This window comes from Muscardinus avellanarius, assembly GCF_963383645.1.
Source record: "Muscardinus avellanarius genome assembly, chromosome: 10".
In the NCBI taxonomy this organism is placed as follows: domain Eukaryota; kingdom Metazoa; phylum Chordata; class Mammalia; order Rodentia; family Gliridae; genus Muscardinus; species Muscardinus avellanarius.
In genome coordinates this window covers 38,953,513-39,097,691 of record NC_137796.1, presented here as the reverse complement: position 1 = coordinate 39,097,691, position 144,179 = coordinate 38,953,513, and the positions used below count along the sequence as shown (strand labels likewise).

Genomic DNA, 144,179 nt, shown 5'->3' with positions numbered 1-144,179 from the left:
TTAATACATTTTGAAGCCCTTTCCCAATACTGGTACACAAAGGATCTCATCAAGTAGCTGACCCTGCCTGCAAACTGAGATCCTCCTGTCTCAGCCTCCCAAATGCTGGGATTATAAGTGTGTTCCATACCTGGCTTGTGCCTGTTTTTTTTTTTTCTATCATAATGTCTTCCAAGTTCATCTGTATTGTCATTTATGACAAAATTTTCTTATTTTTAATGGTTTTATAGTATTCCACTGGTTCTCATGCATACTGCATTTTTAGCCATTCATTAATTAATGCTTGTTTAGGTTGATTTTATACCTTGGCTATTGTGAGTAAGGTTGCAGTGAACATAAGCGTATAATCTGTTACGGATTGAGAGAATATGGTGGTGGAAACTGTTCCCCGGGAATCCCTGCTAGGGTCACGGACACACTTTCCCCCAACCCATAACAAAACCCAAAATTGACCCCAAACAGAAGAAAAAAACCATGGATTCTTGTCCTAAGCTAAGAATAAATATGCATAGCTTGGACCGTTGCTGAAGATTTAAAGAAGTTTATTAAAAGATGGAAATACAGAGAACAGGAACAGCTCCATACCAGACTGGCATGGAGGGGTGACTCAAAATGAATACACCAAAGGGCTTACACGTGGACCGGACTTCTTATACTCATGACCTCCATCTTGTTTACATAATTCTGATGTAGTGAATGTCCCTGTAAGGTACCTCCCCTTAACCCTGTAAGGTGTGGCAAGGCAGCTCCTTTCCTGAAGGGCAAGTTCAAACCTTGCCCTATCCTCCCTAGATCATCATGTTCTAAAGGCCTAGTTCTCCTCTTCTATTGACTGGTTAATTGCTTTGAGCTAGGTTAATTTATATTGGAATAGCTGCCTGTTTTAGGCAGAAATCAAGTCTTTTCTTTACCCATGTCTGCCGCCATTTTGACGCAACTATTTTAAAATATACCAATTATTTTCTTTTGAAATATATTAATAATCAGAGCTTTCCCAAATCTTCCTAGGCCATTCCCATTTCTTTGGTATATATACCCATACATGGGATGATTGGATTATGTGAAAATTCTGTTTTTAGTTTTTTGAGAAATAGACACATTGTACTCCATTGTGGCTATATCAATTTATATTTCAGCCAACAGCATACAAGGGTTTCCTTTTCTCCACATCCTCTACCAACCGTTTTTTAGCTATTGTCATTTATTTATTTACTTATTTTTATGGTACTGGGGATTGAACCTAGGGAGGTTCTACCTTTGAGATATACTTTCAACACTGTTTTTTTTTTAATTTTTTTTTTCTTTTTGGTGGTACTGGGGTTTCTGGAAGCCCTTCTACCTCCGGGCTACACTCCCAGACCTATTTTTTATTTTTGGAAACAGGGTCTCTTAAGCCAGCACGGCTGGGTTCAAACCTGCGCGATCCTCCTGTCTCCCTCCGCCTCCCAAGCACGGAGATTACAAGTGTGCACCACCACGCCCGGCCTTTTTTTTAATTTTTGAAACAGGGTCTCACTAAATTACTGAGGGCTTTGCTGAAATGTTGAGGTTGGGATTACAGGAATGTACCAGTTTAGTTTTTGTCCTTTCTTTCTCTCTTTCTTTCTCCCTTTCTTTCTTTTCTTTTCTTCTTTCTTTCTTTCTTTCTTTCTTTCTTTCTTTCTTTCTTTCTTTCTTTCTTTCTGCTGATGATTGAACTCAAGGGAAACCTATCTCAGAGCTACACTTCTAGCCAGGGTCTCCCTAAATTGCTGAGAACCTTGCTAAGGTGCTAAGGCTAGAATCAAACCTGAAATTTTCCTGTCTCAGCCTTTCAAAGTACTGGGATTACAGGCATGTCCCACTATGCATGGATTTTTTTGTCTTTTGGTAATTTCCTTTCTAAGTAGTGTGAAGTGATATCTCATTATGTTTTGGGTTTCTGGGGTTTTTTGTTTGTTTGTTTGCTTTGAGGTCCTTGGGATTGAACCCAGGATCTTGTGTTTGCTAGTAAGTGCTCAACCATCAAACTATACCCCTGGCCCCTCATTGTGGTTTAATTTGCATTTCTCAAGAAGAAATGTACTAGTATTGGGGAATGGCTTCAAAATGCATTTGAAAATAGCTCTGGTATTAGCCAGAGCTTGAGGGTGGGCAGGCACTCAGACAGGAAAAGGACCCTGCAGAGTTCCTGGCACCAAGGAGAACAACAGAGATAGCCCCAGGGCCCTTTTTCATTGTAAAGATAAGCTAAAATTTCCCAAGGATGTGGAAGGATGCTATAAGCCTTCAAGAGATCCCAGACTCTGATAATCAATTAACACAGTTTGGGATGGAACAAAAGGCTTGGGGTCTGTATGGGAGACAGGGCAGGCCTACAGGAAGGAATCCCCACATCAGAAGACCTGCTCCAGAGAAGGGGCAGATCTAGTCGGGTCAGAAGATTAATTGGTAGAGCAAGATGAAGGACCATATATCTATAAAACTATTCTATATCCAAAAGACTTCAGTGACTTCAGGTCACCCCACTATGTCATGGCATAGTGCTTTAAGTTTTGTCCTATCTTTCTATCTTTGTAATAATAAAATCACTTAAGCTAACAGTAAAAAGAGTTTGGGCTATTCTTTTCTAAGATAGCTCAGAGCAAGAACTATTACAGTTTTACCATAACAGTCTCATTGTAACAAGAAATATTAATTAGGCAGTTGGGTTTATAAGAATAGTATTGGAAGGAAAAGAGTCTAGACTGGAAACACAACTTTTAGGCTCCCTTTTTATAGTAATGGTGCTTAAAGAAATAATATGATAGTATTTTTGAGGGGTAGTGGTGGTACTAGGGATTGAATCCAGGGGCATTCTACCATCTACACCCCAGCCCAGCCCTTTTTATTTCTTATTTTGAAACAAACAGGGTCTTACTATGTTATTGAGAATATTTTCATGTTGCTGAGGCTGGCCTCACACCTGCAATCCTCCTGTCTCAGCCTCAACCTCAGCTCCCACATACTGGTGAGCTGATGTTAGATGAATTAAGTTTCTATTTCAGAAATCCCCCATGAGCTAAGCATCCATTTTCTGAGAGGTCGTGGTCTGACCAGATAAGTCACCATCCCCCTCGAGCCGGACCTGGTAAGTTACCAGGAGGACTTGCCCTCTCCTGGTTCACCTTGGCCAATCAGTGGAAAGGATATTCCCCACTGACCCTAGCCCAATCACCTGGTCACACGAACCCCCTGTGGGACCCCAGCCAATTATTTCAAAAGGCATTTCTCCTAGCCTGTTAGCCCCCAACACGTAACCCCGAGCTGGTTTATAACCCTGACCCCAGCCCAAGCTCTCTCTCCTTTGCTCTTCTTTTTCTCCCCGTCTGCTTCTCTCTCTTTCTTTCTTTCTTTCTTTCTTTCTTTCTTTCTTTCTTTCTTTCTTTCTTTCTTTCTTTCTTTCTCTTTCCTTTGTCTCTTCCATCCATGTCAGACCCCCTTCCCCAATAAATCTGTTGACTACAAGGCAGTCTCTGGTGTGGTCAAACTTAATTTTACTCTTCAGTGGTGCCATGACATCGATGGGACTCCCTGCCTTGTGGTGACCCCAGGCAGGGCCCCATCGGGACTGGAGGACTAAAGACCCATTAAGCCCCTTTGGCCAGGGTCTTTCCTTTAAATCCACTCCTCAGCAGCACTCAACATTAACCTCTATTTGATAAATTTCTCCTACCCTCCTGGGATCCTAAACTCATGAGATCTGTCTGGTGGGACTTGACCATGGATAGTCCTGCAACCCATTTCAAGGATCTCCATGAGGAGGAATGTACCCCACTTAGATTTTCAAGGTCACAGTGGTCCTTGTGGAGCCCCATCTTGTTCCATTTCAGAGATTTGGCCCTGGTAGTTGAAGTGCTCTCCCTTTTCCCTTTCTCCTACCCCTCTCTCTCTCACTCCCCCAGGGGGAAAAATCCTGGTGCTGGGTAACCCACAAATTCCAGTCTCTTGAGACCTCTCTCTGCCTCTTGAATTCTGGTGAAGATTGGATTTAGTGAGCTGAATACTTGGTGGTGGTTATCTTGAGAAGGACGCTTCTCCAGATATTTCACCACACACCCTGCCCTCATGGGAGGTGTTTCTTCTATTCTAGCCGATTCTCCACTAAGGTGTCTTTTAAGCCATCTGGCCTGCCTACATATCCCTTAGAGAACCAAAAAAGTGGCCCCAGAAGGGTCCCTGGATTCCTCCCTGCTGAGGGGTCTCTTGAAACTTCTGTGAGCGATTAAAAAAATGGACAGAGATTCCCTATATACAAGCCTTTTATCTTCTCTGATCTAATCCCACCACTGCAGTTCTGCAATCACCAGTGGCTCCTCCTTTCCCCTCCCTTCCAACCTCTGTACTGGCTACTCAAGTTACTCCACCCCTCCTTTATCACCCGCTTACGCTACCCCCCAGACATTTGTACTGCCTGCGGCTAAATACCCTTTGGCACCTTCCCTTATTCTTCTTCCCAAAACCCAAGACTAGCCTGCAGTCAGCCCTGCGAGTGCTTCCAGCTTCCAGGTTCACTCCCATTTAGGGGCGCTAGCTCACTTTATCACTCCAACCCCGAGGCCAGTGGGGCCGCCTGCACATTTGCTACTCTCCTGGGGCCTTTCTTGCTCCTACCTTTCCCTTGCCCCAGCTTAAGAGCCTAGACAGCACAACTGACATACTTCCTCCCCGTGCCCCCAGCAAGTCTGCTAGCTACATAGCTCCTTCTCCTCTTCAGGCCATGCATAATTGCAAATGGACACTTTGTTAAGAAGGTTCTTCTCTTGCAGACCAGAGGCCAATACATCCTCCTCCCAAATGCATAAGACCCTCATAGTGCTTACAATACAGCTCCTAGCCCTTGGTCTACCTTTGTCCCATTGTCATGCAAGAAATAGCCAGAGAGAATTCAGCTGCCCATTTCCCAATATAAATATGAAAACCTCTGGAATGTGGGCACTGTGAAGTGTGGCTGTAAGGCCTCCTGGAGAAGGTGGAAAACAAAGAACTCCAGCAGTGATGGAAAGAGACCCTAACCAACTCCCTGCCCCCAGCCCAGAAACCTACCTGCCAGGCCCCTATCAAGACCACCAATGAGGATTTTCAAGCATTCTTTCCTCTCCACTCTTGCCCCCTGTTCTGTATTGCTTTCTCTGTCAAGTCCTCCTTGACACAAAACTTCCCAAGGAAAGACAAGGTCTCTGTCTCCCAAAACCTCCTCTGTTCTGAATATCCATTGGCACTTTCATATCCCTTATCACCCTCAATCCTCAGGTAAAGTTGGAAGGACGCCCAGTTCCAAATGACAGCTCACATCCAAATATTATTGGGTGATGCCTGCCCACCAGAAGGACCCGGCCAGGCCACAGGGCCCTGAGCCCCTGTGCGGGGGTCGAGCAGGCACGTATGCCCCGGGAAGGTTTGGGCTGGGCTGGGCTGGGCCACAGGGCCCTGGGTCCCGGGCAGGGGCGCTGGCAGCCTGGCCTACCCCCGGGAAGTCATGGTGTCCAGCAGGAGGCTAAGCCCAAGTTCCGGGAGTCCTGGTACCAAACAGGAGACCTAACCGTGGGTACAGAGGAACCCAGCTCAGCTGTGCTACACCAGGCTGTGGTGTACTTAGAACAGCAGAATCTGCTCTGTGCGGTGAGACTGTGGAACTCCGCTTTTGGAAGCGAGGAAAGAAAAAAAATAATTCATTGCTACCGAGTGCCTGATAGCCACAAATTCCTCAAACCACACATACTGTCTTCTCTTATTTAAAAAAAAAAAAAAAGGAAAATAAAAATATTGGAGAGGTGTTAAGTTGGCCACAGCGGCAGCCAGGATACTGGAAATGCAGACAAAACATATCCAACTGAACTGGAACTTTTGGAAAAATTCTCCACGAAAGAGGGCTGCTTCTCCTCTACATCCTTAAGAATCCTGGACATCACCTGTAAGGAGAGAGTTTAGCGGAGACCTAGGAGGAAGGCGGTGTGGGCAGCAGTGGCCGTGATGGCGGTGGAAGCTTGTATATGGGAGAGGCAGAGATCAGATCCAACCCATGCTGATCTTCTGAAGAAATTACCCAAAAGGTGTAATGCTACCATCGTGCATGCTTAGAAACACTGGACAACATGCAGTGTGGGAAAATAGCTTGGGAAAGGTTTGAAATGGTGGATGCAGCACCAATGGCAGTGGCCAGTACTCAGGGGAGGCAGAGATCTGATGCAATACACCTGGAACTTTTGAAGAAATAACCCCAGAGGCAGAATGCTACCACCATGCACCCTCGGGAACGTGGGACAACCTGCTGGGTGAAGAGGGTGCTTGGATCGGAGCCTGCTGAGGGGTGAGGCCAGTGACGGGGACAGCAAAGCCGGGATTGGAGCCTGCTGTGAGGCAAGGCCGGTGCTGGGGCCTCTGAGGCGGAGTCTGGAGCATGCTGAGGGGTTAGGCCAGTGCTTGGGCCAGCGAGGTCGGGATTTGAGCCTGCCATGAGGCTACGCCGGTGCAGGGGCCTCTAAGGCTGGGATAGAAGCCTGCCGAAGAGTTAGGTTGGTGCCAGGGTCAGCAAGGCCAGGATTGGAGCCTGCCATGAGGCAAGGCCGGTGCTGGGGACTCTGAGGCCTGGATCGGAGCCTGTAGAGGGGTTAGGCCGGTTCTGGGGCCAGTGAGGCCAGGATCGGAGTCTGCCACGAGGCAAGGCCAGTGCTGGGGCCTCTGAGGCTGGGATCGGAGCCTACCGAGGGGAAAGGCCGGTGCTGGGGCAAGTGAGCCTGGGATTGGAGCCTGCCATGAGGCAAGGCCGGTGCTGGGGCCTCTGAGGCCAGAATAGGAGCCTGCCGAGGGGTTAGACTGGTGCCAGAGTCAGCGAGGCTGGGATCGGAGCCTGCTGTGAGGCAAGGCCACTACTGAGGCCTCCGAGGCTGGGATCGAAGCCTGCCAAGGAGCTAGGCCGGTGCCAGGGCCAGTGAGGTTAGGATCAGAACCTGCCATGAGGCAAGGCTGGTGCTGGGGCCTTCGAGGTCTGGATTGGAGCCTGCTGATGGATTAGGCCAGTGCTGGGGCCAGCGAGGCCAGGATTGAATCCTGCCACAAGGCAAGGCCGGTGCTGGGGGCCTCTGAGGCTGGAATTGGAGCCTGCTGAGGGGTAAGGCCAGTGTTGGGGCCAGTGAGGCCAGGATCGGAGCCTGCCATGAGGCAAGGCTGGTGCTAGGCCTCCGAGGTCTGGATTGGAGCATGCCGAGGGGTTAGGCTTGTGCCAGGGCCAGTGATGCCGGGATCGGAGCCTGCGTTGAGGCAAGGCCGGTGCTAGGGCCTCCGAGGCCTGGATCGGAGCCTGCCGGGGTCAGTGAGGCTGGGATCGGAGCCATCCATGAGGCAAGGCCACTGCTGGGGCCTCCAAGGCTGAGATTGGAGCCAGCCAAGGGGTTAGGCTGGTGCCGGGCCAGCGAGACCAGGATCGGAGCCTGCCATGAGGCAAGGCCGGTGCTTGGGCCCCTGAGGCCAGGATAGGAGCCTGCCAAGGGGTTAGGCCAGTGCCAGGGTCAGCAAGGCCAGGATTGGAGCCTGCCATGAGGCAAGGTCGTTGCTGGGGCCTCCAAGGCCGGGATCAGAGCCAGCGAGGGGTTAAGCTGGTGTGGGTGCCAGCGAGGCCAGGATCGGGGCCGCCCATGAGGCAGAGCTGGTTCTTGAGCCAGTGAGGTCGGGATCAGAGTCCTCCCAGTGGCCAGACCTCTACTGGGGACATCAAGAGTGGAATGAGAACTCGCAATGCAGCATGCACAGAGTAATATCACAGCAAGTAAAAACCATATGCTTCCCCTAACTAGCAAAATCTAGGAAGAAAGGGGTAATAGGAGGAGGTTGAGTTGTAGAATGGTCCCTATAGAGAAGCACTTAAGGTGACCAATCAGAGGGGATGAGATGGGGAAGGATGGAACCTCTTTAAAACTCATGAGGCATATAAGTAAATGTATCAAAGATAATCACCAATCAAGCATGGGATCGAGGGAGGGTAAGGGATGGGGATTAGATAAGGACTAATTGGATGATGTGTGTTTGTATATCCTCTCAAATCTTGTATTCCAATGTCATGTATGATTATAATGCACCAATAAAAAATTTAAAAAAATAATAAAAAAATGTTATTGGGTAAAGTTACTCCCTCTTGCGCTGTTTTGACTATAAATTCTTCCCAAAAAAGCCTTCTTTGCTGTCCTCTTTTGAGGTCATGTTCGGGCATCCAGCCTGTACCAGTATTGGGAATGGCCTAGGAAGATTTGAGAAAGCTCTGATTATTAATAGATAAATTTCAAAAATAATTGTGTCAAAATGGTAGCTGACCTGGGGAAAGAAAGACTTGGTTTCAGTTTCAGTCAGGAAGCAAACAGCTATTGAAACTTAAATTAACCTAGCTAAAGGTAATTAGCAAGTATATAGGAGAGGGGAACTAGGACTTCCTCATCATTCTAAAGACAGGTTTACATAATAATTGGATAATCTAGCTAGGATGGGAGGAGGGGTTGACCTTCGTGAAAGGAGACACCTTGCCTGGGAAGGAACCTTGCAGAGACGTTTACTACATCAAAATTATGTAAATAAGATGGAGGTCGTTGGTATAAAAGTTCTGGTCCATGTGTTGTATCTTTGGTGGGGCATTCACTCAACCCCCCTCCCCATGCCATTCTGGCATGGGGCTACAACTATCTTCTGTATTTCTATCTTTTTAATAAACTTCTTTAAATCTTCAGCAGGAGTCCAGGCTAATGTGTATTTATCCTTAGCTCAGGACAAGAACCCACGGTTTTTCTGTTTTTTTGTGTGTTTTGAGGGAAATTGTGTCCGAAACCCTAACAGGGGTCATTGGGGACAGTTTCCCCAAAACCGTAACATAAACCGTAACATCAGCATCAAAACCATAACACAGCCCTCCTACCTGGAATTGCCCCAGTGAAAGGGCCCTTGCCAAAAGATCTCATCTCCCCACTTCATACCTTTATAAGGCACCAACTCTAGAAATCTCAGGACATACTGCTTCCTGACCCAAATAGGCTTGCCTCCCAGTTTCTGTTAACACCTGGATCTTGGGTCTATTTTTCTTCCTCTCAGGACTCAAGAAAGGTTTCTTTTGCTCCAAAGTAGACAGGCCTTCTCCAAGTGGTGTTGTGTACCCCCACCACTGCTAAGCTGTGTGAACTCTCTGGAACCCTAATGTCCTGGATTCACATCTTCAGACTTAAGCCTGCTGAGAGTGACAATACAGACACCCCTAAATATTCTGCACTCTGCTCCTCTCACTTTACCTGTACACCCTCTCTCGAAAATTCCCTTAAATTCCACTTCTCCCACACTTGCGCCTCTTCTTACATCCCAGAAGAAACATGATTCTATCTTTTTTTGGCCACTTTTTCCTGCCCTTTCTACCTCAACTACGTTGCTCAGTATCCAGTTTTACTATACCTCCTTGCCAGTATGTTTTTGAAGTCTGGAAATTAGATAATAGGGGAAGAGAAATCCACCTTCTTGATTGTAAATCATGTCCATTTGATAATTTCCCAAATATTCTCCTCACATTTGATGCAGTCTCCATATGTGCTCATCAGTGCCTGCCATAATCTAAAACCAAATGGATAAAACTTGCAAAGACTCTGGAGGATGGTAGGAATGCCCACATTGGAAATGCAGGTCCCACTGGTCCTACCAATTATGGGAACAACTAAAACCTGGGGAATTACACCAACCCAGTTACAGTAAAAAAAAAAAAAAAAAAAAAAAAAAAAAAAAAGCGGTGAAAGTAACCTAACTTTTGAAATTAACAACCCTGAACAATCAACAGCATACAAAAGTCATTACAGCAACAAAACCTAAACATCCAACAACTATGCGACAACATAAAACATCCAAATTTATGGATAAAAATCATTGAAGAAGGGATAGAAGTACAGACCAAGGGTATTCGTAATATCTTCAGAGAAATAATATCAGAGAATTTTCCAAACATGGAAAGAGACTTGGACTTACACATTCAGGAGACATACAGAATGCTGTTAAGATCAAAGAAGGACCCCCCGCCCCATGCCATGTAATAATCAAAATGACCAACATAGAGGCCAAGGAAAGAATCTTAAAAGCAGTGAGAACAAAAGAACGGGTGACATATAGGGGTAAGACAATAAAAATTATCCCAGACTATACAACCCAAGTCATGAAGACCAGGAGAGACTGGTATGATGTGATCCAGATCCTGAAAGAAAACAACTTCCAACCAAAATTGGTATATCCAGCAAAGTTATTATTCAAAAGTGACAGAAATGAAAGTGTTTCAAGATAAGCAGAACCTCAAAAAATTCATGAATACAAAGCCATCTCTGGAGAAAATACTTAAAAAAAAAAACAATAAAGGAGAAAAAGGAAACAAATTTCAGAACCAGAGAAGAGATGAAGTTGATCAGCGAGACTTCTAAGTAAAGAAGAAATAACATTATACCAAACAGAAGATAGAATACAAAATGACAGGAAACAAAAATCATGTTTCATTTATAACTCTGAATGTCAAAGGACTTAACTCACCAATCAAAAGACACAGGTTGGCAATGTGGATTTAAAAAAAAAAAACCACCCCAAATATATGCTGTTTGCAAGAAACTCACCTTACAGCCAAAGACTTTCATAGACTGAAAGTGAAAGGATGGAAAAAAAGATATAGCATGCTAATGGAGACCAAAAACGGGCAGGGGTAGCAATGCTGATAACCAACAAAACAGACTTTAAGCTAAAACACATCAGAAAAGACAAAGCAGGGCACTTCCTTTTATTAAAAGGAACAGTTCACCAAGAAGATATAATGATAGTAAATGTTTATGCCCCAAATGTGGGTGCAGCCCCATTCATAAAATAAACCCTCCTGAACATCAGATCTCAAATAGACCCAAATACAATAATATTGGGAGACTTCAACACACCTCTCACACCACTAGATCAATCTTCAGCATAAAAGATGAGTAAAGACTCTTCAGAACTAAAGAAAACTATAAACCAAATTGACCTAATAGACAAATGCAGAGTATTTCAACCAAGAACAGCAGAATATACATTCTTCTTAGCAGCCCATGGAACCTTCTCCAAAATAGATCACATCCTGGGCCACAAAGCAAGCACCAGCAAATTCAAAAGATGTAATATAATTCCCTGCATCTTCTCAGACCACAATGGAATGAAAGTAGAAATCAACAACAGGAAGATCAAAAGATCAAAAACTATTTAAACACATGGAGATTGAGTGATACACTATTGAATGATGAGTGGATAAGATCATAAATAAGAGGAGGAATAAATTTCTGGAATTAAGTGAAAATAGAGAAACAACTCACCAAAATTTATGGGACGCTTTGAAGGCAGTGTTAAGAGGAAAGTTTATAGCACTAATTGCCCCCATAAGAAGAACAGAGAGTCACCAAGTAAACAAGCTAGTGATAAATCTCAAGGACCTAGAAAGGCTGCAACAGTGTAATCCCAAAGCCAGCTGAAGGCAGAAAATTATTAAAATCAGAGCAGAAATAAATGAAAAAGAGAACAAAAAAAATCCAAAGAATCAACAAAACAAAAAGTCGGTTCTTTGAAAAGATTAATAAGATTGACAAACCCCTGGCCAACCTAACCAAAAGAAAGAGAGAATCAACTCAAATTATTAAAATCAGAAATGAAAAAGGAGACATCACCACAGACAGTGGAGAAATTCAAAGAATTATCTGAAACTTTTGAAAATTTATACTCCAAAAGACTGGAAAACATGGAAGAAATAGATAATTTCTAAGCACATATAACCTACTTAAATTGAACCAAGAGGATATAGCAAGCCTAAACCAACCAATAGCAAGCAAAGAAATAGAAACAGTAATAAAAATTCTGCCATCAAAGAAAAGCCCAGGCCTCGATGGGTTTCCAGCTGAATTCTACAAAACCTTCAGTGAATAACTAGTTCCAATACTTCACAAATTGTTCTGGGAAATTGAAAGCGATGTAATTCTCCCAAATTCCTTCTACAAGGCCAGTATCACATTAATCTCCAAACCAAATAAAGATACCTCAAGAAAGGAAAATTACAGACCAATATCCTTGATGAACATAAATGCAAAAATTCTAAACAAAAGACTAGCTATATGCATTCAAAACCATATCAAGAGAATTGTACACCATGGCCAAGTTGTTTTCATTCCAGAAAAGCAAGGCTGGTTCAACATACACAAATCAATACATGTTATTCACCACATGATCATATCAATAGATATTAAAAAAGCATTTGACAAGATCCAACACCCATTATATTAAAAACTGCAGAAAATTGGGATAGAAGGAATATATTTCAACATCATTAAGGCAATATACAATAAACTCAAAGCCAACATCATATTGAATGGGGAAAAAATGGCAAGAATTTTCTCTAAAATCAGAAACAAAACAAGGATGCCCACTATCACCACTCCTTTTCAATATAGTCCTGAGACTCTTGCCACAGTAATAAGACAAGAGAGGGAAATTCAAATAGGAATTCAAATAGGAGGAGAGGAATTAAAATTATCCTTATTTGCAGATGACATGATCCTTTATCTAGAAGACCCAAAGAACTCAACCAAAAGACTACTGGAGATAATTAACCAATTCAGCAAAGTTGCAAGACACAAAAACAGTCTAAAGAAATCAGTAGCTTTTCTATATGCCAACAATGAATCCACAATGAAAGAAATAAAACAATTCCATTCACTGTAACCTCAAAACCAATAAAATACCTAGGAATAAAACTAACCGAAGATATAAAAGACCTCTACACTGAAAACTATAAAACATTAAAGAAAGAAATTGAAGAAGACCTTGGAAGATGGAAAGATCTCCCTCGCTCATGGATAAGCAGAATTAATATAATCAAAATGGCTATTCTGCCAAATGTGACCTATAGATTCAATGCAATTCCTATCAAAATACCAATGACATTCTTCATAGACCTAGAAAAGTCAGTCATGAATTTTATATGGAGAAAGAAAAGACCCAGAATAGCCAAAGCAATCCTCAGCAATAAGAACCATGCAAGAGTCATCACAGTCCCTGACTTCAAATTATACTATACAGCAATAGTAGTAAAAATAGCATGATACTGGCACAATAGGCATACAGACCAGTGGAACAGATTAGAAGATACAGAAACAAACCCACACACCTATAGTCAATTAATTTTTGACAAAGGGGCCAAACTCATACGCTGAAGAAAAGACAGCCTTTTCAACAAGTAGTGCTTGGAGAAGTGGCTATCCATTTGTAGAAATATAAAACTAAAACCTTACCCCTTACTGTGCACAGGAATCAACTCAATATGGATCAAAGACATGGAAATTAGACCAGAGACTGAAATTATAAGGGGAGGGCATAGGTTCAACACTCCAGCATATAGGCACAGGCAGTAACTTTCTCAACAATATCTCCAAAGCACTGAAAATTAAAGCAAGAGTTAATAAGTGGGATGGCATCAAACTAAAAAGTTTCTTCTCATCAAAGGAAACTATCAGCTGGGCGTGGTGGCGCACGCTTGTAATCCCCGTGCTTGGGAGACTGAGACAGGAGGATTGCATGGGTTTGAAGCCAGCCTCAGCTACTTAGTAAGGCTCTCAGCAACTTAGTGAGACCCTGTTTCCAAAAGTATAAAATAGGTCTGGGAGTATAACCCGGAGGTAGAAAGCTCCTGGGTTCCACCCTCAGTACCACCAAAAAAAAAAAAAAAAAAAAAAAAAGGAAACCGTCAAGAACCTAAAGAGCAAATCTACAGAATGGGAGAAGGTCTTTACCAGCCACCACTTTGATAGAGGACTAATATCCAGAATATATAAAGAGCTCAAAAGACTCTACACTAGCAAAACAAATAACCCAATCAAGAAATGGGCAACTGAATTGAATAGACACTTCACAAAAAAAGAGATACAAATGGCCAATAGATACATGAAAAGATGTTCAACATCATTAGCCATTAGGGAGATGCAAATCAAAACTATGCTGAGATTCCATCTAACCCCAATCAGAGTGGCAAGCATAAAGAAATCAAATAACAAATGCTGGCGAAGATGTGGGGAAAGAGGAACTCTTTTACACTGTTGGTGGGCGTGCAAACTAGTTCAGCTGTTATGAAATCAGTGTTGAGATTCCTCAGAAAACTGGGAATGGATCTACCATATGATCTGGCTGTACCACTCCTGGGTATCTTTACAAAGAGGTTGAAATCAGAGAACTACAGTAACATATGCATACCCTTGTTCATAGCAGTACAATTTGTAATAGCCAAAATATGGACCCAACCTATGTCTCCATTAACAGATGAATGGATTGCAAAGTAATGGGAAATACACACAATGGAATTCTACTCAGCTATAAAGAAGAACAAAATCATGTCATTTGCAAGAAGATGGAAAGACTTAGAGAACATTGTGTTAAGTAAGACCAGTCAGCACAGAAAGAGTAATGACATATGTTTTCTTCTAATATGTCCAAACTAGGGAGTATTAGAAATACCAAAGGGACTCCAGATAATGGAGGGAAAACCTCAGCATAGCTGAAATGGAAGAGTAGGAGATGAAGAAGGCTAAGGTCAATTAATGGAGGAGCTACATTCGAATATGTGTAAAAGTATGAATGCTGCATTGTTGGGAGGGGTGAAGTGGAAGTGGGGGTGGGAGAGGGCACCAAGCACAGTCTAAATGTGTGCCATTTTCAGTACGATCCACATAAAAATAAAAAAATTTTAACTTATCACTTTCAAAATAATAAAAAAATAACAACCTTACTACCTGGCAGAGCCACATTGTGGCTGTGGGATTTGATAATCACAATTACTTTCATGGCTGAGGAAAAATTGAAATAAAAAAATCCAAGATTCTTGCACAACCAAGGCTCTGGAAACCCTCAGTGTCACTAGACAATAGACAGTGGCTTATCTCAAACAATTAAATCTCACCTTTTTCTTCTCATGGGACACAATTCCCTCCCTCTCCCTATCCTTATTGGCCAACTTCTCAAATATCAGTACTTTAATCTATTTCCTATGTGAGCTGCTCCACAGGTCCTTGCTAATTTCCATCCCAGTGATGCCCTTTAACGTTATGTCCACCCCAACCTGTTCAAAGAGACCTTTACTCAGGTCCTTCCTCCCCCCAATTCCCTTTTTTCTCAGCCTAACTTCCTGCTGGGCCAGGAACAGTTCCTTATGCCCATCTTTGACCTGATGGATCCCACTAAATGGGAGTTCAATTACTCTTCCACAGGCATGCTTTTCCTACATTCCTCTCAAGTCTTCCCTTGTCTTGGGCCCACCACAATGGGACCCTGTTATTCAGTTACCCTGATTGCCCTCCTGACCTCATATACTGAGGCTGAGGTCACTGACTGACCTGCTCACCTCCCCCATGGCTGACAACTTCTTCCCTGGACCTAACTGCGACTTATCCAAGGCACATATGATTGGGCAGTCAACCTAGCTGTCCTTGTAGGTGTTAGTTTAGTTATAGCAGTTATAGCTTTGGAACTGGCAGCAGGGGGATTGGCACATGCTCTTATTCAGGCACAATCCTTTGGACAGGAACTTTTAGATCTCAATGAAAATCTTACTACCACAGCCAAGGCCTCTGTGCAGTACATCCAGGCACTCTAACAACAACTTTCCTCTTTAGCTGAGGTCATACTCAGAATAGGAGAGCCCTTGACCTGCTTATTACTGGAAAAGGGGGCACTTGCCTTTTCATAGGAGGGGAATATTGCTATTATGTTAATCAATCTGGTCGGGTGGAATATAACCTATACTACTTGTACAGTGTTTTAGTACAAGACCTAAAGGATAAAAGGACCTCATGGCACCAAGAGGCTTCCTGGTGAATATGGGAGGGGATGGCTCCATGGTTACTACCACTCTTGGGCCCCTTCCTCACCCTAGGCCTGATCCTAATAATAGCCCCCCTGTATTATCCGATTCTTCCAAGACTGAATTACCCAGATATTTTTTCTTGGTGGTACTGGGGTTCCTGGAAGCCCTTCTACCTCCCGGCTACACTCCCAGACCCATTTTGTATTTTTATTTGGAAACAGGGTCTCTTAAGCCAGCCAGGCTGGCTTCAAACCAGCGTGATCCTCCTGTCTCTGCCTCCCAAGTACGGAGATTACAAGCATGTGCCACCACGCCCTGCTGAATTACCCAGATTTCTAATCAAATGTTCAACCAGCTTCTTCTCAGGGATTATCAGCTGCTCCTGACAATGACACTAGAAGACTGTTCATTTGGAGAAGTGGTCACCTCTGTATAAAGTCTTGAGATCCATGAGCAGACACTGACTCACTGCCTCATCGACCCACCCATCTTTGGCCTTGCCCACTTTTACCTCTTAACTCGGGTTGGGATACAGCATTCATGAGTCCTGTATTAACTTATTTTGAACAGTGCTCTAACCCCTGAATTTTGGGGTTTTACATCCCCCTGATTGTTGTCTTCTCTGTTGGGTTAAGTCCTGTTAGTCCACAGGACTGGATGAGAACATAGCTTCTCCTACTGTCAGTTTGTTACATCTCCATTTGTCTCCTTTTCTTGGCATCTTTTGTTGGATGTGATCATTTCTTTTCACTTCCCTTATAGATGCTGACAGATGCTACCTTTGACATGCCGGGGCTTACTGTTCCTATACAGACTTCAACAGGACAGCTGGCTGATTTCCCTTGTTGGCTCCTTTTCTTAATTTACCCCTTTTGAGATTTTTGCCTTTGGCGCCTGGGTCCTTGGACTTTTAGTCGCTTTCTTCCTGCTAACTCCCCCCTAAATCCCCCACGTCGCCCCATCCAGCTCAAAGCAGCCAAACCGATCAACAATGTCCCTTATCCACAACCAAAAGAAAAAGGGAGGAATTTTAGATGAATTTTCTATTTCAGAAATCCCCCATGAGCTAAGCATCCATTTCCTGAGAGGTCCTGGTCTGACCAGATAAGTCACCATCCCCCTCCAGCCAGACCTGGTCAGTTACCAGGAGGATTTGCCCTCCTCTCCTGGTTCACCTTGGCCAATCAGTGAAAAGGACATTCCCTGCTGACCCCGGCCCAATCACCTGTCCATACTACTCCCCCCGTGGGACTCAGCCAATTATTTCAAAAGGCATTTCTCCTAGCCTATTAGCCCCCAACATGTAACCCCACCCAGCCGGTTTATAACCCTGACACCGTGGCCCACACTCTCTCTTTTGCTTTTTTTTTTTTTTTTTGGTGGTACTGGGGATGGAACCCACAGGCTTTCTACCTCCAGGCTACACTCCCAGACCTATTTTATATTTTATTTGGAAACAGGGTCTCACTAAGTTTCTGAGAGCCTCACTAAGTAGCTGAGGCTGGCTTCGAAACTGTGCAATCCTCCTGTCTCAGCCTCCTAAGCACAGGGATTATAAACGTGCACCACCATGCCTGGCTTTTTCTCTTCTTCCTTTCTCTCCCCCTCTGCTTCTCTCTGTTTCTCTCTCTCTCCCTCCCTCCCTCTCTGTTTCTCTCTCTCTCTCTCTCTCTCTCTCTCTCTCTCTCTCTCTCTCTCTCTCTTCCTCTCTCTTTCTTCCTCTCTCTTCCATCCTTGTCAGCCCCCCCCTTGGGGGGGAATGGAGAGGCCACTCTCTTGGCTACAAGGCAGTCTCTGGTGTGGTCAAACTTAATTTTGCCGTTCAACAGGTGTGCACCCCATGTTCAGCTATAGTTTACGCATGCTTGGCTATAGTTTACTCTTTGCACAGCAGAATTAGAATGCCTGGTAGAACTTTTTTTTTTCTTTTTCTTTCTGTGGTACTGGGAATTGAACCCAGGGACATTCTATCTCAAAGTTACATCCCCAACCCTTCTAATTAATTAATTAATTAATTAATTTTTATGTATTTATATATTTTTTGTGGTACTGGGAGTGGAACCCAGGGGCTTTTTTTTTTTTTTTTTTACCTCCGGGCTATACTCCCAGACCTATTTTTATATTTTATTTGGAAACAGGGTCTCACTGAGTTGCTGAGAGCCTCACTAAGTAGCTGAGGCTGGCTTTGAACCTGTGCGATCCTCCTGTCTCAGCCTCTTTTAAGTTCTGGCATTAGAAGCATGAGCCACCATACCTGGCTTAGATTTTCCACTTTTTAACCTTTAAGAAAGTGCTTCTATAACTAACCTTAGAGTCTAAATTTTTTTTTACAGTTTTAACTGCTTCCATAGGATACATTTCTAGAATATTGGTTATATATTTATTTTTATCAATTTTACATAAGGAAATAATGTTGTTCTAGCATATAGTAAATTATTTATTTATTATTTTCTGGTAAAAGGGATTGAACCCAGGGGTATTCTACCTCTGAGATATACTCCCAGGCTTGCTTGCTTGCTTATTTATTTATTTATTTATTTATTTATTTATTTATTTATTGGTGGTACTGAGATTCCTGGAAACCCTTCTCTGGACTACACTACCAGACCTATTTTATTTTATATATTTTTTATTTGGAAACAGGGTCTCTTAAGCCAGCGTAGCTGGCTTTGAACCTGCATAATCCTCCTGTCTCCGCCTCCCAAGCACGGAGATTACAAGCGTGCGCTACCACGCCTGGTGCACTCCCAGCCCTATTTGATTTTTATTTTGAAACAGGGTCTTGCTAGGTTAATGAGAGGCTCACTACATGCCCTGGGTTCCATCCCTAGCAACACACACACACACACACACACACACACACACACACACACACACCAACAACAACAGCAGCAAATCCCATGCCATAAACATGAAAACAGTCATCCAAAATCTGCAGTGGCATTTTGATTTCCCGATCTTTCTCTTAGATCATATGCTAAGAGGGTTCAACACTGTTTGGTCAGAAAAATAAAAGCACATCCAAGGAAAGAAAAAAATGAATAGAATACAGAAAGAACATCTAGTTTTGACTTACTCATCAAAATGATCACAATCTAGGGTTTAGTTCAGGCAGTCTCTTTAGAGAATTTACATCAAAATGTAATATCAAAGACACACAAAATAAAATGTCAGTGAATCAATGATCAAGGAAACAAATTAGGAAGCTCAATTTGGGGGTTAGGAAAATAGCAGGGGAGAGAGGAAGGTAGACACATTGGGCTAGGATGGCAATAGTAAAAATGAAAAGAAAATTGTGAATTGTGCTGCTGTGAACATGGGTATGCATATGTTAGTGTAGTTCTATGATTTCAACCCCTTTGGAAAGATACCCAGGAGTGGTATAGCCGGATCATATGGTGGATCCCTTCCTAGTTTTATGAGGAATCTCCACACTGATCTCCATAGATGTTGAACTAGTTTGTACTCACACTAACAGTGTAAAAAAGTTCCTATTTCCTCACATTCTCGCCAGTATTTGCTGTTATTTGATTTCTTTATGCTTGCCACTCAAATTAGGGTTAGATGAAATCTCAGTGTGTTTTTTTTTGTTTGTTTGTTTGTTTGCTTGTTTGTTTGTTTGTTTTGTGGATCTGGGGATGGAACCCAGGGGCATTTGACCTCCAAGCTACATCCCCTGCCCTATTTTTTTATTCTTTATTTTGAAACAGGGTCTCACTAAGTTGCAGAGGGCCTCACTAAGTAGCTGAGTCTGTCTGCGAACTGTGACCCTCTGGTCTCAGCCTCCCAAATGCTGGGATTGCAAGCATGTGCCACCATGCCCGGCTCTCAGTGTAGTTTTGATTTGCATCTCCCTGATGGCTAGTGATGTTGAACATCTTTTCATGTATCTATTGGCCATTTATATCTCTTCTTTTGTGAAGTGTCTATACAAGTCAGTTACCCATTTCTTGATTGGGTTATTTGTTTTACTACTGTAGAGTCTTTTGAGTTCTTTGTATATTCTGTATATTCTCTATCAGAGGGGTGGCTGATGTCCATCAACAGATGAATGAATTATAAAATTATGGCAATACACACAATGGAATTCTATTTAGCAATAAAGAAGAACAAAATCCTGTCATTCGTAAGAAGACAGAAAGACCTGGAGAACATTGTTAAGTGAGATTAGCCAAGCACAGAAAGAGAAGGGATATATGTTTTCTCCAATATGCTCGAGCTAGGAGTATTAAGAATACCAGAGGGAGTCCAGATCATGGAGGGGAAACCTCAGCAAAGCCAGGAAGGAAGGGTAGGGGAGGAAAAAGGCTGAGGTTTATTAATGGAAAAGCTACATTCCACTATGTCTATACATGAGAATATATCATTGTTAACCTGGACACTCAGTATTGGGAGGGAGGGAAAAGAGGAAGCGGGATGAAGGGAAGAGGGTACCACGTACTGTGTGAATATATGCCATTGTCAACACGATCCACATTATGATGTGAGACTATAGTGCACCAATGAAAAAATAAAGTGGAAAGGAGAGCAGGGCACAGTGGTTCATGCCCATAATCCCAACATTTGGGAAGCTGAGGTAGTAGGATTGCAGGTTTGAGGTCAGCCCCAGCAATTTAGTGAGACTCTCAGCAACCTGTTTCAAAATAAAAAGGAGTGGGGGTGTGACTTTGAGGTAGAATGCCCCTGGGTTCAATCCCCAGTACCAAAAAATAAATTAATTAAAATGGAGAGAAGTGGATGGATTTGGGATGTGTTTTAGAAATAAACCTCAAAAGCTAGGTGTGGTGGCACATGCCTATAATCACAGTACATGGGAGGCTGATACAGGAGGATGGCAGGTTCAAGGACTGTCTCAGCAATTCAGCAACTTAGCGAGACCCTGTTTGGGGAAAAAAAAAAAAAGGCTGGGGATAAAACTTGGAGGCAGAATGCCCTGGGATTCAAGTAAACAAAAAAGTGAAGGCTAGAGATGTGATGGATACATGACACTTATGGCTGTTTCCAAGCATTTCTTTCCCATACGTCCCTAAAAGCATGAAGTTCTTATTCTCAAGTCACTGGACTATTATTTACTACCCCTCACATTTCAATATCTGAGTACCTAAAGCCACTCCTCTCTATTTTTCTAAAAAATTTAGCTTCTGCCTCACTCTCTCACTCCATTTCTTTTTTAATTATCCCCCCCCCCTTGGCTTATTCATTTGTCCTTCTCTTCTTTCTCTCTCTCAGCCCCCCTTCCTGGTATTGGAGATTGAACCAGTGTGACTAAGTAATACCATAGCCTTTCTATTTATTTACTTATTTTTGATTTCTACTCTAACTGTTCATGTTTATTTATTTTTGATTTCTACTCTAACTGTTCAAAGTCATATGTTCACAATCATATGACTTTGTCAATGCAAAACCCTCCTTAATCCCACTATCTGACCACTTAATTCTTTTTTTTTTTCTTTTTGTGGTTCTGGGGGTGGAACCCAGGGGTATTCTAACTCTGACCTACACCCCTTGCCCAATTTTTTATTCTTTATTTTGAAACAGAGGCCGGGCATGGTGGCACATGCTTGTAATCTCCAAGAGACAGGAGGATTGCGCAGGTTCAAAGCCAGCCTCAGCTACTTAGTGAGGCTCTCAGCAACTTAGTGAGACCCTGTTTCCAAATAAGAAATATAAAATAGGTCTGGGAGTGTAGTCCAGAGGTAGAAGGCTTTTGGGTTCTATCCCCAGTACCACCATAAATAAATAAATAAATAAATAAATAAATAAATAAATAAATAAATGTTTTAAAAAAACGAAACAGGGTCTCACTGAGTAGCTGAGGCTGTCTGCGAACTGTTATCCTCCTGTCTCAGCCTCCCAAATGCTGGGATTACAAAGCATGTGCCACCACGCCCAGTTCTGACCACATAATTTTTATCTTTCCACCTCTTCTAATACTTCCAGCAATCTTGGGCTACATCAAGACTGGATTTATCAAAGTAGAGGTCATTTATGAGAATGCAACAAAGATGTAGAGAGAGTGTGCTTGTGAAAGAAGGTAATATTTGACAGTGGGATATTAGTGAAAAAGTGGTTCTGATGGATTATGTGTCCTGGAACTATAGGACTTGCTGATGAATTTGATCTATGTTTCAGTCAGCATTCTCATGGCTGTGACCCTCATTGAAGACAACTTAGAAGAAGGAAAATTTTTGTTCATATTTTTGAAGGTTTCAGAGGTTCAGTTCATTTACCTGATTAGACAAGGTAAAATCTGCAGAGCTCGGGGTATTGTGTGGGGAACAGAGAGAGAGCATGCGGAAGAAGATTGCAAGCAAGGTTGCCTGGAGGGGGTTCCAGGAACATGCACAGTTCCTAAGGCCATGCCAGCAGTGACCTCCTTCAGCCACACTACATCCACCTACATCACAACCCCCCAAAATGGATTCATCCACTGTTGAGATTAGAACCCTTATAATTTAATCACATCACCTCTGGACATTTATACATGAGCTCTTCAGGGGAACATTCTATATCTGAACTGTAACAATGTGTGTGTTAGAAGTAGAAAATCAAGATGACCTCAGGATTTTTGACATGAGGAACTAAACCAGTGATTAATTAATAGAGATGAAAAAGACTCAGAGAGGAGCATATTTGATGGTTGTGTGAATCTAGAATTCTATTTTGGCAAAGTTAAGTTTGAAATCAAATCACTGAGTGCAGATAAGGTTTTGGACCTAGTCACTTGGAACTTTGTAAAGAGGTCAGGGCGGGGAGAGTTTTGTAGTAGTAATACTATGGTGGCATTCAAAACCTGGGAACTGGTTGAAGACACCCTCCTATAGAGGGAAAACAGCCACTTGCTGAGAAGGCTATAGGGTACCATTTGAACAAGAAGGCAAAAGAAATGTTCAGAGATATTGAAGCTACTGGAATTTTGATGGACCACAAGTTCTAGGGGGCACTAAGAAAGAATTTTGAGCTTATGATAAGTTTGGACCCAGTCCATAGAAACTTTAATTTTTGCTAGTATTAGCTAATATTGCTCTGAAACAGTTTCAAATCTGGTATGATCTGTCTAAAATCCTAAGGATGATTTATTACAGATATTTAATTATATTAAAATACATCAGACATTTTTCCAACTCTGACCTAATCAAAAGTACCAGTGCTTTTTCTTTAAACTTCTGTATCTGAAGAAATGGCCTTTTTCTTTAAATGAAAACTGAAAACAAGTATCTTGACTTGACCGACCTTAGAAAAATGTCATTAAGCCTGGTGTGGTGGCGCACGCTTGTAATTCCCGCGTTTGGGAGGCGAAGACAGGAGGATTGCGCAGGTTCGAAGCCAGCTGTGCTGGCTTAAGAGACCCTATTTCCAATTATAAAAAAGTATAAAATAGGTCTGGGAGTGTAGCCTAGAGGTAGAAGGGCTTCCAGGAACCCCAGTACCACCAAAAAAAAAAAAAAATGTCACTAAGTTTTATTTATCTCAACTTGACCTCAATTTAGGCCCTTGAATCTATGAATCTAGACATTTTGCTTACAGAAAGAATTAAGATGCTACAAATTATTTTTATTAATATATTTATGTGATTCAAAAGTCTAAACTATATAAAAATCACACAAAAATTTTGCTCCCATTCTTATCTTATTCACCCACTTTATCTCACCCCAATCCCTGTATTTATTTATTTATTTATTTATTATTTATCTATTTATTCATTTATTGTAGGTCTGAGATGGAACCCAGGGGCATTCGATCTCTGAGCTACACTCCCTGCCCTATTTTTTATTCTTTACTTTGAAACAGGGTCTCACTAAGTTGCAAAGGGCCTCACTAAGTAGCTGAGGCTGTCCGTGAACCGCGATCCTCTGGTCTCAGCCTCCTGAATGCTGGAATTACAAGTGTGTGCCACCATGCCTGGCTAAATCCCTGTATTTATTACTTATCCTTCTGTTGTTTCTTTTTACAAGTTCAAGCAAATAAAATTTATATTTTTATCCTCAACACAAAAAGTAACATGCTGTTATACACGCTGTGTGCCTTCTTTGTTTTCACTTGAATATTTCCTGAAAATCTTTCCACATTAGTACACAGTTTTGTTTTTTTTCTTTTGGTACTGGAGATTGAACCCAGAGGCAATGTACCTCCAAGTTGTACCTCTAGACCTATTTTATTTTTTATTTTGAAACAGGGTCTCACTGATTGTTGAGGCTGGCCAAATACCTGTGATCCTCCTACCTCAGGCCTCCCAAGTATTGTGATAGCTTCCCAAGTACTGGTATTATAAGCATATGTCACCATGTCTGTCCCAGCCCTATTTTTTTTTTTTTTTAATATTGTGAAACAGTCTCACTAAATTGCTGAGGGCTTCACTAGTTTCTGAGGCTGGACTCAAAACTGTGATCCTCCTTTCTCAGCCTCACAAGTATTGAAAGGCCTGAGCCACCACATTTGGTTCCCACAGACAATTGTATGTTTGTTTTGTTACAATGTGTAGCTAAGTTACTGGGAGTCTCACTATGTTGCTGAGGCTGGCCTTGAACTTGAATCTTCTTGTCTCAGCTTCCCATTTAGGGGAATTACAGGCATGTGCTATACTACCCTGCTTCCTCATTAAAAAAAATACATTGTGAGGATGTACCATGATTTATTTAATTAGTTCTTTATTGATGTACACTTGGTCTGTATTCTGATCATTATGATATGCATCTATGCCAGTTATAAAAATCTTTTAGAAGTTATACTTCTTCTTTTTGTGGGTCTGGGGATGGAACCCAGGGGCATTCGACCTCTGAGCTACACCCCCTGCCCTATTTGTTACTTTTTATTTTGAAACAGGGCCTCACTAAGTTGCAGAGGGCCTCACTAAATAGCTGAAGCTGTACGAAAACTGCGATCCTCTGGTCTCAGCTCCCAATTGCTGGGATTACAAGCGTGAACAACCACCACACCTGGCAAGAAGTTATTTTTAATGTCTAGAAAATATTTAGGGGACATTCTACAAAACTGAACCAAATTCTGAATTAATTAATTAATTTTGCAGTACTGGGGCTGGAACACAGGAGCATTCTACCTCCAAGCTATACACCAGCCCTAGTTTTTATTCTTTATTTTGAAACAGGATCTCACTGAGTTTTAAAGGTCCTCACTAAGTAGCTGAGGCTGTCAGCAAACTGCGAGCCTCCTGTCTCAGCCTCCCAAATGCTGGGATTACAAGCGTGCGCCACCATTCCTGGCTTCTGAATTTATTTTTAATAGTTTAATTTTTTTTTTGCAGAACTGAGGACTGAACCCTATCCCTATTTATTATTATTACTATTATTATTGTTATTTTTTGTGGTATTGGGGATTGAACCCAGGGCATTCTACCTCTGAGCTATACCCCTGGCCCTATTTTTATTTATTTATTTATTTATTTATTTATTTATTTATTTATTTATTGTGGTACTGGGGCTTGAACCCAGGGGCATTATACCACTGAGCAACACCACCAGCCCTGTTTTTTATTTTTTATTTTGAAACATGGCCTCACTAAGTTGCAGAGGGCCTCACTAAGTAGCTGAGGCTTGCCTCAAACCTATGATCCTTCTATCTCAGCCTCTCAAGTATTGGGATTGCAAGTGTGTGCCACCACACCCAGCTTTTATTTTTTATTTTGAAACAGGTTCTCACCAAGTTTTGGAGGGCCTCATTAAGTAGCTGAGGCTGATCACGAATCTGCAATCCTCCTGTCTCAGACTCCCAAGGACTGAAATTAAAAGCATGTGCCACCATGCCGGCTTAATAGTTTTATTTTTAAAGGAAGTTGCTTTATTGTTATTTTTTGCAGGACTGTGGATGTAACCCAGGGGCATTCTACATCTGAGCTATGCCCCCTGCCCTATTTTTTTCGTTGTTGTTCTTTATTTTGAAACAGGGTCTCATTCTGGGCATGGTGGCACACGCTTGTAATCCTCGTGCTTGGGAGGCTGAGACAGGAGGATCACACAGGTTCGAAGGCAGCCTCAGCTACTTAGGCTCTCAGCAACTTAGTGAGACCCTGTTTCCAAATAAAATATAAAATAGGTCTGGGAGTATAGCCCGGAGGTAGAAAGCCTTTGGGTTCCACACCCAGTACCACCACCAAAAAAAAAAAAAAAAAAAAAGAAAAAAAAGAAACAGGGTCTCACTAAGTTACAGAGGGCCTCATTAAGTAGTTGATGCTATCCGCAAACCACGATCCTCTGGTCTCAGCCTCTTAAATGCTGGGATTACAAGCTTGTGCCACCATGCCCGGCTAGGAAGTTGCTTTAACCAAAAGAAAATTTCAGTGTGCATTTATGCCTACCAAGTTTTTTTTTACCCCATTATTATGTATAAATACAATGCACCAATAAAAAAAATCTAAAAAAAGAAAATTTCAGATTTTGTTTAGAAAAAAAAAATCCAGCCAGACCTGGTGGCACATGCTTTTAATCTCAGTTTTTGGGAGTTGAGACAGTAGGATTACAGGTTTGCGGCCAGCCTTGGCTACTTAGTGAGGTCTCTGCAATTTAGTGAAACCCTGTTTCTTTTTTTTTTTCCTAAGTTTTTCTAGCTACAAGTTTATTCAGCACAAAGCAATCCCCACCAACTTCACTGAGGTTACTGACCCCATCCTTGACCAAATCCACCTCTCAACTGGAATTCAGTTGCTAACCCAATCTCAACCTCCACTTTTTTTTTTTTTTTTTTTTTTTTGCAGTACTGGGAATGGAACCCAGGGACATTCTAACTCAGAGCTACACCCTCAGCCCGATTGTGTGTGTGTGTGTGTGTGTGTGTGTGTGTGTGTGTGTGTGTGTGTGATACTGGGGGTGAAACCCAGGAGGTTTTCTACTTCCGGGCTATCCTCCCAAACCAATTTTTATATTTTATTTGGAAACAGGGTCTCACTAAGTTGCTGAGAGCCTCACTCAGTAGCTGAGGCTGGCTTCAAACCTGTGCAATCCTCCTGTCTCAGCCTCCCAAGCGCAGGGATTACAAGCATGTGCCACCACACCCGGCTCTAGCCCAATGTTTTATTCTTTATTTTGAAACAGGGTCTTAGTGAGTTGCAAAGGGCCACACTAAGTAAGGCGATCCTCAAACCGAGATCCTCCTGTCTCAGCCTCCTAAATACTGGGATTAAAAGTGTCCACCACCATGCCAGGCTAACCTCTAACCTCGGCTTTCCTGTGAGCACCAGGGGGCACAGTAGTCTGTAGCTGTCGCTGTTGGCTCCCCTTTTGTAAGTCTTGCACATCGCTTGCCCTCCAGACCTTTGGGCAGAAGCCTGCCAGTTGGGCCAGCTGCAGCACAGGTGGCAGGCAAGATCTCCAGAGCCAGGTGGAGGTAATCAGGAAGGTACTGGATGCCCTTGGATGCCCTCGTTGGCTAGGTACAGTAGAAATGTTTCCAGGCAAACTGTTCTTTATGTAGCCATGAGACTTGAGAGTCTGCATGGCTTTCATGATGTAAAGGTTGGGCACGTTCTTGTTTGCCAGCTCCGGATTCTTGAGCATGTGGACCTCCTTCTTGGCTACCACCACTCCCTCCTTAAAAAGGAGTTCACAGATAGCGACCCTGTTCTTGGATATCAACTTGACAGAGGCATCAGGGTCTGAGGCCAAGGCTGGAAAGGAAGGGGCATGCGTAGTATGGTGTCTCTTCCAGGCTACAGTGAAAGTCTACTAAAAAAATATATATATAGATATAGATATAGATATCTATCTATCTATATCTATATATATATATAGTTGCGGGGGTAGCTCGGAGGTAGAATGTCCCTGGGTTCAGTCATCAGTTCTGGATGGGGGGGGGAATTTGTGTCAGCAAACCAAAGATAATCCATCTGGGTTTTTTTTTTTTTGTTTTTGGTGCTGGGGACTGAACACAGAGGCATTCTGCCTCCAAGCTACACCCCAGCCCTTTTTATTTTTTCATTTGAAATAAAGTATTGCTGAGAGTCTTGCTAAATTACTGAGTCTGGCCTTGAACCTGCAGTCCTTCTGTATCAGCTTATCAAACACTGGTGTGTGCCACAAATCCATTCAAGTAGTCTGTGTGTGTGTGTGTGTGTGTGTGTGTGTGTGTGTGTGTGTGTACTGAAGATTGAACTCAGGAGCATTCTACCTCCAAGGTAAAGGTCTAAGAAGAGGATCTAGAGCTGGGCGTGGTGGTACACACTTGTAATCCCAATACTTGGGAGGCTGAGACAGAAGGATTATGCAGGTTCAAAGCCAGACACAGCTATTTAGTGAGACCCTGTTTTCAAATAAAATATAAAATAGGTCTGGGAGTGTAGCCCAGAGGTAGAAGGCCCCTGGGTTTCATCCCAGTATCACACACACACACACACACACACACACACACACACACACACACTAATAAATAGGGCTGGAGGTGTAGCTTGGAGATAGAATGCCCCTGGGTTCCAGCCCCAGTACTGAAAAAAAAAAAGAAAGGATCTACAGAGTTCTCAGAAGGGGGGAATAGGACTCAGGACCAATGGTGTCCTTGACCTACTGACAAAATTTTAGCAGAGGCACAAACATTGATTTAGGAAAGCAATGAATACACACTCAAGGGAGAATACAGGCCATCTCCAGAGAGAAATGTATTTTGGGGATTCCAGCTGTTTGTTCTTCTCCCTCTCTCTCTCTCTCTCTCTCTCTCTCTCTCTCTCTCTCTAAGTTGCAGAGGCCTCACTAAATACTTAAGTTGCAGAGGCCTCACTAAGTACCTGAGGCTGGCTGTGAACCTGCAATCCTCCTGTCTCAGCCTCCCAAATACTGGGATTACAAGCATGTGCCACCATGCCCAGCTTTTTTTCGTGTGTGTGGTACTGGGGACTGAACCCAGGTCATTCTACCTCTGAGCTACACCCCAGCCCTATTTTTTATTCTTTATTTTGAAACGGGGTCTCACTAAGTTGTGGAAGGCCTCACTAAACAAAGGCTAGCTGCAAACCTGTGATCATCTTCCTGTTTCAGCCTCCCAAGTACTGGGATTACAAGCCTGCACCACCACACCTGTCTCCAGCATTACTCTTAAAGGAAGCTTGATGAGGTATGGATATGGTAAGATGTGTGGGGAGCCTGACATAACGGTGCACACCTGTAATCCTGTAGTACTGAGGAAGCTGAGACAGAAGGATTGCAGGTTCATGGTCAACCACAGGAACTTAGGGAGGCTTAACTTAGTAAGACCCTATTTCCAAATAAAATAACATAGGGCTGGGGGGTTGTAGCTCAGAGGTAGAATGCCTCTGGGTACTGAGGATTGAATCCAGGGGTGTTCTACCTCCAAGCCACCCCCCCATCCTTTTTTTTTTTTTGGTGTTACTGGGGATGGAACCCAGGGGCTTTCTACCTCTGGGCTATACTCCCAGACCTATTTTATATTTTATTTGGAAACAGGCTCTTACTAAGTTGCTGAGAGCCTCACTAAGTAGCTGAGGCTGGCTTTGAACCGGTGTGATCCTCCTGTCTCAGCCTCCCAAGTGTGGGGATTACAAGCGTGCGCCACCATGCCTGGCTATCCTTTTTGTTTTGAAACAGGGTCTTGCTAGCTCACTTTTTGAGGCTGATCTCAAATCTGTGATCCAAGCACTGAGGTTACAGGTATGCACCACCACACCCGGCATCGTGCATTTTTCTATATCACTTTATTTTATTTTACTATTTTCTTTTTTGATACTGGAAATGGAACCCAGGGGCATTCTGCCTCTGAGCTACATCCCCAACCCTTTTTATTTATTTATTTTTAATTTTGAAACAGGGTCTCACTAAGTTGCTGAGGCTGGCCTTGAACCTGTGATCTTTTCATGTCAACCTCCTAAATACTGGGATTACACATGTGCCACCACACCCAACTTCGGTTTGTTTTAAAATATTTTTGTTTGTGAATCACAAAAAGGGTTTTGGGGGTAATGGGGGTTGAGCCTAGGAGCATATTACCTGTGAGTTACACCTTCCTGCCCTTTTTAATTTTTAATTTTGGAACAGGTCCTTATTAAGTTGCTAAGGGTCTTTCTAAGTTGTTGAAAGCACCTGCATTTCTACAAAATTTATTAAGCACTTCTATTTCAGACACTATGCTGGGGACTAGAGATACAGTCTTGAATAAAGCAGCAAATACAGCCTACCATAGTAGCACACACTTGTAACCCCAGTACTTGGGAGGCTGAGACAGGAGGATTGCAGGTTTGCAACCAGCCTCAGCTACTTATTGAGGCCATCACAATTTAGTGAGACTCTGTTTAAAAGTAAAAAGAATAAAATAGGGCTGGGGGTATACTCAGGAGGTAGAATGCCCCTGGGCTCAATCCCAGTACCACACATACACACAAGAAAGCAGGATATACTTGCTCTCATAGATTTTGTAATCCAATTAGAGTTGGCAGAAGACACAAGAAATAAGGAGTATCATATAGTGCAAAATGTAAGAAAAATATAAAGCAAAGAATGGAGCTGGGGAGTGTTGGTGAGATGTGTGCTGGAGAGCGAGAGATACTGTTTTTTAAACTGGAAAAATCTCATTAGAAAGAAAATAGAAGCCAGATATGGAGACACAAATTCTGCAATCACAGTACTTGGGAGGTTGAGACAGGAGGATCTCAGGTTTGAGATCAGCCTCAGCAACCTAGCAAGACCCTTCTCAACATAAAAAATAAAAAGGACTGGGGCATAGCTCAGAAGTAGAATGCCCCTGGGTTCAGTCCCCAGTAACCCCAGCCCCCACCTTTCCCCTCTGGAAAAAAAAAAAGAGAGAGAGAGAAAAGTGAGTAAAATGGCCATGCTACTTTTTGATGGAAAACCTTCGAGGCAGTGAGAATAGCAGGTGCAAAGTCCCTGAGGTAGAAATGTATTTTGTGGCTTTGTTCTCCATGAAATCAATTTTTTTCTGGCAGTCTTATTTATTTATTATTTATTTATTTATTTATCAGTACTGGGCATGGAACCCAGGGGCATTCTACTTCCGAGCTATATTCCCAGTCCTATTTTTTATTCTTTATTTTGAAATAGGGTCTCTCTGAGTTGCAAAGGGCCTTACAAAGTAGTAGCTGAGGCTGTTTACAAATCACGATCTTCCCCAAATGCTGGGATTACAAGCGTGTGCCACCACACCTGGCTTCTGACAGTCTTTCTTTTTGATTATTTATTTATTTATTTATTTATTTATTTATTTATTATTTTGGTGGTACTGGGGTTCCCGAAAACCCTTCTACCTCCGGGTTACACTCCCAAACCTATTTTATATTTTTATTTGGAAAACAGGGTCTCTTAAGCCAGCAAGGCTGGCTTCGAAACTGCACAATCCTCCTGTCTCTGCCTCCCAAGCACGGGGATTACAAGTGTGTTCCACCACGCTGGGCTTTTGTTTGGTATTTAAAAAAAATTTTTTTTGAGGGGGGAAGCCAGGCATGGTGGCACATGCTTGTAATCCCAGAATTTGGGAGGCTGAGACAGGAGGATCGCGGTTCGCTGACAGCCTCAGCTACTACTTAGGCCCTTTGCAACTCAGTGAGACCTTGTTTCCAAATAAAAATAAAAAACTAGGGCTGGGGGTGTAGCTTGGAGGTAGAATGTCCCTGGGTTCCATCCCCAGTACCACAAAAAGAAAAAATTTTTTATTGGTGCATTGTAGTCATACATCTTAATGGAATACAAGATGGTGGAAGCATAAATACACACATCACCCAAGTAGCCCTTACCCAATTCCTGCTCCATTCCCTCCCCCTCCCTACTTCTCATGTTTGACTTTGATATGATTGTTAATGTACATCTTGAACATTAGAGAATTCCCCTGTCCCCCCTCCCATCCCCTCAGTTAGGTCGCCTTACTTGCTCATCTATAGTATCTCCTTCTTCATTTAGAGTTCCTCCTATGACCCATTTCTCCCTAGCTTTTGCATATTAGGGAGAATATCCGATTTCTTATTTTTTGTGACTGACTAATCTTAGCATAATGTTCTCCAGTTCCATCCATTTCCTTGTAAATGATGTAATTGTGTTTTTCTTTATGGCTGAGTAAAATTCCATTGTGTACATATCCCATAGTTTTGTAATCCATTCATCTGTTGATGGGCATCTTGACTGGTCCCATAGTTTGGCAATTGTGAATTATGCAGCTATGAACATAGATACACATGCATTAGTTTGGTTTCCATTCTTTTGGGTAGATACCCAGAAGTGGTATTGCTGGATCATATGGTAGGTTTGTTTGTTCCCATTCTTCTGAGGATTCTCCATATAGTTTTCCAAAGTGGTTGCACTACTTTGCAATCCCACCAACAATGTTTTAGAGTTTCCATTTCTCCACATCCTTGCCAGCATTTGTTGTTTGTATTTTGAATGATTGCCATTCTAGTTGGAGTTATGTGAAATCTCAGGGTAATTTTAATTTGCATCTCTCTGATTGCTAGTGATGTTGTGCATTTTATCATGCATTTATTGACTATTTGAATTTCTTCTTTCATGAAGTGACTATTTGCTTCACTTGCCCATTTTTTTTTTTTTTTGATTGGGTTGATTTCTTAGTGTTGAGTTTCTTGACTTCTCTGTATAGCCTAGATATTACAGTCTTATTGAAAATAATTGACATTTTGGCAGATCATTTCTATTCAGTTACCAAACACATTCCACCTTACTTTAAATTTAGAAGGGTTTAGGCCGGGCATGGTGGCACATGCTTGTAATCTTAGTTCTTGGGAGGCTGAGACAGAAGGATTGCAGGTTCATAGCCAGCCTCAGCTACTCAGTAAGGCCTTCCTCAATTTAAGTGAGACCCTGTTTCAAATTAAATAATTAAAAAATAGGGCTTCCAAGCATGGGTGGCTAATGCTTGAATTGAAAGGTGTTTCAGCACTAGGACATCAATAAGCCCACTAACTTCATTCCTGACTTGGGCACTTTGAACCTGCTGTTTTCCCTCAACTTCATGGCCAGTTTCCTAGCCTTCTTTCTGGTCTCTGCTCAGTTCCTTTCTAATGAGATCTTTCAGTTTTTATCTATGCAGTGAAAAAATTGTTCAGTCAAGTTAGAGAGGACTGTTATTTCATATGTATATATTGGTACTGGGGATGGAACCCAGGGGCATTCTACCTCCAAACCACACCTCCAGCACTATTTTTATTCTTTATTTTGAAACAGGGGCTCACTGAGTTGCAAAGGGCCTCACTAAGTAGTAGTTGAGGTGGTCCACAAACTGCAATCCTCCTGTCTCAGCCTCCCAAATGCTGGGATTACAATCGTGCACCACCATGCCAAGCTTATTTAATAATTTTTATAAGACATTTCTTAGATATGGCTGCTATGACACTCTAAACTTTTCTTGATAATCTTGAAAAATAAAAAGGAAAACATTTTATTTCTTGAGTTTAGTTTTTTCTTTAAAAGTGTGGCCTTTTATTGGAAGATCACCAAACATACATGTTGAAATGAATGCATTTGTGATCATTTAAATCATAGTAAAAAGGTCATAATGGATTTTACTAAGTTCAGCTTAGCTTTTTTGTTCACTTTCATGGTAATGGTGAGAATTTACAGCTTAGTTGTAACCCTGCTTTCTAATATCTGTGTAATAAATATGTTCTTCTGATCTAGGATTTTAGAAGTCATACTTGTTTTATTTTCTTATCAGAAAATCATGCAGATTTCTTTGCACCTGCCATCCCTTTCCCAAAGCTCTTGGTATTAGATTTCTCACAATCGCAAAAGACCGAATCTCTGGTGGAGAACTTGCATCTTAATATATAAAGAACTCTTGCCAGGTGTGGTAGTGCATGCCTGTATTTCCAGTACTTGGGAGGTAGACATGGGAGAATCACAGGTTTGAGGCAAAACTGTTTCAGAGCCTGGTGTGATGCTGCACACTTGTAATACCAGCATTTGGGAGGCTGATACAGGAGGATTGTGGTTCATGGACAGCCTCAACTACTTAGAGAGGCCCTTTGCAACTCAGTGAGACCAAAATAAAGAATAGGGTTGGCTCAGAGCCAGAATGCTTCTGGGTCCCATCCCAGTACCAGAAAGAAAATAAAAGTATGGGCCTGGCTTTTTAAAAATAACCACGCTCTGTTAAACTGAAGATTTTAAAATTTAAAACTATATCTTCCTTCCCTTCTCAGTGTGTCTCCTTTCTACCTAAAATTTTATTTCTTCTATTCTGCCTCATCACAAAAATACATGAAAAGGGGCTTAAAATCATTGTGTGTGTGTGTGTGTGTGTGTGTGTGTGTGTGTGTGTGTGACACTAGGAATTGTACCCAGGAGTATTCTACCTCTGAGTTACACCCCAATCCCTATTTTCTTTTCTTTTCTTTTTTTTTTTTTTTTTGGTGGTACTGGGGGTGGAACCCAGAGGCTTTCTACCTCCGGATTATACTCCAAGACCCATTTTATATTTTATTTGGAGACAGGGTCTCACTAAATTGTCGAGAGCCTCACTAAGCAGCTGAGGCTGGCTTTGAACCTGTGCGATCCTCCTGTCTCAGCCTCCCAAGCACAGGGATTACAAATGTGCGCCACCACGCCTGGCTCCTATTTTCTTATTTTGAAACAGGATCTCACTAAGTTGCAGAGGCTAGCTGTGAACCTGTAATCTTCTGTCTTAGCCTCTCAAGTACTGAGATTATAGGTGAGTGTCAACACAATGCCCAACATTATTTTAAAATATAAATTAAAGCCACAAAAAAGGTCATTCCTGTAATCTACTTGGGAGGCTGGGACAGGAGGATCACAGATCCCAGGCCAGCATGTGGTAACTTAGTGAGGACTTTCTCCCTCTCCCCCTCTTTCTTTTTTTTATGTGTGTATGGTACTGGGGATGGAACCCAGGGGCATTCTACCTCTGAGCTGTACCCCAGCCCCAGTTTATTCGTTATTTTGAAACAGGGCCTCACTAAGTTGCAGAGGGCCTCATAAGTTGCTGAGGTTGGCTAAGAACCTGCATCCTGTTGTCTCAGCCTGTACTGTGATTAGAAGCATGGGCTACCATGCTGAGCTAGAACTTCTTTCAAATTAAAAATGAAAGGACTGGGGATATAGCTAAGAGGTAGAATGCCTCTGGGTTTAATCCCCAGTATCACATAAAAATAATGATAACAAAACAATGTGATAACAGAATACATCTCCCAGTTGTACAAACAAACAACCACTCTGCAGGGGGAGTACACCAGTAATATCAGAGATTTAGGAGGTTGAGGCAGGAGGATCTCAGGTTAGAGGCCAGCTTGGACAATTTAGCAGAGAGATGTTATCTCAAAATAAAATAAAGGCTCAGAGATATAGCTCAGAGGTAGAGTGCTTTTTTATAGCATATAGTGGGCACTGGGTTCAATCCCTAGCAACACACAGACACACACACACACACACACACGCACACACACCAATTAATTGTACTGTATGTAATAAAAAAACCCCACACCTCTATTTGATGTGCAACATAAAAGTATACATTTAGTCTCTGCTCTAGATTCCCAGCACACAGTTTCTAAAACCCATGGAATCCAGGCTTGGTGGTGCACACTTGTAATCCCAGTACTTGGGAGGCTGAGACAGGAGGATCTCAGGTTTGTAGCCAGCCTCGGAAACTTAGGACAGAAGTTTCTACACTGTGGAACTCACCTATATATATACTACTTCATCTGTATCTTTTGTCATAAACATTATAATAAACGGGTACACCTAATTCTTTTCCTGAGTTCTATTAACTGTCATAGCAAATGATCACACCTGAATAGGGGGCATGGGAATCCCCGGTTTGTAGTGAAGTTGTATAGAAGAACTGTGGGTAGCTGGGTATGATTGGTGTCTGAAGTAGGGGGAAGTCTTGTGGACTGAGCCTCAACCATAGAGTCCACTCTGTACTGGTGTGAGATGGAGCCGCGGGTTCTTATTCTTAGCTACCTTAGAAAAGAATAGCCAGAACTCTTCTTCTGTAAGCTTAAGCAATTTTATTATTACAAAGGCAGAAAAAAAGGGTCAGAAAAGCACTATATCAGAGGGACATAGTGGAGTGAATTGAAAATAAGACACTGAAGTTTTTGGATATAGAACAGTTTTTATAAAGAATTTTATCTCCTATCTTTGCTTAACCAATAGTCTTCCAGACCTGACTAGATCTGCCCCTTCTCTGGGGCAAGCCTTTTGATATGATTATGAGATTTACTATATATCTTACATCCTGCTTAACCAAAAGCTTTCATCCTGTAGGTGGAAGCTCAAATTTTTAAGACCCCAAAATGTGTTACTTGATTATCAAAGTCAGGGATCTCATGGAATTCTGCTCTCTTTGAAGGTTTGTGCCATCCTCCCACATCTTTGGGGAATTTTATCCTGTCTGCTAGAAGTCATTTATTATGTAAAACTTGTCTTTAATAAGAAGGCCCTGGGCTACAACTCTTTTGTGTTCTTGCTAATCACTTTTGGTGCTGGGAACTCTGCAGGGTTCCTGTTCTGCCTGAGTGCCTGCACTACATCCAAGCTCTGACTACTTTTACATTTTGAAATTAATGCCAAAACCTTTGAAATTAATGCATTTTGAAATTAATTCTAGAGCCGGGCGTGGTGGCGCACGCTTGTAATCCCAGCATTTGGGAGGCTGAGGCTGCAGGATCATGGTTCACAGACAGCCTCAGCTACTTAGTGAGGCCCTCTGCAACTCAGTGAGACTCAGTTTCAAAATAAAGAATAAAAAATAGAGCAGGGGCTGTAGCTCAAAGGTTGAATGCCCCTGGTGTTCCATCCCCAGAACCGCAAAAAAATTAAAAAAAAAAGAAAAAAAAAAGAAAAAAGAAAAGAAAAGAAAGAAAAAAGAAGATACTAATACCAAAGACATTTCCCAATACCAGCATATGGACTAACTTCATGTAGTTATTATCATAGTTGAATTTTAGGATACCCAGTTGATATCCAGAGAGTTGGAGAGCTGGTTGATATGAGGGCACCCTCTAAACATCTGATGTCAGAAGTGAAGTGTTCTAACTGGGCAGGGTGTGTAGCTCAGTGTAGAACACTTGCCCAGTGTGGCAAGTCCCTGGGTTCAATCTCCAGCAATCCCCTAACTCCAAAGTTAAATGTTATGTAAGTATTGAGAACAGTAAAATAGAGAATAAGATATTTTTCCTTCAGATATACAGGAAGATTAGATTTAAACTATTTTTGGCAACTCCAAAAATATGGAATGGACCCATACTCAAAATTCGGTTAATTGGTTTATATGTCATTACTAAAGATCTCTCTCTCTCTCTCTCTCTCTCTCTCTCTCTCTCTCTCTCTCTCACACACACACACACACACACACAAGGTATGTGATTGGCCGGGTCCTCCATAAGTGACCACGGCGGGGACAGGAAGCAGAACCCTGGAAGCAGAGATATCGCCAGAGTCCAGGTGCCTTGAGACTCCAAACTTCATGAGACATGTTTGAGATTGTGAGACTACAGATGTTGCAAGAGAATCGGCGTTCCCACACTTAGTCCCACCCCCCAAAATACTGGCTTAAAAGCAAGATCATTTCTGGCCCACCATGTGGGCGATCCGGGCTACTCGCAACTCTCCAGGTGAATGGCTCGTCAGTCCCTTCCCCGGCCTGCTGACCTCGCTCCGAACTCCCGAATCCCAAAGGTACTGTGTTCTTTAAGATTTAAGCAGATTTTTTTTTTTTACCTCAGTAGAAGCTTTGTCTCCTTCGTGGTCTCCCCAAGCCCCAACACCCCCAGTTCAGCCTTTCAGTATGTAAAATTTTTTTTGTGGGTATAGGGATGGAACCCAGGGGCATTTGACCTCCAATCCACACCCCCTGCCCTATTTTTTATTCTTTATTTTGAAACAGGGTCTCGCTAAGTTGTGGAAGACCTCACTAAGTAGCCAAGGCTGTCCACGAACCTCCCATATACTTGGATTACAAGTGTTTCAGCCTCCCAAATACTTGGATTACAAGTGTGTACCACCACGCCTGGTTTAAATTTTCTTACTGACCTAATGGTTCTTTCTGGAGAAAGTAGGGGAGTCTGTTACAGTGAAATAGGTTGCAGTATATGTGAGGGGAGAAATACTTCCCCCAACACAACCACACAAATAGAAAAACAGAAAAACCGTGGGTTCTTGTCCTGAGCTAAGGATAAGTATATATAGCTTGGACACTTGCTGAAGATTTAAAGAAGTTTATTAAAAAGGTAGAAATACAGAAGATAGTTACAGCCCCATGCCAGAATGGCATGGGGGGGAGTGGTCCGAGCCAATTCATCACCCCAAAGATACAGCACCTGGACCAGACTTTTTATACACATGACCTCCATCTTGTTTGTGTAATTCTGATGTAGTGAACTTCCCTGTAAGGTACCTCCCCTTACCCTGTAAAGTATCTTCCCCAGCAAGGTGTGGCAAGGTATCTCCTTTCATGAAGGTTGACCCCTCCTCCCATCCTAGCTAGCTTATCTAATTATGTAGATCTGTCTTTAGACAGAGAAAGTCCTAGTTCCCCTCTCCTATCGACTTGCTAATTACTTTTATCTAAGTCAATCTAAGTTTCAATAGCTGTTTGCTTCCTGACCAAAGCCAAGCCTTTCCTTCTCCAGGTCTGCCATTTTGACACAATTATTTCTGAAATATATTTATTAATAATCAGAGCTTTCTCAAATCTTCCTAAGCCATTCCCAATACTGGTACAAAGTCTTCCTAACTGGTGTTAAAATGACTAGCTTGGGCTTTTATAATGGTTAAGGGGTAGGATTAGGGTAAAGGTTTCCTGTGTGGATATATGGGACAGAAAGGAGGGTGCAGCTTAAAAATGCCAGCAAGCTGGGCCTGTACTACCACACCTGTAATACTAATACTTGGGAGGCTGAGACAGGAGGATCTTCATAACAGACTCAGTGTAGCAAGATTCTCATTAATAAAACAAGACCCTGTTACAAATAGCACACACAAAAAGCTGGGCCTGGTGGTGCACCCTTGTAATTCCAATACTTGGGAGGCTGAGACGGGAGAATTGCAGGTTTCGGGACAGCCTCAGCAATTTAGTGAGACACTCAGCAACTTACGGAGACTGTTTCAAAACTAAAAAGAAAAAAAAAAGTTTGGGAGTGTAGTTCAGGTCCTAGGTTCAATCATACACACACACACACACACACACACACACACACACACACACATACACACACATACACACCCTAAGTACATACATACATACATACATACATACATAGGGTTATAAAAGGAAAAGGCATAATTTAGTTTTTAAACCCTTTTAGCAAATATTGTAAAGTATATTATTGTAAATAATTTAAGCGGTATAGCATTTTAGAGTCTTAAAAGTAGAGGTTCAGTCCTTCCCCACCTTGCCTCTATCTCCAACATTTTTCCAAAATATGACTAATTCCCACCAGGCATGGTGGTGCACCCTTGTAATCCCAGTACTTGGGAGGCTGAGACAGGAGGATTGTGGTTCCAGGACAGCCTTAGCTACCCAGTGAGGCCCTTTGTAATTTAGGGAGAACTTGTTTCAAAAATAAAGGAAAAAAAGGCTGAGGGTGTAGCTTGGAGGTAGAATTCCCCTGGGTTCCATCCCCAGTACCACAAACAAAACAAAATATGGCTAATTCCCAAGATAACTACAGCTACCTTTGGTGTATAATCTTCAAATCCATATTGGTGTGCATAAGACTGCTTATACACAAAAATAGAGTTTATCTCCATTGAAGGTACTTAATTACATGTATTATCTTAGATCATTTGGGCCACTATAACAAGACATCTTAGGCTGGGTGATTTACATATTAAAAAAGTTTATTCTGGAGCTAGAAGGTTGAGTATCAAGTTGCCAATAGATTTTTTGTTTGGGGTGATGGGGGTGGGAGTGAGCTGTTGCTCCTAAATGGCTCCTTCTATGGGTTATCCCATGGCAGAAGAGGAAAACAAACAGATCCCTTCAAGCTTCTTTTTTTTTGGGATTAAACCCTCAAACTTTTTTTTTTTTCTTTTGGTACTGGAGATTAAACCAAAGGGTGCTTTGCCACTGAACTATCTTCCCCAGCCTTTAAAAAATGTTTTCATTTTGAGATGGGGTCTTGCTATATTGCTTAGGTTTCCCTCAGACTTCTGATTCTCCTGCCTCAGCCTCAAAAGTGGCAGAAATTACAGGCATGTGTGGCTGCCACTGCACCTGGCCCTCAAGCCTCTTTTATGAGGGCACTAATCATATTCATAAAGGCAGAGCCCTTATGACCTAAACACCTCCTAAAAGCCTGACCTCTTATTGCTATTGATTGGTGGCTAGTGTTCCACATATGCGTTTGGGGAGAGGGGACACAAACATTCAGACTACATGTGTATTTTGTTATGTGGTGTTCCATTGTTTGTTTGTTTGTTCATTGGCACTGGAGATTGAACCCAGGAGCATTCTACCTCAGAGCTATAACCCAACTCCTATTTTATTTTTTTATGTTAAAATAGCTCTCATAAATTGCAGAAGGCCTCACTAAATTGCTGAGGCTGTTCTTGAATCTCTGATCTTCCTATCTTAGCCTCCCAAGTACTGGGATTACAGAAGTATGTTGACATGCCCAGCTGTATTGTATTAAAGTCTTCAAAAGTTTTTTTTTTTTTTTCCTTTTTGGCACTGAGGATGGAACCCAGGGGCATTCTACCTCCAAGCTATACCTCCAACCCATTTCCTTTTTAAATTTTTGAAACAAGGTCTCCCTAAATTGTGGAAGGCCTCACTAAGTACTTGAGGCTGTCCTTGAACTGCGATCCTCCTGTCTTATCTTCCCTAATGCTGGGATCACAAATGTGTGCCACCATGCCCAACTTCAAAAGGCTTTTAAAGCTTGGCATGGCAGTGTGCCACAATCACTTCTCAGTAGCCACAGGCAATTTAGGCTTATTCCTGTTCTCACATGTAGACCCAGAGTCTTATATAAAAATTAGTTTATTTATGATTTATTTATTTAGTTTCTTAGGTATTATTTATTTAGTTATTTATGAGGCAGCTGGGAAAAAAGCAAAGAGCTCTTTTTCCACTACTCTGCTACTTCTGCCAGTCTCCTCACAGATAAGTTTAAATAAAATAAAGTGTTTGTTAATGCCAAGCTCAGATGCACAGAAAGGGACTTAGAATCTAGAGAAAAAGGCTATTCTCCACATACATCAAGAACAAACACAGTATAAAGAAGGAATATACACCTGATGGGATAGAATAGAAAGAAGAACTAATGTTTTGGGTAAAACAAAGATGCATTGGGAAGAAAAGAAATGTATGGTTTTAAGATCTGGAATTTTCAGTTTAACAGAACTTGGTTATTCTAAAAAAGCCAGGCCCATACTTTTAATGGGCTAGCTCAGAAAATTTTTGAGGCAATTAAACCTGAGCTTCACCTTTTGTCAAAGTTCTGCTTGTCTCTCGGAATATCCTCAAAAAGGTTACACTTTTTGTTAAAAGAGCCCCTGCTCCCACCTCCTAGCTTCATGTCTCTGCTCCCTGGGTTTCCTGGGCCATTCTGGGCAGCTTTGGGGCAGCTTTTGTAGCTGTTGCCCCTCTCTCCCTGTGCCACTCATGCTCTTTGAGATGGCCACTGTTTCCCTTGAATGTTCCCTTTACTTGAGTTAAAATGTCTGCCTTTATCTTTCACCAGCATGTGGTGATGCAAGCTTGTGATCCCAGCATTTGGGAGGCTGAGACAGAAGGAGCGCAGTTCACAGACTGCCTCTGCTACTTAGTGAGGCCCTTTGCAACACAGTGAAACCCTGTTTCAAAGTAAAGAATAAAAAAAAAAAAAATAGGGCTGGAAGTGTCGCTGGAGGTAGAATGTCCCAGGATTCCATCCCCAGTACCAAAAAACAAAAAACAAAAACAAAAACAAAAAGAAGAGAAATTCTCTTTGCCACAGATTAGCCTAATAAACTGGCACCTTCAGGTGGGTCTGCTGGCTGTGGGGAAGGCATGTGGTCAGCAGGGTCGGCCAGTAGTCCTGGTAGGTCAGCAGAATCATTCAGTGGAGCAGAAGTACCGATGTTTTAAGCAGGGGTGGGGGTTTGGGAGTGGGGCTGGCAGTGTGAGAATGCCGATTCTCTCACAACATCTGGAGTCTCACGATGCCTGGAATCTGTCTCGCGATGTTTGGAGTCTTGACGCACCTGGATTCTCGTGATATCTCTGCTTCTGGCTTCCAGGGTTCTGCCTCCTGTCCCCACTGCGGGGTCCCATGGGGGAAGGGAGGAACCTGACCTATCATTCCGGCCTTTTGGTGCTATTGGGCGAAGACTGAGTCCATAACTACTTCCTGATGTCAGGTGTCCTTGTAGGGGACCCTTGGCCAGGAGAGGTTGAGTTCTTCGGAAGTGAGCAGGTGGGAGTATGGCTGCAGCAGGAGTTGATTGGAGGTTAACCTGGACAGCTTGGAAATGCACATTCGAATAAACCTTAACAGACAAGGAGCTTTAAAAGAAAAGTCAAATTGTGAGAACAGGTCCCAGGAAAGGAAGGAGCCCAGCAGCTACTAGCCCTTACCAGGAGGGGAAGGAGTCCAGCAGCTGCTGGCCTTCTGAACCCTTTCAGGTATAAGGTAGACTGTCAATATTGTGTTTTTAGGTTTTTGCTTAACCTGGTCAGAGTTTAGACATTTTCCTCCAATATACCAGATTTATTAATAGCAGCATTTTTCCTGAGAAAGAGATGTACACCACCCTTTTTAGTAGTTTTCTTCATTAGACCAGATTCATTAATGTAATAGCAACATTTTCCCTGAGAGAGACACACATCACCCTTTTCAGCAGTGGGCAGGTATGGGTCAGTCTGGTCAAATGGAAAACATGCTATTGGGTTAGAAGCATCAGTAATGGATTTTAGAAAGTTTAATACTTGTGGCTATCTGGCATCCAGAGAGGGAGAGCACTGAACTACATAAACAAATGGACCTGCTAAAATAAAAGCATTAAAAAAGAATTATGCCAAGAAAAAAAGAGCTTAGTGGGTCCCAACATTGTACAGGAGAATTTGTCATGAGGTTGCTGTAATGGAGCCCTTTTTAACCAAGTAAGGTGATGCCAGTTGGGGTACCCCAGCATTTTGGCTGTAGGAGATGTGGTGAGGATCACTGTAAAAGTCCCAGTCCACCGTGGTTGGAGATATTTTGGTTGAAGCGACTTGAGGATTTGGTCTCCCTGCTTCAGGGCCTTGACTACTGGGAGTGGAGCTGCTTCTTCAGTCCCAGTCAGCATGTTCCCTAAGGCGGTGCCTGAGAAAAGACAAGTAAAGGAGATAGGAAGCCAAAAGAGGGGGATCTAAAGGGAGAGAGTGATTAAGCAAAAAAAGGTGACCATACAACAATTCAAAGGGGCTCATGAAGGTGGGGCTTCCAGGGGTGGCCCGTATGTGGGTCAGAGCCAGTGGTAGGAGTTCAGGCCATGACACTTGCAGCTCCAGGGAAAATTTTGTTAGATGGGTTTTAAGAATCCCATTCATTTTTTCTACCTTTTCTGATGACTGTGGTCGATATAGGATATGGTGCTTCCAAGAAATGCCAAAGGCTTGTGCCATCTGTTGAGTAACCTTAGAAATAAAAGCTGGCTCATTATCAGACTCTAAGGAATTAGGGAGTCCAAACCAAGGGATGATGTCTGAGCATAGAACATTGGCAATAGTGCTGGCTGTCTTTGAGGTCTTTGAGGGAAAAACCTCTCCCCAACCTGTTAGGGTGTCTACCATGGTAAGAAGATATCTTAGTTTTTTTATGAGAAGGCATATGGGTGAAGTCAATTTTCTAGTCCTGCCCTGGTAAGTGTCCTCTCATTTGCTGGATAGTAAAGGAGGGGTGAGGGCCTCCTTGGGGAGAAACAGCAGCATAAGTAGAACAGGAGGCACTGATTTTACTAATCAGCTTTTGCAGGAGGGGAGAATAAAACAAGGGGTTTAGGAAATATTTAAGTACTGTAGGTCCCATGTGTAGAGAATTATGTACTAGGCTAACAACTGCTTCAGCCTCAGCCTCAGGCAGAACAACTTTGTCCTGTAAAAGAGGGCCTGTGGCACATGAGTGATTGGCTTATTCACTATTTGAGAATTACCCTGGCCTGACAAGGATGATTGAGGTTGAGGAGTGTAGGAGCCATCAGTCTTCAGCCAGGCTGAATAGGGCCAGTGGTGGGGCCTGGTCCGGAAGGGTGGTCCCCTTGTGTTGAGTCATCTTGAGCTCATTGCTTTTCAAGGGCACTGTTTCAGTGGTCCTCCTGGCCACATATCAGGCATGGTCTGGTTGGTGGGTGTGGCCTTGCCACACATGAGGCAGGCTCCTAGAGGTAGTTGTTGTTGCTGTCCTCCACCCCAGGTGGCACTCCAGAGGCCTGAGCCACCACTGCCAGCCACTACCAGGGGTTGAGCTTGCAAATCTGCCTTTTGGTGAAGTCGGAGTGTACACTCTATCTCCACCTGCTCCTCTCTGGAATCAAGGACTTTAAAAGCCATGTTCACCAAATCTCAGATAGGCTGACTGTCCTCAGCCTTTAAAATTTTTTTCAAAATATCAGGGGCTGAATTCCCAATGAAATAGGTTCCCAACATCACAGATCCTGCCTCAGTAGATGGATATAAGCGGGTATAGAGGGTAAAAGCCTCCTGAGTTGGTCCCTTAAGGGAGGATAGTGGGGTGGGGGAAGGATTGGGTTAGAGTGGAAGGCTGTCCTGGGAGAGGATGTTGGCCAGGGTGGTGAGGAGAGATCCTGTGGATCAGAGTCCTGAGAGGCGCCTGCAACCCAGCTGGGTCAGACGCTGGCTGTGACTCAGCAAAATTGCAGGCTGGCATGGGCCAAGATGGTGACTGTGACTCAGCCTGTGACTCAGCAAGACCACCAGATGGTGTATGTACGCCACCAGGTGGTGACAAAGATGGCAACTGCATAACGTTACAAGGTCGTGACTGTGTAACATTGCAAGATGGCGACCAAGATGGTGACCATGTAACGTCATAAGGTCATGACTGTAATGTCACAAGATGGCGACCAAGATGGTGACTGTGACATCACAAGGTAGTAACTATACGCCATCACAAAATGATGGCTGAAGGGAAAATGGTGGTGGACGGGGGAGAGTGGTCAGAGGGATGGGAGTACAGTTAAAAGAAAGCCTGGATATAAAGGACTTCCAACCATTGACCAGACCACTTAGAAAAGTTGCTGACCATTCTTGGGCATTATCCAACTCATATCATGGTCAGACAGGCACTCAGGGCATAAGTCCTCCACTAGTTTGGAGGTTTGGCTTCCTATAATTGGTCAGTGGGCCAGAACAAAGAATAGGAAACAGGCATCCCCATTTTCCTGATCAATCATTTGGGAATGGGGGTTCTCGACCCGAGGAGCCCAGTCATCACCGGAGTCCAATGGGTGAGTAGTCCCAGTGGACCAGAGGACAATGGGTCACTAAGTGCTTGGATTTTAGATCCCAGTGGACTGGCAGAGGACCCAAGTTTGGAGAGGAGGCAAGAAGATGGAACCCACTGACCAAGAGAAGGGGAGGGAGCTTACCCAGTACAGGAGCGTAGTGGATCAGGGGCGGTGGCCAGAGTACAAAGTCAAAGTGTGGAGCCAGCGTGTGGCAGCAGCGAGCAGAGCCGCAGCTGCAGGGCCTGAGCAGCAGGGCAGTGTGGTGGCTACAGGTGGCGCAGCGGCTGTAGGCAGTTCAGTGGGGCCTGAGTGGCTGCGGGTTGGGTAGAGGGCCTGAGTGGCCAGTGGGTGTACGCCAGCCAGTAAGCAGCAGCATAGGACCTCGGGGTACAGGAGTGGCTGGTGGGTATGCTCAGCCCAACAAGCCCCGTGTGGGTCAGGGAGTCTGGGGCTCAAAAAAGGGGGAAAAAAGGAAAACTACAAAAATTATCTCGGGTTTCGTGCACCAAATTTAATGTTGAAATTGAGCTGGAGAGTCATGAAGGAGGCAAACACCAACCAGGTTATTAAAAGTGGCTTTAGACGGGCGTGGTGGCACACGCTTGTAATCCCCGTGCTTGGGAGGCAGAGACAGGAGGATCGCGCAGGTTCAAAGCCAGCCACGTGCGCAGGCTTAGGAGACCCTGTTTCCAAATAAAAATGTAAAAATCGGTCTGGGAGTGTAGCCGGAAGGTAGAAGGGCTTCCAGGAACCCCAATACCAACAAAAAAAGAGTGGCTTTAATTAGCCTAATAAACTGGCGCCTTTGGGTGGGTCTGCCAGCCGTGGGGGAAGGGACCAATGAGCCATACAGTCAGCAGAGTCAGCCAGTAGTCTCGGTTAGTCAGCAGAGTCATGCAGTAGAGCGGAAGTACCTATGTTTTAAGCGAGTGTGAGGGGTTGGGGGGAACTAGCAGTGTGAGAATGCCAATTCTTTCATGACATCCAGAGTCTCACAATACCTGGAATCTGTCTCGCAATGTTTGGAGTCTCGAGACACCTAGATTCTCATAATATCTCTGCTTCTGGCTTCCAGGGTTCCGCCTCCTTTCCCTGCTGCAGGGCCCTGAGGGTGAAGGGAAGGACCCGACCTATCAGTAGTGAGAATTGACCCAGGGGCATTGTACCTATAAGCAACACCCAGCTCTCTTTTTCCCTTTTCCTTTTTTTTTTTTAAATTTTGAAATAGGGTCTCACTAAGTTGCTAAGTCTGTCCTCGAACCTGCAATCCTTCTGTCTAAACCTCCCAAGTACTAGGATTACTGGAGTGTGCCACTGCACCCAGCTGTACTAGTTATTATTTCTGAAATGATATCATTCTTTATGCCACAAGCATCCACCTAGCTTAAAATGTCAGTTGTTCCCCAGAAAAAAGTCCAAATAAAAATAATTAAAGTCCTTATACACTGTGTACAATAAAAGTAGCTAGGTGTGATGGCACATACCTGTAGTCCCAGCTACTTGGAGGCTTAGGCAAGAAGGTCACAAGTTCAAGACTAATTTGGACAATTTAGTGAGACCCTGTGTCAAAAAGGGCTGGGGTGAGGGATAGCTCAAAGGTAGAGTGCTTACATAGCATGTGCAAAGACCTTCATTCAAGCCTCAAAGGCACAAAAATAAATAAATAAATAAATAAATAAATAAATAAATAAATAAATAAATGTAATGTTTTAAACAAGCAAACCAGAACACAGATCTTGAGAGGTGTGGGGGAAAGGATTATGCATTTATTTTAGGGATGTTGATACTGTTTTTATTTAAAAAGATAGTTGACCTGGCACATACCTATAATTCCAGTTATTGGGAAGCTGAGACAGCAGGATCCCAGGTTCTAGGACAGCCTCAGAAACAAAATATAAAAAGGGCTGGGAGTCATTGTCATCATCCTCATTGTTCTGGTCCTGGTAGCGAATGTAGACCACCAGCATGACAAAGCCCATGAGGATGCAGAGGGAGCTGACAACCAGGTGAATGTGGAGCCCAAGGGTAAAGTATTTGTTGTCATAACCCCAACAGGAAGCTTCACTGAAGCCGCTTTCCAGAGAGACTGAATCTTCAAACAATTTACCATGAAGCACCAAAGGGCTATGTGAAGGCAGGTCCACCAGGTCAATGGACACAAGTTTATGGCCACATACCTGAGGCAGCCCACCTGCTGCTTGCACTGCAGGGAGTTCGTCTGGGGAGTATTTGAGAAACAAGGTTATCAATGCTAAGAGTGTACCAGTGTCATCCATAAACACTGCCATCATCTAATTTTTCCAGCCTGTACCTGCCAAAACAATATTAACAAAGTAGATTCAAAGATTGCTGAACAGAGGTTTGGAATCAACACCCCTCACAAGTTCAACATCCACAATTACAAAGTGCTGACATTATGCAATCACTGTGGCTCCCTGCTCGGGGGGATAAGGTGACATGGACTTCAGTGTAAAATATGCAAAATTAATGTACATATTCGATGTCAAGCAAACGTGGCCCCTAACTGTGGGGTCAACATGATGGAGCTCGCCAAGACTCTGGCAGGAATGGGCCACCAGCCACAAAATATTTCTCCAACCTTGAAACTTGTTTCCAGGTCGACCCTAAGATGGAAGGCAAAGGAGGGCTCCAAAGAAGGCAATGGAATGGGGTTGGGGGTAATTCTTCCAACTGACTTGATATAGATAATTTTGAATTCTTCCACGTGTTGGGTAAGGGGAGTTTGGGGAAGGATAAAGGAAACGGGAGCTCTATGTCATGAAGGTGCTGAAGGAGAACATAATCCTGCAGGATGAGGATGTGGAGTACACAGTGATGGAGAAGAGGATCCTGTCTCTGGCCTGCAGTCACCCCTTCCTCGCCCAGCTGTTCTACTGCTTTCAGACCCCTGTTTTTTGTGATGGAGTTTGTGAATGGAGTTGACTTGATTTTCCACATCCAGAAGTCCTGTAGTTTTGATGGAGTGCGAGCTCCTTTCTATGGCAGAGGTCATTTCAGCACTCATGTTCCTACACAAGAAGGTTATCATCTATCAAGACCTGAAACTGGACAATGTGCTATTGGACCACAAGGGTCACTAAAATGGCTGACTTTGGAATGTGCAAGGAGGGGATTTATAACAGAGCCACCATGGCCACATTCTGTGACACACCTGACTACATTGCTCCTGAGATCCTCCAGGAAATGCTTTATGGGCCTGCTGTGGATTGGTGGGCCATGGGTGTTTTGCTTTATGAGATGTTGTGTGGTCATGGGCCTTTTGAGGCTGAGAACCAAGATGATCTTTTTGAAGCCATATTGAATGATGAGGTAGTCTACCCTATCTGACTCCATGAAGACCCCAAAGGGATCCTAAAATCTTTCCTGACCAAGAACCTCACTATGTGCCTGGGCAGTCTCACTCAGGGAGGTGAGCATGCCATCTCAATACATCCTTTCTTCAAGGAAACTGACTGGGCTCAACTGAACCATCATCAACTGCAACTACCTTTCTGACCCAGAATCAATTCCTCAGAAGATGTCAGTAATTTTGATCCCTACTTCATTAAAGAGAGCCAGTTTTGACTCCTATTGATGAGAGGCATCTGTCTATGATTAACTAGGATGAGTTTAGAAACTTTTCCTATGTGTCTCCAGAATTGCAACCCTAGTCTTCTGAGGAAAAAGAATTGGCATGAGAGTCAAAAAGGATCAGAGACTTTTCTGGAGTTTCACTGTCTGGACTCCCCAGCATCCACCTTAGAACACCCGCCTCACCTGCAGGGAGCAAATGATCACAACGCTGTGGAGGCTGGAACTGCAAGAGCTCACGAGCTCAGGTCCCGTGGAGCCGGGGCACTGGAGGTAGTTGATACTAGCATGAGCTCTTATGAAGACATATACCACACAACCTATGAGTTTCCAAGGCAGTTTCAGGCATGGATATTAACAGGAGCCGAAAGGAGAGAAGGTGTGAAGACTAATCTAGGTCCTAGAAATTCTGAGACAAACAGGCCTTTTAACTTTGTCAAAAGATGAACCAAGAATTTCAGTGGACCACTATGTGCTCCTCTTCAAGCTAGTGAACACCTTATGAATGCAGTCTGCAAAAAGACTCTAAATGTGAATGAAGAATTGAAAGGGCTTTTAAAGGAAGTGAATGGTTTTCCAAATAGAATGAGTTATTCTGGAGAAACATAAAGTGACATTCTGGAAACTCCCAACATAAAGCTCAACACTGAAAAACAGATGCTGGGCACTAAGCCAATGGCCACAACATATTCTTTCCCCATTACTTTCATTTAATAGCTATTTATTGCATGTCCAGTGAAAAGGTGCCATAGCCCATGGTATAGTAAATAGTAGATTCACCTTCATGAAGTTTCCATTCATTCATTCTGGGTTCCACAGATTCATCTACATGGTTTGCATTCCGTGAAATGCCTCTCCATGCTGCCTATGCCACACTTCTCTGTCTGCACATCATGCTCTTTTCCACAGAAGGCCAGGCCACAGCAGCATGGTCACAGGCCAGCTTTGGGCCCTTGATGCCTGCTGACCTGGGGGAATCTGATCTTGTTGATATAGCTCAGGTCTCATCAGTGAAGAATTGCACACCACTTGTGTCAGGGACTCGACGTATGCTTATACATTAGCAGTTTATTTACATTATGTTTTAAGTGATAAAGAAGTCTGTTTGTTACACACTTTAATAATTAGAAATAGATCTTGTAACCAGGGCCTGTGGCAGAGATAAACCTTTTAGTGTGTAGCCATTTATGTGATTGGAGAATTTTATTTGGCTGGAAATAAATGCATTTTGTAGGGAAAAAAAAGGGCTGGGAATGTAGCTTGGAGGCAGAATGTCCCTGCATTCAATCCCCAGTACCACAAAAACAAATAAGTCAATAATAAAAAAATATTTTCATATTTCTTAGTTTTGGTGTTGGGGATTGAACCCAGGACCTCTCCTTTGCTAAGTACATACTTTACCACTGAGCTCTACCACTAGCCTTGTGTACTCTTTTTAAAATGTATTATTATCATCATCATCATCATCATCATCATCATCATCATCAATCAGGTACTAAGAATGGAACCCAGGATATTCTGCCTCTGAGCTATACTCCCAGTATTTTTATTTTTTCATCTTAAAACTGGATCTCACTAAGTTGCTAAGGTCTCACTAAGTTGCTGAGGGTAGCCTCCAACCTGCAATCTTGTCTCAGCCTCCCAAGTACTGGGATTACAGATGTGTGCTACCATGCCTGGATTGAAATGTTCATAAGAGAAAGTTATCCATGAAATCAGACTTTTTTTTTTCAGTGCTATAGGTTGAACCCAGGGCCTTACATGGTTCACAGAGCTATACCCCCAGCCTCCAAATCAGACTTTATATTCAGAGTTTTTAAACCTCAAAGCAAGCTGGGTGTGGTGGCCCATGCTTGTAATCCTCATGCTTGGGAGGCTGAGACAGGAGAATCACACAGGTTCCAAGCCAGCCTCAGCTACTTAGTGAGGCTCTCAGCAACTTAGTGAGATGCTGTTCCCAAATAAAGTATAAAATAGGTCTGGGAGTATAGCCCGGAGGTAGAAAAACCCCTGGGTTCCACCCCAAGTACCACACACACACAAAAGTAAACCCCAAAGCAGTATTAATCAGCTCAAATTAAATTGTTTCAGTTTATAAGAGAAGCCACAAATTTCTACCCCTTCCTATATTCCTGATCCTTTTCAATGTGACTTTGTGGTTTTTTCCATTGAAATATGGGGTCTTTGTTTTCATCTCTTGAATCTGATCTGGCCTAGTCTGTTGCTTTGACCAATAGAATTTGGCAGATTGATGGTCCAGTTTTAAGTGTGGGCCTTAAGAAGGTTTAGGATGCCTCTATTTTCTAGAACCTACTGAGCTTCCATGTAAACAAATCCAGGTCTGCTTACTAAATCTTAGCTGGCCACCTGCTTTCTCTCAAAGACAGGGTCGATTGCCAGGGATGTCAAGGAGACCTGCCCTCAGCTTACTCACCAACAGGTTAACAGCCAGTGTTGATTTATGGGTGAGCTCCGACCAAACCAGAACCACCCAGTTCAACCCAGGCCAAACTGCCGGCTCATGGAATCACACACTGAATCTGTTGCTGCTGTTTGTGGGTGGCAGCAATAGATAACCAGCACATCACTCTGTACACCAAACTTGTCATGAATACATTTTGTTGTTTTTTTTTAAAAGAATCACCTCTCTCTTTCAAGGTTGAAGATTTACTACCACTAGAGATATTTGTGACAAATAAACAAATCTATAGGTCCTCTAGGCAATCTAAAATGGCACTTCTATATTGTTTTGTACTAGAATAACATTGTTGCAATTAGTTATTGTCCTTCTAAAATGATTAAATGGTACTTTATAAGGGAAGATAAATCATTGATATGTTTAAGTTGTATGTTAAAATACATTTGTGTTATATTGCTTTATAGGCATACCTTGTGCTTCTATAGAGTTGTGTACCTCTGCAAAAAGGATTGTAAGCTCTGGGGAAGTTGCTGTTGCTGACAGAACTTCACTCATGCCTTGGCTGGTCCTTCTCAGTCACCTTCATCCTGCCTCCTTTATAGAATGCTCACTCTAGGAAGGAGTCTTTGGCATTTATGGTGAAGCTTCCTGTAAAGCAATATCAGGCTGTTTGTGCTCCTAAAACAAATACTACAGACTGGGTAATTTACATAGAACTGAAATTTATTTTATATAGTCCTGGAGGCTGAGAAGTGCAATACCAAGGTGCCAGCTTTTGGAGTCTAGTGAGAACCTTCTGGCTGCATCCTCATATGCTGGAAGAGATAGAATGGCAAAGAAAGGGGACAAACACTGTATCCTTACATGACAGAAGAGCAGAAGAGGGTGAATTCTCACTCTCAAATCCTATTTTGAAAGCCGGGTGTGGTGGCGCACGCTTGTAATCCCCGTGCTTGGGAGGCAGAGACAGGAGGACCGCGCAGGTTCGAAGCCAGCCACGCGCGCTGGCTTAGGAGACCCTGTTTCCAAGTAAAAATAGGTCTGGGAGTGTAGCCTGGAGTAGAAGGGCTTCCCAGTACCACCAAAAAAAAAAAAAAAAAAATCCTATTTTGAGGGCCTTAATCCCATCCACGAGGGATCTGCCCCTAAAGGACCTACTTTTTAATATTATCATGACTCTTTTTTTGTGTGTGTGGCATCAGGGATTGAACCCAGGAGCATTCTACCTCTGAGCTCCATCCAGCCTATTTTTTATTTTTATTTTTTATTTTTTGTGGGTCTGGGGATGGAATCCAGGGGCATTCGACCTCCAAGCTACAACCCCTGTCCTATTTTTTATTCTTTATTTTGAAACAGGGTCTCATTAAGTTGCAGAGGGCCTCACTAAGTAGCTGAGGCTGTTTGTAAACTGAGATCCTCCTGTCTCAGCCTCTTAAGTACTGGGATCACAAGTGTGTACCACCAAGGCAGTCAGCAAATTTATTTGGAATCTCCAGCTAAATCTTATCTTCCTCCTCCTTAGTTTCTTCTTTTTCACTATGGAACAAAGCTGCTTTTTTTTTTTTCTTTCTCAGAGGGTGATAAAAAATAGTTTCTTATTAGTCTGATTGTAAAAAAAAGAAAAAAAAAGTCTACATATGACAGGCATGGTGGCACACGCTTGTAATCCCAGTACTTGGAAGGCTGAAGACAGGAGGATTATGGTTCATGGACAGCCTCAACTACTTAGTGAGGCCCCTTGCAACTCAGTGAGACCTTGTTTCAAAATAAAAAAAATAAAAAGCCAGGTGTAGTGGTGCAGGTTTGTAATCCCAATACTTGGAAGGCTGAGACAGGAGGATTGAACAGGCTTGAAGCCAGCCTCAGCTCCTTAGTGAGGCTCTCAGCAACTTAGACCCTGTTTCCAAATAAATATAAAAGAGGTCTGAGAGTGTAGCCCGGAGGTAGAAGGCCCCTGGATTTCATCCCCAGTACCACACACACACATAAATAAATAAATAAATAAATAAATAAATAAATAAAAAAAATAAGTGAAATAAAAATAGGGCTGGGGGTGTAGCTCGGAGGTAGAATGTCCCTGGGTTCAATCCCCAGTACTGCAAAAAACAAACAAACAAACAAAAAACCTATACATATATATTTTTAATGTTTTTTCTATATAGGTAATATTCAATTTAGAAAAATTAAAAATACAAATAGACTTTCAGAAATAGAAATAAATCACATTGTCACACATTTTTGTATTTGTATTTTATAACTTGAATTTAACATAATGTGCAGTGAATATTTTTCTTTATTAATAAATATTCTTTTATTATTTATAATAGGCAATATACTTAATATGTTTCATGCCAAGCATGCACTCTACCACTAAGTTACATCCCCAGTGTTTCACTTAACATGTTTCAGAATGTAAAATGTTTATCTGAGAAGATACAAAGCAAAACTTCACTCTCTCACCCTGATTCCTCACCTTACCCCACTTCTAATACATTGTGTTCCTTCTGAGTTTCTTCATGCATATCATATACACATACATATGCTTATTTTTTATTTTTTCTTCTTTTATTTCATGAAAGGTAAATACCATATATCTTGTTCCATGGTGTGTGTGTGTGTGTGTGTGTGTGTGTGTGACTGGGTTGAACCCAGGGACATTCTACCTCTGAGTTTCACTCTGAGCCCTATTTTATTCTTATTTTGAAACAGGGTCTCACTGGGTCAATGAGAGTTTCACTACTTGCTGAGGCTGTCTTCAAATCTGTAATCCTCCTGTATCTGTCTCTCAAGTACTGGGATTACAAGTGTGTATCACCAAGCCCAGCTTCTCTGACCCTGTTACTCATGCGCCAAGCCATAATACCCTGAGGATGTGTAGCTTTGACTCCTGCTTAGAAGCTGGCCTCAAAATGGACAACGACCTCCGAAATCTCCAGACCCATGAAAAAATAAACCTTTCTCCTCTAAGTTTTGTGTTAGGTGTTTGGGTCACAGTGATGAGAACACTGACTCAAACGCTGCTCAACCCTGAAATAAGAATCAATGACTGCCTAGAACGTGTGTGGATCAGGTTCTATGAGGCTGGTCCCTTCCTCCTATACCTGATTGAATGAGGCATCCAGGGTGACTCACAAGCAGGTCTCTTCCCCGCCAGGTCCTGCCCTTCCTTTCTGCTTCCTTCTTGTCCCCACAGTCACTCCCCTCTAAGAACTTCACTGATAATGGCTTTCTATGATCATCCCCTAGGCATTTTCTGTTAAAAAAGTATGCATTTCTGAGCTGGGTGTGGTGGCGCATGCTTGTAATCCTAGCATTTGGGAGGCGGAGACCTGAGGATGTGGTTTGGGGGATGTGGTTAGCCTCAGCTACTTAGGGAGGCCCTTCACAACTCAGTGGGACCCTGTTTCAGAAAATAAAAAGACTAAATATAAGGCTGGGGGTGTAGCTCAGAGGTAGACTGCCCCAGGTTTCATCCCTAGTCCTGCAAAAAAAAAAAAAAAAAAAAAAAAAAAGTTTGCATTTCTGAGGAATTCCTTTATTTAAAATATAATTTAATTTTTTCAGTATTGGGGTTGAAACCCAGGGGCATGCTACCTCTGAGCTACACCCCTAGCCCTAGCCTTGTTTTTTAAATTCTTTATTTTGAAACAGAGTCTCACTGAGTTGCAAAGGGCCTCACTAAGTAGCCGAGGCTGTCCTTGAATCTCGATCTTCCTGTCTCAGCCTCCCAAATGCTGGGATTACAAGTGTGTGCCACCACACCTGGCATAAAACTATTCTTAAAAAATGGAAACATAGGCAGGCATGGTGGCTCATGTTTGTAATTCCAGTATTTGGGGGGGCTGAGACAGGAGGATCATGCAGGTTTGAAGCCAGCCTCAGCTACTTATTAAGGCTCTCAACAACTTAATGAGACTCCCTCCTGGGAGGGAGAAACCGGGTCCAGTAAGACGCTGGGTTCTGGGCGGGGGTCGCACACGGGGCACTCCAGATGGGGCCTGGGTCGCGGGACTCTGGGCCCCGGCCGAACTGCGAGTAGCACGCCAGACCCCTGGAGAAACTGGGCCCAGTAAGATGCTGGGTTCTGGGCAGGGGTCGCGCGCGGGGCATGCCAGATGGGGCCTGGGTCGCGGGACTCTGGGCCCCGGCCGAACTGCGAGTAGCACGCCAGACCCCTGGAGAAACCGGGCCCAGAACAGAAAAAGATAAAGAAAAATATTGGAGAGGAGGTAAGAAAGCCGTTATGGATGCCAGGACACTGGAGATGCAGACAAAACTTATCTAAATCCACTGGAACTTATGGAAAAATTTGCCGTGAAAGAGGACTGCTATTTCTCTATATTGTTAAGAATCTCAGACATCACATGTAAGGAGAGAGTTTAGCGGAGACCAAGGAGAAATGCGGTGTTGAAAGAGTTCTCCGCGATGTTGGTGGAGACTTGAATTCAGGAGAAGCAGAAACCGGATCTTACCAACTTTATTTTTTTGGAGAAATTACACCAAATGTCAAATGCTACCATCACGCATGCTTAGGAACACTGGACAACATTCAGAGTGGAAAAAGAACCTGGGAAGGATTTGAAACGGTGGAGGCAGTGGCAATGCCAGTGGCCAATACTCAGGGGAGGCAGAGATCTGATACATTACAACTGGAACCTTTGAAATAATAACCACAGAGACAGTGATCGGAACCTGCTGAGGGGTTAGGCGGGCGCCGGGGCCAGTGGCCGACATCGGAGCTTGCTGTGAGGCAAGGCCACTACTGAGGCCTCCGTGGCCAGGATTGGAACCTGCCGAGGGGTTAGACCTATGCTGGGGCCAGCGAGGCCGGCATTGGAGCCTGCCATGAGGCAAGGCTTGTGCTGGGGCCTCCGAGGTCGGGTCCGGAACTTGCTGAGGGGTTAGGCCGGTGCTGAGGCCAGCGAGGCTTGCATCGGAGCCTGCCGTGAGGCAAGGCCAGTGCTGGGGCCTCTGAGGATGGGACCGGAGCCTGCTGAGGGGTTAGGCCGGTGCTGGGGCCAGCGAGGCCGGCATCGGAGCCTGCCGTGAGGCAAGGCCGGTGCTGGGGCCTCCGAGGCCGGGATAAGAGCCTGCCGAGGGGTTAGGCTGGTGCTGGGGCCAGCATGGCTGGCATCGGAGCCTGCCGTGAGGCAAGGCCGGTGCTGGGGCTTCCAAGGCCGGGATAAGAGCCTGCGGAGGGGTTAGGCCGGTGCTGGGGCCAGTGAGGCCGGCATCGGAGCCTGCCATGAGGCAAGGCCGGTACTGGGGCCTCCGAGGCCGGGATCGGAGCCTGCCTTGAGGCAAGGCCGGTACTGGGGCCTCCGAGGCCAGGATAAGAGCCTGCCGAGGGGTTAGGCCGGTGCTGGGGCCAGCGAGGCCAGCATCGGAGCCTGCCATGAGGCAAGGCCAGTGCTGGGGCCTCTGAGGCCGGGATTGGAGCCTGCCTTGAGGCAAGGCCGGTACTGGGGCCTCCAAGGCCAGGATAAGAGCCTGCCGAGGGGTTAGACCGGTGTTCGGGCCAGCGAGGCCGGCATTGGAGCCTGCCATGAGGCATGACCAGTGCTGGGGCCTCCAAGGCCAGGATCGGAGCCTGCCGAGGGGTTAGGCCGGTGTTGGGGCCAGCGAGGCCGGCATTGGAGCCTGCCATGAGGCATGACCAGTGCTGGGGCCTCCAAGGCCAGGATCGGAGCCTGCCGAGGGGTTAGGCCGGTGTTGGGGCCAGCGGGGCCAGCATCGGAGCCTGCCTTGAGGCAAGGCCGGTACTGGGGCCTCCGAGGCCAAGATAAGAGCCTGCTGAGGGGTTAGGCCGGTGCTGGGGCCAGTGAGGCCGGCATTGGAGCCTGCAGTAAGGCAAGGCCGGTGCTGGGGCCTCCGAGGCCGGCATCAGCCTGCCTTGAGGCAAGGCCGGTACTGGGGCATCTGAGGCCGGGATAAGAGCCTGCTGAGGGGTTAGGCCGGGGCTGGGGCCAGCGAGGTCGGCATCGGAGCCTGCTGTGAGGCATGGCCGGTGCTGGGGCCTCCGAGGCCAGGATAAGAGCCTGCCGAGGGGTTAGGCCGGTGCTGGGGCCAGCGAGGCCGGCATCGGAGCCTGCTGTGAGGCAAGGCCGGTACTGGGGCCTCCAACGCCAGGATAAGTGCCTGCTGAGGGGTTAGGCCGGTGCTGGGGCCAGCGAGGCCGGCATTGGAGCCTGCCGTCAGGCATGACCAGTGCTGGGGCCTACGAGGCCGGGATCCGAGCCTGCCGAGGGGTTAGGCCGGTGCTGGGGCCAGTGAGGCCGGCATCGGAGCCTGCCTTGAGGCAAGGCCGGTACTGAGGCCTCGAGGCCAGGATAAGAGCCTGCTGAGGGGTTAGGCCGGTGCTGGGGCCAGCGAGGCCGGCATCGGAGCCTGCCGTGAGGCATGACCAGTGCTGGGGCCTCTGAGGCCGGGATCGGAGCCTGCCAAGGGGTTAGGCCAGTTCTGGGGCCAGTGAGGCCGGCATCGGAGCCTGCCGTGAGGCTAGGCCGGTACTGGGGCCTCCAAGGCCAGGATAAGAGCCTGCTGAGGGGTTAGGCCGGTGCTGGGGCCAGTGAGGCCGGCATCGGAGCCTGCCTTGAGGCAAGGCTGGTACTGGGGCTTCCGAGGCCAGGATAACAACCTGCCGAAGGGCTAGACCGGTGCTGGGGCCAGCAAGGCTGGCATCGGAGCCTGCCGTGAGGCGAGGCTAGCATTGGAGCCTGCCGTGAGACATGGCCAGTGCTGGGGCCTCCTAACTCGGGAACGGAACCTGCCGAGGGGTTAGGCCAGTGCTGGGGCCAACAAGGCCGGCATTGGAGCCTGCTGTGAGCCTAGGCCGGTGCTGGAGCCTCCGAGGCCGGGATTGGAATCCTGCCAAGGGGTTAGACCGGTGCAGGGGCCAATGGCCAGCATTGGAGCCTGGCGTTAGGCAAGTTCACTCCTGCGGCCTCCAAGGCCGGGACCAAAGCCAGATTAGGGGTTAGACCGGTGCAGGGGCCAGCGAGACCAGAACTGGGGCCTCCCATGAGGCAAGGCTGCCGCTTGAGCCAGCGAGATCTGGATCAGTCCACTGAGTAGCCAGGCCACTACTGGGACCATCAAGAGTGGGATCGGTACTTGCAACGCAGCATGCACAGAGAAATATCGCAGAAAATATAAATCAGATGCTTCTCTTAATCAGCAATAACTAGGAGGAAAAGGGCAACAGGAAGAGGTTGAGCTATAGAAAGGGCCCTATAGTGAAGCAACTAATGTGACCAATCAGAGGGTATGTAATACTGGAGGACGGAGCCTCTTTAAAACGCAGGAGGTACATAAACAAATGTATCAAAGTAAATCACCAAAGAAGCGTGCGATGGAGGGAGGGGGAGGGAATGGGATGGGGGCTGGAGGAGGGCTGATTGGATGATGTGTGCTTGTATATCCTCTCAAGTCTTGTACTCCAATGTGATTGATATATGACTACAATGCACCAATTTAAAAAATAAATAAATAAAAAAATATATATATATGAAAAAAAATAGGCCTGGGAGTATAGCCTGGAGTTAGAAGGTCCCTGGGTTCTACTCTCAGTACCACACACACACAAAAAGGAAACCTAAAATTTTTGTGTCATCTTTTTGTGAATTTAACATATGTTATTTTTCTTTCTCTATTTCTATTTCTATTTCTCTCTCTCTCTCTCTCTCTCTCTCTCTCTCTCTCTCTCTCTCCCTCTCCCTCTCTCTCTCTCCTTCCCTCTCTCCTCTCTCTCTGGTGCTGGGGATTTAACTCAGGGATGTTTTACCTCGGAGCTATACTTCTGGCCCTATTTTATCATTTTGTTGTTTTTGAAACAGTCTCACTAAGTTGCTAAGTAGCTGATGCTGGCTGTGAACCCATGAACTGAAAAAATCTGTCTCAGCCTCCCAAGTACTGGGATTGCAACTGTGCGCCACCACACCAGGCAACTTTTGGCTCCTAAAGAGCTCTTAATATCTATATCCAAGGTATTCTGTTTCTTTATTTTTCAACTTGAAATGATTGGCATCAAAAGAATGGTAGCACATCATGATAACAAAACACTCTGTTCCCTAAGACACCATAGGGCACATCATTAACATCTATGAGGCTGAGAAAAAGGAGCTTCATCCTAATTGCCCTATAAGGTTCTCATCATATTTCTTTCATTTAATTATTTTAAAACTTTTATTGATGCATTGTAATTATACATCACAGTGAGGTTCAAAGTGATTTACACAGCACTTGGTGTGTTTCTCTCCCCACCTCTCCCCGCTCTCCTTCCTCCCTCCCTGTGCATATTAGTGAGATTGATAGTGATACCTTCATATAGGAACACATCATTATTGGAACTGTTTCCTTCTGCAAGCCTCCTTTTCCCCTTTCCACCTCCCCCTAACAATTCTTTCCACTATTCTACTGATTGTTCTCCTTATTTATCTAATTATCTTATGTTTCCTATTTTCTCTCTAGCTTTTACATATGAGAGAAAACAGAGGACCTTTGACTTTTTGAGACTGGCTGATTTCACAGCATAATATTCTGTAATTCTATCCATTTTTCTGAAAATGACATAACTTTGATCATTTTATTTTATTTTATTTGGTGCATTGTAATTTTGCATCATATTTGGACACAGAGTGTTAGAAAAATACATGCATATACTCTTGCCTTCTCCACTATGTTCCCGCCACCCTACAAGTCTTTGAGATTGGAATTGGTAATTTTATATACATTCATAGCATTATTTCTATTATTGCATTCTTTATGACTTTGTCCCCCCTCTCCCTTCCCTATTTACCCCTGATCACTCCTCTGTAGTCTCTGCTCATCTATCTGATGTTACCCTTATTGCCAAATATCTCTCTAGCTTCCACATATAGGAGAGAACATAGCTGGGTGTGGTGGCACATGCTTGCAATCCCAGCATTTGGGAGGCTGAGATGGGAGAATCGCAGTTCATGGACACCCTCAGCTACTAGTGAGGCCCTTTGTAACTCCATGAGACCCTGTTTCAAAATAAAGAATTAAAAAAATAAGGCTAGGGGTGTAGCTCAGAGGTAGAATGCCCCTGAGTTCTATCTCCAGTTCCAGAGAGAGAGAGAGAGAGAGAGAGAGAGAGAGAGAGAGAGAGAGAGAGAGAGAGAGAGAATATACATCTACTTGTTCTTTGGGACTGGGTGTACTCATTTAGCATAATTTTCTCCATCCATTTTCATGAAAATAGTGTAGTTTTATTCTTCTTAATGGCTGAGTAAAATTCTATTGTGTGTATCAAAGTTTTCTTTTTTTTTTTTTGATGGTACTGGGGTTCCTGGAAGCCCTTCTACCTCCGGGCTACACTCCCAGACCTATTTTTGCATTTTTATTTGGAAACAGGGTCTCCTAAGCCAGCGCGCAGGGCTAGCTTCGAACCTGCGCGATCCTCCTGTTTCTGCCTCCCAAGCACGGGGATTACAAGCATGCGCCACCACGCCCGGCTCGTGTATCAAAGTTTTCTGATCCACTCATTCATTGATGGACATCTGGGATAGTTTTATAATCTGGGCATTGTAAATTGTGCTGCTATGAACATTGATATGCACATATAATATTCTGATTTCCTTTCCTTTGGGAAGATGCCCAAAAGTCCTATTGCTGGGTCATATGCTGGTTCCATTCCCAGTCTTCTGAGAAACCTCTACACTGATTTCCAAAGTGGTTGTACTAGCCAGGCGTGGTGGTGCACACTTGTAAGCCTTGCGCTTGGGAGGCTGAGACAGGAAGATCACTCAGGTTCAAAGCCAGCCTCAGTTGGCTTAAGAGACCCTGTTTCCAAATAAAATAGGTCTGGGAGTGTAGCCCATGGGGTAGAAGGCCCCTGGGTTCCATCCCCCAGTACCACCAAAAAACAAAAACAAACAACAACAAAAACAAAGGAGTTGTACTAGCTTGCAGTTCCACCAACATTGTAATAGGGTCCTGGTTTCTCCACATCTTCACCAGGCTTTCTTAATATTTGTGTTCTTGATAATTACCATCCTAACTGGAGTGAGATGGAATCTCAGTGTTGTTTTGATTTGCATTTCTCTGATTGCTAATGATGATGAACATTTTTTTTCATGTTTTTGTTGGCCATTTGCATTTATTCTTTTGAACTTTTTTTGTCTGTTTAGTTTATTGCCCATTTTAAAATTATTTTTTAGTGTTAAGCTTTTTAAGCTCTTTGTATATTCTAGGTCTTAGACCTTTGTTCAATGGGTAGGTGGTGAAGATTTCTCCCATTCTGTGGATTCTCTCTGTAGAATCTTGATAGCTTCTTTTGCTGCACAGAAGTTCTTTTTATTTTTATTTTTTGAAATCTGGAGTAATTCTTATTTTTGTACCTCTGAATGTCAACTGTTATTTTTTGTTCTCAACTCTTTTTGTATTTTCTCCTTAGTCTCAATTTTGACCATTTTGATTATAATTTGGCATGAGGATGTTTTTCTTTGGTCTTGTCTGAATAAGGTTCTGGACTTGTATGTACTCGTATGTCTTCGTCTTGCTCCAAGTTTGGGAAATTTTCTGACTATTTCTCTGAAGAGATTGTTAATTCCCTTTGTCTGTGCTTCTATGCATTCTTCAATGCCTATTATTTTTAGGTTTGGTCTTTTAAAATTATCCCAAAGCTCTTGGATGTTCTTATCTTGTTTATTTGGAAATAGGGTCTCACTAAGTTGATAAGAGCCTCACTAAGTAGCTGAGGCTGGCTTCAAAACTGCGATCCTCCTGTCTCAGCCTCCCAAGCATGGCAGCGGCACCATATTGCCAGCAGCACCAGCCTCACAGCTGAGGGTGTGGCAGCGGCGCCATACTGCCAGCAGCACTAGCCTCACGGCTGAGTGCCTGGCAGTGGTGCCATATTGCCAGCAGCGACAGCGAGTTCACCACACCCCTCCACATCTCCAGATCTGCGCGCACAATAACTGTGAGTGAAATTGCAGCCCCTAAAGGAGAAATCTTTGTACTGCACTTCCAGGAACTTGCACAGCTTTGATAATCTCCTTGGGTCGGATATTTTGCAGTCCAACCCAGTGAAGGAGTAGTGGTGGCAGAGATACCACACCCTAGTCACAGCTCCCTGTGGGAAAACACCCAGCCCAGCACCCCCACAGTCTTGTGTAGCCTCGATTAACTTCCTGGGTATGAGACTTTGTGATACAACCCAGTAAAGGAGTAGTGGCGGCTGAGATTACCACAGACTTGAGATACAGAGCACCCTAAGTGAAGTCGTAGTGACCCTGGGAAGGCACAAACTTCTGAAATCATGGGAAAGAGGAACAACAATAGAGCAATGAATGCCCATAACCTCATATTATCAGAACCTGATAACACAGAAATTCAGAGATCACCAGAAAATCAAATGAGGAATATAACTATAGAAATAATACAGGACTTTTGAAAAGAATTTAGAGTCTGAAAGAAATAAAGGAAGCGATCATTGAGGTAAAGGCCTCAATTCAAAGTATAAACAATCAATTAGATAGCATGGAGAATAGAATCTCACTCCTAGAAGATGATCACTCAAAAACAAATGCATAATTTCTAACTTAGAAAAAAAATCAGACAGCAGGAATCTGACATTGAAGAAATATGGGCCTATTTTAAGAGACCTAACCTAAGAATAATTGGAATAGAGGAGGGAAAAGAAGGTGAAACCAAAGGGATCAATAATATCTTCAAAGAAATAATAGCAGAAAAATTTCCAAACATAGAGCAAGAGGTCAATACACAGGTCCAGGAAACTTATAGAACTCCCTTTAGACAGGATCGGAGAAGAGGATCTCCACGCCACATAATTGTCAAAATGACCAATGTGGAAGCCAAGCAGAGAATCTTAAAGGCAACAAAAACAAAGGGCCAAGTGACATTCAGAGGCAAACCAATTAGAATCACTCCAGATTTCCTGAACCAAGTCATGAAAGCCAGAAGGGCTTGGAGTAACATATTCCAAACTCTGAAAGAAAACAACTTCCAGCCAAAAATTTCCTACCCAGAAAAACTTTCTATCAAATTAGATGAAGAAATAAGAAGCTTCCATGACAGACAGATTCTCAAGGAATTTATGTCTTCAAAACCAGTACTAGAGAAAATATTCAAAGAGATTAACTACAAAGAAGAAATAGGTAATACACACCAGAACCAGAGAAACAAGATTCTCCATCCAGCAGACAACTAAGCAAAGAAGAATATATTCATGTGTTTATAGGTTAAAATCTTTGGATACTCAACGCTGGGCATGGTGGCACACGCTTGTAATCCCCGCACTTGGGAGGCGGAGACAGGAGGATCATGCTGGTTTGGAGCCAGCTTCTCTGGCTTAAGAGTTCCTGTTTCTAAATAAAAAAAATATAAAATAGGTCTGGGAGTGTAGCCTGGAGGTATAAGGGCTTCCAGGAACCCCAGTACCACCAAAAAAAAAAAAAAATCTTTGGAGATTCATTACTTATTTCAGTCTTTTACCTATTTCTAAATTGTATTGTTTGCTTTTATTGTTGCTAATATTTAGGATCTCTATTTGGAATATTAATATACCTTCAGATATAGCATTTGGAAATATTTTATCCCATTCTATCAGTAACTTTTAGCTCTCTTTACATTGTCTTTGGATGCACAATATTTTTTTCTTTTTTGTTTTTTCTTTTCTTTCTTTCTTTCTTTCTTTCTTTTTTTTTTTTTTTTTGGTGGTACTGGGGGTGGAACCCAGAGGCTTTCTACCTCCGGGCTATACTCCCAGACCTTTTTTATATTTTATTAGGAAAAAGGGGCTCACTAAGTTGCTGAAAGCCTCACTAAGTAGCTGAGGCTGGCTTCGAACTTGTGCGATCCTCCTGTTTCAGCCTCCCAAGCGCGGGGATTACAAGCGTGCACCACCATACCCAGCTTATTTTTTTATTTTTTAGGAAGTTTGTTTATTCTTTTGTTGCCTGTGCCTTTGAAATCATATCCAAGAAATCACTGCAAATTTTAATGTTGTGAAGTGTTATGACCCAGGTTTTCTTCTAAAAGTTTATAGTCTTAAGATTTACATTTAGGTTTTTTATCTAGTTTGAGTTAATATTTGTATATGGTGTTAGGTAAGGGTCCAATTTTATTCTTTCTCATGTAATTATTATTTTTCAACAATATTTAGTGAAAAGATTATTATTTCCTTCACCAAATGTTCTTGAAAACTTTGTCAAAATAACTTGACCCTATATGGAAGAATCTATTTCTAGGCTTTTTATTTTACTCCACTGGTTTATATATCTGCATTTATAGCAGTACTACACTGTTTCAATTATTGTAGCTCTATAAGGTTTGAAATCAGAAAATGTACAACTCCTCCTAGTTTTGTTCTTTTTCAAGATTGTTTTGGGTATTTAGAGTTCATATTTCATGTTAGGATAGATTTTTTTTTCTGGAAAAAAAATAAATGTGCAATAGTTTTACCTTAAAAAAAAAAAGAAAAAATATCCTCTGGTAAGAAAGAAAGCAAAAAGAAATACTGAAATGTTATCTCTAAGTGATCAAAAGTTTGATATCAGACAAATGAATTTGTTATGTGAGATTATCATTGTTAATTTTGGATATATTGCTATAATATTAGATGTCAAACACTAAGCTAAGCATGGGAAGGAGGGATGGAAGGGAATGGGGTGGGGGCTGGGTAGGGGCTAACTGGGCAATATGTGGATGTATGTCTACATAAGTTTTTATTCCATTATGATGTATAAATACAGTGTACCAGTAAAAAATAAAAAAAACAAAAAACAAAATAAAGAATAAAAAGTAGGGGTGGGAGGTTAGCTCAGAGGAAGAATACTCCTTGGTTCTATTCCCAGTTCAGCCAAAAAATAAAAAACAAAGAGAGAGAATTAAAAAATAGGGCTGAGGCTGTAGCTTGAAGGTAGAATGACCCTGGCTTCAATCCCCAGTACAAAAAGAAGAAGAAGAAAAAAGGAAATGCTCATCAGAAGAGATTGCAGAGACTAGTGAGAAGAGAGACTAGAAAAGGAAAGAGTAACATGTCAGGACAATCAGATAAAAACACCTGATGCAAAAAATCCACCTACCATTGCTGATGTGGAAGCAAGATAAACACATCCCAAATCATCTATATAATTATGTCCTTCTGGAGCACATATTCTTAATTATATATTTAAACATTTCAGTGACTATCCAAAAGTGACTGTGATGGGGTTTGGAGAAACTTACTTTAATCTTCCAAAGCCTACATTTAGCCATCAACAATACACATTATTTTCTCAGAATCTGACTTTTTTTTATTATGGGGATTTATATTTTGTTTATAGTAAAATATACCAGATGTTAGAAAGCTAAAATTTGTGAGTCAAATCCAGTCCTCTGCCTGTGTTTATAAGTCAAGTTTTATTGGAACATATCCATGACTATTCATTTGCTTATCACCTATAGTTTTGTACATACTAAATATTAATAGTTGTGACAGAGACCAAACACTTGCACCACCTAAAATATTTACTGTTTGGATTTTTACAGAAAATGTTTGCCAATCTCTGAACTATATCAATAAACAAAATGTACCATAATATTAATAACTAAAGCTGGACACAGTGGCACATACTTATAATCTTAATACTTGGAAAGCTGAGACAGGAAGATCACAGGTTCAAGGACAGCCTCAACAATTTAGTGAGGCTCTCAGTAACCTAGTGAGAAACAAGAGTAACATCACGTAAAAGAGTAGAGACTCTAGTGTAGAGATAGAGGGAGATTAGAGGAGGAAGGAGGAGGCATGGACACTTAAAGAATATAATAGCTACTGGGCGTGGTGGCGCACGCTTGTAATCCCCGCGCTGGAGAGGCAGAGACAGGAGGATCGCGCAGGTTCGAAGCTAGCCATGCTGGCTTAAGAGACCCTGTTTCCAAAAAAAAAAAATTATAAAAATAGATCTGGGAGTGTAGCCTGGAGGTCGAAGGGTTTCCAGGAACCCTAGTACCACCAAAAGAAAAAAAAATCAGTAAAACAATTTCTGTTTTCTCTGTAGTCTTATTAATACTTTAGTCTTTCTTTTACATGTTTCAAATCAAATGAGCCCTTTGGAGACATATTAAAGGATTTTAAATAGAGATTATAAAATTAATCATTGGTTCTCACTAGTATAATACCATGTATTATTCATTTCAGACATGCTGACCATAATTGTGTGTGTCCAGGAATATTTTATGATTTCAGATTCACAGTGCTGCTTTTCTTGGCCAAAATCAGTTTACATTTTGTAATGGGTATGCAAGAAATAGAACCTTGTCTATTGTTCTAAAACTCAACTTCTACCTCAGACCTGTTTGACCAGCATTGTGGAAACAAGGCTTTCCTCCTTTTTCTGCAGTTTCATCTAAACCCTCTGATCTTTGGCAATACCAGAAAGTTGGGGCTTGACCTCTATGCTGCCTGAGGAGGATTGACAAGCTTTCCTTCTCTCATCTGCCTGTTCCCTTCAGGTCTAGTGCATTGGTCCACTCTGTTGTGAATGGGTCAGGGCAATTCTGCTGCTGCTTCCATTGCTGTGCTTGGGGTTGGGAAGAACTGTCACTCTCTGTGGCCACATCACCTAGACTCCTATGTAGACATTTCCTCTCTGGGGTTTTGCAACTTTCCCACCAAGTGGGCTCAAGCCTCCTCTGGTCTCAGAGCATCAGGTGTTAATGTGTTTTCTCCTACACTGTCCACAGGACAACCTCATCTCCCTCCATCTCTCTTTTCTCCCCTCACCCAGTCCATCAGCTTGAATCATGGTATTTTGCCTTAGTCTTAGAAAGATGGAGGCAGGAAGTATTGATGGGCAAAGGGATAATGAGGATATTATTCTGCTACACTGTAAAGATTTCATTTAGGCTTTTGTTAGCCAGCTTTCTGTTACTGAAAAATGATACCTTAGATAATCAACTTACAAGGAAGAAAGGTTTATTTTCACTCAGTTCTGGCATTTTCAGCCTCTGACTGATTGACCACTGTGGGCCTGTGAGGCACAGTACATCAGGGCAGGAGAGACTGATTGACTACTGTGGGCCTGTGAGGCACAGTACATCAGGGAAGGAGAAGGTTGTGGCCCAGAAGGGAAGAGAGAGAAAGAGGGGCAGAAGAAACTGAGGTCCCACAATTTCCTCTGAGGGCACACCTCATTGACCAACAACCATCTGCTAGGCCACACCTCTTAAAGTTTCCATCACCTTCCACCGGCTTTATTCTAGGGAACAAGCTTTTTAACACATGAGCTTTGGGGGAATATTTTAGACTCAAAATATAGCAGTTTTTGTTCTGGGAACTACTGGATGGTCCTCTTCTCTTTCTACATCTGGCCCAAGTAAATCAGTCCCGTTAGATCATATAAAGAAAAATTGACTAAAAATATTCTATCTGGTCTGCATTTAGTTTCCCAGCAGGCTTTATTTGCTTAAGTTAAGTCTTCTTACTATACCACTTCACAGGTTTAGGAGGGGCAGGGTGTTGGCAAGCCAAATCAGAGGGCAGTAGATTCTGTTCTCTGGTCAGAAGAAAAAGAGTCTATCCTAGTTCGTGGAAAAGAGACCATTTCACCCCCACCCTAGATTGGATGGAGTCCACCCATATTATTACAGGTGGATCTTCTTCATCTGGTCGACCCACTCAGGTTCACACGCTAAGCTCCTCTGGAAGCACCCACAAGAAACTCCAAATAATGTATTAGGAGGTTTCTAAGCATTGCTTAATCCAGTGAAGTTGACATGTAAAATTAACTATCACATATTTCAAATTTAGAAAGATATTTACTAAATAACTTAAAGTCACTAGTATAGCAGAGAATCTCATGGTAACTGGGAGGAAGTGATTTTATTTCTTGCCATGAGTAGCTTTGTACTTAGGAACCCTAAATTTTGGCTCCCAGCTCCAAAGATATTCTAAAAGTAGTAAACTTCTGATAAAGTGTTGCTGGTATCTTTATTACTTTATTCTAAAAAATTTAAAGCCATGGCTTTAAGCTAGTCTATTTATTTATTTATTTATTTAGTTAGTTAGTTCTGGGGATCAAACCCAGTGGCATTCTATCTCTGAACTACAGCCCCCCAGGATTGAACTTGGGGATATTCTCTCTCTGAGCCACACCTACCTCCAGCCCTATTTTATGTTTTATTTTGAAATAGGGTCTCTCTAAATTACAGAGGGACTTGGTAAGCTGCTGAGCCTGGCTTAGAACTTATGATTGTCCTTTTTCAGTCCCCCAAGTACTGGGCTTACAATTATGTGTCACCATGCCTGGCTTCTCCCAGCCCTTTATATTTTTAAATTTTTATATTTTGTGGTATAGAGATTGAACCCAGGGGCATTCTACCTCTGAGCTACACTCCTAGCCTTATTTTTAAAAAATATCTAATATCTCTCTCTCTTTCTTTCTCTTTCTCTCTCTCTCTCTCTCTCTCTCTCTCTCTCTCTCTCTCTCTCTCTCCTCTCTTTCTTTGATGAAATCACATGAGAAACAGATACTTCATTAGAGAATATTAGAATATTATCAGACACAGCACAGAAGGATTTAGTTCCCCCTTGAACTTCAGATAATTGAAAAATGTAAAAACAGAAAAAGAATAGTCAGATTTGATGAAATAGTGGATCTTCAGATTGTAGAAGTTCCCTTGATTCTGAGCAGGATAAGTAAAACTTGATGCATACTGGAGTTATTTGTTTTGTTGATTTAGATGTTCATAAATTGAATATTCTTAAAAGGGCCACCATATACGGAGTGCTTCTGGAAGGACTTGGGAATACCTCTGGTCTGACAAAGAGTGACAGAGACACTGGGCAAGGACTCAGGCACTGAAGCTCTTTACTCTGAAGAATCCCCACAAACCTTGCACCTCTGGCTTGGTAGCCCACCACATGTCTTCTTCCCTGATCAGCGCCTGCTAGATTAACAGATGGTGGGTTGGCATAGATGGAAAGGTTAGAGACCTGAAAATGAGTATTTGATGAGATCACATGTCTCAGCTGACAAGACAGCTGGCTGACACCGATGGGTCACCATCAGGAGGGGATGTCTTATCACTACTGCCATCCACTGGCTGCCTGAACCAGTCTACCAGGTTAACAGAGGCAGTTGCTGAAACAGAAATGTGCCAGGGGAGATCCCCTGCCAGCACTTTCCTCAAGAGGAGAGCACATTTAGCAAGGAGAAAGGACTCAGCACCATGCAGACTGTGCAGAGGTAGTGAAGTAGAGGCAGTGTGGCTTGTCATTTGTTCTCCCATTCATCTTTCAAAATTGGCTATAAAATCTCCTCTTCAACCTCTCTGCCACCCCCATCCCAGTCTCAACTGTGCCCTTTCTTCAGTGGACCTTTGTATGTCCATATAGTATCCGTATAGACAAAGAGATTGAGTGACTCAGTGTGTGTGTGTGTGTGTGTGTGTGTGTGTGTATGTGTGTGTGTGTGTGTTTGTTTACTGGGGATTGAACCCAGGGGCATTCTACCTCTTTTCTTTTTAAGCAAAATATTTTATTTATTGTATAAGTTTGGAAAACAGCACAAAAATTCAGCAACATTTTAAACATGTAAAAATGTCAAATGTTAAACAGTACTGTATATAATATATTATATATAAATATGTATTTAATATAATATATAAGCACATATTATATTAAATATAATTTAATATAATTAAATTATAATATAAATATAATTATAATTAAATTATAATATAATATAATTATAATTATAATTAAATTATAATATAAGTATAATTTAATATAATTATATTAAATAGAAATATATATTTAATATATAAAGTATATAATATTATATATACATATTTTTTGGAGGGTGGTACTGGGGGTGGAATGTAGGGGCTTTTCTACCTCCGGGCTATACTCCCAGACCTATTTTATACTTTATTTGGAAACAGGATTGCACTAAGTTGCTGAGAGCCTCACTAAGTAGCTGAGGCTGGCTTTGAACCTGTGTCATCCTCCTGTCTCAGCCTCCCAAGCTCTGGGATTATAGCCCCACCACGCCTGGCTATATATTTTTTAACATCACTAGAGATAATGAGAACACAGTTAAGATTTTCAAAGCTAACAAAATAAGGGTGATTGGTTTCTGAACATATACCACAAAACACACATAAAAACAATATAATTTATCTTTACAATATAGCCAAGCAATAGAAAAGAAGGATGTTGATGACGAACTCACAAGCACATGTGATGACTACAAAGGCCTCACATGTGGAAATGCTGCATCTTGTACCTGAAATGCCGTGTGCAGACCCACCAGTCACCAGGCCCCACTGAGGGCCGGGGTCATCTGAGAATAACAACACTCAAGTAAAACTCCATGCAGCAATTTCTAGATCATAACAATGCATTCCAGTCTGAGTTGAGACTTCATTGTTGGCAGTATAAAATTTCTGACCAGTATCAAAATTTGGCAAAACACAAATTGAAGGCATTTTCTATGTATGCAGATGTTAAAGGGGGCATTGATGAATGTGGAAGATAATCTTTGATTTCATAATAAATTTCTGCTGAGCTTTGTTACACTCAGCAGCTCAACTATAGGCAAGAGAACATAGCCCACTCTCTAGATCCTAGAGCCTCACCAAGTAAATACAGGATCTGACTCTTAGGAAAAAATGACCTACATGAACAGATCTGAGACAGCTGGTGTGGAAAGGAGCAACTGGAAACTCACTCGTTCCTGACACTCAGCCGCTTGTTCTGAAGGACGGTGAACAAACTGGTGGTACGTAGTAGTAAATGAACTTTTTTGGAATCAGTATCAGTCCCCCAAACCTTAAATTATAACTTTAATCTTCATTAAAATGCATCCTTTTTGTGCTATATGAACACAATTATAAGTAGGCTAAAGAAAGCTAAGTGCATTCAGCTTATATTTCTATATGTACTGGGTAGCAGCTTATATTTCTTTTATTTGCTTGTACTTCTGTGTGGAGCACTTTGTGTGTGTGTGTGTGTGTGTGTGTGTGTGTGTGTGTGTGTGTGTGTTATTGAAGATGGAACCCAGGGGCATTCGACCTCTGAGCTACACCTCCTGCCTATTTTTTATTCTTTATTTTTTTGAAACAGGATCTCACTAAGTTGCAGAGGGCCTCACTAAGTAGCCGAGGCTGTCCGTGAACCATGATTCTCTAGTCTCAGCTTCCTGAATGTTGGGATTACAAGTGTGTGCCACCACGCCCAGCTGTTTGGGGCACTTTGATTGAAGAGAAATTTGTTTCAGCCAGGCGTGGTGTTGCATGCTTGTAATCCCAGCATTTGGGAGGCTGAGACAGGTGGATCACCATTCACAGACAGCCTTAGTTGTCTTAGTGAGGCCTTTTGCAACTCAAACTCAGTATGACCCTGTTTCAAAATAAAGAATAAAAAATAGGGATGGGGGTGTAGCTCATAGATAGAATGCCCCTGGGTTCCATCCTCAGTACTGAAAGGAGGAGGAGGAAGAGGAGGAGGAGGAGGAGGAGGAGGAGGAGGAGGAGGAGGAGGAGGAGGAGGAGGAGGAGGAGGAGGAGGAAAGAAATTCATTTCACGCTAACACATTCCTTAGCATTGGTCCACACTTGAATCCCCCCCCCCCGCCTTTTTTTTTTGGTTGTACTGGGGTTGCTGGAAACCCTTCTACCTCCGGGCTACATTCCCAGACCTATTTTTATATTTTTATTTGGAAACAGGATCTCTTAAGCCAGCAAGGCTGGCTTCGAACCTGCGCGATCCTCCTGTCTCCACCTCCCAAGTGCGGGGATTACAAGCGTGCGCCACCATGCCCAGCTTTGAATTCCCTTTTTGCACATGCTGATCTGCATGAGAACATAACTTATGAGGGCCTCTTTTAGGTCATGGTTCTTTTGTTCTTTGAATCATGCTCATGCATTTTTTCACAAATTCTCTGCCTTTCAAATCTTTAGACTTTAGCTGTTGTTCTCTTTTATTTGTTCTTCTAGCACCTTTCCCTGGTTTCTCTCTGTTCTGGAGTTTCTTGACCAAAGAGCTTGGTAGTCATTCCCTTCAAAGAGAATGTCCTCACAGTCCCAGTTGCCAGTATCTCACATTGCTGCTTCTTGGATGCTATGTCCTGCACAGCCATCTCCAAGTCACATCGTATAAGGTTGAGTTTCCAAAATGAAAGCATATTGTTTGCCAGGACACGGGGTTATATTAATGTGTAACAAGTTGATTCATGGCACTGGAATTTTATTCTACTCTGTTCTGGCTTTTTTCTTTATTTTTTCCCCCTGTCTTTTGTAAAGGAAATTAACTCATCTTAGGAAGGATCCTTTAGTTAGAAAATAATTGTTTTATAAAATGTCGCTGCTTCATCCATATTTTTGTCTTATTCTTCCAACCGGTATATACAACTTTCAAAGCTCTTGTATTTGGAAGGCTGAAAGGGCCCGGACTTTGAATTAGTGTCCTGGTTTCGCTGTTGTTTTTTTTTAAACTAGAGTTATATAAAGCTTGTGGATTAAACAGAATAAATTTCTAAATTAACAAAGTTGCTGCACACCACCCTCAGTGCTTCTGCATAAAAAGATATTCCTTTAGTTGATCTGTATAATGTTCTTCATATTCCAAAATATCATCAGTGGAAGAAGCATACACATCCATTTGATAACCAGCACTCTGCAGTTCATCACCTATTTCTTTTCTTTCCCGTGTACTTTATATATGCCATAGAGTTGATCTGCTGCTCTCCCTCTGACTGAAAGGAGATGTGAGATGACAGACTGTAGCTTATCACTGTAGTGTTTTAGTTCAGTAAATCTCTTGTCTCTTTACTCTGACTGTTGCATTAAGCACTTGTAACCTGGAGTCTGTCTGTAGCTGAAACCCAGTTTCATTCACAGTCTCCTTCCAGTTACCTTCCTGCATTAAAAACAAAGAGAAGATTTTGTCTCTACAAAGGACAGGATGTGAAACAACTCTTAAGAGAAAGTTTTCTAAACCAATCTGTTGCCTCTCCACAAAATCTGGATCCATATTGTCAGCAGAGAGTTTATGCCAAACAAATTCTGCCTGTTTTTCTGGTAGAGGTGGCACAACAATATGTGGGTAGTTAACTAAAAGTTTCTCAGCAGCTCAAACTCACTGTATCACCTCCACAGTGAGTCTGCTAGGGCACTCTGACCGTCGGCATGATCAAATGACCTTGTTTCAATGCAGGGTATGTTTCTTGCATATTCATGACATTTCTTTCACTTCACTTTTCTGCCTTGGAAACACTGATTTCCATCTTCTTCAACAAAAAATTGTTTTCTGTCATCGCATCCACCTTGGAGCCCTCTTCCCAGGCTCCCTCCACATCCTGGCTGGCCGCTGCTTCCAGCCTGGCATCTGGGTGGCCCAGCGGCTCCAGAGGGGTGAGCTGCAGTTGCCTCTTGGCATCCAAAGGTGCCTGCTCCACTGGGGACTTCTATTTCTGAGCTACACCCCCAGCTCTATTTTATTTTTATTTGGGAATAGGGTCTTGCTAAGTTGCTGAGGCCTTTCTGACTTGCTGAGGCTGGCCTCGAACTTCAAGCCTTATGTTTCAGTCTCCCAAGTACTGAGATTATAGATGTGCACCACCACATATAGCTCCTTTTTAATTTTTTATTTTGAAAAGTGGTCTCACTAAGTTGCTGAAGTTCTTAATAAATTGGTGAGGCTGGCCTTGAACCTGCAATCCTGCTGTCTCAGCCTCCCAAATATTGAGATTACAGGCATGTGCAGTGCTGTGACTCAATCTTGAGGAAGTGACTATGTGTGTCTTTGGCTCCAGGGCTAGCAGAGGACAGGAACCAGAGCAAGTTTTTAGGAAGGGGATGTCCAGAGGAACAAGGCTGCCACATCCCTCAGTCTAACCACTGCCTCCTGTGTGTCATTGGGTCAAATGCACTAACAGAAACTGCTGCACAACAGCGTTGGTGCTAAGCAGGCACGTCTTGTCCACTTACTAAGAAAACCAGTCTATCACAATTCAGTAAGAAATAATCAAACAGGCCTCTCTCTCTCTCTCTCTCTCTCTCTCTCTCTCTCTCTCTCTCTCTTCCCCTTTCTCCTCCTCCCCTCCTCTTTCACCTCCTTCTTCTTTCAGTTCTGGGGATTCAAGCTAGGGCCTCACACATGCTAGGCAAGCACTCTACCATTGAGCAACATCCAGCCATTTTTATTTTATTTTATGACACTGTTTGACTATGTTACTGAGGCCAGCCTTGAACTTGTGATCCTCCTGCCTCAGCCTCCTGAGTAATTGGGATTAATAGTATGTGCCACCATGCCTGGTTCTAATAGTTTTCGTGACATGGCATAGATAAGAGTCGACTGAAAGTTTTGTGCCTCATTTGAATATTTTGGCATCATTTAGACTGTAATTTTATCTGCTTTCCATATATATATACATATATATATATATATATATATATATATATATATATATTCATTCTGTGGGATATATCTTTTTTGGCCAATTCTGCAGGAAAGAGATTCATTTTGAAATCTAGACATCTATTTTTAAATGCTATATGGCTATATTATTACTATTTTTTACCAAGGATTTAAACATTTATTTTAGCTATTAACTTAGTTATTATTCCTTAAGGCTTTCTGTGAGTGGTAGTAGAACCCAAGAGGGCCATACTGTTTTAACAGAGAGAAATAATATCCATATGAAGTAAACTACCATGTAGATAGATGCCAGACTTAGTAAAAGTAATTCTTATCAGAAGTCCAGATTTTGAATTGGAAAAGGCATTGTTAGAAGCATAATTCAGCATGCTACAGTGCTGAAATCAGAAGCAGGGAAAGAAATTCATAAAAAATCCATTTATAAGTTCAGTGAGGATTCTTTTGTAAGCAGCAACTTTTCTCCTCAATTGGTTCAGACTCACAGCTCCAGCTGCAGAGACAGTTCTGCTCTAGAAATCACCAACATTACTCCAATCTATTAATGCCTCAGAGGGCACAGAACTGGATCATTAATGCAGCTCTTGGTCTAATATTCCTGCCAAGAAGAACCTATAGAACTCCAAGAACCAAAACTGTTGCTGTAAAATTAGAAGATGACAAGGAAAAAGCCAAGAAACAGATTAAATGTCTTTCTATGTTTGGTGAAGTGATAGGTACAATTTCTGCTTCTAGGAGTTTCCACTGTGAGAGGACACAGGCCTGGGGGATGGGGTGCCTACAGTGTGCACAGTCATGGAGTAAATGCTGTCTTTGAACAGATATTCCGTAAGTAAAAGACTATATTAAGATGCTAAAAGGCTTATTTGAAATAAGAACTTAGATTAGTTAGCTCATGGTTTAAAGCCACTGGGAAAAGATCACAAACTAAAACTGATGGAGGAACTGTGTTTGGATTTGGGGAAAGAGCGGCTTTATATATATGGTTCTCAAAGTGATCTTTAGAGCTATCTAGGAAACTTTTTTAAAAAAATTTTTATTGGTGTATTATATTCATACATCATATTGGTCTAGGAACCTTTTAAAACACAAATTCTCAGGCCCACCCCCAAGTTTTCTGAATTTGGATGGAAGAATAGAGTCCAGGAATCCTAAATTTGGGATCAGCGAATGAACTCTGGGGAAAGAAGTGCTCAGCATCCTGGTTATTTCTGATAACCTCAAGTTGAATCTGATTAAGTGTGTGTGTGACCACCCAATTGAAAGCCAGCAGTAGTTGGTGGAACCAGTTGAGCAGGCTGGTGTAGGCCTTGGAGCTTCTGATTCACTGAGAGATAGCCCTTGCCTTGGATACTATGTGTGGTAATTGTACTTTTATGCTCAAAGGCCTCAATGTCTCTAAGACTCACTTGATTATCTCTGTAACTGAGGGATGGCCTGCAGACAATGTCCCCAGAGAGCACCTGGCTGGCCTGGTATTAGTACTCTTCATCTTCTAAGTGTAGCAATTGAGGGAACACAGGAGCATTTGAAACAACTGGATAACAAGGCTGAGATTCCTGTTTGATAATTTTACTTGAAAACAGGAAGAAATAGCATAGTTTATTATTATAAGAAATTTTAACTAATAATAGTTGGTATTTATGGATTGTTTGTTTCATGTCTGGCACTTTTATTCTAAAACCAGTCCTATGAGAAAATCATGGGAGGTGGGAACTATTATAATCCCTTTTTGTTGTTGTTTTGGTGCTGGAAATTGAACCCAGAGCCATGTGTATGCTAGGCAAGATAATCTTTGTTATACAGAAGAAGAAACACCAAGAAACGAGAAAGTTAATTAACTAGGCAAAGAAGTATTGAAGAGGAGTGAGAAGTGTGAAGAGGAAGAGCATTCCTGGTAGAAGGCACATCATGTGCAGAACCCTGAGGCAGAGGGAGCACAGTGAACAGCAGGAAAAGAAGCACCAGTGTAGCTGGTGGGTCACTGAGAAGGAAATCAAGGGTCACCCTATCATGCAGGTTCTTACGGACCACAGTGATTTGGGCTGTTATCCTAAGGGCAATGGGAAGCAATTTAATTTTTGTTTCTAATTTAACTTTAATTATGGAATTTAAAGAATATACATAAAAATAGAAGAAGATGCTAATCAGCCTCTGTGTATGTAACTCAGTTTCAACAGTTAACCATTACAGTGATCTAAGCAGGAAAGTGATATGATTAGCTTTGTTACAGAGATAAACCCTCTGGCTTCTGAGAAGGAGGGACTTGAGGGAGCAGAGTGGAGGTGGAGGGAAGTGTCAAGGGCTACTGCAGTGGTCCAGGTGAGACTGACCACCATGGCAAGAACCTGATGGGAAAAAAAAAGGTGGATTCCCAAGAATTGGACTAAGAGGGGTCTTGGTTTGACCTCTTTTAGAAGGGACAAAGATCTGAGTGCAAGCAGTTTATTTGCCAGACCAGAAAATAATGTTGGGGAAGTGGGAAAGAACAATAGGAAATGGAAGCCAGGCCTTCTCAAGTCAGTGTGGGCAGGATCACTGCATAATACACAGGATACAGTGTGTAATGAAAGTTGGAGGTCTCTTGCTTAGATGTTAAGAATTTCAAAATGACCACAGCAGAGCGTACAGCTCAGCATGGGGTGCTTCTGAGCACAGGGCCTGTGAAGCTGCATGCGTCACATGACACATGGGTTTTGCTACTGGGCTATTGGAGCTCAGTCCTGCAGGAAACTGGGCAAAACCATGCAAAGGACATGTCTTGAAGGGAGTGATCCATCATTGCCCAAAGGCTGCTCCTGGAGATCTGACTTCTTGACACTTCCAGCCTTGCTGAGGAAGGATGGCTCTCCCTGGCTTCCTTAGGCATGACCGTTGACCTGATCAGTCTCATGTGACATGGGCCTGGTGCCATGAGCCTCTGCCATAGGAACAAGTTGCAGGAAGCATGGGAAGGGAAGGAGGAGGGTACAGATAGGAGAAGTCCATAAGTATGGTTTCCATATGTGGAGTTTGACTTTGCTAGGTGGAGAAGTAGAGATCTGGGTCTCAGCTCAGGGACAATGTCTGGCTGTGGGGGAGAGAGGAGGGCAGTGAGCGTGAGATGCTGGTGTCCACTGCCCATGGCTGGGGCCAAGCTGCTGGCTGCCACTCAGGGCTTTAATTAACTTCAGCAGAAAGCTGCTTCTCAGGCTCTGTGAGTTCAGTGGACACCTGGCCCTTACAACTCTAGGCTCATGCCATCACTTAGAGGGAGGAAGGCTGGAGTCAACTCCCTCCTTGGGTTCCTCCATAAATGGCCTTCTGACACAAAGTCACCCCAATCCTGCCCTGCCCTGCCCTGCCTTGGTAGGAACGGAGAACAGATGTTCTAAAGGTACCAGTGTTTGACTGACCTCCACCACCTCCCTAAACACACTGGCCCCCATCCCAGGTAGAGGCCAAAGGAGAGAGAAAGGGAGGTTCTAAAATCACCTGTGCAAACATTGTAATTGTTTTTCTGTTCTTATCTCTGGTTTTTGTCTCATGAGTTTTCTCCTTGCAAATAAAATCCTAACTTTACCAGTGGTTATTAAGACAATGAATTTCCCCTCAAATAAAGACCAGTTAAATGCCTACAATTTTAGACCCTAATTACCAGTAGCAGTTAAAGTAGCCAAAACTTAGTAAATGGGCATTCGGATGACATGGGTGTTCTTATATACGTCAGTGTCTATTTAAAGGGGGCCTAGGCTTCATTAAGTACTCCTGGAAGTTACTTTCTTTCTTATCATTAAAGTCAGCCTGAGTTTCCAAACAAAGAGGAGGATAACTACCTTGGACCTGCTGGGCTAGGTTGCCCTAGGCTCCTTGGTCCAGCAATTGCTTCCTTTTGTTCTTTTTCATCAAAATGAAAACCAAAGAAGTCACATGGCACTGTGCTCTTAGAGAAATTTTTCTAGGGGTCCCTGAAGGCAATGGGTTTCATGAGCCCCTACAGATGTCCCTGCATGGGGATGGCCAGAGAGCAACTTTGCATTTTTGTGGCCTTACTTCAAGTCTCCTTGGGCTTTTTTTTTTTTTAACTTTCTTGCATTTATAAAGAATGTACACAAAGGAAGCCAGATAGAATGGCACACACTTATAATCCCAGGACTGGGGAGACAAAGACAGCAGGATTGCAAGTTTGAGGCTAGCCTCAGCAACTTAGTGAGACCCTGTTTCAAATTTTAAAAAAGAGGGAGGAGGGGAGTTGGGATGTGGCTCAGAGATAGTGTGGCCCTGGGTTCAATCCTTAGTACAACCACAAAAATGTACACGTAAGAAACCAAGTCATAGCCTAGGTTGAAGTAATCTGAAACAGAGTGTATGTCTACATTACTCTAAAATGCTTAGATGGAAGCTGGATGTGGTGGTGCATGCCTGTCCGAGTGCTTGGGAGGCTGAGGAAGGAGGATTTCAGGTTTGAGGACAGCCTTAACAAGTAGTGAGACTCTCATCAACCTAACCCTGTTTTAAAATAAAAATAAAATAGGGCTAGGGGTATAGTTTGGGGGTAAATGCCTTTGAGTTCAATCTCTAGTACAAAAAAAAGTTTAGATGGAAAGTGGAAGAATGCAGATGAACATGTTGTATTTGTTACTGTGGAAAATGAAACATCGAGACTGTTAATTATAATTTCATGGTCATTGTACTCTGAACCATATTTAATATTGAACATCATGAATGCCAGCCCAAAACAGCCAACATTCAGTGGGGGCATGCACTGAGCGCAGCCCAGGTGTCCTGCTCCCTCTTCAAAGACATGCCCATTTTTGGTGTGTCTTGCTGGAAAGAGGAGGTAAAGGCTGCTGGTGAGAAAGCGGTGTTGGGGGACTGGTGTCTGCCATGAATTCAGTTTCTGGAGGCTGTGCACTCCCAGGGTAGGCCTGTTGCAACTGGATATCCTCTGGATACTGGATCAGGAGAACACAGACACCAAGGACTTGGAATCTGAAGATGGATAATCTATGATATAAAAAATGACAGCCCAAATTGGTTCCAAGTACAAGGATGTATCACAGTGGTGCTGGCACTGATTGCTGCACACAGCTTCATGCTTTAAATGTTTTCCAGCCAAATAAAGAGGTCTAATAGCCATCATACTCTTGTCCAGTATAATTGCCATAAATCATTATAAATAGGGTCTAATATTGCTAGGGACATCGATGCATAGCCATGGCTATGGGGAAATAGTGCCAAGAGATTGTTTTACTGAGGGAATGTGATATCATATCACCTTCACAGCTTGTACTTTGCTGTGATGTACTGAATGAATGAAATCTCCCCAAAATGTTATGAGGTTGTTGTTACATGTGCCATCAAATGTAGGAAAGAACTGGAATGCAGTACCATTCTGGGAGAAAAACCAGTGATGATGCCTATCTCAGCAAGCACTTTGTGAGCAATAATAATAAAGGCAAGTGCTAACATTTATTGGACATTTACTATGGGCCAGGTCCCATTCGAGGTACTTTATCAAACACCTTATAATGTAGGCTTGCTTATTTTCCCCACCTAAAGCATGGAGAAGTTGTAGAACTGTCTCAACACACAGCATGGAAGTAGCACCAGCAGGCTAAAAAGAGTTGGTATTTGTTTTTCTTTTTTTTGTACTGAGGATTGAACTCATTGGAGTTCTACTCTGAGCTACATCTCCACTCTTTTTATTTTTTATTTTGAAACAGGGCCTTGTAATGTTGCTGAGGCTGGCCTCCAGACTGAGCCTCGAGACATGCTCCATGGTGCCTGGCCAGAATTTTCCTCCATCTCTTTCATGCCAATTATTGATATCTTCTAGGTGCCTTAGAGGAAGGAGGCTCAACTTCTTCAGGAAGACTGTTTCACATGCTGGGCATGTCTGAAGACACTGGAGTTGGCCCCTCGTGGTTGGAGAGGTGAGAAAGGCTACGGGAGATGCACTTGATCAGATCCTTGGGGAACAGTAGATGTAGATATAACTTCCACATTATTATGTGAAGTTTGTAGTCCTGCTCTCCTCTCTGCCTGAGAGCTAGATTTAGACCTCACTCTCTGCCTGTTCCAGGCTCCCTGAAGATCTGCATACCCAGTTCTCCCTGTCTCACTTTCCACTGTGCCCACAGAGGTACCCAGTGCCTCTCATCCCACTCAGCAGGAGTTGCCAGAAAACAAAAACAGAGGACATTGATCACATTCAAATTTCAAATAAACCATAAAAAATACTAGTAGAAAGCATATGCCATGCAATATTTGGGACATAATGAGAGTAAAAAAATTATTTGTTGTCTAAATGAATGTCAAATTTAACTGGTGTCTCAGTCCTCTGGGTGACCTTACTCAGGCCCTCCAGTGAGCTTTCTCCATTCATCTAAAATTCATTTGTGCATTCTTCAGAAATGGCCTGAGCATCCGCTGTGAACAGAGTTTGTGCCAGAGTCTCTGTGCCAGATCTCCCCTGAAAGCACCCCCTTCAGTAGGAGAGAGGGGGCACACCCCTTAGCAACACTGGTCCAAGCACGGAGTTGTCAAGGACCACCAAGGATTCAGGTCGATGGAGGCTAGGGTGAAAGGCTTCAGGATGAGTTGGGAGTGGGACCTCGAGGGGGGATGTACCTAATGGCCAGGGTTAACCCCAGGTAGAAAAATGGCGTGGGGCAGAGCTGGGTGAGCTGTAACCCCTCAGGTACAAAGACTTGGCCAGCAACTTCCACCAGCACAATTCTAGAAAAGTTCCCAAGCAGAAATAAACTGTTTCCAAGTCTGGCCGCCAGAGGGCAGGATGGTTTGTGAAATAATTTTCCTCCATGGCCAGGAGGAAACAATGTTCCTTGTTGGTGAGAGGTTCCATTGGTACCAAGTAAAAGAGGAGACAAAATCTTGGGCATGTCCACCCCTCTCTAATAGCAGAGAGTCTCAATAAAACTCCTTAAGAGAGCAGGGAATGGTGGCACACACCTGTAATCCCAGCATTTGGGAAACTGAGACAGGAGGATCAGTTTGCAGCCAGCCTCAGCTACTTAGTGAGGCCCTTTGCAACTCAGTGAGACCCTGTTTCAAAATAAAGAATAAAAAAATAGAGATTGAGGTGTCGCTCGGAGGTAGAATTCCCCTAAGTTCTATCCCCAGTACAGAAAAAAAAAAAAAAGAAAGAAAAAAAAAAAAAAACTTCCTAAGAACAGAACTGCACCTCTTTGGGTCAAAGATGTCTCCCCAACACCTCCTACAAGACCTCTCACTCAAAGCGCTCTCAGTAACAAAGAGCAGAGAGGAAGAAAGGGAGAGGCCAGCCCAAGGCTCAACACACAGTCATTTGATACAATGCTTGTTGTAAAAAGAAAGCATGGCCCCTAGGAAGGAAATTGTTTATTGCCCTTCCTTCCCTTCCCTTCCCTTCCCTTCCTTTCCTTCTTTCCTTCCTTCCTTGCTTCCTTTCTTCCTCCCTCCCTTCCTTCCTTCCTTCCTTCCTTTCTTCCTCCCTTCCTTCCTTCCTTTATTTTATTGGTGCAATGTAATTATACGTCACAGTGATATTTAAAGTGATCAAATATAAATGAAAGCCTTTTCTTTCCAAACATTTGGAATATTGATTTATGTTTAGTACAGAATAAAATAGGGGAAGACGAAGTGTTGGGGGACAGGAAGGAAGGAGGCCACTTTAGGAAGAGAGTGGATGGTGAGGGAGGTGAAGAAATAATATCGTGAATTCCAAATGTACTGTGTGGCTTTGGAAAGATTGCATACCCTTTTTGAGCTTCAGTTTCCACATCAGAAAAATAAGAGTACACTTTTTACTTTAAGGTCAAATGAGAAGATAGATGTGATTGTGTGGTAGTGCTCTGTAAGTAGAAAGTGTGTGCAAAATGAGAAGCTGTTGTCAGTGTCATGGACACTCTGTTTTCTTCCCTTACAAAAATCAAGGGGGGCAATATATGTTGAATGATATCAAGGAAAGAAGAAAGGAAAGAAGGCTGAGAGGGAGGAGGGAAGAGAAAACACTTGATGTGATTCACTATCCTCTTCTCTCTTCTCCCCTTATTAAACATTCTACAGACCCTTGGTCTTTAATTTTTTTTTTCAGGCAAGGGGGTAACTCATTGCTCAACAAGCACCTGCCAAGCCCCAGGCTCTGCTCTCCCAGGTGGCTGTGTTCTTGGGAAGCCACTGTCCTGAGGACTTTGAGATTCCTTCATGTGTCTACACCATTCCAAAGTTGATAAAGCATTTTTTAAACCGAAGTTTTCTGATTTGTTCTCTAGGTGACCTCAGGACCTCAGGCAGGTGCAGACACAGGATTAATGTAAATTTTCTCCATTTTAGAAACAGCAAAATTCAGAGATACCAAGTGTTGTCCAAGGAGACTTTGGGATGAGGGGTCAGCATGGCCTCTTTCCAAACAAGTGCTTCATGTAGGGATTTGGAAATCATAGAAAGCTGAGCATGGTGGTGCATACCTGTAATCCCAGTACTTGGGATGCTGAGACAGGAGTGTAGGTTTAAGGCCAGCCTCAGCACCTAGTGAGACCCTCAGCAACTTAGCAAGATCAGTTCCCAAAATAATAATGATAAGTTTTTAAAAGGGTTGGGGGGGAAAGGGGGACTTTATAGTTCATGAGCAGAATGGCCCTGAGTTCACTCCCAGAATAGGGAAAAAAAGAGATAGAGACAGAGATAGATAAAAGAAAGGTATAACAGGAAGGAAGAAATTATCTTGTTTGCCCAATAAATGAAGGCTCTACATAACACATCTTGACCACAGAAGGCCATATGGATATTTTTGTGGCTTGCTTTTTTTTCTTCTTGACACTGGGGATCAAACCCAAGGTCTCACACATACTACTGAGCTATACCCCAGCCCAGCTTGTAATGTTTTTGAGATGATAGTCATGGCTCTCAACATTCCCAGCCCTCTAAGCATTGGACCTCTGCCAGGCCTTCCACACAGATCATCACTTAATTCTCATAACATGACAATGAGATAGAAGCTCGGGGAGGTTCCATGACCTAGTCAATGTCACACAGCTGGTGTGTGGTGCTGGGCTCTGAGCCCACGGGTCTGCATCCAGAACCTGCCCAGCCCATGAAGTAGTTCTTGAGTGTTTGTGGAAAGGCTGATATATTCTCATCCTGCCAAGTCGCCTGCACTGATTTGGTTCTCTTTTGCGACCAGCCAGTTTACAGATGCATAGCTTTGTACACACCAAATGGAGAAAGAAGAAAGAGAAATAAGGCTCCTCAGGGATTGTTGATTAGTTAGTAAAAAGAGGAGTTTCTGTGTAAGTTAAAAAAAAATTTTGTACTGGTATGGAGGTGGATACCTGTGGCCTCAAACTTAGCAAAATCCTTTTCAACTTAGACCCTGTTTCAATATAAAAAAAAGCTGGGAAGGGAATATAGCTCAGAAGTAGAATGACCCTGGATTCAACCCTCAGTACCAAAAAAAAATTTCCCTTGTACATCCATATTTGTATCTATGTGTAAGAATAACTATGAGAAGGCACTAACCAAATTCAGTGGTTACTTCTGTGGGGAACAGGAACAGCTTGAGGGTAAACTTCTGACATATTTCTCACCTTTGGCATTGTCTGAATATCTTGTAACAAATTTGATACTTCAAAAGTTGTGGATATGCATTGTTCATTACAGTGAGAATTTATAAGCCACCTAAATGCACCTTTCCAGCCCATTGGGCCAGGCTGCCCTCCCGGTTCAACCTGGGGTAGGGTTGGGGGTTCAGGAACATGAGGAGTGGGAATCAGTCTAGATGAGTCAAAGGAAAGATAGTTGTGTGGCCGTGGCAGGATCATCTGACCCTCCAGTGGTCACTGGAGCTGGGCTGAGGATCTCAGCTCCACAGTCTCCCTGTGTGCAAGGCTCCCCCTCCTCCTGGATGGGGCTGCGGAGCAGATGGGATTCCATCCCAGCAGCACTCCCTGAGGACCCTAACTAAGCTTCCCCCTGGATTTGAACCTACCGATGGGAGTAGGCTAGAAAAGGCCGCTAGGGTTCATATGATGTTCTGGAAGACTAAGGTCCTTGCATCCAAGCATGGCCTCAGGTTCGCATTCTCTTCTCAAAAGGAAGGCAAGAAAGAAAGCTTTACCTCCTTCCCAGGAGCAAATTAGAAAGTGTGAGCTCTGCTCCTGGGATCCCAGGTTGGTGGTAAGCATATGTGGACACGTGTAGAGAAAACCTTGGGGGCATTGTTCACATGTTCACTGTGGTTGTATCTGCATGGGGAGGCTGTGGCAAACGTGTGTTTCCTTCTTTTCTCACATTTAAGATTGTATCTCCTTCTTTTCTTCCTTCCTTCCTTCCTCTCTCCCTCCCCCCTTCCCTTCCCTTCTTCTTTCTTTCTTTCTTTCTTTCTTTCTTTCTTTCTTTCTTTCTTTCCTTCTTTCTTTCTTTCTTTCTTCCTTCCTTCCTTCCTTCCTTCCTTCCTTCCTTCCTTCCTTTCTTTCTTTCTTTCTTTCTTCTTTCTTTCTTTCTTTCTATGTGTTATCAAGGATTGAACCCAGGGATGCTCTACCACTGAGCTGCATTCTTGGCCCTTTTTATTTTGAAACAGAATCTCACTAAGTTGTCAAGGCTGGACTCAAACGTGTGATCCTCCTGTTTTAGCCTCTCAAGTCCTGGGATTACAGGAGTGCACCACCTAGTTCTGTGCTTTGTATTTTCTTCATTTTATTTTTAATATTTGTCCACAGCTAAAATTATCAAGACAGGAAGAAAGAGAGATACACAAAGACCAAGAAGGAAAAAAGAATTAATGAAGAATAGAGTGAGAAAGAGAAGCAATAGGAGAGGTAGAGGACGAGTGAGGGGCAATGAGAGGAGGAATGGGGTATGCTCCCAGAGGTCTGGCTGAGGCAGCGCCTGGTGTTCTCCAGGCCCAGAGTCTTCAGGGCTGGCTGGTCAGGCAAGGGTTCAGAGCTGCACACAGGCTGCCTTCCGATGGCATGGTGGGCTTGCCCCCAAGCCTGCAGGCTCTGTAGGGAGCCCCAGTGCCTCTGCTGGTGAGGCAGCCGCTGATACTGGGGGTGGCCAGATGAGAGAAGCTGTCAGGACTCAATCCTCTATGGCTTTCTCGTATTTTCTGTGCAGTTTGTGAGCAGAAGCACTGAGTACCTTTGCTCCAGATGGTCTTCCCTTAGAGCCAAGTGACAGTGTTTCCTCCTGGAGCAAAGAGAAGATGTTTTCTCCCCATTATGAAATAGTCTGCTTCCCCAAATTTAGGTTTCTTGTGTGGAGCTTTATGTTATACACACTTTCTGTGCTATACTAGACCCTGTTCTCAGAAACACAAGGAGGCAGAAGAACCCTGCGGATAAGAACTCAGACTCAGAGAGGCAGCCTGCATAGGCTCAGATCCCACCACTGCTACCAATACATGTGTGACTGGAACAAACTACTTACACATGAGTATACATTGTCAGAAGTCAACTTGACAGCAGTGGCTGTAAGGAAACACAAGGGAAGCTTCTATGAGCTGGTCACATTCTGTGTCTTGAGTTGGGTTCTAGTTATACTGGTGTGAAAATTATTTGTCTCTTTGTATGTAAATTATTTTCCAATAAGAAGTTTAAAAAGTGAAAAGATAGCCGGACGTGGTGGCACATGCTTGTAATCCCAGCATTTGGGCGGCTAGACCAGAGGATTGCGGTTTGAGGACAGCCTCAGCTCTTTGCAATTCAGTGGGTTGCAAAATAAAGAATAAAATATAGGGCTGCGGTGTAGCTCAGAGGTAGAATGCCCCTGGGTTCCATCCTCAGTACCACACACACAAAAAAAGTGGAAAGATATGGTTGGGATGGATTTGTTTGACTCAAGATAATGAGATTGGGTTTCTTTGGAGCCAGAGTTTCAGAAAACTCCATAAGCTCTTATGCTTTACACAAGAGAGATGACAATGCTCAGAGAGGTAGGTGTTCATAGCACAAGTAAAGAGAGATTAGACACATTCCACCATTGTCTGGTGACTTAGAGAAACAGGGAATGGGCAGTGTTGGGCAAGATGGCAGAAAGCTGATTTCTTTTCTTATTTTTCTTTTCTTTTAATTTTTTTTTATTGGTGCACTGTGTTCATACATCATAATGGGATTAAAACAAAACTTTTAGCCGGGCGTGGTGGCGCACGCTTGTAATCCCCGCGCTTGGGAGGCGGAGACAGGAGGATCGCGCAGGTTCGAAGCCAGCCGTGCTGGCGTAAGAGACCCTGTTTCAAAAATATAAAATAGGTCTGGGAGTGTAGCCCGGAGGAAGAAGGGCTTCCAGGAACCCCAGTACCACCAAAAAAAAAAAAAAAAAAAACTTTTGTACACATACATGCACACATCGCCCAGTTAGCCCCTACCCTATCCCCACCCCGTTTCCTCCGCATCCCTCCTTCCCATGCTTGGCTTAGTGGTTGACATCTAGTTTTATAGCAATTTATCCAAAATTAACAATAATAATTTCACATAACAGTTTCATTTGTCTGATACCAAGCTTTTGATGACTGAAAGATAAAATTTCAGTATTTCTTTTTGCTTTCTTTCTTACCAGAGAATATTTTTTTCCTTTTTTAGGTGAAACTGTCATACAGTTATTTATTTTTCAGAAAAAAACTATCCTAATATGGAATATGGACTCTAGATACCCAAAATGATCTCGAAAAAGAACAAAGCTAGAAGATGTACATTTTCTGATTTCAAACCTTATAAAGCTACAATAATTGAAACAGTGTAGTACTGTTCTAAAGGCAGATATATAAACCATTGGAGTTAAATAAAAGCCTAGAGCTAAATTCTTCCATATATTGTCAAGTTATTTTTGACAAGGTTTCCACGAACATTTGGTGGAGGAAATAATAATCTTTTCACTAAATATCGTTGAAAAATAATAATTACATGAAAAAGAATAAAATTGGACCCTTACCTAACACCATATACAAATATTAACTCAAAATAGATAAAAGACCTAAATATAAATCTTAAGACTATAAACTTTTAGAAGAAAATATGGGTGATAAAACCTCACAACATTGACATTGGCAGTGATTTCTTGGATATGATTTCAATGGCACAGGCAACAGAAGGGTAAACAAACTCCCTAAAAATTAAAAAAATATTGTATATCCAAAGACAATATAAACAGAGTTAAGTTACTGATAGAATAGGATAAAATATTTCCAAATGCTATATCTGAAGGTATATTAATATTCCAACTAGAAATTCTAAAAATTAACAACAATAAAAGCAAACAATACAATTTAGAGATAGGTAAAAGACTAACATAAATAATGAATCTCCACAGATAACCAGTCTTAGTTGTCTGATGGATCTTGTTTCTCTAGTTCTGGCGTGTGTTACCTATTTCTTCTTTGTAGTTAATCTCTTTGAGTATTTTCTCTAGCGCTGGCTTTGAAGACATAAATTCCTTCAGTTTCTGTTTGTCATGGAAGCTTCTTATTTCCCCATCTAATTTGATAGAAAGTTTTGCTGGGTAGAAAATTTTTGGCTGGAAGTTGTTTTCTTTCAGAGTTTGGAATATGTTACTCCAGCCCTTCTGGCTCTCATGACTAGGTTTGGGAAGTCTGGAGTGATTCTAATTGGTTTGCCTCTGAATGTCACTTGGCCCTTTGTTTTTGTTGCCTTTAAGATTCTCTGCTTGGCTTCCACAGTGGTCATTTTGACAATTATGTGGTGTGGGGATCTTCTTCTTTGATCCTGTCTAAAGGGAGTTCTTAAGTTTCCTGGACCTGTGTATCGACCTCTTGCTCTATGTTTGGAAAATTTTCTGCTATTACTTCCTTGAAGAGATTGTTGATCCCTTTGGTTTTACCTTCTTTTCCCTCCTCTATTCCAATTATTCTTAGGTTAGCTCTCTTAAAATGGGCCCATATTTCTTCAATGTCAGATTCCTGCTGTAGGAGTTTTTTTTCTAGATTAGAAACTATGCGTTCATTTTTGGAGTGATCATCTTCTAAGAGCGAGATTCTATTCTCCATGTGGTCTAATCAGTTGTTTATACTTAGAATTGAAGCCTTTACTTCATTGATTGCATCCTTTATCTCTTTTTGGCTCTCTCTGAATTATTTTCGGAACACCTCTATTATTTCTACAGTTATTTTCCTGATTTGATCTTCTAGAAATCTCTGAATTTCTGTTTTATCAGGTTCTGATGTTGTGGGGTTGTGGGCATTCATTGCTCCATTGTTACTCCTCTTTCCCATGATTTCGGAAGTTTGTGCCTTCTCTGGGTTCTTCCCTGGGTCACTGAGACTTCACTTAAGGTGCTCTGGATCTCGAGTCTGTGGTATCTCAGTCTCCACTACTCCTTTACTGGGTTGTATCACAAAGTCTTAGACCCAGGGAGTCAATAGAGGCTACTTTAGACTATGGGGTGAGGGGGTGCCAGGTTGGTCGTTCTCCTGCAGGGAGTTGTGACTATGGTGTGATATCTGTGCTACCGCCACTCCCCCACCTGGTCAAGTCCCTGGGAGTGCAGTACTGGTATTTCTCCTCTAGGGGCCGCAATTTGACTCACGGTTGTTGAGTGCGCTGATGGAGCTGTAGTGGACTCGGTGAATTCACTGCTGCCGCCGCCGGGGCAATATGGCACCACTGCTGTGCCCTCGGCTGTGAGGCTGGCATATTTCTTGTCTGCTTTTGAGCTCCACTCTGAGTCCCTGCAGGGTGTGCTGAGCCCTGCCCCTGGGAGCTTTAGGCTCTCCCTGCGCCAAAAAATCTGCCCAATTCCACCCGGCTGATCTGCAGCGGCTCACCTCAGCTCGCTATCTGCTGCTCCTCTCTGGAGCCTGGTGGGCTATTGAGTACGTTGGTCTGGTGCCGTCCGGTGAGCTCGCTGCTGCTATCGGCAGTATGTTGCTGCTGTTGTGTCCTTGGCCGTGAGGCCGGCATATCTCCTCTCTGGCTCTGAGCTCCATTCTGAGTTCCCCTCCTCTCTGGGGCCTGGTACTGCAAGGGAATATGATGCCTGCCGCTCTGTGCCACAGCTCCGGCCACAGCACTGTGGTCTGGTTTCTTTCTGGTGTCTCATTTTTCCAGCCCTCTTTTTCTCTGTCCCTTGTATTTACATTTTTTTTTTTTTGTTTCTCTGCTGATGGTGTTTTCTGGCTATGAAAGGCACTGATTTTGTGGTAATAGAGATTGGTTGTTAGCGGGGCTTGTAAGCCCCACTTTTCTCCATCTCCATCTTCCCTGAAGTCTTTTCAGAAGGCTGATTTCTTAACAATGATGAGTAACCTTTATTTATGCACATAGTCTGCAGTAGGCTTCTTCCCATGATCCCTCACCAATGCACAAGCACACACTGTACAAAATCATTAGATCCTTCAGTTTGCAGGAAGTAGCTTGTTAAGTAGCTTGTTCTTATACCTAACAGAAATGTTGATTCAGGGACATCAAGGAGGGAGGCTGAGTTGTATGCTCAGGTCAGCTCTGAGAAGAGACACAAGAGACTGTAACCATGAACACAGGCTTGTTGTTGGCCCTGGAGAAGGTCAATTACTTGAAAACAAATTGTTGGGGAAAGAAAAAAGATTCATTTGGAAAACTAGCAAACCAAAGAAGATGGAGACTACCACCAATAAAGGCCATTTGCCTAGAGGTTGAGGCACAAGGTGTGTGTGTGTGTGTGTGTGTGTGTGTGTGTGTGTGTGTGTGTTTGTTTCTGGGGACTGAACCCAGGGACATTTCTGCCTCTAATCTACATGCAAGCCTTTTTTATTTATTGTTTTTAAAACAGGGTCTCCCTAGGTTGCTGAGAGCCTTGCTACATTGTTGAGACTGGCCTTCAACTTGAAACCCTCCTGTCTCATTCTCCCAAGTAATGGGATTACAGGTGTGTGCCAACACACCTGGCAGCACAAGGCTTTTATATAGGGAGCTTTGGGGAGACATATCTGATAGTTGGGTACCAGGGTAGTCATAAATTTTGTGTGGCCTGCTTTCCTGATACACAAACGGTGTTCTCTGTAAGTCACTGGATGTTTGGGGTTCTATTAACCTAAATAAAAGTTACTGGTTAGAAACTTTTATGACATGTTGTTTTAATTTCTTTCTTCAGGAATAGCTAACTTTGCAGTTAATCATTCCAAGACAAAAGGCATCTTTTGTCAGAGAATAGGGGAAGATAACATAAAAGCAACTTTTTGATGGACAAGATAGTAAAATGCAACTTTTCACAGAACACTTTTAACTTGGAGGGTGGCTTCAGTCAGAGATATTGTCTGCAGTAATGTTAGTGAGAGACTAATAATGTGTAACTTCCAAAATTAGTGTATGTGTGTATGTGTGTGTGCATGTATGTGCATCACTGGGGATGAAACACAGGACCTCATGCATGCTAGACAAGCATTCTACCACTGAGTTACATTCCCAGCTCTCTCTCTCTTTTTTAAATTTTGATGCAAGGTCTCACTAAGTTGCAAAGAATCCTACCTCAGTTTCCTTAGGGAATATTTTTAAGTCAACTAAGAGCAAATGAAGCTAAAGGATTTATTTTGTTTTTTCCTCCATAATTATATGAATAAGCTAAAGATACTTGCAGGGCAAGAGGTACCATTAGTATAATTATCCCTAAAGATTCACAAAAATCTTGAGGAAGATATTGAATTTCCCTTGGCAAGAGATCTGGGATCTCAGCTAATTTCAGTAAAATTTCAAAGAACAGCAGGATTGCAGCTGGCATCTGGTTATACTGACTAAGTTATACTCACCTCAGGAAGTAAGAGGTGACTTGTTACTGAAACATTCCATCTGAGATGTGTACGAGGCCTCTCTGTTTCCAGCCTCTCCTGCCCTGGTAAGACAGACCCAGTCTATGTCCTAGATGTAAGACAGACCAGGCCTCCCTGTCCAGGCCAATCCCAGGACCCCAGCTATGAGAGATGGGAATGAATTGCTCCCCATCCTTGTTTTGTGATCCTTATTACACAAATAAGTTAACCCCAGATAGGTCACAAAACATGTTCAAGGTCAAGCAGCAAGGATAGTACAGCAGGGTTTGACTACTTTGTCTAAGAACACTTGGAGAAGCCAAGCATGGTGGCACACGCTTGTAATCCCAGTACTTGGGAGGCTGAGGCAGAAGGATCAGTTTGAGGGACTGGCTCAGCTACTTAGTGAGGCCCTCTGGAACTTAGTGAAACACTGTTTCAAAAATAATGAATTAAAAAATAGGGCTGCAGGTGTAGCTTGGAGGTTGAATGCCCCTGGGTTCAATCCCAGCAACAAACAAACAAACATAAAACTACACACATATGGAGAGGATTTTTGTCCTAAAAGTATAGTTGCTATTACCTACATATTCAGAGTGTCCTGATTCCTGTTCTTCCCAATATGGGAAAGTTCATTCACCTTTTTTCTGAGAACTGTCCAAATCTGTTTGGGAAATTGCCCTCATTGGCCTCAGTAAGTAACAGGTGACTTGTTACTGAAACATTCCATCTGAGACGTGTATGAGGCCTCTCTGTGCCCAGCCTCTCCTGCCCTGTTCAGACAGACCCAGTCCATCTCCTGGATGTAAGATGGAGCAGGCCTGCCTGGCTGGGCTGAACCCAGTACTTCAAGAGATGATCGCAGAAAGACATTGATCAACCAAGCAGTGAACCAAGAAAAGCTTTATTGTGCTCACAGATGAAGTCAACACCTGGTAGGGTAGGTTGGGAGGTACAGTCTCACGCAGTTCTTGGACAAATTTTTATAGACAGCCACATCGGGGAAAAATTTCCATTGTTTGACCATGACCATTGCTAGATGGGAGGTATCACCATCCTAGTGTGCAGCTATTTCTTGGAACACACTGTTCTTCTGGTCTCCGGGCCAGAAGGGGTCTACACACCTGGATGTAATAATTTTTCTTGGTGCTCATGTTCACTGGCCTCCTTTGCCCTAACATTCCAGCCTTTTATATGGGATAGGGGTGATGATTTCGATCAGTAACTACTTTCTGCTGACATGGGGCAGAGAAGAGCCCCATATCAGAGATATAAAGTGGAAAATGGGGGGTGTTATGGTACACAGGGAGATCAATGGTGGTCAGTGGCATATGTGGATGAAGGAGAAGCTGATTGAAGGTGATCCTGGACATCTCAGCAATACATGTCCTGATGAATCTAAGTATGCAGGGGGGCAAGCAAAAATAATAGATAAATCATTAGAACTGGTCCCATCAGGGGCATGAGCCATGTGAAGAGGGGACTGCCAACTCAACTCCATGCATCTGACTGTTGTAATTCATTTTTGAAGTCATCATTGAGTTTTGTGAGGGCGTTGATGTTTTCTTCGATCAGGGAAGACTCATTGATGTAGTAACAGCACTCCTCTTTAAGGGACAGACAGGTTCCTCCCTTTTCTGTGGTCAGGAGGTCCAGCACCCACCGATTCTATAATGCATCTTTATCAAGGGAGGTTATCTGGCATTATAGGGGCCCTATGGAAGCTGTGGTGGCATCGACCACCAGCTTGAGCTTATTTTCAAAATTATGCACCAGAAAGAGGCCATGTCCCAGGGCTCTCCCTACCACTCCTGCTGACCCAGGAGATATTATAGAACTAGCCCCAAACAGAATGGGCAGGGAGGCTGCTCACTGAGCATGGTGAACCAGATATAAGAGGTCTGCTAGTTCTGCCTGTCCATACAGAATAATCTGGATTGTGATTATTACTAGAATGCATGGCTCCATCAGAGTACAGCAGGAAGATAGGGTCCCATTGCACCGGAAAAGATATCCCAAGGGGGCAACTAGAGGGGAGGGCCCATGTTGGTAGCACAATGCCAAAGGGGTGAGGAAGGGTCTGATGGGGAAGCACATGTTACTGGCATTGATGAATTAGGCCCATGAAGAGGGAGTCATAGAGGGACCTGGGAGAAATTAAATCCTGAAGGCAATGCTGGGAGCACACCTGCAAAAACTGGTGGAGGCAGAGTTTTAGGGCCTTAATGGTAAGAGTAACAGCTTTTGCAAGGGCATGGAGGCGCGAGGGCCACCCCTGAGCTGTGCTGTCCAGTTGTTTAGATAATTATGCCAAAATATGATGCTGGCACTTGAGTGGCTGAATATGGATGCCTGTGGCTATTCCCAGTCTTTCATTGACAAAAAGAAAAATGGCAAAGAAAGGTTGGGCAGCATTAGAGGTTAAGCTTGACACAGAATGTTGAAAATATGTGTAAAAGCCTGTTAGACCAGGGCTGGGTCAGTAAGAGGCCCATGAGGGGTATCTTTTATTGTCTTATACAAGGGATTAGCTATTATGGCAAAATTAGGAACCCAATGCTTGAAAAACCCCACAAATCCCAGAAATGATTGGATTTCAGTAACCGAGGTGGGTGCCACAAGAGAGGTAATGCTGCCACACATTCAGGGGTGAGTCCCTTTGTGGTTGGGTGAGAGCTATCCCGAATAGGTGACCAAGGTTTTTGAGAGCTGGGCCTTGTTAGATGAGATCCGATACCCTGTGTCCCCCAGAAAATTAAGTAAAAATGCTGTTTGAGTATGAGATTCAGCCAGAGAATTGGAACAAAGAAGCAAATCAACATACTGAAGTATCTTTCCAGAAGTAGGGCAAAGATGTAGATAAGGCCTGATTAAACAGGTGGGGCTATTTCTAAAGCCCTGAAGGACAACTGTCTCAGACCAGTGTCAGAGTCCTCCCATATAACCCAAAAGAAGTAAGAGTCAGAGTGTAAGGGGATAGTAAAAAATAATATCCTTTAAATCTAAAGCAGAAAAGTGGGTGGTTTGGGAGAGGAGCATGTATGGGTTGGGGATTATAAGGTGAATGGGGATTACGGCCTGATTAATAATTCTGAGATCCTACACCAGCCAATAGGAGTCATCAGGTATTTTAACTGGAAGGATAGGGGTGTTACAGAGAGAACTGCAGGGAATTAGAAGCTCGTTTTTATAAAGCCTGTCAATTATACCTTTAAGACCCCACCACTGAGGAAGGGAGATTGGAAACTGTGGGTGTGCTGGGAAGCAGGTGGGGTCTTTTAACTTAATGAGGACCAGTGGATGGTATGAGGCTATTTGGGGAGTGGAAGTGTCTCAAACCCTGGAATTAACAACATCTTCTGGTAGGGGGAGAACTGGGGAGGCTGGAGGTAGGGAAGGAGAGAGAGAGTGCGAGAGCATAAAAAGAGCAGCGGGATGGGTAACAGGAGAGGGTCTCAGACTCAAAGTAGCCCATAATTTGGAGAGGAGGTCTCTATGCAATAGTGGGGAAGAGCATAAGAGAACTATCAGGAAGACATGGGAAAATATTAGGTTGCCCATAAGTCAGGACAAGAGACCTGTGCTTCATGGATTAAAGGGACAGCCATCAATCCCCTGAATTGTGATCTAGGAGGGAAAAGTAACTCTGCCCAAACTAGGAAGAAGTGAATAGGTGGCTATCATGTCAATCAAGAAGGATATTGCAGATGGTGACCGAGAAAAGCGGGGCTTAAGAGCCCTGCTAACAACTAATCTCCATTAACACAAAATCAGCACCTTTCATAGCCAGAAAACACCATCACCAGAGAAACAAAAAAATCACCAGGCTCCAGAGAGGGAGGGGACTCAGAACGTAGCTCAGAGCCACAGAGGAGATACACCAGCCTCACACCCGAGGACGCGGCAACAGCAGTGCCTTACTGTCGGCGGCAGTGGCGAGTTCACCGGATGGCTACAGCGAGCCGAGGTTAGCCACTGCGGAACAGCCGGGCGGGATTTTTCGGCGCAGGGAGCATCTAAAGCTCCCAGTGGCTGAGCTCAGCACACGCTGCAGGGACTCAGAGCGGAGCTCAAAACCAGAGAAGAAATACATCAGTCTCACAGCCGAGGGCATGGCAGCGGCGTCATATTGCCACCAGCAGCAGCAGCGAATTCACCGAGTCCACTACAGCTCCATCTGTGTACTCAACAACAGTGAGTCAAATTGTGGGCCCCAGAGGAGAAATCCCAGTACTGCACTCCTAGGGACTTGACCCAGTGGGGGAGTGGCAGTGGCAGAGATATCACACCATAGGAGAACGTGCAACCTGGCAAACCCCCCCCCCCCATAGTCTAAAGTAGCCGCTATTGACTCCCTGGGTCTGAGACTCTGCAATACAACCTAGTAAAGGAGTAGTGGGATCTGAGATACCACAGACTCGAGATCCAGAGCACCTTAAGTGAAGTCTTAGTGACCCAAGGGAAGAACCCAGAGAAGGCACAAACTTCTGAAATCATGGGAAAGAGGAATAACAATGGAGCAATGAATGCCCACAACCCCACAACATCAGAACCTGATAAAACAGAAATTCAGATATTTCTAGAAGATCAAATCAGGAAAATAACTGTAGAAATAATAGAGATGTTTAGAAAAGAATTCAGAGAGAGTCAAAAAGAGATAAAGGATGCAATTAATGAAGTAAAGGCCTCAATTCAAAGTACAAACAACCGATTAGACCACATGGAGAATAGAATCTCGCTCTTAGAAGATGATCAATCCAAAAATGAACACATAGTTTCTAATCTAGAAAAAAATATCCGACAGCAGGAATCTGACATTGAAGAAATATGGGCCCATTTTAAGAGAGCTAACCTAAGAATAATTGGAATAGAGGAGGGAAAAGAAGGTGAAACCAAAGGGATCAACAATCTCTTCAAGGAAGTAATAGCAGAAAATTTTCCAAACATAGAGCAAGAGGTCGATACACAGGTCCAGGAAACTTAAGAACTCCCTTTAGACAGGATCGGAGAAGAGGATCTCCACGCCACATAATTGTCAAAATGACCACTGTGGAAGCCAAGCAGAGAATCTTAAAGGCAACAAAAACAAAGGGCCAAGTGACATTCAGAGGCAAACCAATTAGAATCACTCCAGACTTCCCAAACCAAGTCATGAGAGCCAGAAGGGCTGGAGCAACATATTCCAAACTCTGAAAGAAAACAACTTCCAGCCAAAAATATTCTACCCAGCAAAACTTTCTATCAAATTAGATGGGGAAATAAGAAGCTTCCATGACAAACAGAAACTGAAGGAATTTATGTCTTCAAAGCCAGCGCTAGAGAAAATATTCAAAGAGATTAACTATAAAGAAGAAATAGGTAACACACACCAGAACCAGAGAAACAAGATTTTCCATCCATCAGACAACTAAGACTGGTTATCTGTGGAGATTCATTATTTATGTTAGTCTTTTACCTATCTCTAAATTGTATTGTTTGCTTTTATTGTTGTTAATTTTTAGGATGTCTAGTTGGAATATTAATATACCTTCAGATATAGCATTTAGAAATATTTTATCCCATTCTATCAGTAACTTTTAACTCTGTTTACATTGTCTTTGTATATACAATATATTTTTTTATTTTTTAGGGAGTTTACTCTTCTGTTGCCTGTGCCATTGAAATCATATCCAAGAAATCACTGCCAATTTCAATGTTGTGAGGTTTTATGACCCAGATTTTCTTCTAAAAGTTTATAGTCTTAAGATTTATAGTTAGGTCTTTTATCTATTTTGAGTTAATATTTGTATATGTGATTAGGTAAGGGTCCAATTTTATTCATTTTCATGTAAGTATTATTTTTCAACAATATTTAATTAAAAGATTATTATTTCCCCCACCAAATGTTCATGGAAACCTTGTCAAAAATAACTTGGCAATATATGGAAGAATTTAGCTCTAGGCTTTTATTTAACTCCAATGGTTTATATATCTGCCTTTAGAACAGTACTACAATGTTTCATTTATTGTAGCTTTATATGGTTTGAAACCAGAAAATATATATCTTCTAGCTTTGTTCTTTTTCAAGATCGTTTTGGGTATCTAGAGTCCATATTCCATATTAGGATAGTTTTTTTTTTCTGAAAAATAAATATATAAATATATGATAGTTTCACCTAAAAAAAGAAAAAAATATATTCTCTGGTAAGAAAGAAAGCAAAAACAAATATTGAAATGTTATCTTTAAGTTATCAAAAGCTTGGTATCAGACAAATGAAACTGTTATGTGAGATTATCATTTTTAATTTTGGATAAATTGCTATAATACTAGATGTCAACCGCTAAGCCAAGCATGGGAAGGAGGGATGGGGAGGGAACGGGGTGGGGATCGGGTGGGGGCTGACTGGGCGATGTGTGCATGTATGTCTACAAAAGTTTGTATCCCACTATGATATATGAATACAGTGCACCAATAAAAATTAATAAAATAAAAAATAAAATAAAATAAAAAAAGAATATTGACTTACCTGCCACCTGGAGAGTAACCCTGGATTCAGTGAGGGTGATGAGGGTGCCTGAGTCTGGGTGTCGTCAATCTGCAGTGAGTCGTCAATCTGCAGTGAGGACTACCAGGGGTTTCCTCATCCAGAACAGTGTCCCCCTATTGTGGCAGGGGGGCCCTGTTGCCCATCCAGAGGCAGTCATTTTTTCCAGTTGTCTGCTTGTCTATAGTTGGAACAGGGATGCATCGGAGCCCACGGATTAGAGCACATCTGTGCCAAATGGCCCTCCTTACCACACTTGAAACAAACACCATTGGTGACTTGCCAACTGGTCTTAGCCTGCAACTGTCGGCTTTGTTTCTTCAGTAGTTGCAGGGCAGCCACCAATGTGCAAGTTTGGAAATCTACCTTCTGCCTGAGATGGGTGGCCCACTCGGACTCAGCTGTTTTTTTTTTCTAGAGTTAAAGACTTCAAAGGCCATATTTACCAGATCCTTAACAGGGTCTGAGGGCCATCCTCAGCCTTTTTAAATTTTTTTTTCCAAATGTCATAGACTGCTTGGGTGATAAAGTATTGAGCCAGAATTATTGAGCTGGTCTCAGACTCAGGGTCAGTGTTGGTATATATAGAAAGGGCCTGGTGAAGGAAATTTAAAAAGGCAGCAGGGTTTTAATTGGGTCCCTGGGTTAGTTCCTGGATTTTGTCATAATTGACTGTCTTATGGATTGAGGCGTGCATGCCTGTAGTGAAGCAATGGAGGTAATAATCTCTGGCTGCCCTACCACAGCCACCATCCTGATAGTTTCAATCAGAATCCCTTTCTGGCACTGCTTCAGTCCCAGGGGGCAGAGTTCTATTGAAATATGGGCCTCATCAGTATATTTATGGGCTTCCTTTAGAATGGTGGCTCTCTCATCCTGCGTGAGGCAGGAGGTAAAGATGGTATGAACATCCCTCCAGGAAAGGTCATAAGCAGCTGTCAGGTACTGAAACTCTTTAGTAAATTTTGTGGGGTCTGCTGATAAAAAAACAACCATTTTTCAATTTGAGACAAGTCAGGCATAGAAAATGGCACATGAACTCAGATGGTTCCCAGCCACCTCACGTAAGGGGGCTAGAAGAGCACACTGGCTGTGAGTATGGCTGCTAATAGTAGAAGCTAACGGGGCTGCTCCAGAAGAGGATTCTGCATGGGGGGGTTGCATAGGTTGCAAGGAAGGAGGCAGAGTGGACAAATCGAGAAGGTCATCCACCATCTCTGAGTCAGAAGAGGGTGGTTGGCAAGCAAGGAGGATCTGGGGAAGGGAACAGGTGGCGCATAGGGAGGGCCATGAGTGCAACAAGAAGGTCTGAACACATGGAACTCCCTGATATTTGCCATTATGTTGGCAAAAATTAGAGATGTCTCAGAACTGAAAAATCTAGGGTACCATTTTTGGGTCAAACAGAGCCATTATCCAGTTTGTATTGGGGCCAGACTGTATTGCAATAAAAAATTAAGCATTTTGGCCTCAGGTCAGTAATTAAACTGAGCCCTTTCAGATTCACAAGGAGGTACCCAAACAAAGTTTTAGGGTTTGGCTTTGAGTAGGCATTTCCAGTGGCAAGGCCAGAGAAGTCTCAGGAGCCCCCCCCCCCCCAAAAAAAAGGCATCCCCTTATCATCCTGACAGACCACAGAACAGACATAGAAGGGATGGCTGACCCAGAGGAATCGCTCTCAGGCTGGTTCACTAGTGGGTCGCCTGGCAGCCAGACCAGAAAACCTAACGTGACTCAGCTGAGTGTTTTTGAAATACACATTGGTCTGCAGTTAAACCTCCACCAGATGACATCCCCAGAGTCAGAGTACAATTATAAAGATGAGCCAAAAGGGGCTGATTTCATCCCAAGTAAAGAAGAATAGTAATACATTTTACAGAAGGAAGCAATTTGAGAGGGTGTATAATTAATAAAGGACCCCTGCAACCAGGTGTTAGCAATCGCCTCCTCTACCTGGAAGGCATGAATAAAGGACAGGTAAGAAAGATGGTCACAAGAGAAGAGTAAGAGGAACCTGAAGAAATCCTGCAGAGCAGAAGGAATGTAAGGAGGGTTGTTAAGTTGGTAAGATAGGACCAGAAGTTGGTGAGTCGCCCGATATGGAAACAGAAAGAGAATGATTAGAGGGTTCAGCCATAACTGTAAACGTCGTGGTTGGGAGTGCCCCTGCGACCCACTCCTGGGTTGCCTCAGGGGTGCCAGACATTCAACGGTCATGTTCCAGGTCAGCTGAAGAGGGTTTAAACCATTCTCAGAGAAACACAGAAGAGGAGAGGAGGGCCAAGAGACATGCCAGGAGGTGTACGCTATGAGTCAATATTATCCCAGACAAGAGACACATGCCCGCCTCGTAGGTAATAGGCCACAAAGGACACAGAGCCCACTGATCGCAACAGGTGGCCAGAAAATAGACCACAGTGCTCCTCCAGGGTACTGAGTGTGGAGGGAGAGTGTTAGGAAGGGAAAGAGAAAGGAAAAAGGGGATGACAGGAGAAAAATGAAGGCCTGGGGGGGGCAGGTAAGTACCTTGGAATCCAACGGAGATCAAAGTTGAGGGAGGATCCCAGGAGCATTGACCCATGTGGAAGCCTCCCAGGTTTTGGCACCAAATGTAAGATGGACCAGGCTGGTCGTGGCTGGGGCCAACCCCAGGACCCCAAGGGAGAAAGACACTAAACTTCCAGGCAGTGAAAGCAAGAAAGTCACTCAACTGTTGACTGCTTGACCACGATTGTTGCTAGGTGTGAGGTGTTGCCATCAGAGTGTGCAGCTATTTTTTGGAACGCAATGTTCTTTCAGTCTCCAGGATGAGGGGTGTCTACACACCCGGATGTAACCATTTTTCTTGGGGCCCATGTGCACTGGCCTCCTTTGCCCTAACACTGGAGACCTCAAAGGAGGGAAAGAGTGAGCAGCTGCCCTGAGAAGGAGGCTGGAAAGAGCCAGGTATGGTGGCATACTCTTGTAATCCCAATACTTGGGAGGCTTAGACAGGAGGATCACAGTTCATGAGCAGCCTCAGCTACTTAGTAAGGCTCTCTACAACTTAGTGAGACCCTGTTTCAAAATAAATAAAGAGTGAAAGAAGCCAGGCGTGGTGGCACATGCTTGTAATCCCAGCATTCGGGAGGCTGAGACCAGAGGATCGCGGTTCGTGGACAGCCTCAGCTACCTAGTGATGCCCTCTGCAACTCAGTGAGACCTGGTTTCAAAATAAAAAGAATAAAAAATAGGGCAGGGGGTGTAGCCCCTGGGATCCACTCCCAGACCTGAAAAAAAAAAGGAGTGAAAGAGGGATAGGGGTGTAGCTTGGAGGTAGACTGGGTTCAATCCCCAGTACCACACACACACAAAAGGAGGCTGGTAAAAGGGTGTGGGGAGACCAAGACCAAGAAGGGACAAGAGCTGTCCGGTTGTCCCATGATCCACTGGTGACCATCATGCTCAGGAAGCTGAAGCAGGAGTGGTACAGGATGCCCCTCATTCACAATCACAAAACTCTCACAGGACTCCAGTCTATAAATAGCCATCAGAAATAGAGCTGAAAGAGGAGGGCAGAGAAAGAAAAGTCATTTTCAGGCTTCTATTTAATTCAGTAGTGGCCTTTTTCATCCTTTTGAGACAAGCTATCTGAGTCTATTCAGACTGCAAAAAACAAAACCACCCTAAATGGCCAGATAATCTAGACAGCTATTTTTATACCTCCCAGAGTAGTGATTCATCTCTTAGAGGGCCCTTGGGAAGATGCGTATGCAAGTGGGTGGCTTCCAGGTATGAAGAAATAACTGTCTAGGCCCCTGTGCCCCTTTCTCTCCAACAAAGGTACCTGAAAAACTAATCAGCACTGGTGCCAGATTTGGAGAAATTCATTAGCAGATCTTTTTTTATATAATTAAGTCATTGGCATTAGCAAATGAAGTCCATTTGGCTCCCTAAATTGCAATGGTCATTAGAGAAACCATGAGGAAACAGAGACTCATAATCCCAGCAGTTCACTAGGTGATAATTAATAGCAATAATAACTGCTAATAAGACTTCACAATTCTCCCTCCCATTCACATTCCCTTGCAGAAGAGGAAGCACATCTGGATGATTCTCCTATCTGTTGGATAATGAAACTGAGACCTGGGGAGGCATGTGGAGATGGGCAGGGAGCTCCCTGAGGTGGCCTGCTGGGCCATCCCTGCTCCCAATTATGGGCCTTTGCTCAGTGGCCTTGCGAGAGCACGGGCCTAGGCACAGCCTCCTACAGCTGCTTCAGTGAGAGCTGCCCTTACTAGCTAGAGCAACTCCTTCTACCAAATACCATGCAGGGCATTTCTAGCTGTCAACTGCTTTATTCATGCTGTCTCATCAAAAGCAGCTGCTCATGAAGTATGTGTCATCTTAATTCACTGCTGAGGAGATGGAGGTTCAGGGAAGCATAATAGACACCGATTGGAGTGGATTCCTGATCCCTCGTGAATCAGTCTCTCTCTCTTCTTTTTTTTCTCTTCTCTTCTCTCCTCTTCTCTTCTCCTCCTCCTTCTCCTTTCCTCCTCCTCCTCCTCCTCCTCCTCCTCCTCCTCTTCCTCCTCCTCCTCCTCCTCCTCCTCCTCCTCCTCCTCCTCCTCCTCCTCCTCCTTCTTCTTCTTCTTCTTCTTCTTCTTCTTCTTCTTCTTCTTCTTCTTCTTTTCTCTCTCTCTCTCTCTCTCTCTCTCTCTCTCTCTCTCACTGGAGATTGAACTCAAGGGCATTCTACCTCTACCTCTGAGCTACATCCCAGCCCTTTTCAATTAAAAACAATTGAATCAGGGTCTCATTAAGTTGTTTAAGTTGGCTTTGAACCCATGATCTTCCTGTCTTAGCCTCCCAAGTACTGAGATTATAGTCTCCTTTTTTGGGAATGATCAGGACACAGGAAAGTCCCAATGGCTCTGCCTTTTTCATATGACATGTCACATGCCTTAAAGTTGATTGAGCCAGTTTGGAAAAACAAATATATCTTACACTGTCAGGTTGGAACTAAGGCAAAGGAAGCAGTACTCCACTCATGGCAGCTGACATCACGGCAGCCCTGTTTCTCCTTGTGGATGAAGCCAGGCTGCAGCAGGAAGGCAGATGTTTTGGGTGGAAAGGATGGCAACCTGTGGTATTTATGTTCCCCTTTGAGTTGCTCCTGAAGCACATGGGTGAACAAATCTTATTTCCTTGAACTGGTTGCATGCAGGTTTCTATCTCTTGAAATCATGAATTTTCAGCTTGGATTTCAGATGGTCACCCTAGGAACTACATGGAATGGCTGGAACTGGAGTGTTGTTTTCTCTTTTTCCAGGGACTTCTGGGTCTCTCCTTCTCTCAGCTTGTCTAAGGGGAGAGCTGAGGCAGCACCCTAGCTCTTTTTTTACTTTTTTATTATTTATTTATTTATTTATTTATTTATTTATTTATTTTTTGGTGGTGGTGCCAGAGATTGAACTCAGAGACATACTACCTCCAAGCCCTATTTTATATCTTATTTTATTTATTTATTTACTTTTTTGCAGTACTAGAGGTGGAACCCAGGGGCATTCTACCTCTGAGCCCTTTTTAAATTATTATTTATTTTGAAAAAGGGTCTCACTGAGTTGCAAAGGGCCTCACTAAGTAGCTAAGGATGTTCGTGAACCTCAGTCCTCCTGTCTCAGCCTCCCAAATCCTGGGATTACAAATGTGCACCACCATGCCTAGCTTTATATTTTATTTTGAAATAGGGTCTTGCCAAGTTGCTGAGAGCCTCGCAAGTTGCTGAGGCTGGCTGTGAACCTGCGATCCTCTTATTTCAGCCTCCCAAGTACTGAGATTACAGGCATTCACCACCAGACCTGGAAGCACTTTAGTTCTTGATGTTTCCACTGGCAGTGAAGTCTGTAGGTTCTGTGACCTTTGAGGACCCCAGTGAGAGGCTGAGGCTGAGTCCTCAGCTTAAACTCCACATCGCTGCCCTATGAGGAAAGCTCTTCATGCCATCCCTATTCTCTTGTGGGGATGGCAGAACTGGCCACTTAGGACATCTCATTTTTGAAGGGGAAGAGACCATAGCCACTTCAGGGCTGGAGGGTGGACAGGTGAAAATGTCCGTGAAGCTTCCATGACATTTATCCTGGGCCTTGTTTGAACCTGGGCTCTGAACGTCCCAGGCCTCTCCCCCAGAAATCAGCATGTAGAAGAACCTGACTTCTCCCTGCTGCCCTCTGGGTCCTCCTGAGCAGTCATATTACTTCTCAAGACCCTTCTCTCCTTTCCATCCTCTAGTGCCTCTGTAGAAAGAGGAGCACAGGATCCCACTGTGCCAAAGCCTCCCAGCCCTCTTCAATGAGCAGCTGATGGTCAGCGTGCAGGAGCTAGGACTCAGACCTGGCTCTGCAAACATTTCAACCCACCTCAGTCAGCTCCTTCCTTCTGGAAGGCACAGGCAACCAGGAGCCCCCGCCCCCAAAGCCCCCTGCAACCAATCCCTCAGAAGTGGCGGCCTCAGTCACCCAGCAGGTGGTTGGGTGATTGTGCTGCCCACACATGATGAGTGGGGGAGACAGGGCTGGTGGTGGGGAGTGGTGTTTGCTGCCCTACAAACATTCCAGTAATTGATGTGGCAAGCTGGCTCCCAAGAGCAGGACAGGGAACTCAGGAAGGTCTTCGTGTCCTGTTCCATGGTCGTGTGTGTGTGTGTGTGTGTGTGTGTGTGTGTGTTACTGGGATGGAACCCAGGGGTATTCTACCTCCAAGCTACACCCCCAGCCCTATTATTTATTTATTTATTATTTATTTATTTATTTATTATTTATTTACTTATTACATTTTGCAGGAGCATTAGACTTCTGAGCTACACTCCCTGCCCTATTTTTTATTTTTTATTTTGAAACAGTGTCTCACTGAGTTGAAAAGGGCCTCACAAAGTAACTGAGGCTATCTGTGAACCCAGAACTTCCTGTCTCAGCCTCCCAAATGCTGGGTTATAAGCATGCGCCACCATGCCTGGCTTTCCCATGATTTTCTTGAAGAGAACATGGAGCAAGATTCTGAAATGCAGGACTGAAGATGTGGATTCAGAAAGTTCCAGCTACTGACACAAGGAAGGGATCCTCCGGTCTCTTCTACATCAAAGACCTCTTTGTTTTTTTTAACCAGGATCATTGATTATCTTTACAATATTTTTATATTTATTTATTGGTACTGCAACTTGAACCCAGGGAGATTCTATCGACAACCCTCTCTATACCGCTAGCCCATATTTATTTATTTTGGTGGTACTGAAGGTTGAACCTAGGAGCATTATACCTCTGGGCTACATCCTAGCCTTTTTTGTTTTGTTTTGTTTTTGAAGCAAGGTCTTGCTAGGTTCCTGATAGTCTTAATATGTTGCTAAAGCTTTCCTTGAACCTGTGATCTTATCTTCTCAGCCTCCCAAGTACTAGGATGATAGGTGTGTGCCATCATACCTGGCTAGCACTTTTTAATTTGAAATATGGTCTTGCTAAGTTGCTGAGGGTCTCATTAAGTTACTGAGGTTGATCTCAAACCTGTGATACTTCTGTTTCACTCTCCCAAGTACTAGAATTACAGGGATGCACCACTACACCTGGCTTCTTTACAATAACCTAAAAATCAGTCAATGAAGAAAATTTAACAGCAATCTGGAAAGAGCTCTTGAAGAATAAAAAGGATGAGAGAATAACAGATACAGCAGGGGAAGAGGCCCAAAGTGTCCCAGTCCCAGGGAAAAGCAGGATGGAGACTTCAGCATGCTAGGAGGTCAGGGTGAGTCCACCTTGGTGTAGTACTATTCCCAAGTGTGCCAAATGGTACTATACAAAGCACTATCAGGCCTTACAAGTGTTGACCCAGACATATCTGCAAGACAGAACAAATATCACCTTTCCTTCTACTTTACAGGTGAGAAAATCAAGATGTGGAAAAGAGACCATACCCTCCTGAGCTTGGACAAGTGAACTGTGGCAGAGCCTCTAGATGAACTTAGTCCTCCATGTGCACAGTTGGAGGCAGAACTATGTTTTCTATGTGTTTGGGGAGACACGATACTACTGTACTCAGCAGCCCAGGCCTGAACTTGAACATAACCTCTGAGTTCCAAAGGCCCAGTTCTTTTTCGGGAAAAATGAAGGAGCAGAAGGAAGGGTGAGGAACAGCACATAGGAAGGCCCCTTGGCAGGGAATGAAGGTGAGTGTGGTTTGAACAGTTTAATCTTCTGCCATGCCATTTAGTCCTGGGATGCCCTGAATGAGGCGTTTTCATCAGGGCGCACACTGAGCAGCACCACGTGTGTCCATCCTTAGTGACAAGGGAACAGGCAATGCCCAGAGCTCAGTGGAGCCTTCTTTATGCTCTTTTAATGGGGGGGGGGTTTGCACTGGGCAGGAACCCAGAGGAATTTACCCCTGAGCTACACCCCAGCCCTGTTTTTTATTCTTTATTTTGAAACAGGGTCGTACTGAGTTGCAAAGGGCCTCACTAAGTAGCTGAGGCTGTCCTCAAACCAGGATCCTCCTGTCTCAGCCTCCCGAATGCTAGGATTACAAGCATGCACCACCACACCTGGATCTTCAAACTATTTAAAACAAAACAAACAAAACTTCAAAAATAGTCTCATCTCCCAGCACAACTAACCCATGGATAGGGTCAGAAGAGAGTTGTGGCATATGGCTTTCAGCTGGGCACTGTCCTGAGGGAACTCAGCCCCATGTCATTTCCTCCCGCTTATTAGAATGGAAAGGGATAATGTCAGCTCCCTCCATCAGTGAGGCAAACAGGAAGTCCTCCCCATAGCATGAAGTTTATTGGACCCTTCCCTGCATGGGACTCTGGTTCAAATGGTCAGCAAGAGCTCGGTGACAGTCCTGGCATGAGCCATATGCCACCTATAGTGGAAGAAGGAAAAAATGAAGAAAACAAAGAGATAGCCAAAGAGATAGTCCAGATAGTCTAGAGCAAGTTTCAGCTCTACAGATCAGAAAATTAGGTTCAATGTTGCAGTAACACGTCTGCTTGTCTGCCTATCCACCTGTCCATTTACCAGCCATCCAACACTAGGCACCTACCTTGGGTAGAAGTTTCCAGTAGAAAGTGTATGCAAGAGACTTCTGGGAAGATGGCGAGTGAGAAAAGCAGCATGTATGAGTCCTGCTAAAACTCTATCACTATTGCCACAAAATCAGCACTTTTCATAGCCAGAAAACACTATCAGCAGAGAAATAAAAAAATGTAAACACAAGGACAGAGAAAAAGAAGACGAGAAGAACAACCAGAGAACAGAAAAAAAAAAAAAAACCCAGCCCGCATTGCAGCGGCAGATGCCGCTCCAGTGCCATCTTGCCTCACAGCACCAGGCTCCAGAGAGGAAAGGTAAACAAGGAGCTGAAGTGAGCAGCTGTGGATCATTCGGGTGTAATTCAGCAGTTCTTTCAGTGCAAAGAATGTCTAAAACTCCACTCAGAATGGAGCTCAAAACCAGAAAAGAAATACATGAGCCTCACAGCCGAGGGTGTGGCAGTGGTGCCATATTGCCAACAGTGGCAGCAAGTTCACCATGCCTGCCACAGCTGCAGATCAGTGCACACAATAACCATAAGTGAAATTTCGGCCCCCAAAGGAAAAATCCCAGCACTGCAACCACAGGGACTTGCGCAGCTTTGATAATCTCCCTGGGTCTGAGATTTTGCAGTCCAATGCAGTGAAGGAGTAGTGGTGGTAGAAATACCAAACCGTAGTCACAGCTCCCCATGGAAAAACGCCCAGCTTGGCACCCCCACAGTCTCGCGCAGCCTCGATTAACTCCCTGGGTCTGAGACTTTGTAATACAACCTAGTAAAGGAATAGTGGCAGCTGAGATGACCACAAACTCGAAATCCAGAGCATCCTAAGAGAAGTCGTGGTGACTCCGGGAAGAACCCAGAGAAGGCACAAACTTCTGAAATCATGGGAAATCGAAACAACAATAGAGCAAAGGAGGACCACAACTCCACAATATCAGAAACTGATAACACAGAAATTCAGAGACCTTCAGAAGATCAAATTAGGAATATAACTGTAGAAATAATATAGGATCTTTGAAAAGAATTTAGAGAGAATCTAAAAGATATAAAGCATGCAATCATTGAAGTAAAGGCATCAATTCAAACTAGAAACAATCGATAAGACCACATGGAGAATAGAATTTAACTTCTAGAAGATGATCACTGCAAAAACAAACTCATAATTTATAACTTAGGAAAAAAATTCGACAGCAGGAATCTGACATTGAAGTGGTATGGGCCCATTTTAAGAGAGCTAACCTAAAAAATAAAAAAAATTGTATATCCAAAGACAATGTAAACAGAGTTAAAAGTACTAATAGAATTGGATAAAATATTTCCAATTGCTGTATCTGAATGTATATTAATATTCCAACTAGAAATCCTAAAAATTAACAACAATAAAGGCAAACAATACAATTTAGAGATAGGTAAAAGACTAACATAAATAATGAATCTCCACAGATAACCAATCTTAGTTGTCTGTTGGATGGAAAATCTTGTTTCTCTGGTTCTGGTGTGTGTTACCTATTTCTTCTTTGTAGTTAATCTCTTTGAGTATTTTCTCTAGCACTGGTTTTGAAGACATAAATTCCTTCAGTTTCTGTTTGTCATGGAAGCTTCTTATTTTTTCATCTAATTTGATAGAAAGTTTTGCTGGGTAGAAAATTTTTGGCTGGAAGTTAATTTTCTTTCAGAGTTTGGAATATGTTACTCCAAGCCCTTCTGGCTCTCATGACTTGGTTTGGGAAGTCTGGAGTGATTCTAATTGGTTTGCCTCTGAATGTCACTTGGCCCTTTGTTTTTGTTGCCTTTAAGATTCTCTGCTTGGCTTCCACAGTGGTCATTTTGACAATTATGTGGCATGAGGATCCTCTTCTCCGATCCTGTCTAAAGGGAGTTCTATAAGTTTCCTGGATCTGTGTATCAACCTCTTGCTCTATGTTTGGAAAATGTTCTGCTATTACTTCCTTGAAGAGATTGTTGATCCCTTTGGTATCACTTTCTTTTATCTATTTTGAGTTAATACTTGTATATGGGATCAGGTAAGGGTCCAATTTTATTATTTTCCATGTAATTATTATTTTTCAACAATATTTAGTTAAAAGATTATTATTTCCACCACCAAATGTTCGTGGAAACCTTGTCAAAAATAACTTGATAATATAGGGAAGAATTTATCTCTAGGCTTGTATTTAACTCCAATGGTTTATATATCTGCCTTTAGAACAGTACTACATTGTTTCAATTATTGTAGCTTTATATGGTTTGAAATCAGAAAATATATATCTTCTAGCTTTGTTCTTTCTCAAGATCATTTTGGGTATCTAGAATCCATATTCCATATTAGGATAGATTTTTTCTGAAAAATAAATATATAAATATATGATAGTTTCACCTAAAAAAATAGGAAAAAAAATTCTCTGGTAAGAAAGAAAGCAAAAAGAAATATTGAAATGTTTTCTTTAAGTCATCAAAAGCTTGGTATCAGACAAATGAAACTGTTATGTGAGATTATCATTTTTAATTTTGGATAAATTGCTATAATACTAGATGTCAACCACTAAGCCAAGCATGGGAAGGAGGGGTGGGGAGGGAATGGGGTGGGGATCGGGTGGGGGCTGACTGGGCGATGTGTGCATGTATGTCTACAAAAGTTTGTATCCCACTATGATGTATGAATACAGTGCACCAATAAAATAAATTTAAAAAAAATTAAGAGAGCTAACCTAACAATTATTGGAATAGAGGAGGGAAAAGAAGGTGAAATGAAAGGGATCAATAATCTCTTCAAAGAAGTAATAGCTGAAAATTTCCCAAACATAGAGCAAGAGGTCGATACACAGGTCCAGGAAACTTATAGAACTCCCTTTAGACAGGATCAGAGAAAAGTTTCCCCACACCACATAATTGTCAATATGACCAATATTGAAGCCAAGGGGAGAATCTTAAAGGCAACAAAAACAAAAGGCCAAGTGACATCCAGAGGCAAACTAATTCGAATCACCCCAGACTTCCTAAACCAAGTCACGAAAGCCAGAAGAGCTTGGAGTAATATATTCCAAACTCTGAAGGAAACAACTTCCAGCCAAAAATTTCCTACCTGGCAAAACTATCTATCAAATAAGATGGGGAAATAAGAAGCTTCCATGACAAACAGAAATTGAAGGAATTTATGTCTTCAAAACCAGCACTAGAGAAAATACTCAAAGAGATTAACTACAAAGAAGAAATAGATAATACACATCAGAACCAGAGAAACAAGATTTTCTACCCAGCAGACAACTAAGCAAAGAAGAATAAACAGTATTTCAAACAGAAATAAAATCTTAACATGTTAGGAATTAAAAGTTATCTCTCAATAATCACACTGAATGTAAATGGCTTCAACTCCCCAATAAAAAGATATAAAGTGACAAAATAGATTAAAAACCAGAATCCACCCATCTGCTGCTTATAAGAAACATATTTTATAAGTAAAGAGAGTAACAAACTCAAGGTAAAGGGCTGGAGCTAGGTAATTCATGTTAAGTAGCCATCCTAACAAATGTGAAGTAGTATTTCACTTTAGTTTTTATTTGTATTTCCTTAATGATTAGTTATATTATGATAATGATGAGTGATATTCATGTGTTTATTGGTTATATAAAAATCTTTGGAGATTATTATCTATTTTAGTCTTTTACCTATTTCTAAATTGTATTGTTTGCTTTTATTGTTGCTAATTTTTAGGATTTCTATTTGGAATATTAATATACCTTCAGATATAGCATTGGAAATATTTGATCTCATTCTACCAGTAACTTTTAATTCTGTTTACATTGTCTTTGTATTTACAATAATTTTTTAAAATTTTTATGAAGTTTGTTTATTCTTTTGTTTCCTGTGCCTTCGTAATCATGTCCAAGAAAATCACTGCCAATTTCAATGTTATGAAGTTTTATGACCCAGGTTTTCTTCTAAAAGTTTATAGTCTTAACATTTACATTTAGGTATTTTATCTATTTGTATATGGTGTTAGGTAAGGGTCCAATTTTATTCTTTTTCATGTAACTATTATTTTCAACAATAATTAGTGAAAAGATGATTATTTCCTTCACCAAATGTTCTTGGAAACCTTGTCAAAAATAACGACCAGAATTCCAGGAAGATGGCGAGCAAGAAAAGCAGTGTTTATGAGTCCTGCTAAAACTCGATCTCTATTGTCACAAAATCAGTACTTTTCATACCCAGAAAACACTATCGAAAGAGAAATAAAATTGTAAACACAAAGGACAGAGAAAAAAAAAAAGACTGGAAGAACTACCAGAGACCAGAAAAGAAATCAAGCCTGCAATGCGGCAGCAGAGCTGCACCAGCACCATCTTCCCTCACAGCACCAGGGTATAGAGAGGAAAGGTAAACAAGGAGGTGAAGTGAGCACGTGTAATTCAGCAGTTTTTTCAGTGCAAAGAATGTCTAAAATTCCCAGTGGCCAAGCTCATCATGCCTTCCAGGGACTCAGAACAGAGCTCAAAACCAGAAAAGAAATATGTCGGAGTTCACTGGACGGCACCAGACCAACGCACTAAACAGCCCACCAGGTTCCAAGGAGGAGCGGCGGACAATGAGCCGAGGTGAGCCGCTGCAGATCAGCCAGGAGGAATTCGGCAGATTTCTCAGTGCAGGGAGCATCTAAAGCTCCCAGAGGCTGGGCTCAGCACACCCTGCAGGGACTCAGAGCAGAACTCAAAAACAGAAGAAATACCCCAGCCTCACAGCCGAGGGCATGGCAGCGGCGCCATATTGCCACCAGCGGCAGCAGTGGTGAATTCACCGAGTCCACTACAGCTCCATCTGTGCACTCAACAACAGTGAGTCAAATTGTGGGCCCTGGAGGAAAAATCCCAGTACTGTACTCCCAGGGACTTGGCCCAGTGGGGGACTGGTGGTGGCAGAGATATCACACCATAGGAGAATGTCCAATCTGGCACCCCCCATGGTCTTAAGCAGCCTTGATTGACTCTCTGGGTCTGAGACTCTGCGATACAACCCAGTAAAGGAGTAGTGGGGACCAAGATACCACAGACTCGAGATCCAGAGCACCTTAAGTAAAGTCGTAGTGACCCAAGGGAAGAATCCAGAGAAGGCACAAACTTGCGAAATCATGGGAAAGAGGAATACCAATGGAGCAATGAATGCCCACAACCCCACAACATCAGAACCTGATAAAACAGATATTCAGAGATTTCTAGAAGATCAAATCAGGAAAATAACTGTAGAAATACTAGAGTTGTTTTGAAAAGAATTCAGAGAGAGTCAAAAAGAGATAAAGAATGCAATTAATAAAGTAAAGGCCTCAATTCAAAGTACAAACAACCGACTAGACCACATGAAGAATAGAATCTTGATCTTAGAAGAAGACCATTCAAAAAATGAACGCATAGTTTCTAATTTAGAAAAAAACTCTGACAGCAGGAATCTGACATTGAAGAAATATGGGCCCATTTTAAGAGAGCTTACCTAAGAACAATTGGAATAGAGGAGGGAAAAGAAGGTGAAACCAAAGGGATCAACAATCTCTTCAAGGAAGTAATAGCAGAAAATGTTCCAAACATAGAGCAAGAGGTTGACACACAGGTCCAGGAAACTTATAGAACTCCCTTTAGACAGGATCGGAGAAGAGGATCCCCACGCCACATAATTGTCAAAATGACCACTGTGGAAGCCAAGCAGAGAATCTTAAAGGCAACAAAAACAAAGGGCCAAGTGACATTCAGAGGCAAACCAATTAGAATCACTCCAGACTTCCCAAACCTAGTCATGAGAGCCAGAAGGGCTTGGAGTAACATATTCCAAACTCTGAAAGAAAACAACTTCCAGCCAAAAATTTTCTACCCAGCAAAACTTTCTATCAAATTAGATGAGGAAATAAGAAACTTCCATGACAAACACAAACTGAAAAAATTTATGTCTTCAAAACCAGTGCTAGAGAAAATACTCAAAGAGATTAACTACAAAAAAGAAATAGGTAACACACACCAGAACCAGAGAAACAAGATTTTTCATCCATCAGACAACTAAGATTGGTTATCTGTGGAGATTCATTATTTATGTTAGTCTTTTACCTATCTCTAAATTGTACTGTTTGCTTTTATTGTTGCTAATTTTTAGGATCTCTAGTTGGAATACTAATATACCTTCAGATATAGCATTTGGAAATATCCCATTCTATCAGTAACTTTTAACTCTGTTTACATTGTCTTTGGATATACAATATGTTTTTAATTTTTAGGGAGTTTGTATACTCTTCTGTTGCCTGTGCCATTGAAATCATATCCAAGAAATCACTGCCAATGTCAATGTTGTGAGGTTTTATCACCCATATTTTCTTCTAAAAGTTTATAGTCTTAAAATTTATATTTAGGTCTTTTATATATTTTGAGTTAATATTTGTATATGGTGTTAGGTAAGAATCTGATTTTATTCCTTTTCATGTAATTATTATTTTTCAACAATATTTAGTTAAAAGATAATTATTTCCTCCACCAAATGTTTGTGGAAACCTTGTCAGAAATAACTTGACAATATATGGAAGAATTTAGCTCTAGGCTTTTATTTAACTCCAATGGTTTATATATCTGCCTTTAGAACAGTGCTACACTGTTTCAATTATTGTAGCTTTATATGGTTTGAAATCAGATAATATACATCTGCTTTGTTCTTTTTCGAGATTGTTTTGGGTATCTAGAGTCCATATTCCATATTAGGATAGATTTTTTTCTGAAAAATAAATAAATAAATATATGATAGTTTCACCTTAAAAAAAGAAAAAGAAAGAAATATTCTCTGGTAAGAAAGAAAGGGAAAAGAAATATTGAAATGTTATCTTTAAGTCATCAAAAGCTTGGTATCAGACAAATGAAACTGTTATGTGAGATTATCAGTGCTAATATTGGATAAATTGCTATAAAACTAGATGTCAACCACTAAGCCAAGCATGGGAAGAAGGGATGGGGAGGGAACAGGGTGGGGTTAGGGTGGGAGCTAACTGGGCGATGTGTGCATGTATGTCTACAAAAGTATTATTTTTATCCTATTATGATGTATGAATACAGTGCACCAATAAAAAAAAATTTTAAAAAAAGAAAAGAAATATGTCAGCCTCATGGCCGAGGGCATGCCAGCAGGGACAGTGAGTTCACCGTGCCCCGCGACAGCTCCTGATCAGTGCACACAATAACCATGACCTTCTTTGGACTGAAACCCAGGGACACTCTACTTCTGAATTATAACACTAGTCCTTTTCTTATTTTTTTGAAACAGGGTGGCTCTCAGTAAGTTGCTGAGGATCTTTTTTTTAAATAAATTTTTATTGGTGCATTGTAGTCATACATATTAGTGGGATAAAAAAAAAAACAACTTGTGGAGATATATATGCACATATCACCCAATCAGTCCTTACCCAATCCCTAACCCCTTCTCTTCCCCTCCTACCCATGCTTGGTTTCCTGATTGAATTTGATATATTTAGTACATCATGTACTTTAAAGCGTTTCCCTCTTCCTCTCTCCCTTCCCCTCAGATAGGTCACCTTAATTGCTCCTCTATAGGATCCATTCTTCATATAGAGTTCTTCCTGTTACTCATTTCTCCCTAGTTTTCGCACATTAGGAAAAGCATCTGATTTCTTATTGTTGTGACATTTCACTGTAAAAGCCATAATTTTGTTCTCCCTTTATGGCTGGGCAAAATTCCATTGTGTACACATCCCATAGTTTTGAAATCCACTCATCCATTGAAGGACATCTTGGCTGGTTCCACAGTTTGGCAATGGTGAAATGTGCAGCTATGAACATGGTTGCTCATGCATTAGTTTGGTATTTTGTTTTTTTTCTTTTTGGTAGACACCCAGAAGTGGTATTTCTGGATCATATGGTAAGTTCATTTTCCTTCTTCTGATGATCTTCCATACTGTTTTCCAAAGTGGTTGCACCAACTTGCAAAGCCACCAACATCCAATTTCTCCACATCCAATCAATTAGTTTCTTTCTTCCTTGGAAGTCCTTCTTTTAATTTCCACACTGATTCCCACTTACTGAAATCCTGAAAGCCAGAAGGTGTGTAACCTTGACAAGATGATCCACTCAACCAAATTTTTTAATAGAAGTCACTTGGATCTGGGAATCTGCTGAGAGATGATGTGAGGTAGCAGCAGCTTCTAATGCTTCCTGGCCACATGGTTGCAGGAACCTGTTGACCCTTTGCTCTGGAGCAGGCCCCAGTCCCAGGCCTGTCACACGACAGGCACCATGCCCAGGCTCACTGGCTCCAAACCCGGCCTCGCTGTGTGGCAGGCTCTGGTCCCCATCCCCATGGGCAGGACGTCTACAAAGGTTTCCATTTTTCTTTAATATCTTTTTAAGTATGAGAAACCAGCACGTGTCATTTGCAGAAGATGGGATCTCGATTCCTTAGAAGCAATGGATTTTATCTCCCCACCAAAAGTGGCGGGCCACAGCCTCATCATGGAGAGTGGGATCTGCTGCTCCAAGCACACCCTGGCCCCCTGTGCAGAGAAGTACAGCACAGAGGAGCACAGTGGCCATGAGTGCTGAGATCTCCTGGGACCCCCAGTGCAGGAAGACAGCCTGGCCATATGGGCAAGGCTCTCTCCTATGCACCTCAGACATTTTTCTTACATAGTATGTTGTCCAGAATTTCTGAGCATGTGTGGCAGGAGCAGTCTACTTTCGGGGAGATTTCTTCAAAAATTCAAGGTAGATTGGATAGGATCTGTCTGCCTCTCCGGAATACTTGCCGCTAATGCTGCCACCATCTTGGATCATCTCCACAAAACTTTTTCTTACATAGTATTTTATCCAGAGTTTCTGAGCATGTGGGGCAGGAGCAGTCTACTTTTGGGGAGATTTCCTTAAAAATTCAAGGTGGATTTGATTGGATCTGTCTGCCTCTCCTGAATACTGGCCGCTGCCGCCACCATCACCTTCTTGGTCTCTCCTAGAATATGTTGTTGTTAAGAATTCCTGTGTATGTAAGGCAGGAGCAGTCTACTTTCTAATCTCTTATGGGATGTCTCTCCCAAAATCACTTTTTCTTGCAGTGGCAGGTGCCACGCTGTCGTCTTGCCTCTAATTCCACCATTTTCCACTCTCCTATATTTCAGATAGGAAGTCATGAATGGAAATATCTCCGTATGTTTTCCCAATCAGCTATTAAACCAAAATTTATTGTCTAGGGTTTCTCAGAGGGATGCATGTCCTATTTTGCCAACGCCAACCATCACTGCTGCGGCCATGGTCACTGCTGTTGCCACAGCTGTCACTATCTGCCTCCCTCTTCAATATGTTTTAATAAAAGAAAACAGTACATGTCTTTTGCAGAAGCTGGGGGCCCAAGTATTTAGCAACAATGGGTTTTATCTCCCCACTAAGAGTGGAGGCCCACAGCTTCACTATGGAGAGTGGTTTCTGCTGCTCTGAGCGCACTCCAGCTTGCTTAATGCTGCAGAGGAGCATGGCATCCAGGAGTGCCTTTGTCTCCCGGGATACGTGGCGCACCAGCCAACCCAGCTAGGCAGGGCTCCCTCTGACACACCTCGAACCTTTTTCTTACATAGTATGTTGTTCAGAGTTCCTGAGCATGTGGGACAGGTGCAGTCTACTTTCAGGAAGATTTCCACAAAAGTTCAGGATGGATTAGATTGAATCTGTCTGCCTCTCCCAAATACTGGCTGCCACTGCCGCCACCAGCATTTTGTTTCTCCTCCCGAGCATTTTTCTTACATAGTATGTTGTCCAGAATTCCTAAGCATGTGGGGCAGGAGCAGTCTATTTTTAGGGAGGTTTCTCCATCAGTTCAAGGCAGGTTGGATTGAATCTGTCTGCCTCTCCCAAATACTGGCCTCTGCTGTTGCCGCCATCTTGGTCCATCTCTGTTCTCTTATATTTTAGGTAGGAAGTCATGGCTGGAAATGTCTCTGTATGTTATCCCAATCAGATATTAAACCAAAATCTGTTGTCTGGGGTTTCTCAGACAAATACATGGCCTATTCAGCCACTGCCAGCTGCATCAGCGGTTGTTGCTGCAGCTGTGGATGCCACCATCTTTCACACACTGTCGAGATGTGATGAGTATCTTGCTAAGTTGCTGAGGCTGGACTGAAACCTACAATCCTCCTGTCTCAGATTTCTAAGTACTGGGATTCCAGTACTTAGTGTCACCATGTCTGGATGGTGACTTCTCAAAGCCTGCAGTTTACTGGCCAAGGTAAAGAGAGGGAATGGATCCTTCCTATGCCATCACTGCCCCTTGGCTTCTGTGCTATGTCTGAAATAGTGCCTGAGAGACCCTGGCCTCCCTTCCTGGGGCCCATTGCTGACACTAGTGGGAAACAGGCCTGAAGGGAGGGTGCAGCTGTTGCCAGGCTGGCCCTGAGTGAGCCACCCCTGTCTTGGGCTTGAGGAAGGCCAGCTGGAGATTGTTTTCAGCGACATCTGGAGGGGCATGAAGGTTGGCAGCAGGTGCTCAGAGGAGGCTGAGTGAGCATTACTGTGGGGTGGAAGGTTCCAAGCTTCTAATCACAGGTTGGTCTTTCTGGTGATCAGCTGCCATTCATGTAATCTATCAAGATTGTTCATTTTTGGAACAAAATATGCTACTATTGCTCAGGATATTCCAGAGGATTAGGAGTTCTGTGTCAGGAACTGGCGTCAAAGACTAAATATTATAACAAAATATGCACATTAGACCCCTAATACTTGGAAAATTACAAGAACACTGATCTCCATAGCAGTTATCCTAGCTTTCAGTTCTACCAACACTCTAAGAGTTCATATTTCTACACATCCTCACCAGCATTTATTGTTGCTTGTATTCTTGAGGATTGCCATTGTAATTGGGGTCAGAATCCCAGTATAGTTTTAATTTGAATCTCCCTGATTTCTAATAAAGTTGAGCATATTTTCATGTATTTATTGGTCATCTGTATTTCTTTATTTGTGAAGCATCTATTCAGTTCAATTGTCCATTTCTTAATTTTTTTAGTGTTAATTATTATGTTATTTTTATATTCTAGACATTAGTCCTCCCAAAAGAAAAGAAACTAAACTACCAAACTAATACATGTGTATCTATGTTCATAGCTGCACAATTCACCATTGCCAAACTATGGAAACAGCCAAGATGTTCATCAACAGATGAATGGATTATGAAACTATGGGATATGTACACAATAGAATTTTGCTCATCAATAAAGAAAAACACAATTACATCATTTACAAGGGAATGAATGGAACTGGAGGATATTATGCTAAGTGATATTAGTCAGTCACAAAAAAAGAAGAAATCAGATGCTTTTCCTAATATGCAAAAGCTAGGGAGAAATGGGTAACAGGAGGAACTCTAGATGAAGGAGAATATCCTATAGTGGAGCAAATAAGGTGACCTGAGGGGATGGGAGGGGGAAAGAGGGAAACTCTCTAAAGCACATGATGTACTTAAACAAATATATCAAAGTCAATCACTAAGCCAAGCATGGGTAGGAGAGATAGGGAGGGAATGGGGTGGGGATTGGGTAAGGACTAACTGGGTGATGTGAGCATGTATGTCTCTACAAGTCTTTTATCCCATTAAGATGTATGAATACAATGCACCAATTAAAAATATAAATAAAATAAATAAAAATAAATTAAAAATTAAAAAAGAAATTAGTCCTCTATTAGAGGAGTAGCTGGCAAAGATCTTCTCCCATTCTGTAGGCTTTTTCTTTAGACTCTTGATGGTTTCCTTTGCTGCACAGAGATTTTTTAATTTAGTTCTATCCCATTTATTAACTTTTTTTGCAATACTGGGGATTGAACCCAGAAGCATTCTACCTCCAAGCTACACCCCCAGCCCTACTTTTTAAACAGAGTCTTACTAAGTTGTGGAGGGCCTCACAAAGTATCTGGGGATGGCCACAGGCACTGATCCTACTGTATCAGCCTCCTAACAATTTATTAATTATTCTCCTAATTTTCTGAGCTTTTGAGAGTCTTACTGAGAAAGTTTCTACCAGTGCCTACTTGTTGGAGCATTGATCCTATGACTTCTAGTAATTTCAAAGTCTTTGGTCTAATTTTCAAATATTTGATACACTTGAGTTGACTTGTACATGGGAAGAGGTTGAGATATAATTCTGTCTTTCAAAAAAAAAAATGGATAGAGGGGACTTCCGGGAATATGGCGATGGAGAAAAGAGGGACTTACAAGCCCGCTAACAACCAATTTCTATTACCACAAAATCAGCACCTTTCATAGCCAGAAAACACCATCAGCAGAGAAACAAAAAATGTAATTACAAGGGACAGAGGAAAAGAGGGCTGGAAAAACGAGACACCAGAAAGAAACCAGATCGTAGTGCTGTGGCCAGAGCCATGGCTTGGAGTGGCAGGCACCATCTTCCCTTGCAGCACCAGGCCCGAGAGAGGAGGGGGACTCAGAACAGAGCTCAGAGCCACAGAGAAGATACGCCAGCCTCACGGCCGAGGACGCAGCAGCAGCACCTTACTGCTGGCAGCAGCGGTGAGCTCACCGGACAGCACCAGACCAACACACTCAACAGCCCACCAGGCTCCAGAGAGGAGCAGCGGACAGTGAGCCAAGGTGAGCTGCTGCAGAACAGCTGGGAGGAATTCAGCAGATTTTTCGGCGCAGGGAGCAGCTAAAGCTCCCAGTGGCTGGGCTCAGCACACTCTGCAGGTACTCAGAGCGGAGCTCAAAACGAGAGGCCGAGGGCATGACAGCGGTGCCATATTGCCACCAGCGGCAGCAGCGGTTAATTCACCGAGTCCACTACAGCTCCATCAGCGCTTTCAACAACAGTGAGTCAAATTGCGGCTGCAGCCCCTAGAGAAGAAATCCCAGTACTGCACTCCCAGGGACTTGACCCAGTGGGGGAGTGGTGGTGGCAGATATCACACCATAGGAGAACGCCCAACCTGGCACCCCCCCATGGTCTAAAGCAGCCTCAATTGACTCCGTAGGTCTGAGACTCTGCAATACAATCTAGTAAAGGAGTAGTGGGGTCTGAGATACCACAGACTCGAGATCCAGAGCACCTTAAGTGAAGTCGTAGTGAACCAAGGGAAGAACTCAGAGAAGGCAAAAACTTCCGAAATCATGGGAAAGAGGAATAACAATGGAGCATTGAATGCCCACAACCCCACAACATTAGAACCCGATAAAACAGAAATTCAGAGATTTCTAGAAGATCAAATCAGGAAAATAACTGTAGAAATAATAGAGGTGTTTCGAAAAGAATTCAGAGAGAGTAAAAAGAGATAAAGGATGCAATCAATGAAGTAAAGGCCTCAATTCTAAGTATAAACAACTGATTAGACCACATGGAGAATAGAATCTCACTCTTAGAAGATGATCAATCCAAAAATGAACGCATAGTTTCTAATTTAGAAAAAAACTCTGACAGCAAGAATCTGACATCGAAAAAATATGGGCCCATTTTAAGAGAGCTTACCTAAGAATAATTGGAATAGAGGAGGGAAAAGAAGGTGAAACCAAAGGGATCAACAATCTCTTCAAGGAAGTAATAGCAGAAAATGTTCCAAACATAGAGCAAGAGGTTGATACACAGGTCCAGGAAACTTATAGAACTGCCTTTAGACAGGATTGGAGAAGAGGATCCCTACGCCACATAATTGTCAAAATGACCAATGTGGAAGCCAAGCAGAGAATCTTAAAGGCAACAAAAACAAAGGGCCAAGTGATATTCAGAGGCAAACCAATTAGAATCACTCCAGACTTCCCAAACCAAGTCATGAAAGCCAGAAGGGCTTGGAGTAACATATTCCAAACTCTGAAAGCAAACAACTTCCAGCCAAAAATTTCCTACCCAGCAAAACTTTCTATTAAATTAGATGGGGAAATAAGAAGCTTCCATGACAAACAGAAACTGATGGAATTTATGTCTTCAAATCCAACACTAGAGAAAATACTCAAAGAGATTAACTATTGCTGAGGTTGTCCTTGAACCCGTGATCTTCCTGTCCCAGCCTCCTAATACTGAAATTACAAGAGTATGCCACTACACCTGGCTTATTTATAGATATTTGATTTTTTAAACTACTATGGATGGAATTCTTTTCTAGATTTCTTTTTCAGTGAATTCATGATCGGTGTATAGAAAAGCTAATGATAATTGTAGATTAATTTTATATCTTGCTTATTTTGCTGAATTTGTTATTAACTCTTGAAGACTTTTGGTTGAGTTTTTCAGGTGTTCTAAGTGTAGAATTCCTGTCATCTGAAAATAAAGATAAGTTTTTTTCTTATTTGCATTCTTTGATTTTCTTCTCTTGTCTTATCACTCTGGCTATACTTTTTCTTTTTTTTTTGTAATAGGGATTGAACCCAGGGGCATTCTACCTTTGAGCTAAACCCCCAGCTCTATACTTTATTTTTCATTTTGAAACAGAGCCTCACTAAGTTGCAGAGGGCCTCACTAAGTTGTTGAGGGTGGCTGCAAACCTGTGATCCTTCTGTCTCAGACTCTCAAGTACTAGAATTACAAGTATTTGCCAACATGCCTGGCTAAGAGTTTTGGGTACTTTATTGAAAAGGAATGACGATAGTGGACATCCTTGTCTTGTTCCTGATTTTAAAGGGAATTTTTAACCTGGCATGGCAGCATATGTCTGTGATACCAGTACTTGAAAGGCTAAGACAGGAGAATTGCAGGCTTGAACCCAGCCTCAACAACTTAGCAAGACTCCATTTCCAAATAAAATAAATCTCTGGAGGAATAATCTTCTGGGGTCAATCCCAAGTGGCACACACACACACACACACACACACACACACACACTTCTTGCAGTTTTCACCCCATTCATTATGATATTGGCTTTGGGTTTATTTTATGTTTATGATGTTTAGATAAGTTCATTCTGTTCTGATTTGATGCAGTGTTTTTAACATGAATGGGTGTTGAATTTTGTCAAATGCTTTTCAGCATCTGTTGGAATGATAATGTGATTTTTCTCCTCAGTTCTATTTATGTAGTGAATTACATGCATTGGTTTTGTAGAATTCAGTTGAAAATCTCTTTGAGTTCCGGGAAGATGGCGATCAAAAAAAGCAGCATTTACAAGTCCAACTAACACTCAATCTCTATTGTCATGAAATTAGCACTTTTCTTAGCCAGAAAACACCATCAGCAGACAAATAAAAACTATAAATACAAGGGACAGAGAAAAAGAAGGCTAGAAGAACAACCAGAAAACAGAAAAGAAACTAGCCTGCACTGCGGCGGCGGAGCTGCGCCGGGGCCATCTTCGCTCGCAGCACCAAGCTCCAGAGAAAAAAGGGACTCAGAATGGAGCTCAAAACCAGAAAAGAAATTCACCAGCCTCACAGCTGTGGGCATGGCAGCAGCACCTTATAGCCAGCAGTGGCAGTGAGTTCACTGCACCTGCGACAGCTCCAGATCGGCTCACTAACAAGGCTCAAGAGAGGAAAGGTAAACAAGGAGCTGAAGTGAGCAGCTGAAGATCATCTGGGTGTAATTCAGCAGTTTTTTCAGCACAAAGAATGTCTAAAACTCCCAGGGACCAAGCTCAACATGCCGTCCAGGGACTCAGAATGAAGCTCAAAACCAAAAAAGAAATACGCCAGCCTCACGGCTGAGGGCGTAGCAGTGGCGTCATATTGCCAGCAGTGGAAGTGAGTCCACCAGGTCTGCAACAGCTCCAGATCAGCGCACTGAACAACCGTGAGTGAAATTGCGGCCCCTAAGGGAGATATCCCAGTGCTGCACCCCCAGGGACTTGCGCAGCTTTGATAATCTCCCTGGGTCTGAGATTTTGCAATCCAACCCAGTGAAGGAGTAGCAGTGGCAGACAACACACCTTAGTTGCAGCTCCCTGTGGGAAAACACCCAGACTGGCACCCCCCATGGTCTCACGCAGACTCGATTAACTCCCTGGGTCTAAGACTTTGCGATACAACCTAGTAAAGGAGTTATGGTGACCTAGATTACCACAGACTGAGATACAGAGCACCCAAGAGAAGTCATAGTGACCCAGGAAAGAACCCAGAGAAGGCACAAACTTCTGAAATCATGAGAAAGAAGAATAACAATGGAGCAATGAATACCCAGAACCCTACAACATCAGAACTTGATAAAACAGAAATTCAGAGATCTCCAGAAGATCAAATCAGGAATATAACTGTATAAATAATACAGGACCTTAAAAAGAATTTATAGATAGTCTAAAAGAAATAAAGGATGCAATCATTAAGTAAAGGCACCAATTAAAACTATAAACAATCAATTAGACCACATGGAGAATAGAATCTCGCTCCTAGAAGACGATCACTCCAAAAAGTAACGCATAATTTATAACTTAGAAAAAAAATACGACAGCAGGATTTGACATTGAAGAAATGTGGGCCCATTTTAAGAGAGCTAACCTAAGAATAATTGGAATAGAGGAGGGAAAAGAAGGTGAAACCAAAGGGATCAACAATCTCTTCAAGGAAGTAATAGCAGAAAATTTTCCAAACATAGAGCAAGAGGTCGATACACAGGTCCAGGAAACTTAAGAACTCCCTTTAGACAGGATCGGAGAAGAGGATCCCCATGCCACATAATTGTCAAAATTACCAATGTGGAAGCCAAGCAGAGAATCTTAAAGTCAACAAAAACAAAAGGCCAAGTGAAATTCAGAGGCAAACCAATTAGAATCACTCTAGACTTCCCAAACCAAGTCATGAAAGCCAAAAGGGCATGGAGTAACATATTCCAAACTCTGAAAGAAAACAACTTCCAGCCATAAATTTCCTACCCAGAAAAACTTTCTATCAAATTAGATGGGGAAACAAGAAGCTTCCATGACAAACAGAAACTCAAGGAATTTATGTCTTCAAAACCAGCGCTGGAGAAAATACTCAAGGAGAGTAACTACAAAGAAGAAATAAATAATACACGCCAGAACCAGAAAAACAGAATTTTCCATCCAGCAGACAACTAAGTGAAGAATAATAAAAAGTATCTCAAACAGAAATAAAGTCTTAACATATTAGGAATTAAAAATTATCTGTCAATAATCACACTAAATGTAAATGGCTTCAACTCCCCAATAGAAAAGACATAAAGTGGTAAAATGGATTAAAAACCAGAATCCATCCATCTGCTGCTTACAAGAAACACACCTTACAAGAAAAGATAGGAACAAACTCAAGGTAAAGGGCTGGAGCAAGGTAATCTATGCTAATGGAACTTGAAGACAAGCAGGAGTAGCAACTATGATATCAGACCAGTTAGACTTCAAACCCAAACTTATTAGAAGAAACAAAGAAGGTTATATTTTACTGTTAAAAGAAAAAAATCCAGCAAGAGGAAATAACAATAATCAACATCTATGCCCCAAACATAGGTGCAGCTACTTTCATAAATCAAACTCTTTGTGACATGAAGTCACACATAAATCCCAATACAATAATATTAGGAGACTTCAACACACCTTTCACAACTCTAGACTGATCTTCCAGACAAAGGGTCAGTAAAGATGCCTCAGAACTAAAGAACACCATTAATCAAATGGACATGTTGGACACATATAGAATATTTCACCCAACTATAGCAGTGTTTACATTTTTCTCAGCTGCTCACGGAACCTTCTCCAAAATAGATCACATCCTGGGACACAAAATGAGCACTAGCTAATTCAAAAAATGTTACATACTTCCCTGTGTCGTTTCAGACCATAATGGAAGGAAACTAGAAATCAACTCTAAGAAGACCCAGAGAAACAACATAAACATGTGGAGACTGAGCACCACACTTCTGAATGAAGAATGGGTCATAGAAGATATAAGAGGTGAAATCAAGAAATTTCTAGAAACAAATGAAAATAAAGATACTACATTTCAAAACCTCTGGGACACTTTGAAGGCAGTATTGAGAGGAAAATTTATAGCACTGAGTGCTCACAGAAGAAAAACAGAAAATCTTCATATAAATAACCTAATGACACACATGAAAGCCCTTGAAAAGCAGGAACAATTGAACTCCAAAGCCAGCAGAAGACAGGAAATTATTAAAATTAGAGCAGAAATTAATGAAATAGAGAATAAAATAATACAGAAAATCAACAAAACCAAAAGCTGGTTTCTAGAAAAAATTAACAAGATAGATAAACCACTAGCCAACCTAACTAAAAAAAAAAAAAGAGTATCAACCAAAATTAAGAAGATAAGAGATGAAAAAGGAGACATTACTACTGACAGTGTAGAAATCCAGAGGATTTCAGAAACTACTTTGAAAAACTATACTCCAACAAAATGGAAAATCTGGAGGAAATCGACAACTTCCTAGATAAATACAACCTTCCTAAACTGAGTCAAGAAGATATAGAACACTTAAACCAACCAATAACAATCAAAGAGATTGACACAGAAATAAAGAGCTTACCATCCAAGAAAAGCCCAGGACAAGATGGGTTTTCAAGTGAATTCTGTAAAACCTTTATAGAAGAGCTAACCCCAATACTTCTCAATCTATTTCGTGAAATAGAAAAAACTGGGACTCTTCCAAATACATTCTATGAAGCAAAAAATCACACTAATACCCAAACCGAATAAAGACAGTTCAAAGAAGGAAAACTACAGGCCTATATCTCTGATGAACTTGGATGCAAAACTATTAAACAAAATACTACCAACACGCATTCAAAACCACATCAAGAAAATCATACACCATGACCAGGTAGGATTCATCCCAGGGATGAAAGGCTGGTTCAACATATGAAATTCAATCCATGTAATTCACCATATAAACAGAACCAAGGACAAAAATCACATGATTATTTCAATAGACATAGAAAAAGCATTTGATAAAATCCAATATCCATTGATGATAAAAAACACTACAGAGAATTGGAATAGAAGGAACATATCTCAACATCATAAAGGCAATCTACAATAAGCCAGCCCACCATCAACATCATATTAAATGGGGAAAACCTTCAAGAACTCCCCCTAATAACAGGAAGGAGACAAGGATGTCCATTATCACCACTTCTCTTCAATATAGTTCTTGAGACTCTAGCCAGAGCAATAAGGCAAGAAAGTGAAATCAAAGGAATACAAATAGGAAAAGAAGAACTCACACTTTCACTGTTTGCAGATGACATTATTCTCTATTTAGAAAACCCAACAAACTCAACTCAAAGACTTATAAAACTGATCAACAAATTCAGCAAAGTGTCTGGATACAAAATCAATCTTAAAAAATCAGAAGCTTTCCTGTACACCAACCATAAATCCACTGAAAAAGAAATTTAGAAAACACTTTCACTCAGGATCTCCCACAAAAAAATAAAAAAAACTCAGGAATAAACTTGACCAAGGAGGTAAAAGATCTCTACAAAGAAAATTACAAAACACTGAAAAAAGAAGAAGATCTTAGAAGATGGAAGGATCTTCCATGTTCATGGATTGGCAGAATAAACATAATTAATATGGCCATCCTCCCATAAGTGATCTACAGATTCAATGCAATGCCCATTAAATTACCAAGACCATTCCTCACAGACATAGAAAAATCAGTCCTTAAATTTATTTGGAATAAAAAAGTTAAGGATAGCCAAAGTAGTTCTCAGCAACAAAAACCATGCAGGAGGGATCACAATACCTGACTTTAAACTATTCTACAAAGCCATTGTAATAAAAATCAACATGGAGCATGGTACCGGCACAAAAACCAGATACATAGACCAATGGAGCAGAATAGAAGACCCAGAAACAAGTCCACACACTTTCAGCCAATGAATTTTTGACAAAGGGGCCAAAAACATACACTGGAGAAAAGATAGCCTGTTCAACAAATGATGTTGGCAAAACTGGTTAACCATATGCAGAAAATTGGAAATTAATCCCACTTTCTCACCCTGTACAAAAGTCAATTCAAGATGGATCAAAGACTTGGAAATCAAACCAGAGACCTTGAAGCTCCCTGAAGAGGGCATAGGTCCAACACTGCAACACATAGGCACAGATAAACACTTTCTAAAAAAAAAAAACCCCAAAGGCACAACAGATTAAAAGGAGAATCAACACGTGGGATTGCATGAAACTGAAGAGTTTCTGTTCAGCAAAGGAAACTATCAAGAAACTCAATTGAGAGCCAACAGAATGGGTGAAGATTTTCGCCACCTACACCTCTGACAGAGTACTAATATCTAGAATATACAGAGAACTCAAGCACCTCAACACTAAGAAAACAAAGCATCCAATAACAAAATGGGCAAGTGAACTATATAGACACTTCATGAAAGAAGAAATTTAAATGGCCAATAAATGAATGAAAAAATGCTCAACATCATTGGCAGTCAGAGAGATGCAAATCTATACTACCCTGAGATTTCACCTAACTCCAACTAGAATGGCAATCATTCAAAACAGAAACAACAACAGATGCTGGAGAGGATGTGGAGAAGTGGGAACTCTAAGACATTGTTGGTGGGATTGCAAATTAGTGCAAGCACTTTGGAAAGCAGTATGGAGAATCCTCAGAAGAATGGGAACAAATCTACCATTTGATCCAGCAATACAACTTCTGGGTATCTACCCAAAAGATAGGAAACCAAACTACCAAACTAATGCATGTGTATCTATGTTCATAGCTGCACAACTCACCATAGCCAAACTATGGAACCAGTCAAGATGTCCATCAACAGATGAATGGATTACAAAACTGTGGGATATGTACACAATGGAATTTTACTCAGCCATTAAAAAAAAACAATTACATCATTTACAGGGAAATGAATGGAAATGGAGGAAATTATGCTAAGTGAGATTAGTCAGTCACAAAAAATAAGAAATCAGATGCTTTCCCTAATATGTGAGAGCTAAGGAGAAATGGGTCATAGGAGGAATGCTAGATGAAAAAGGAAATCCTATAGAGGAGCAAACAAGACAATTGAAAGGATAAAGGAGGAGGGAAGAAGGAAAATCTCTAAAACACACAATGTACTTAAACATATTGAAGTCAACCATTAAGCCAAGCAAGAGAAGGAGGGATGGGGAGGGAATGGGGTGGTAATTGGGTAGGGGTTAAATCAGTGATGTGTACATCTATGTACACACAAGATTTTTACCCCAATATGATGTATGAATATAATGCACCAATAAAACTTTTTTTTAAAAAATAAAATATATTTGACCCTGGACTTTTCTTTTATTAGAGGCCTTTTTTTTTCATTACTAGGGATTGAAACCAGGGGTATTCTACCTTCAAGCTCCAACCTCAGACCTATTTTTTATTCTTTATTTTGAAACAGGGTCTCACTAAGTTTCAGAGGGACTAAGTAGCTGAGTCTGACCGTTAACCTGTGATTCACCTGCTTTAGCCTCCCAAGTACTGGGATTACAAGTGTATGCCACCATGCCCATCTGATGAAAGGCTCTTTATTGGTGTTTAGATCCCTTTGTTTTCTATTACTGGGTTTAGGTTTTCTTTATCTTCATGGTTCAATTAAGGCAGGTTATATGTGTCTAGAAAATTTTCTATTTCTTTCATGTTTTCTAGTTTATTGAAGTTTAAGTACATTTTCAAAATAGTTTCTGCCTGTTGGTCCTCTGGGTTTCCCCAGTCTTTGGTGATAACTCCTTTCTCATCTCTTAGTTTAGTAATTTGGGTCAATTCTCCTGAGTTGGCTAAGGGCATATCAGTCTATTTAAAAAAAAAAACCAGCTTTATGTTTTGTTGATCTTTTGTATTGTTTTGTTATTTGATTGATTTCTGCTCTGATTTTTATTATTCCCTGCCTTCTACTTTCTTTGGGATTAGTATGTTCCTGTTTTTCAAGGCTCTTGAGGTGTATCATTAGGTTGTTTACTTGGTGGCTTTCTGGTGGTTTTTTTTTTTCTTCTGAATTTGTGGCTGCAGAATTGTTGGTAGCATTCTATTATTATCCTTTTATTTATTTATTTATTTTTTTGGTCGTACTAGAGATGGAACCCAGGTGCTTTTCTACCTATGAGCTATACTCCCAGACCTTTTTTATACTTTATTTGGAAACAGGTTTCTGAGAGCCTCACTAAGTAGATGAGGCTGGCTTTGAACCTGTGCAATCCTCCTGTCTCAACCTCCCAAGCACCTGGATTACAAGCGTGCATCTTGAGGCTTATAAGTGTATCAATCTTTTCAAATAACCATTTGTATTGTTTTTCCCTTTTGAATTTCATTGATTTCTAGCTGGGTATGGTGGCACACACTTGTAATTCCAGCATTTGGAAGGCTGAGACCAGAGGATAGTGGTTTGCGGACAGCCTCAGCTATTTAGTAAGGCCCTTCACAAATTAGTGAGACCCTGTTTCAAAATAAAGAACAAAAAATACGGTAGGGGGTGTAGCTCAGAGGTCAAATAGCCCTGGGTTTCATCCCCATTCTGCCAAAAAAGAAAAAAAGAATTTCATTGATTTCTGCTCTATCTTTTAATAGATTGGTGCTTTTATTTTACTTATTCATTTTTTAATTGGTGCACTGTATTCATACATCATAGTGGGATACAAACTTTTGTAGACATATATGCACACATCGCCCAGTCAGCCCCCACCCGATCCCCACCCCATTCTCTCCCCATCCCTCCCTCCCATGCTTGGCTTAGTGGTTGACATCTAGTATTATAGCAAATTATCCAAAATTAAAAATGATAATCTCACATAACAGTTTCATTTGTCTGATACCAAGCTTTTGATGACTTAAAGATAACATTTTAATATTTATTTTTACTTTCTTTCTTACCAGAGAATTTTTTTTTCTATTTTTTTAGGTGAAACTATCATATATTTATATATTTATTTTTCAGGAAAAAAAAACTATCCTAATATGGAATATGGACTCTAGATATCCAAAACGATCGTGAAAAAGAACAAAGCTAGAAGATATATATTTTCTGATTTCAAACCATATAAAACTACAATAATTGAAACATTGTAGTACTATTCTAAAGGCAGATATATAAACCACTGGAGTTAAATAAAAGCCTAGAGCTAAATTCTTCCATATATTGTCAAGTTATTTTTGACAAGGTTTCCACGAACATTTGGTGGTGGAAATAATAATCTTTTAACTAAATATTGTTGAAAAATAATAATTACATGGAAAAGAATAAAATTGGACCCTTACCTAATCCCATATACAAATATTGACTCAAAATAGATAAAAGACCTAAATATAAATCATAAGACTATAGACTTTTAGGAGAAAATCTGGGTCATAAAACCTCACAACATTGAAATTGGCAGTGATTCCTTGGATATGATTTCAATGGCACAGGCAACAAAAGAGTATACAAACTCCCTAAAAATAAAAAAAATTGTATATCCAAAGACAATGTAAACAGAGTTAAAAGTTACTGATAGAATGGGATAAAATATTTCTAAATGCTATATCTGAAGGTATATTAATATTCCAACTAGAAATCCTAAAAATTAACAACAATAAAGGCAAATGATACCATTTATTTTTTTTTATTTTTTATTGGTGCAATGTATTCATACATCATAGTGGTATAAATAAGATACTTTTGTAGACATACATGCACACATCGCCCAGTTAGCCCCTACCCGATCCCCACCCCATTCCCTCCCCATCCCTCCTTCCCACGCTTGGCTTAGTGGTTGACATCTAGTATTATAGCAATTTATACAATATTAACATTGATAATCTCACATAACAGTTTCATTTGTCTGGTACCAAACTTTTGATGACTTAAAGATAACATTTTAATATTTCTTTTTGCTTTCTTTCTTACCAGAGAATATTTTTTTTCTTTTTTTTTTTTTAGGTGAAACTATCATACATTTATTTATTTATTTTTCAGAAAAAAAATCTATCCTGATATGGAATATGGGCTCTAGATACCCAAAACAGTCTCAAAGAAGAACAAAGCTAGAAGATGTATATTTTCTGATTTCAAACCATATAAAGCTACAATAATTGAAACAGTGTAGTACTGTTCTAAAGGCAGATATATAAACCATTGGAGCTAAATAAAAGCCTAGAGATAAATTCTTCCATACATTGTCAAGTTATTTTTGACAAGGTTTCCATGAACTTTTGGTGGAGGAAATACTAGTCTTTTAACTAAATATTGTTGAAAAATAATAATAAATGAAAAATAATAAAATTGGACCCTTACCTAACACATATACAAATATTAACTCAAAATAGATAAAGGACCTAAATATAAATCTTAATACTATCAGCTTTTAGAAGAAAATCTGGGTATTAAACCTCACAACATTGAAATTGGAAGTGATTTCTTGGATATGATTTCAATGGCACAGGCAACAAAAGGGTAAATAAACTCCCTTAAAAAATAAAAAAATATTGTATATCCAAAGACAATGTAAAAGAGTTAAAAGTTACTGATGCTCTTCCAAGAGTTCCTCCTATGACCCATTTCTCCCTAACTCTCACATATTAGGGAAAGCATCTGATTTCTTATTTTTTGTGCCTGACTAATCTCACTTAGCATAATGTCCTCCAGCTCCATCCATTTCCCTGAAAATGATGTAATTGAGTTTTTTTTGATGGCTGAGTAAAATTCCATTGTGTACATATCCGACAGTTTTGTAATCCATTCATCTGTTGATGGACATCTTGGCTGGTTCCATAGTTTGGCTATGGTGAATTGTGCAGCTATGAACATAGATACACATGCATTAGTTTGATAGTTTGGTTTCTTTTCTTTTGGGTAGATACCCAACAGTGGTATTGCTGGATCAAATGGTAGATTTGTTCCCATTCTTCTGAGGATTCTCCATACTGTTTTCCAAAGTGGTTGCACTAATTTGCAATCCCACCAACAATGTCTTAGAGTTCCCACTTCTCCACATCCTCGCCAGCATCTGTTGTTGTTTGTGTTTTGAATGATGGCCATTCTAGTTGGAGTTAGGTGAAATCTCAGGGTAGTTTTGATTTGCATCTCTCTGATTGCCAGTGATGTTGAGCATTTTTTCATGCATTTATTGGCCATTTGAATTTCTTCTTTTGTGAAGTGTCTATTTAGTTCATTTGCTCATTTTGTTATTGGATGCTTTGTTTTCTTAGTGTTGAGTTTCTTGAGTTCTCTGTATATTCTAGATATTAGTCCTCTATCAGTGGTGTAGGTGGCAAAAATCTTCTCCCATTCTGTTGGCTCTCGATTGAGATTCTTGATAGTTTCCTTTGCTGAACAGAAGCTCTTCAGTTTCATGCAATCCCATGTATTGATTCTCCTTTTAATTTGTTGTGCTTTTGGGGTCTTGTTGAGGAAATGTTTGTCTGTGCCTATGTGTTGTAGTGTTGGACCTATGCCCTCTTCAAGGAGCTTCAAAGTCTCTGGTTTAATTTCCAAGTCTTTGATCCATCGTGAGTTGACTTTTGTACAGGGTGAAAAAGTGGGATTAACATCCAATTTTCTGCATATGGTTAACCAGTTTTGCCAACACCATTTGTTAAAGAGGCTATCTTTTTTCCAGTGTATGTTTTTGGCCCCTTTGTCAAAAATCAATTGGCTGAAAGTGTGTGGACTTGTTTCTGGGTCTTCTATTCTGCTCCATTGGTCTATATATCTGTTCTTTTGCCAGTACCATGCTGTTTTTATTACAATGGCTTTGTAGTATAGTTTAAAGTCAGGTATTGTGATTCCTCCTGCGTGGTTTTTGTTGCTGAGAACTACCTTGGCTATTCTGGGCTTTTTGTTATTCCAGATAAATTTAAGGACTGATTTTTCTATGTCTGTGAGGAATGATCTTGGTAGTTTAATGGGCATTGCATTAAATCTGTAGATCAGTTTTGGGAGTATGGCCATTTTAATAATATTTATTCTGCCAATCCATGAACATGGAAGGTCTTTCCATCTTCTAAGATCTTCTTCGATTTCTTTTTTCAGTGTTTTATAATTTTCTTTGTAGAGATCTTTTACCTCCTTGGTCAAGTTTATTCCTAGGTATTTTATTTTTTTGTGGGAGATCCTGAGTGGAAGTGTTTTCTGAATTTCTTTTTCAGTGGATTTATGGTTGGTGTACAGGAAAGCTTCTGATTTTTTAAGATTGATTTTGTATCCAGATACCTTGCTGAATTTGTTGATCAGTTCTATAAGCCTTTTGGTTGAGTTTGTTGGGTTTTCTAAGTATAGTATCATGTCATCTGCAAATAGTGAAAGCTTGAGTTCTTCTTTTCCTATTTGTACTCCTTTGATTTCCTTTTCTTGCCTTATTGCTCTGGCTAGAGTCTCTAGTACTATATTGAAGAGAAGTGGTGATAGTGGACATCCTTGTCTCGTTCCAGTTTTTAGGGGGAATTCTTGAAGTTTTTCCCCATTTAATATGATGTTGGCAGTGGGCTTATTGTAGATTGCCTTAATAATGTTGAGATATGTTCCTTCTATTCCAATTCTCTGCAGTGTTTTTATCATAAATGGATGTTGAATTTTATCAAATGCTTTTTCAGCATCTATTGAGATGATCATGTGGTTTTTATCTTTGATTCTGTTTATATGATGAATTACATGGATTGATTTTCGTATATTGAACCAGCCTTGCATCCCTGGGATGAACCCTACCTGGTCATGGTGAATGATTTTCTTGATGTGGTTTTGAATGCGTGTTGCTAGTATTTTGTTTAATAGTTTTGCATCCAAGTTCATCAGAGATATAGGCCTGTAGTTTTCCTTCCTTGAACTGTCTTTATTCGGTTTGGGTATTAGTGTGATGTTGGCTTCATAGAATGTATTTGGGAGAGTCCCGGTTTTTTCTATTTCCCGAAATAGTTTGAGTAGTATTGGGATTAGTTCTCCTATAAAGGTTTTATAGAATTCACTTGGGAAACCATCTGGTCCTGGGCTTTTCTTTGATGGTAAGCTCTTTATTGCTGTTTCAATCTCTTTAATTTTTATTGGTTGGTTTAAGTGTTCTATATCTTCTTGACTCAGTTTAGGAAGGTTGTATTTATCTAGGAAGTTGTCGATTTCCTCCAGGTTTTCCATTTTGTTGGAGTATAGTTTTTCAAAGTAGTTTCTGATAATCCTCTGGATTTCTACGCTGTCAGTAGTAATGTCTCCTTTTTCATCCCTTATCTTCATAATTTGGGTTGATTCTCTCTTTTTTTTAGTTAGGTTGGCTAATGGTTTATCAATCTTGTTAATTTTTTCAAGAAACCAGCTTTTAGTTTTGTTGATTTTCTGTATTGTTTTTTTATTCTCTATTTCGTTAATTTCTGCTCTAATTTTAATAATTTCCCGTCTTCTGCTGGCTTTGGGGTTCAATTGTGCCTGCTTTTCAAGGGCTTTGAGGTGTGTCATAAGGCTATTTATTTGAAGATTTTCTGTTTTTCTTATGTGAGCACTCAGTGCTATAAATTTTCCTCTTAATACTGCCTTCAAAGTGTCCCAGAGGTTTTGATATGTTGTTTCTTTATTTTCATTTGTTTCTAGAAATTTCTTGATTTCACCTCTTACATCTTCTATGACCCATTCTTCATTCAGAAGTGTGGTGTTCAGTCTCCACATGTTTATGTTGTTTCTCTGAGTCTTCTTATAGTTGATTTCTAGTTTCATTCCATTATGGTCTGAAATGACACAGGGAAGTATGTAACATTTTTTAAATTTGCTAGTGCTCATTTTGTGTCCCAGGATGTGATCTATTTTGGAGAAGGTTCCATGAGCAGCTGAGAAAAATGTAAACTCTGCTGTAGTTGGGTGAAATATTCTATATGAGTCCAACAGGTCCATTTGGTTAATGGTGTTCTTTAGTTCTGAGACATCTTTACTGACCCTTTGTCTGGAAGATTGGTCTAGTATTGTGAGAGGTGTGTTGAAGTCTCCCAGTATTATTGTGTTGGGATTTATGTGTGACTTCATATCACAAAGAGTTTGATTTATGAAAGTAGCTGCCCCTATGTTTGGGGCATAGATGTTGATTATTGTTATTTCCTCTTGCTGGACTATTCCTTTTACCAGTAAGATGTGACCTTCTTTGTCTCTTCTAATAAGTTTGGGTTTGAAGTCTAACTTGTCTGATATCATAGTTGCTACTCCTGCTTGTCTTCGAGTACCATTAGCATGGATTACCTTGCTCCAGCCCTTTACCTTGAGTTTGTTCCTATCTTTACTTGTAAGGTGTGTTTCTTGTAAGCAGCAGATGGATGGATTCTGGCTTTTAATCCATTTTGCCACTTTATGTCTTTTTATTGGGGAGTTGAGGCCGTTTACATTAAGTGTGATTATAGAGAGATAATTTTTAATTCCCAACATGTTAAGATCTTATTTCTGTTTAAGATACTGTTTATTCTTCTTTGCTTAGTTGTCTGCTGGATGGGAATTCTTGTTTCTTTGGTTCTGGCGTGTATTACCCATTTCCTCTTTGCAGTTAATCTCCTTGAGTATTTTCTCTAGCGCTGGTTTTGAAGACATAAATTCCTTCAGTTGCTGTTTGTCATGGAAGCTTCTTATTTCCCCATCTAATTTGATGGATAGTTTTGCTGGGTAGGAAATTTTTGGCTGGAAGTTGTTTTCTTTCAGAGTTTGGAATATGTTACTCCAAGCCCTTCTGGCTTTCATAACTTGGTTTGGGAAGTCTGGAGTGATTCTAATTGGTTTGCCTCTGTATGTCACGTGGCCTTTTGTTTTTGTTGCCTTTAAGATTCTCTCCTTGGCTTCCACATTAGTCATTTTGACAATTATGTGGCGTGGGGATCCTCTTCTCTGATCCTGTCTAAAGGGAGTTCTATAAGTTTCCTGGATCTGTGTATCGACCTCTTGCTCTATGTTTGGAAAATTTTCTGCTATTACTTCCTTGAAGAGATTGTTGATCCCTTTGGTTTCACCTTCTTTTCCCTCCTCTATTCCAATTATTCTTAGGTTAGCTCTCTTGAAATGGGCCCATATTTCTTCAATGTCAGATTCCTGCTGTCGGGTTTTTTTTTCTAAATTAGAAACTATGCGTTCATTTTTAGAATGATCATCTTCAAGGAGCGAGATTCTATTCTCCATGTGGTCTAATCTGTTGTTTATACTTTGGATTGAGGCCTTTACTTCATTAATTGCATCCTTTATCTCTTTTTGACTCTCTCTAAATTCTTTTCGAAAGTCCTCTATTATTTCTAAAGTTATTTTCCTAATTTGATCTTCTAGAGATCTTTGGATTTCTGTGTTATCAGATTCTGATGTTGTGGGGTTGTTGGCATTCACTGCTCCATTGTTATTTCTCTTTCCCATGATTTTGGAAGTTTGTGCCTTCTCTGGGTTCTTCCCCGAGTCACTACGAGTTCACTTAAGATGCTCTGGATCTCGTGTCTGTGGTATCTCAGTCACCACTACTCCTTAACTGGTTTGTATCACAAAGTCTCAGACCCAGGGAGTCAATCAAGGCTGCTTAGACCGTGGGGAGTGCCAAGTTGGGCGTTCTCCAGTGGGGAGTTGTGACTATGGTATGATATCTCTGCCACTGCCACTCCCCCCCTGGGCTGCACTGCTAAAATCTCCGACCCAGGGAGACTATCTGCGCAAGTCCCTGGGAGCGCAGTACTGGGATTTCTTCCCTAGGGGTCACAATTTGACTCACGGTTATTGAGTGCGCTGATGGAGCTGTAGTGAACTTGGTGGATTCGCTGCTGCCGCCACTGGCGATATGGCACCACTGCCACGCCCTTGGCCGTGATGCGGCGTATTTCTTCTCTGGTTTTGAACTCCGCTCTGAGTCCCTGCCAGTTGTGCTGTGCTCGGCCCTTGGGAGCTTTAGATGTTCCCTGCACCAACAAAACTGCTGACTGCCGCCCGGCTGTTCAGCACCTGCTCACCTCAGCTCGCTGTCAACCGCTCCTCTCAGGCTCCTGGTGGCTGGTTGAATGGATTGGTCTAGGGCCGTCCGGTGAACTCACCACTGCCGCCAGCAGTAAGACGCTGCTTCTGCGTCCTAGGCCGCGAGGCCAAAGTACCTCCTCTCTGGAATTGAGCTCTGTTTTGAGTCTCCCTCCTCTCTGGAGCCTGGTGCTGCTAGGGGAGATGTAGGCCGCTCCGCTCCGGCCGCTCTGCGCCCGGCTCTGGCTGCTCTGCACCGCGGGTCTGGCCACTCCGGCCGCTCCGGCCGTTCCGCAACGCGGCTCTGGCTGCTCCGACTGTTCTGGCCGCTCCGCTCCGGCTGTTCTGGCCGCTCTGCTCGGCTGCTCTGGCAGCTCCGCTCAGCTGTTCTGGCCGCTCCGCTCCGGCTGCTCCAGCCGCTCCACTCCGCGGCTCTGGCCACTCCGCGCGGCCGCTCCAGGCAATCCGCGCTGCGGCTCTGGCTGCTCCGGCTGTTCTGGCCACTCCGCTTGGCTGTTCTGGCCGCTCTACTCGGCTGCTCTGAACCGCGGCTTCGGCTGCTCTGCACCGCGGGTCTGGCCACTCCGGCCGCTCTGGCGGTTCCGCGACGCGGCAGACCGCTCCACTCTGCGGCTCCCCCCAATCCGCGCTGCGGCTCTGGCCGCTCAGCGCCGCGCGGGCGCGGCACTTCGGGCTGGTTTTTTTCTGGTGTCTTGTTTTTCCAGCCCTTTTTCTCTGTCCCTTGTAGTTACCGTTTTTATTTCTTTGCTGGTGGTGTTTTCTGGCTCTGAAAGGCCAAATGATACCATTTAGAGATAGGTAAAAGACTAACATAAATAATGAATCTCCACAGATAACTAATCTTAGTTGTCTTTTGGATGGAAAATCTTGTTTCTCTGGTTCTGGTGTGTGTTACCTATTTCTTCTTTGTAGTTATTCTCTTTGAGTATTTTCTCTAGTGCTGGTTTTGAAGACATAAATTCCTTCAGTTTCTGTTTGTCATGGAAGCTTCTTATTTCTCCATCTAATTTGATAGAAAGTTTTGCTGGGTAGGAAATTTTTGGCTGGAAGTTGTTTTCTTTCAGAGTTTGGAATATGTTACTCCAAGCCCTTCTGGCTCTCATGACTAGGTTTGGGAAGTCTGGAGTGATTCTAATTGGTTTGCCTCTGAATGTCACTTGGCCCTTTGTTTTTGTTGCCTTTAAGATTCTCTGCTTGGCTTCCACAGTGGTCATTTTGACAATTATGTGGCGTGGGGATCCTCTTCTCTGATCCTGTCTAAAGGGAGTTCTATACGTTTCCTGGACCTGTGTATCAACCTCTTGCTCTATGTTTGGAAAATTTTCTGCTATTACTTCCTTGAAGAGATTGTTGATACCTTTGGTTTCACTTTCTTTTCCCTCCTCTATTCCAATTATTCTTAGGTTAGCTCTCTTAAAATGGGCCCATATTTCTTCAATATCAGATTCCTGCTGTCGGATATTTTTTCCTAGATTAGAAACTATGCGTTCCTTTTTGGAATGATCATCTTCTAAGAGCAAGATTCTGTTCTCCATGTGGTCTAATCGGTTGTTTGTGCTTTGAATTGAGGCCTTTACTTCATTAATTGCATCCTTTATCTCTTTTTGGCTCTCTCTGAGTTCTTTTAGAAGCACCTCTATTATTTCTACAGTTATTTTCCTGATTTGATCTTCTAGAAATCTCTGATTTTCAGTTTTATCGGGTTCTGATGTTGTAGGGTTGTGGGCATTTATTGCTCCAGTATTATTCATCTTTCCCATGATTTCAGAAGTTTGTGCCTTCTCTGGGTTCTTCCCTTGGGTCACTATGACTTCACTTAAGGTGTTCTGGATCTCGAGTCAGTAGTATCTCAGACCTATTACTCCTTTACTGGGTTGTATCACAGAGTCTCCGACCCAGAGAGTCGATAGAGGCTGCTTAAGACCATGGGGGGTGCCAGGTTGCACGTTCTCCTATGGTGTGATATTTCTGCCACCGTCACTCCCCCACTGGGTCACGTCCCAGGGAGTACAGTACTGGGATTTCTCCTCTGTGGCCCGCAATTTGACTCACTGTTCTTGAGTACGCAGATGTAGCTGTACTGGATTCGGCGAATTTGCTGCTGTTGCTGCCGGTGGCAATATGGTGCCGCTGCTATGCCCTCGGCCGTGAGGCTGGCATATTTCTTCTTGGTTTTGAGTTCCACTCTGAATCCCTGCAGCGTGTGCTGAGCTCAGCCACTGGGAGCTTTAGATTTTACCTGCGCCGAGAAATCCCGCCTGGCTGTTCCGCAGCAGCTCACCTCGGCTTGCTGTAGCCGTCCGGTGAACTCGCCGCTGCCACCGGCAGTTAAGCGCTGCTGCCGCATCCTCGGGCGTGAGGCCGGTTATCTCCTCTGTGGCTCTGAGCTCTGTTCTCAGTCCGCTTTCTCTCTGGAGCCTGGTGATTTTTTTGTTTCTCTGGTGATGGTGTTTTCTGGCTATGAAAGGCGCTGATTTTGTGGTAATGGAGATTGGTTGTTAGCGGGGCTCTTAAGCCCCACTTTTCTCGGTCGCCATCTTCCCGGAAGTCCCTACTTATTCATTTTTATAGGTGCATTGTAGTCATCCATCTTAATGGAGTACAAGATGGTAGAGGCATACATGCACACATCACTCATTTAGCCCTTACCCAATTCCCATCCCATTTTCTCCCCCTCCCTTCTTCTCATGTTAGGCTTAGTAATTGACTTTGATATGTTTGTGAATGTACATCATGCACATTAGGGACTTTCCCTCTTTCCTCCTCTCATCTTCCTCAGTTAGGTCACATTATTTGCTACTCTATGGTTTCTCCTGCTTCATCTAGAGTTCCTCTTATGACCTTTTTCTCCCTAACTTCCACATATTAGGGAAAGCATCCAATTTTTTACTTTTTGTGACTGACTAATCTCTCTTAGCATAATGTTTTCCCGTTCCATTCATTTTTCTGCAAATGACATAATTTTGTTCTACTTTATGGCTGAGTAAAATTCCATGTGTACATATCTCATAGTTTTGTAATCTATTAATCTGTTGATGAACATCGTGGTTGGTTCCTTAGTTTGGCAATTGTGAATTTTATGGCTTTGAACATAGATATACATGCATCGGTTTGGTATTTTGGTTTCCATTCTTTTGGGTAGATACCCAGAAGTGGGATCATATGGAAGATTCATTCCCATTCTTCTGAGAATCCTCCATACTATTTTCCAAAGTGTTTGCATTAATTTGCATTCCCACCAAAAAGGTATTAGAGTTTCTGAGTTTCTGAAGGGGTTCGGGGTCGGCGCAGTAAAGACCCAAGGCCAGCCATCAGAGATAAGCAAGCAAGCAAGCAAAAGCTTTATTAAGACAGCCCAGCTCCCTTTTATATCAGGCACCTGGGAGGAGGGAGCTTCCGCTCACAGCGGAAGATCGCACAAAGTATGGGGCGTTTACTGATTGGGTGGCTCATACCCCAGTGGGTGTGTTATCAGGGGACTGATTGTTGGGCATTCCGTGACCCCTTTGGCAAGCTATGAGGTAATGAGCACAATTTGGAAGAGAAGCTGGAGAGGTGCCATCTTTGTCATGACTGGGCTGCATATCCTAACAGTTCCCACTTCTCCACATACTCCCCAACATTTATTGTTGTGTGTGTTTTAATGATATTCATTTTAATTGGAATTAGGTGAAATCTCAGGGTAGTTTTGATTTGTATCTCTCTGATTTCTAATGATGTTGAATATTTTTTCATACTTTTATTGGCCATTTTAGCTTCTAGTTTCATGAAGTGTCTATTTAGTTCACTTGCCCATTTTCTGGTTGGGTTATTTGTTTTGTTGTTGTTGTTCTTATTTGTTTTCTTACCTGTGAGTTTCTTGAGTTCTCTGTAGATTCTAGATATTAGTCCTCTATCAGAGGAATAATTGGCAAAACTTTTTACCCATTCTTTCAGCTCTCTGTTGAGATTCTTGATGGTTTCCTTTGGTACAGAAGTTCTTCAGTTTAATGCAGTCCTGCATTTTGATCTGCCTTTTAGTTTTTGTGCCTTTGGGGTCTTGTTGGTTAAGTTTTTTACTTGTGCCTATGCATTGCAGTGTTGGACTTATGCCCTCTTCAAGGAGCTTCAAGGTCTAATTTCCAAATCTTTGATCCATCTTGAATTAATTCTTATGCAGGGTGAGAAAGTGGGGTTTATTTCCAATTTTTGCGTATGATTAACCTGTTTTTCTAACACCAATTGTTAAGAGGCTATCTGTTTTCCAGTGGATGTTTTTGGTCCCTTTGTCAAAAATCAATTGGCTGTAAGTGTGCAGATTTGTTTCTGAGTCTTCTAATCTGCTCTATCGGTCTATGTGGTTGTTTTTATGCCAATACTATGCTTTTTTTTCATTACTATGACTTTGTAGTATAGTTTGAAATCAGGTATTGTGATGCCTCCTGCATGGTTCTTTTTCCTAAAAACTACTTTGGATATTCTGGGTAATTTGTTGTTACAAATGAATTTAAGGACTAATTTTTCTATGTCTGTGAGAAATGATCTTGTTAATTTAATGGGTATTGCATTGAATATATAGATGACTTTTGGAAGAATGGTCATTTTTATATTTATTCTGCCTATCCAAGAACATGAAAGATCTTTCCATCTTCTAAGGTCTTCTTTTATTTCTTGTTTAATGTTTAAAATTTCTTTGTAGAGGTCTTTTACCGCCTTGGTTATATTTATTCCTAAGTTTTTTTGGGGGGGGATTTGAGTGGAAGTGTTTTCTGGATTTATTTTTCAGTGGCTATATGGTTGGCATACAGGAAAGCTTCTGATTTTTTAAAATTGTGTATTCACACAAATTACTGAATAAGACCTGTGGTCAAATTTGTTGAGTCTTTTAAGTATTGTACCATGTCATCTGCAAATAGGGGTATTTTTGTTCTTTTCCTACTTGTACTCCTTTGATTTTCTTCTCTTGCCTTATTGTTCTGCCTAGAGTCTCAAGTATTATATTAAAAAGAAGTGGTGATAATGGACATCCTATCTTGTTCCTCTTTTTAGGGGAAAATTTTGTAGTTTTTCCACATTTAATATGATGTTGGCTGTGAGCATATTGTATATTGCCTTTGTGAGGTTTAGGTGTTTCTTCTATTCTGATTCTCTGCAGTGCTTTTAGGATATGGAGAGAGAGAGAGAGAGAGAGAGAGAGAGAGAGAGAGAGAGAGAGAGAGAGAGAGAGAGAGAGGTGAGAGAGGAGAGAGTGAGAGAGAGAGATGAAAAGAAGGTACATGAGTATGAGAAGTTTTGTAAAGAAGAATAAAAAGGAAATAGAATATTTTAGGGATAAAAATGTTGTAAGATAAAGTAGAATTTATCCTAAGATTGTCTTAAATGGGAAAGAAAAGACTAGGGTAAAATCTGAAGGTTAAAAGCAAGTCACAGAAAGTTTGAGTACATTGTAGAATGTTTGTGGACCATAAAGCTTATAAAAAGAAAATTGCATATGTGATAAAGATGGTTATATATAAAATTATTTTTTAAATTTCATATTTGGTCCATGTTTACTAAATCATATGGTCAAGTTTGTCTCCAACAGGATTAAAGCCATCAAGCTCCAGATGGTATTCCAGATGGAGCTACAAATGAATATCTATTGGAGTCTCCTGTATGATTGCAGGGATCTGGGACATTCTTTCCTGTAACACATTGCTTGTATACACCCCTAAGGGTGTCCCTTTTTAAGTAGGAAGTAGTTGGATTGATTTTGATGTCCCTATTCCCTTGCCTATGGATGTTTGCAAGTTCATAAAAGAGGAAGGATGACCCACCACAGGCAGATGACTCTTGTACTTCTGCAGACAGGCTGCCCTGCAAGCAGGCTGTTACCATAGCAATGAAGATAAGCTGCAGGCAGGCTGTGCTGCTGAGTCAGCATAGCAACAAAGATAAGAAAGATAGTGACACTGTGACCTAAAGGATCACATACACTGAGACTTAGAGGGGAACTGAGAAACACCAGGTATCCCCTCACCCAGTTATTAATGAAAACAGATGCTGTTATGATGGGCCCTAGGCAGCTCTAGCTGCCAGCTCTCATGAGATAAGGAAATAGGACTTAGATATAAACCTTGATGATCCAGAGGGTGGCAGTGTCTGTCTTTCTGGACATTGCACCACACTTTCTCAAATGTGGTGTTTTTCTGTCACTATGCAACAAACTTCTTAGCTTTGCAACTGGATCTTTATTTTTATACTGAGTCATAAAAAGAACCCACAGGTGTCTTTCCCTTCCCATTGTAACGTATATAACTACTGCAACTAAATAGTTCATGTTGTACTTAACCTAAAAATCACCCAACCCTACTAGTAGTATCTGTCATATGTATAAATGAGCACATAATAATTCCTCCTTTCCAGACTGGGGACTGGGTGAGGACAACTGAGGCTGTGTCTAGTCCTATGCCAGGCACTAGTAAGTACTCAGGATGACACTGTATTGGATAGAGAACATAGCTGCACACTCAGACCTGAGTTGAAAAACTAACTTTTTTTTTTTTTTTTTTTTTTTTTTTTACTGTCTGTATAACTCAAGGGAAGCGAGTTAATCTTGATTTCCCAATCTATACAATGGAGTTACCATCTACCTTACAATATTGTTGGGGAGGATAAAGAGAATGGTATATCTAGCACTTAGCATAGAGAAAACTTATAATAGATGCTAATTTCACTCTTTTCTATCTTCTTTTTGGTTGATTTATTTGTTTTTGGCAGTGGTGGGATCCAGCTCAGGACCTGCAATGCCAGTCCCTTTAAGTATGTATACATCTGTACTTGGGATTGAACCCAGGGGCATTATACCTCTGAGATACACCCCAGCCCCATTTTTTATTGTTCATTTTGAAACAGTGTCTCACTAAGTTGCTGATGGCCTCATTATAAGTTGCTGGTTGAAGTGAACCTGCAATCCTCCTGTCTTAGCCTTCCAAGTAGTTCAGCATCCAAGTAGTTCATCATGTATCACCAGGCCTGGCTACCACTAGCCCTTTTTATTATTATTTTTTGAAATAGGGTTTTGCTTAGCCAACCCCCTTTCTCACTCCTAATATTTGATTAACCAATTAGCACTTAATCTGCTAATGAGGTAATATGCCTCTTCCTATGTAAAAAGAATTTGACCTTGAGCTTCAAGAATGAAGCTCCTGTCCTGGGATTGAGGCTTCAGCAAGTGTAGCTGAAAGGCATGGACCCTGGGCAGGCAGACCTGGACTGGGGACCAGAGTCTTAGTTCTCACACCAAGGTCATGACTCCGGCTGGACTAAAAGGCAGGAGTTAAAAAGAGACCGCCTACCTCAAGGATGGCAAACTCACCTCCCTCTGGCACTGAGCATG

General features: G+C 42.2%; 2 pseudogenes across 2 annotated transcripts; one reads left to right on the top strand and one right to left on the bottom strand.

Moving 5' to 3' along the window:
- Nucleotides 1-44,855: 44,855 nt before the first annotated feature.
- LOC308268402 (protein kinase C eta type-like) lies at nucleotides 44,856-48,917 on the top strand (annotated as a pseudogene). The gene is made up of 2 exons: nucleotides 44,856-44,889; nucleotides 47,194-48,917. The product of its transcript is annotated as a protein kinase C eta type-like (transcript).
- Nucleotides 48,914-92,413, bottom strand: LOC308268401 (sorting nexin-4-like; annotated as a pseudogene). The gene is made up of 5 exons: nucleotides 92,345-92,413; nucleotides 72,772-73,674; nucleotides 72,047-72,390; nucleotides 69,118-69,169; nucleotides 48,914-49,023 (listed from the first exon to the last, which is right to left on the bottom strand). The product of its transcript is annotated as a sorting nexin-4-like (transcript).
- Between the last annotated feature and the right edge of the window lie 51,766 nt (nucleotides 92,414-144,179).